The 136,994-nt window shown below is 39.9% G+C and overlaps 1 protein-coding gene and 1 non-coding gene across 6 annotated transcripts; both read left to right on the top strand.

Annotated features, from left to right (window-relative positions):
• The first annotated feature begins 14,405 nt into the window (after positions 1–14,405).
• On the top strand, positions 14,406–93,524 carry RPGR (retinitis pigmentosa GTPase regulator). 5 transcript variants are annotated; one of them, XM_064364419.1, is made up of 18 exons: positions 14,406–14,542; positions 17,919–18,044; positions 19,181–19,273; positions 21,057–21,119; positions 23,149–23,307; positions 24,649–24,798; positions 28,825–28,983; positions 42,048–42,203; positions 46,368–46,492; positions 48,539–48,706; positions 50,199–50,367; positions 56,074–56,165; positions 56,833–56,898; positions 57,932–57,982; positions 60,121–60,244; positions 60,917–61,068; positions 71,476–71,658; positions 92,891–93,524. In XM_064364419.1, exons 1-18 carry the CDS (start codon positions 14,515–14,517, stop codon positions 93,071–93,073), a joined length of 2,247 nt encoding a protein of 748 aa, XP_064220489.1. In that variant the 5' UTR covers positions 14,406–14,514; the 3' UTR covers positions 93,074–93,524. The 5 variants fall into 5 exon arrangements, with proteins under 5 accessions (XP_064220489.1, XP_021528946.2, XP_021528947.2 ...); XM_021673271.2 differs by lacking the exon at positions 57,932–57,982 and adding exons at positions 80,044–80,101; positions 81,687–81,775 and having other exon boundaries at positions 60,121–61,068; XM_021673272.2 differs by lacking the exons at positions 57,932–57,982; positions 60,121–60,244; positions 60,917–61,068 and adding exons at positions 80,044–80,101; positions 81,687–81,775.
• LOC135269989 (small nucleolar RNA SNORA31) lies at positions 37,875–38,005 on the top strand. The gene has a single exon (XR_010338219.1). It is a non-coding gene; the product is annotated as a small nucleolar RNA SNORA31 (small nucleolar RNA).
• Positions 93,525–136,994: the final 43,470 nt, after the last annotated feature.

Genomic DNA, 136,994 nt, shown 5'->3' on the forward strand with positions numbered 1-136,994 from the left:
TTTGAGATTTACCCATGTTGTTGTGTGTATCACTACTATATTCCTTTTTATTGTTGAGTAGTGTTCCATTGTATTGCTATATCACAGTTTATTTATCCATTCCCCCATCAAAGGGCAATTGAGTTGTTTCCTGCTTGGGGAGTTTGTAAATAGAGCTACTACAAACATTTGCATATAGGTTTTTGTGTGAAGATAAGTTTTATTTATCTAGGGTAACTAGGAGTAGAATAGCTGTATATATGGTAGTTATATGTTATATTTAACTTTTGAAGAAACTGTCACATGGTTTTGCAGAGTTAGTATACCATTTTGCAATCTCAACAGTAATGCATGAGAGGTCCATTTGTTCCACAACCTTTCCAGTACTTGGTATTGTAATATTTTTCATTGTCACCCTAACAGTTACGTAGTGCAAATTGTGGTTTTTATTTGCATTTCCCTGAAGGCTAAAGATGTTGCGCATCTTTTCATGTCCTTATTTGCTGTCCATTTATTTTGCCTACCTTTTTTTTTCTTTTAAAGATTAGAGTCTCACTATGTCACTCATACTAGAATGCAATTGAAACCAACTTTGCAAAATTATGACTGGAACAGTGAAAGAGATCTAACTTAACCAAGTTCATTCTTGCTTCTAACCTCCAAGCTGTCTTTGTTCATTCCTGGGCGTAGGCTGAACTAACTTTGGGAGAAACTTAGTTTATAGTTTATTGTTTAAACGAAGTTTGTAACAACCCTTTCCCAAAGCAGACCTTCTTGCCTGGGGACTAGATTGCTTTTGTAGAATTAACATTAGCCACAAGATTAGAAATTATGGTTTAGGGTTGGGCATGGTGGCTCATGCCTGTAATCCCAGCACTTTGGGAGGCCAAAGTGAGCAGTAAGGTCAGGAGTTTGAGACCAGCCTGGCCAACATGGTGAAACCTCATCTCTACTAAAAATACAAAAATTACTCAGGTGTTGTGGCACATACCTGTAATCCTAGCTACTCAGGAGACTGAGGCAGGAGAATCACTTGAACCCAGGAGGTTGCAGTGAGCTGAGATTGCACCACTGCATTTCAGCCTGAGTAACAGAGCAAGACTCCACCTCAAAAAAAAAAAAAAAAAGGAAACGAAAAAAAATTATGGTTTAGGAGTCATGCAGCTGGATATGGATGCCCAATTTCTCTTTTCTTAAGAGTCCTCTATGTCCCAGGTCATATCTAATGTGCTAAATGACCCCAAAATTTTCATGTGCTAATATTCTAATATTCCCAGAATGCTTTATAAGCTGTAAAGCTCTGCTCTATTGTGGGACTGTATTGTTTTGTGGCTTGGACTTATGTGGAAACTGGCAATAAGAAATAAATTAGAATTATTATAGTAAAGGAAATCACCCTTCAGCTGGCTCCTTTTTTTCTCTCCACATGTATATATGTCACCAAAAGGGCTCCAGATTTACAGAGAATCTGAGAATTACTTTCTTTTTTTATTTTTTTTGAGACAGAGTCTCGCTCTGTCACTCAGGCTGGAGTGCAGTGGCACAACTCTGGCTCACTGCAACCTCCACCTCCTGGGTTCAAGTGATCTGAGAGTTACTTTCCAATTAACAAATGGTAATGGTAATGGGAGTTTGTCTAAAAATATTGACTCAGGGGTGTTTTCTTGCTACATCACCACTAGGTATTTGTTTAAACAGATGGGCCCTAGGGGAAATTGTGAAATCAGTGAAGATTATCTCTGACCCCCTCTCCATCCCTTTTCCTGCCATACCCTTTGAATTGAGGCATTTGAAGAAGGTAGACAGGGTCCCTCATAAAGACTAAAATTCTGAACAGAATGTGAAATGACAATCATCAAATTCAAGTATAATCTCTCTTCTCTCTTGTCATATAGACCACATTTCCATTGAAATCTTTCTTCTGTTAATCATTTACCCTGGAAGTTATTGATTTTAAGCAGAATCCAGAATTTTTTGAGTTTAGATATGGACAAGAATCTCAAGTTTCCATACCTGGTTCTTTTTATTTTGTAATCTGATAAGTTTCTGCATAGAAGACAAGATTAGGAAATGTATAACACATTTTATGAGGTAAGAAAGGGGTAAATAAACATGGTTAATGACCCAACCTTGTGTCAGAGGCAGATGAGATGCAAAGGGTGAGGTTCTCTTTCAAGGATGTCCTTTTATCTCTTCAAGTTCCCACCCAGAATCCTAGAGCTATCTCTTCTCCCATAGGCTGATTCCAATTCCTCCCCCTTGGAAGTTCAGAGGTCAAACTGTGCATAAAGTAGATTTGTTAGCAGACCGAAAGCTATCAGGCACTGAGCAAACAGGGAAATCACATAGGTTCAAAGATCACCAGTGTCTCAACAATCATCCCTAATGCTCACTGTGACTACCAGACACTCCCAGGGCCTGAGTGATGGGAACCCCATGAGGTCATTTTCATTGCTTTCTACTGATCAGAGCTTGGTCTAGGAGCACTATCCCAGTAATAATTTTCATGGCAATATTCTCCCCTTGAGCCCAGGAGACATGTCTTGGATGGCTTCAGAAGTCACTGCTTGGTGAATGCCTTCTCTGCCCATTTCTAGTTCTCGATGAAACCTGAAACCATCTTTGTAGTTAGTGCCTTTCTCCAGACCCTACTTGGGAAGTGCTTTTGACCTGCTCTTGATTGCTTTATTGGGCTATATTTGCTAAGCAGGGGCTCTGCCCTCACCTTAAGCTAATGATTAAACATAGCCGCCTTCTCTCAAGGCTGCTTTACTGGTAACAACTCTGTGGCCTGTAAAGATGGGACCTATTTAGGGTCTGGAAAATAGACCATGGGAATCTTGTCTTCAAGATTCAAAACAAGCCCTTTTCATGGGGTTTTGTTGAATGTTTGGAGCCTGGGTCATGGATGCTACATATTCACAGTTATTGATTTATTCCTTCAGAAGCTTTCAATTGGAGTTCACCATTTCTTCCAGGGAACCAAGAAGTTCATGGATTTCCAGGTCACTTTCATTATTATGCAGTGTATTGCCATTAAGAAGTAAGTGAATCACCTGGCAAGTAGTATTAGCAGCTCCTACTCATAGCTTTGTTGTGAGGATGAAATGTAATAATGGATATAGAGTGCTGTAGCACAGTACCCAACTCAGTGTTCAATGAATGTTAGCTTTTGTTAACTACTACCATCAGCAAATGTGGTGCGAGGCCCCATCCCTGGCTTAGTTCTTGGCTTATTCTAATAACTTTCTTAGAAATACAAGTGTTTAGGTGTCTTCTTTCTTTCATCCCCTCCCTGGAGCTGTATTAAAAATGAAATTTAAGAAAAAAATAAATTTAAGTAAAATAATAACAAAGACCAAAAGAACAAAACAAATAAAAAAATCACACTCTTGTCCTCTAAACTAATGGGAAATAAAAAAGAAACAAACAGTGTTTCTCAGTGAAGACCTATGATTTGTTTTCTTCTTCCTTCTTTTCCCTTCTTGCCTAAATGGTGTGAAAACCAGGAACTCTGTTCTCTCTCAGTACTTCAACTGTCTAACATTACAAGTTTCTCATCTTTTATTGTACTTCTGTGACCCTGTTATGCTAGCCAACCTATCCCATTTAAGATGGAAATAATATAAAATAATAATGATTGTTAAGTACTTCAAAAATACAAAAGACTATAAATGCAGAGAGTGATTATTGCCTTCCACTGTAATGAAGATGTATAGTAAAAATTTATCATAAAATCCCTTCACTACCGTGGCCGCTACTCTTTTGCCAGTTAAAATTTACAATTACAGTCTGTTTATTCAAAGAAACAGGGACATGGAAGCAATTCAGTCATTTTCTAAAGTAGGTTCCCCCAATCAGTTGAACACAGAACGACTCTGGAGGCATCAGTGATACATTTTTCAAAATCCATATGAAAATAACGCATTAAGATCACCTTCAGTTTCTAATGACATCACTGAATCCTCACCACCCCCATACTCTTTTTTCTCCAATGCGTATGTTGTTCACATATCCTCTTCTGTATGTATTGGTTAATTTATATCACTACCAGGTATTTTTTCTTATGTGCCATGCATCATGGCAATAGAACACTAGACAGAGAGATTAAATAATCCAGATAATTTGGGGTTAGGAAGGGAGCAAAACAATATGAACAATTTCTCAGATAACATAGAGTGAAAAAACTACATATAAAAAATAAAGTGTGTTTTTCATTTATAGAAAATTCAGAAACTGGCCAGGCGCAGTGGCTTACACCTGTAGTCCTAGCACTTTGGGAGGCCAAGGCAGGCAGATCACTTGAGGTCAGGAGTTCAAAGCCAGCCTGGCCAACATAGTAAAAACTCATCTCTACTAAAAATACAAAAAATTAGCAGGGCATGGTGGCAGGCGCCTGTAATCCCGTACTCAGGAGGCTGAGGCAGGAAAATCACTTGAACCTGGGAGGCAGAGGTTGCAGTGAGCCAAGGTCGTACCACTGCACTTCAGCCTGGGTGAAAGAGTGAGACTCCAGCTCAAAAAAAAGAAAAAAAAGAAAATTCAGAAACTGACAAAACCAATCTATGGTGATAAGAGAATACAAGAGTGGTTAGATTTATGATGTAATGCTCATTAAGAGGACACGAAGGAAGACTTACTTTAAAGAACCATATGATCTGCATATTATACATAATATAACTTCGATTCTTCTTGTTTGTTTCATAATGTTTTACATATGTTATTATTCTACCACATGTTATTATTCTACTACAAAATAAAATACTATGGGGAGAAATAGGCATTTTTGCCTTCTACCTTTTTAAAAAGCATATCCTGGTTTATAATTTCTCTTATTTAAAAAGAAACATGCTTGATCTTGTTTGAAAAAAAAAAAACAAGGAAGAGGGCAAAGTGTGAATGCATTATTTGGTTTAGAAGAAACTATTTGATCAACTTAAAGTGAAAGTTATTTGCTAATATTCTCATTATAATTTCAGGTGGAAAAGCATTTTAAACCTGTCAGATGTAACTGCCATACCTGGAAGTCCACTTATTTCTTTGGATCTGGGGAAGTTTGGGGACCTTAGTAGCATTCTAGAAATAATTAAGATATGTGGAGGGATGCAGAAAATTGGGTTTTCATTGGAGGGTCTGAACATATTCTTGACCTAGGATTCAGGATTATTTTCAACCAAATTCATATAAAAGTGTTTTACAATTTTGAAATTAACACAATTTTCAAGATACTCTGTGCCATCTTCCTCTTTTTCATCCCAACACTGCCCTTTGATTTGACAAAGTGATGTTGGCACCTGACACTATTCCTTGACTTTATTAAGTGAGTATAATTAAAAGTTATTTGCGTTCAATTATTTGCTTATCTGCTTCTTTGATTGTGCTTTCTCTTTTCATCAATACCAATTTTAGTTTCATTTAATCAAACTGGTGACATAATTAGATAGATAAGAAATTTAAAGTAAAACTGATACATCAACCTTGATAAGACCCTAAGGTCTCCTGGAATATCAACTTCCTTTATCACTATTCTCCCTAAGGTTCACCTTGATTTTTATATGCATTTTAACTTTTGTGGGCTGGGATAGAGTGGTTACTGTGGGATCCATTAAAATAAACACAAAATGTTAAATGGTGAGTAAGGTAAAATGCTTTAATATAAAATATTATGGGGGAATTTCATAAATATGTAGAATCTGACATATGTAGAAGTTTCATATTCAATAAGAAATTGTATCAAAATGATCATTTAAAACTACCCATTAGTAGGAGAAGGGAGAGGAGCAAAAAACCCCCCAAAAAACAAAAAAACTATTGGGTACTAGGCTTAGTACCTAGGTGACGAAATAATCTGTACAACAAACCCCCGTGACATGAGTTTACCTATGTAACAAACCTGACGATGTACCTCTGAACCTAAAATAAATGTTAAAAAAAAAAGCTACCACTTAGATAAAGGGAACAATCTTGGACTACATACGCATTTATTAAACTCCTCATGTAAGCATAGTACCTTCCTTACTAGATTTGTGAGAGGTCTAAGATGATACAGCGTTAGACATATAGATGGCCTAGACTTAGATGGAACCTGAATATCTTAGTTTAACTCTCTCCTCCAGAAGACCAGAAAGGTACAGTGATTTCCTCAAGATTAGGTAAAGGAGGGAGAAAGAGAAAGAAAGAAGTGTTAGAGTGATAAACAGAAAACAACTTCTGGACTTCTGATGAAAGTTCTTTCTACTATTGATTGAGAGAAAATAAGTTTTAATTGCCTGGCATCTGAACCCACCCCACGACTAGTTCCCATTGTGTGAGTCATAGTGTAAAGTATTCCTCCCTCTCTACACCTGCTGCTAAGCCAGGTCATGGGCACATGATCCAGTCTGGAATGATCCCCACCTGGGGCTTTGGATATTGAAGGACTGAAGTAAAAGAAGCAGTGAGATGAGATTTACCAACCAATAATGCTGGCAGTGTCCCGTGGCTAGCAAGGTCTTGCCATGGTGTTTAGGTCCTGTAGTGGTTGTGGACTACAGCAAAGTCAGCAGCAACCTCCTAACCCAATTTCCTGCTGCCTCTCCTCCCTAGTTTCTCATCTTTGTTCAAGCATTTCTTTCGAGAGTTTCTGTAAACTCAATGTGTTCTCTAATGGTTTCCTATTGAATCCTTTTTTTTTTTCCACACAGAAAATAACTCTGACTGATAAAGAAACCAGTGTCACAAAATAAGCCATAGGCAACTGACTCTCAGGGAAAATTGAAAATCAGGACTGGTTGAGTGACAGTAAACTGAACCTTAGAAACACAGCTGCAACACAACAGTTGCCTATGGTCACCTGGAATGCCTATCGAGAGTATGATGCAAGAATAGTATAAAGGGCATGAGGAGTTCAATGACAGCTGATGAGGTGACTGCTTCTTATAACAAATAGCTTAATGGCGAAAAAAGTTTTTTGCCTCAGCAGATCTGAGGTGGTCAAAGACAAATTCAGACTTTGGTTTGATCCTGTGTGCTGATGAATTACAATGTCAGTAGTACTCACAGCCCTGACAGGTTTCTTAGGTGCATATCGTGGCATTATCTGGGTTAGACTGAAAGCTGGAAAATTGACATGGAAATATATGAGAGAATTTAGAAGACTCCGTGAATGCTGAACCCTTAATTCTCATTAAATCTCTTTTGCCAGCTTCAGAAATCTCTCTTGCTTTGTCTGATGAAACGTTCTTCTTTTGATTGAAGATGCTTTTTGCTTGAGGGAGTTACTTGCAAGAGAAAGCCAGTTCTCTTCAACCTCCTGTCTTTTCTGTCATTTCTCAAGATTGTCAGATTTCAGCATGGCCCTGGGAGGGCAGCAGCAATAACAAAGTCAAAAGCCAGACAAGGCCAAAGAGCTTCCAGATTTCTAGCTTATACTGGAAAAATTCAGGGAACTGTGTATGGAAATAGAGTGTAAGGTTGAGAAATGTGGTTATAGATTGGTCTGGATCATTGTAGGTTGAACATCTATACTGAATCCAAACGGCGAATATGATAAATGCTTCCAGGGAGCAAACCTTCAAGCAGTGCCTCTCACTGCATTTTACCTGGAGGGAGAGAAGACCTGAGGCATGGATCTAGACCAAATTATGATCATGGGTTAATGGTCTGGCCAGATATTTAGGGGCATGGAAGGAACAAGGTTAGAGACTGGAGGCAGGGAAATTTGGAGAAAAATATGGATGGATTTCTCAGAGATTGAGAATATTTGATGTCCCTTGTGAATACACACCAGAAGACACACAGTGCAGAGGAGTCTCTTATGTGTCTCATCTTTTACTGTTAAAAAATATTACATTGTATTTTAAGGATATAATTATAAATGTTTCCTATATAAAGAGCAACTGAGAAAAACACAACATTGTATTGAGAGACATGCATCTTCAATGAAGTTTACGTATTAACAAACCAAAAGGTTTCTATCAGGAAAGCATTGATTAAGGCCTGCTATTTGGTGGTCCTGTATGTGTGTTTTTGACGGCCCAGTGATTGAACTCACAACTAGATTTGGTGATCTTAATGTTGCTCTCTTGTACAAAGATTTAACGAAATAAAGGGGCTTTCCAAAGATCAGGAAATGTAGGAAGAAAGGAAATGAGGGAGAAAAGATAGAGAACTGGAAATAAAATAAAAACAGATCTCTGTTCTCTTGTCTGCTAGTTTCCTGTTGCAGATTAATAAAGATTTAGGAGGTCATTTGTTAGTGGACACGTATCTTTTTTTTAGAGGAGAGAGAACTACCTTGTTTCTGAGCTGTTTCCTAATATCTAGAAATCTCTAATCATGTGAGTCTTGAAAAAAAGCAGAGGCCCAGTTCCTACCAGGGAGGTCAAAGACAAGCAATATTCCTTCTCCCCACCCCTTGGCAAAGAGGGTGCGGCAGGTGAACTAGCCTCAGCCAATTGAATGCTCCCACCCAGGACTTTGCTCTGGAAACTGTGACTGAAAAATAAAGACACAATATAATTAAACTATAGTGAAAGCGGTAGCTGGATCCAGAAGTGGCGTCCTAGCCAGATTTCTCCTGCTAGGTAACCTTTCTTGATCTCTTTTTCTTTTTTGGGGGGGGCTTCATTTCCCACTGATTCTCTGCACCAGCTGACAGCCTCAAGTACTAGATATCTACGTATGAAAGCTGACTTGAAAGCTCATTTGCAAGGCTGCATCAATGAGCTCTAGTATCTTCTAGCTTCTTCTGGTTGGGTTTGGCCAATAAAATCCCAGCAGAAGAATGGAGGGAAGGAGTAGAGTAGTCAGAGTATTTATTCTCCCCTTTCTTTTTTTTGAGACAGAGTTTTGCTCTTGTTACCCAGGCTGGAGTGCAATGGCGCGATCTCGGCTCACTGCAACGTCCGCCTCCTGGGTTCAGGCAATTCTCCTACCTCAGCCTCCCAAGTAGCTGGGACTACAGGCATGTGCCACCACGCCCAGCTCATTTTTTTGTATTTTTAATAGAGATGGAGTTTCACCATGTTGACCAGGATGGTCTCGATCTCTTGACCTCGTGATCCACCCGCCTCGGCCTCCCAAAGTGCTGGGATTATAGGCGTGAGCCACCGCGCCCGGTCCTATTCTCCCCTTTCTATAAGGACATCTTGGAGTGGCTTGCTCCTTAATAGAAATTCACTGTTTCTCTAAAGGTGTACGGCTCTACACAATTCTCTTTCCTTCCAAGTTCTAATAAACTTTCCATTCCTTTCTCTCTTTGGGCCAAGAAATAGTAACAACTCCAATGCCGTTATCCCTGAATCTTAGCGCTGTGCCTCGTGGTTGCCCCAACCCCCTTCCACCCTTCTAAATTAGTTCCTTTAAAAATAAATCCTTCTCAAATTATCCTAACAAGAGGGTGTCATCTGTTAGTTGGAAACCTGACTGATATGCCTTCAAGGACATTCCTTTTCTGGTTGACTTTGTGCCAAACAAATCCAACAGACTTAGCACTCTAAAAGGGGGTTAAAGATGGAAAAAATGCTCCAACTTGGGATCAAAGGTGAAATTTTTAGTGAATGGCGGTAAATGAGACTGAATGTTTTCAAGGGACTCTGTTAGGAAAAAGTCGCCCACAGAAAGGCACAGATAAAAATGGCTCAAAATACGCTCAGAGAATTTTCAAGCCTGATTCCCAATCACAAAGGGCAGTGACTAACAGCTGATGTAAAAGGGAGCTTCTGTTCACAGATATACAATTGCTGAACAGTTGGGCCATTCATTTTTAAGTGTCTGACAGTCAGTGAGTCCTCCCTTTCTCCCTCCCTCCCAATTCCTATAGTGCTTTGCACAAAGTAAAATGCACATAGGTTCTTCCAGATGTCTCCTCCTCAGTTTTCATTTCTGTCAGAGACACAGCTGCGCTATATTTGCAATAATGCAGCATGAAAAAGCTATTAATCTGGCTCCATCTAGATGCACCACGTCTAACTGCAGGGCTGCCTGCAGCTTAATTATAGGAGTCAGTAGAAAGTAATGAAACTTTAAAAGCAAAGACCATGAAACACAAATAATAGTAATTAAAACTCTGCGAGAAAGTAAGTAATAAGTAAAGAGCTTGCTGAAAACCAGGCACTACAGGTTTTGTACACATCATATCATTTAAACCACACAACAATCCTGCAAATTAGGAGGTATCATCCTGATTTACCAGACGAAGAATCAGAGACGGAGAGTAAGCAGCTTGGCCAGATTACTAAAGTAGGAAGTGATAAAGCCTAAAGTCAAAACCATGCTATCCCAAGCCTGTTTTATAAATTGGGGTGCATGTCCCCTAGGGCAGCGGTCCCCAACCTTTTTGGCACCAGGGACCAGTTTTGTGGAAGACAATTTTTCCATGCAGCAGAGGATGGGGGACATTGGAGGATGGGGATGGTGTCGTGATGAAGCTGTTCCACCTCAGATCATCAAGCATTAGAGTCTCATAAGGAATGGACAACGTAGATCCCTCACTTGTGCAGTTCACTATACCATTTGTGCTCCTATGAGTATCCACCTCCCTGCCTTTCCTGGCTTTCAGAGGCTGCCTGCATTCCTCAGCTCATGGCCCTTACCTTTATCTTCACAGCTGCGCTGTTGTATCTCTCTGACCACTCCGGCATCTTCACATCTTTCTCTGACCAGCGCCAGGAAAGGCTCTTCACTTTTAAGATTTCATAGGATTTAATTGGGCCTACCTGGTTAATCTAGAATAACTTCTCCATCTCAAGGTTCTGAACCTGGCATCTCACAACCGCAAAGTCTGTTTTGCCATGTAAATAGATTCACAGATGCTGGAGATGACAGCATGGGCATCTTTAAGGAGCCATTATTCTGCTACCATACATTACATTAATTAGTACAATGCCTGGATTATAGTATGTGCTTAATATTTTCTAGTTGTTATGGTATTACCAATGTTATTATTCCATCTGATTCAAGTGTATGAGAAGGAAACGCCAAATCTTCTGGTGCCAATACTACCTTACCTTATCCATTATTCCCTCACTCTCCTGGATCTGCATTCTCTCCCTGTCTATTGTTAAGCCCTTCAGCATTCTCAAGTCTCTCCAAGCCTGACAAAGTCCACCATCCGCCTCACCTCTCCAGCCAAATACTGTCTCCCTGCCCCTCTTATTCTGTGTCTACCCTCATCTCTAAAGGTTTTGCCCTCGCATCTATCCCTCAGTTTCTCCTACTCTCTAACCACTCCAGTATCATTTCTTCTATCACTCCATCAAACATCTCTTTTCAACACGGATAATGATGGCTGCATTGCTAAATTCAGTAGGCATTTAGTTTTCACCTTACTGAATTTCTCCACATTCTGTGATCCAATTACACCCTCCTTGTTGAAACGCTGCTCCATAGGCTCTCCCTCTCTGTTCACTATCTCTTTTTCAGCTTCTTTTGCTGGGCCATTAAATTCTGGCATTCTTCACCACCCATCCTGGCCTCTTTTGTCTTCTCATTATGTTACTGGTGGAGGGTGTCCAGGTTCTTGGTGTTTTAAACAAAGAATTGGACAAAACACACAAAGCAAGAAAAGAATGAAGCAACAAAAGCAGAGCTTTATTGAAAATGAAAGCACAGGGTGGGAGCAGGCCTGAGCACAGGGGCTCAGGAGCCCCTTTATAGAATTTTCTGTGGTTTTATTGCCCTCTAGAGGTTTCCTATTGGTTACTTGGTGCCATTCCAAGTAACCATTGGTACATTTCCCATTGGTTACTATGTAAATGAAGTAGTGGCCTGCAATTAGTCCGATTGGTTGCAAAATGCAACCATTCAGAGGCTGAAGTGACAAAGGTTACACCCTATTCAAGCATCTGATTGGTTGTGGAAAGCAACCAATCAGAGGCTGAAGTGAAATCACAAAGTTACACTCCTATGCAAATGTCTGATTGGTTGCAGAAAGCAACCAATCAGAGATACTTTCAACTTTCCATCTGCCATGCAGAAAAAGGGGGTGGGGGTTGCAAAGGGATTAGCCTCTGGTTCTTTTGTTACTTAGGTGTGGAAAGTTGGGGTTTTCCTTTTGATTTAGTTCTAGGAAGTCAGCATGAATTGGCCTTAGGTTCCTGCCTCCAGACCCTATTCTCCTGCCTCAATTCTACAGTCACTTTCTACAGTCACTTTCCAGTGTTGTGAGTATCTCAAGCCCACTTTCACTATATAGACCCAAGCATTCCTCAAATATGTGCCTTCTTCTGGGGCGTCTGGTCACCAATTACCTGCTCAGCTCAGCACCTCCAATTTGATGTCTTCGTGTGCTCGAGGATGAACTCATTATGCTCTCTTTGCCCCATTTGCCTAACTCCAATGTCTCCTGCTCCTTCCTCAGTGTTCTCCATCTCAGTAAATGGTGACCCTCTCCTGCTATTTGCTTATGTTGGAAACCTTGGAGTAGGGCTGCATCAATATCTTTTGGGATGCTTAGCACCAAAATGTGCCTTACTGTATTTTGAAATTTAAAAAAGACTGCATATCGCCGGGCGCGGTGGCTCAACGCCTGTAATCCCAGCACTTTGGGAGGCCGAGGCGGGTGGATCACGAGGTCAAGAGATCGAGACCATCCTGGTCAACATGGTGAAACCCCGTCTCTACTAAAAATACAAAAAAAAAGTTAGCTGGGCATGGTGGCGCGTGCCTGTAATCCCAGCTACTTGGGAGGCTGAGGCAGGAGAATTGCCTGAACCCAGGAGGCGGAGGTTGCGGTGAGCTGAGATCGCGCCGTTGCACTCCAGCCTGGGTAACAAGAGCGAAACTCCGTCTCAAAAAAAAAAAAAAAAAAAAAAAAACCTGCATATCATAAATGAAGTAACTCTTTAAAAATTCTCATTTTCCCATTGTAATAATTATGATGCTCTAAAAATGAATATCAAATCCTTTTCAAAATAATTTAGGGCCCCATCTTTCCTGTTGCTCTAAGAGCTATTTGATAGTCCAGCACTATCTAGAAGTCAATAGTCAGAAACCATTTCCTGTTGATTCTACCACATAAAATATTTTCAAATCTGCCTGCTCCTCTCTGGCACCAATGAACTGTACTCCGAGCCAGCCTGACCACATGTCTGAAGTTCTGCAATCGCCTCTGAACCATTCTCGCTGCTCCAGTTTAGTCTCTACAAAGCATCCAGACAAGGCAGAATGATTTCAGGGGACAGACATAACTGATCCTGTCCTGTTGTGTTACTGCTTAAAACTTCTCAGTGGTTTCACATTGTCTTTAGGAGAAAATCTCAGATCCATAATAGGCTCAAGACCTTGCCACCTTGTCAGGAACCAGCCTCGCCTCTAGGTGTTCCTGGAAAGAGTCAAGCTCTTATGAACCTTTACACACAGTTTACTCTCTGCCCAGAACTCTCTCTCCCCCTCCTGGCTTCTCTTTCTCCAGTTCTTAGATTTAATGTTCTTTCTTCAGATAAACCTTTCTCACCCCCTCACACCAGGTCAATGCTCCTTGTTAAACACTTCCTTAGTAACCTCCACTTTGCTTTGTAAGTAAATTATTCTTTGTGTAACTGATAGCTTAATATCTCCTCTCCATTTTAATGCAAAGTTCCTGAGAAAGAGTTGGTAACACACATGAGTAATTCAGGGATCCCTTAATGCAGCTGTGTCTGATTCTAGAGCCCATGTCCACAACTACCAAATGCACATAAATCTGCTCATCCTGGAAGATGGCTTTTAGCTTCTTTATTTCATGATAGCCAAATGTTGATGCACGGGAAATCTTGAATCATATAACATCACTGAGCAAATTCCAGAACAATGATGTTGTCCTATTGGGAACCCCTTTGTGCGTGTTCTGTGAGTAGTGGACCTTATATATACAGCTCAGCTTTTACTTTCTGTGGACTACAGGCTGGACTAGCTGCACTAGACTCCAGCTCTCTTACTGTATAATCTCCACATCCTTAAACAGGGGTGACATTAATCACCTTGCAGGGTTGTAACAGTACTCATTTATTCAATAAACATGTAATGAGCATTCAGTCTAGCCCAGACCTTGGTTTAGATGCTGGGAATTTGTTTAACAAGAGTGCCTAGCTGCTTTAATGTTCCAGCTGGTCATTATTACAAGTAGTATCATAATTGTGAGTCGATGTTTGTTTACGTCACAGAGTATGAAATTTGTGACGTCTGCCGCTCATGGACAGGGTCCCTTCGGCGCCTGGACCTCCAGCGGCCCAAGCGGCCCAAAGGCGCGGACTCCAGGGCATCACTGAGCAGTGTGGCCGCCTCTCTGCTCCAGGCCGCCAGAGGGCGCGTGGTCTCTACCGCCCAGCCCGGTGTTCCTGAGCCTGCCCCTTACTAGCCGCCCGGCTTCCGTTCCCCTCCCCCGCGGCGCCTGCCCCGACTTGCATTCCAAAGCTCCGCCCCCGTTGCCCCTAGCGGCTGTTTGTTGACTTCCGGGAGCGCGGAAGTCCGGAGTTTCGCCATGAGGAGCGGGGACGCTTCTGCGGCCCGCGTCGGGGCAAAGTGGCAGCCTTAGCCCGGACCAAGCAGTCCTAGACTGCCTGTACTACTTGTGGCATGAGGGAGCCTGAGGAGCTGATGCCCGGTGAGTCGCGCCCGCGCCGGTGGCGGAGGGCCGGGAGGGAGGGTCCGCGGGCAGGCAGGTGGCCAGGCCCCGCCTCTGGACCAGCCCGGTCGGGACAGGCCCGAGGCTGGGTGGCCCGACTGGGGCGGGACCTCTGGTTGCGCTCCCACGAATAACTGAGGTCAGAGGACTGGACGGGATGAACAGGTTGGGGGACAACGGGAAAGGGGGTGCCTGTCTTTCTTCTGCTTTTAAAATAAGCTTTTGATGAGCTTCTTGAAGGCCGGGACACTTTTTACCTCCCTGTAAACTCCCCAAAGTGCGGACTCCAGATGTGTGCACTTTGGAGATCCTGAGCGCCCAGTTATGTATTGGATGCGGTAAAGAGTGATTGATCAGCGTTGTGGGGTAAAAGGGATGCTGGAAATGAATCGGACAAAGAGAGAATAGGGACCCTTTAGCGAGTGTTTCTTAGCCTTTTTTTTTCCCTGAGCTCCATAGTTAGAAATACTTTTGTCATTGTGACCCGATACCGCATACATACTGTGTATTAGGAATAGATGTCTCGTAAAGCAGGCCTTGTTTTAAGCACTTAGATTCCACACACAGCTTTTCGATAATGCATTTCTTTAAAAATGCTGATCGTGAACCTCTGAATTGATTTTTCTTACCCACTAATAGGTCATGACCAACATTTTGTAAAAGCACTGGGTTTGAGCAGAATCATACCTTTACTGAAATATGTATGTTTTCTTCCATGCTCCTAGAAGTTCTCAATTCTGCAGTTCACAATTTAGTGCGACATACAGGAAAGTAAACAAAATGACCATGCAAATTGACAGTAGATGTCACAGGGCCAGAGCAGAGCCACCAGAACTTGACTTGGGGTGAGGGTATCAGGGAAGCAAGGACAAAACAGTTAAAATGTTAAAATAATTCATTCTTGGGAAACCCAGATTCTCTTCTAGATCCTGGTCTCCCAACTCAATTATTAGTTGGAACTGACATGCCTCACAGTGGTTCTCAAAACGTTGTCCACAGTGGCTAGTCTCTTGTATATTAATATTTATTGTTAATACTTACTTATATTTGCTATGTTTTCGTTTCTGGTACGAATTAGTTTATATGTGATCATCCTCCTTGGGATTTTCACAAAAGCTGGATCTGACTTACCATTTGGTGTATGTGTGTGTTTAAATGGTTATTGGGAACTGGTAGGGGTTTTTAGTCTCTCTTCAAAATGATGCTGTACCACAACAGTTTGTGAATACTACTCAGATCAGGTAATGACTTGAGGTAAGACTGTTAAATCTCAACATCCACGGGTACTCCTCTTCAGCTTCCTAGGACCATGGCATTTTGTGATACTGTTTTGTAGGGCAAGATAAACCGTCCTTTCTTATGTAGTGTTTCTGGAAAGAGAAAAAGACATCCCTATAACTAACTGTAGTGCATGAGTAACACGAAAATTAGAAACTTCCTGAGTAGCTGTATTGAGAGGATCTTTTAATTTTATTCTGGATCCCTAAACATTCTGAATTCTCCTCAGAAATCAGGAAAAGCTGAAGTGCTCATTTGTTGACAACTTGGGTAACCTGTCTTTTATATTAACCGTGTTGAAAGGTATATTTGACTACCTACCTACTCACTATTATGATGAATCAGTAAACATAACATTCAACAGTTATGAATATACATGTGTGTAAAGGGGACCTTTTCTGTGTGAAAAGTAGAACACAGAAGGACTACTTTGGGCTAGACAATATGGGGTAACATTGTTACCCCAATTGATTAGAGAGATGGTAATGGTAACAACATTGTTACCCCAAATGGTGAACTCTTTCTGTGTTTCAATACAGAAAAGCAGTGAGTTTTTTTTTTTTTTTGAGACAGAGTCTCACTCTGTCACCCAGGCTGGAGTGCAACAGCGATCTTGGCTCGCTGCAACCTCCGCCTCCCGGGATCATGCGATTCTCCGGCCTCAGCCTCCTGAGTAGCTGGGATTACAGGCGCTCACCACCACGGTTGGCTAATTTTTGTATTTTTAGTAGAGATGGGGTTTCACCATGTTGACCAGGCTGGTCTCAAGCTCCTGACCTCAGATGATCCATCCACCTCATAAAGTATAGCTTTTTATTGCTTTGTGATGACTTCATCTTACATATTATGCTACCTAGCAATCTCTCTAATCAAACTGTTACACAGATGTGCTGCTGTGTTATAAATTCTGCAGATCATAGTTCAGAGAAGCCAGTGATCATTTCCAACTCTTATGGTAGAGGAAGAGTTTGCAGAGGCAGCTATGAGCTTACACTTTGAGGATGCTAGACTCTGGGCTAAGTTCTTTGTACATGTCATCTTATTTAATCCTTACAACAACCTTTGAATACCTAATTGCCTTTAAAGCCTATGTTTTTTTTTTTCTAGTTGCTTTCCCTTAGTTCAAATGAAAGAGATAGTGGTGGAGTAATTTGTTTCTCTCTGTGCTGTCTCTGATTTTATGGGTATTCATTGGGATTACCAATAGAGAAATTAGGAGTTCACCATTTTGGCCAGGTGTCGTGGCTTACGCCTGTAATCCCAGCACTTTGGGAGACTGAGGTAGGTGTATTGCTTGAGCCCAGGAGTTTGAGACCAGCCTGGGCAACATGGTAAAACCCCGTCTGTGCAAAAAATACAAAATTTAGCTGGACGTGGTGGCACATACCTATAAGTCCCAGCTACTCAGGAGGCTAAGGTGGGAGAATTGCTTGGGGCCAGTAGGTGGGGGCTGCAGTTAGCCACTGCGCTTCAACCTGGGTGACAGAGTGAGACCCTGTCTCAACAAAAATAGAAAGAGTTCACCATTTGGGCTAACATTGTTTCCCTTGCATGAGAACACTGGAGGTTCCTTAGAAAAACTGGACCAAAGAAAATCCAAATTGACTGATAGAGACCCTCCCCATGGATATCCTGATGATGCTAATGAGGAAACTCAATACTGTCCTGTTTCTATGTTTGGAGAAAAGCTCTCAGTTTGAGGCCAGACCATGAGGTGTTAACCAGAACAAGAACGGCACAAATTATCCATTTCATTCCAGGGAATAGGCATCTACTTGGTAACAGCAGAACTATTAGTAATAGAAGACTGCCTTCCTGTGATAGTGTATTTCTTTCTTTATGCATGTATATGAGTAATACGTATTCAATTTAGCAGATTTCATAGGTCAAACTAGAATGGAGTCTGAGGAATAAGAAAGACTGAATTAAGGTGGAAGAAGGAAGGCTTAAATATTGCCACAGTTGGGGCAAAGCTGTCATGAAACCAGGGGTTTGTATGGATAAATTGCTGAACAGGTATTTTAATAACAGGCAACATACTAAAAGTTATAAAATAGAGACCATCTTATATTTGCAGATTCGGGTGCTGTGTTTATATTTGGGAAAAGTAAATTTGCTGAAAATATTCCTGGTAAATTCTGGTTTAAAAATGATGTTCCTGTGCATCTTTCATGTGGAGATGAACATAGTGCTGTTGTTACAGGTTAGTATAACTATCCTGAATGATTACAGTAATACTTAGAAAATTCTAAATATTATATTACAGCTGTTCTGCTGTGTTTTAAACTTATTGAAAATGTATCAAGGGTGTTGTTTTTAACTTTGCCAGAGAATTCTTCACAAAATAAGTCATCAAGAGGTATTTTAAATTTTAAGTTTCCTTAGTATATTTAACTATAATTTTCTATATACACACCTTTCTTGGAATTAATCTATTTAAATACAATTTTTTTAAAAAACTGGCCTGTAATCCCAGCACTCTGGGAGGCCGAGGTAGGCGGATCATGCCAAGTCAGGAGTTCGAGACCAGTCTGACCAATATGGTGAAACCTGGTCTCTGCTAAAAAAAAATACAAAAATTATGGCTGCATAGTATTCTGTGGAGTTCGTGTCCTTTGTAGGGACATGGATGAACCTGGAAACCATCATCCTCAGCAAACTGACACAGGAACAGAGAATCAAGCACCGCATGTTCTCACTCATAGGCGAGTGTTGAATAATGAGAACACAGGGACACAGGGAGGGGAGCATCACACACTGAGGTCTGTGGTGGGGGGACTAGGGGAGGGACAGTGGGGGGTAGGGAGTTGGGGAAGGATAACATGGGGAGAAATGCCAGATATAGGTGATGGGGATGAAGGCAGCAAACCACACTGCCATGTGTGTATCTATGCAACAATCCTGCATGTTCTTTACATGTACCCCAGAACCTAAAATGCAATAAAAAATATATATATATACACACACACACAAAAAAAAAAATTAGCTGGATGTGGTGGTGTGTGCCTATAGTCACAGATACTTGGGAGGCTGAGGCAGGAAAATTGCTGGAACCTGGGAGGTGGTGGTTGCAGTGAGCCAAGATCATGCCACTGCACTCCAGTCTGGGCGACAGAGCGAGACTCTCTCAAAAAACAAAACAAAACAAAACAAAGAAACTGTTATTATATAATTTTAGAAACTCTTTTCCACCTAATAGAATCTGGTTATACATAGATGAACAAGGTAACTTGTTTCAACACAGAAAAGCAGTGGCATTTTTAAAGTGCTTTGTGATGACCTCATCTTACATTATGTGAAAAATGCCTCAATTGATTATTTCTTTTTCCCTCCCACCAGGAAATAATAAACTTTACATGTTTGGCAGTAACAACTGGGGTCAGTTAGGATTAGGATCAAAGTCAGCCGTCAGCAAGCCAACATGCGTCAAAGGTTTGGGATCTTTTCATCTTTTCACTTTAAATACTTAACAAACTCTATAAAGTATTTTTATGTTGACTGTGTAGTTCTTTAATGTCGCACATAGTAAAGCCTTTAGTTCTTTATTTTCTGACATTTGCTTGAATATTATTAGCATTTAACTTATCTTTTATATGATATTCGGAACTGCTTTCATATGTTAGGGTCTAAAAATCTGATTGATTTTACCCAGAGCCCACAAAGGAAGTAATAATTTTACAGTATTGCATTTGAACATTCCCCCGGCCCCCCTTTTTTTTTCTTGTTTGTAAAACTACTTAAATATTACTATTATTGTGTGTACAGAGAACAAGCAGCATCATATGTTAGAATTTTGAGATTATCTCATTTAGTAGAGTTGTGGACATTATGTTTCTATTTAGTTGCTGTTTCTATAAAACATACTTATCCTGCTTTATATAGTGACTAGATGAAGTAAACAGAACATTGAGACTAGGGATCGATTAGTACTAGAGTAAAAGAACAACAGGGCAAAATATTTGAAATCAGCAGCGATCCAGAAATTATTAGATATATAATACCCTTACAAGGCTTTCAGAATCTTATATGCAAAACCTCTGTTTGGGTATAACCTGTGAATATCAGCTAAACTTGAAAGGGTGATGGAGATTCCTTGAGATGTAATAAGAGCAGTATTTTTCATCTTCTTGACTAAATTTTGATTTCAGCTGAAAATTTCAGTGTAGCTTATATTGATGCTGTTTTTGGGAATTTTTATGGAACTTTTAAAGTATTCCATGTGTTCAAAAAGTATTTATTGAGCACAGTCTAAACACTTGGGGATATTCACAGAGACCATAACCCTTATTCTCAAGTATCTTATCTAATAGACAAGCTAACAGGATTGTCTAGACTATGAGATTCTTGAGACCAGGGATTCTATCTTAGTCATCTTTTTGCAGCCCCTATGTGAAGCACTTCGGAGATGTTCTTTAAATGTTTTTTGAATATGTAGACGAATGAATGAACAACTTTCATTCATTGGTGTATGCTTGTGAATATTGGTCTTACAGTTTTTCGTTGAATGTGGTATGTGGTAGAAGGTGAGCTTGATAATGGTGATAGCAGGTTAGGTAATGGATCAGATTGGTGAGGAGTCAACATAATGGAATACAGTGGGTCTCAGCACATATTAATTACCTGTAGAGTTTTTTTTTTTTTTTAATTTTTTGATACAGGGTCTCGCTCTGTCACCTAGGCTGAAATGCAGTGGCGTGATCTCTGCTTACTGCAGCCTCGACCTCCTAGGTTCCTCAGCAACCCCTCCCTGAATAGCTGAAACTACAGGCACGCACCACCACTCTCAGGTAATTTTTGTATTTTTTGTAGAGACAGGGTTTCACCATGTTGCCCAGGCTGGTCTAGAACTCCTGAGCTCAAGCACCCATTTCGGACTACCATAGTGCTGGGATTACAGCTGTGAGCCACCACACCCCACCTACATGTGAAGTTTAAAATATGTATATATATAGATGTCAGTCCCTACTTTAGACCCATTGACTCAGATTCTCTAGGGATGGGGCTAAGATATCTGTATTGTATTTAAAGCTCCACTGGTTATGATGACACATAACCGGTTCTGAAAACCTCTGGTTTGCTAGTTAAGAACATTGACTTTGGAATCAGACAAGCCTGCTGTTAAATCTCAGTTCCATCACTTGGTTACCATTTGTCCTGGAATATTGTTCATTTTCATTGCTATAAAATAATTGTCCCATTTTTAAAATTTTTTTAGCTCTAAAACCTGAAAAAGTGAAATTAGCTGCCTGTGGAAGGAACCACACCCTGGTGTCAACAGGTATAGTGCTCAACCTCTATGATTTCCTGCCTGACTTTGAGAACTGAGGTCTCATTCCAGTAATGTGGCTTTGTAAAATTGATAGAGATTGTACTTTGGCAATAGTAAAATTAGAGATTTTTAAAATGTCAGTGGCTAGTACGCATTGGCCTTTGCAAATATACATGTAAATGTCAAGTGGCTGAAGAAAAAACTTCTTTTCTTGGATTGTATCATGGGACAGCGTGACCTAACCTGTGTGTCCACCTTAAGGACTGGTTGTTCCTGTTCTTGCTCTTCTCTCTTCCTTACTAAGGGTGAGTAGAAGGCACCCAAAAGGCTGTTGATGTGAATGAGCACAATTCCCATCAAAATCCATACCAGCTTTTGTGTGTGTATGTGTGTTTGTAGAAATTAACAAAGTGCTTCTAAAATTTATATGGAAAAGCAAATGACATAGAAGAGCCAAAACAATTTTGAAAAATAACAAAATTAGGGGACTGGCATTACCTGATTTCAAGACCCACGGTAAAGCTACTGTAATCAAGACAGTGTGGTATTGGCAAAAAGATAGACAAAGATTAATGGAATACAACAGAGTCTACAAGTAGACCCATATGTATATGCCCACTTGATTTTTGGCAGAGATGCCAAGGAAATTAAATAGAGAAAGGGTAGTATCTTCAGCAAATGCTGTTGGAACAATTAGACCTCCAGGACGTGACCACTGAGCAGTACTTCCTACCTTCTTCCCCCTGCCCCATACCCCTGCCCCCCAGCTTATTCTGTCTTCAGGATGTTCTCACTGCCTCAGCTCCTCTTCACCACTCCATACTTTTTTCTTTCTGAAGTGTCTTTTCTCTTTCTCTTAGCCTTTTCAGATTATTTTTTGAGATCCCATTAAGTGTTACTTCTTCCATGGAACATTTTGTGGCTGTTCAACTTTGTGTTCATTTATTTGTTTGAATTACTTCAGCATCTCACCAACTCTGGTTTGCTCCATATGTATTAAGTTGTGCACTCCAATTTCATGTGATCTTGTAGTATTTTCCATTTGAAAGCTGGTCTTATTTCCCAAATTAGGTTTCCTCTTTTCCTAAAACAATGAAATAAAAAATAATAACTTTAAAATTTTTACTGATTCACGCTGATTTTGCCCCATAGTTTAGCAAGGCTTTAACTTCACGTATATATTTAAGACATAGATAGCTAATTTAATATGTGTGTTAAAAATCTTCATTAATTTACAGCTTACTGGTAATATTTATAATCTAGGCATGATGTACTTTTTATTAGGAGAGTAACTAAGAAACATTTTTACATACTTTAAATGAGCCAAATGCTGTTCTAAGAATTTTATAAATATCAACTAATTCAATCTTCATAACAACTCTATGAAGTAGGTACTATTATTATCACCATTTTATAGATGAGGAAAATGAGGCACACAGAGGTTATGGCTTACCCAAGGTCCCATAGTTTTGGTAAGTGGCAGGCCAGAATTTGCACTCAAGCAGTCTGGCTCTGGAGTCTTGCCTCCTAAACAGAGTGCTATAGTGCCCTCCTATTTAGCTAGGAAGTTAAAATAAACACAACATAGAATTATCATGTTTCTAATTAGATTCTTCTTGGATTTCCCTCATTTTACTTATTTGTACTATTATACCTTAGCTTTACTGGGTACAGAAGTTAAAATTAATGGACACATCTCTTTTAAAATAGTTAGATTTGCATTTTAAACTAGTTTGGAAGTTACTTTCTTTGTTTTTACTCTGAATTAATAAAGTGCTATATTAGCAAGAAATACGTTTCATGCATTCTATTCATTTCCGTTGCTAGTTACATTCTAGATTATTTCTAAAATCTCACAAAAATATGTGGCCTTGCTTGTTTTATTTTGACAATGAAATGAAGTTGTCTACCAAATAATAGGATAATGATAGTTTTCAACTTTCTTCACTGTTAATAGAGGAAATCACTGTTTTACACTGACCTGTCTTGTAAAAAGAGGGACTCTATAGTCTATTAATGTCTTCTTTTTCATGTGCAGAAGGAGGCAATGTATATGCAACTGGGGGAAATGGTGAAGGACAATTGGGACTTGGTGACACTGAAGAAAGAACCACTTTTCATCTAATTAGCTTTTTTACATCCCAGCATAAGATTAAACAGCTCTCTGCTGGATCTAATACTTCAGCTGCCCTAACTGGTGAGACTTACTTCCTTTTCAATCTGGGACACATTCCTTTCCTATAGATCAAGATATGCCAGCTCAGTAAACTGAAGACAGCATTGCTGTTTAGTTTTCTTTCATTGACTATGTCCTTTCAGAAAACATTTAAAATATAACTTTAAATCTTGACATATTGCAATTTTATGCTTATTTTGAGTTAGAATGTACATATACATTTAAAAAGTAATTGGCAATAAGTTCTAAGCTATGCTGTGTCTCTACTCCTTTAGATATTCTTAAATATTATTTTCATTGTGTGCTCTGAAACTTACACTTACAGTTTTAACTGAAGTTGCTGTCAGAAACATCCACAGAAATCTGTTGCAGCATATGTTAAGATTTGGTTTGTAATGGTCATTGTACCTCTCTGCTCTCTCTACCAAAAGCCCATATGAGACATTTCTTTAAAATTTGGAGCCAAGATTAGCTTGATCTCACTGAAGCTGCTGGTTCACTGCTTTGTTTCAATCAGGAGACTGTGTAACATCCAGTGTTACTCTATCAGGAAAGTCAGAGTTGTATCTGAACCTCAGTTCTTTAGATTTTGTCAGCCATTAAGTTAGCAATTTGACATCCTTCTTTCAGTTCTTATTTTCAGTTACTTGTTTTGCATTATTAAACCACTTCAAACATTAAAAAATTAAATTAATTAAAAAATATAAATAAATAAGTCTTGATAATTCCTTTCTAAAATATTTTTCCTAGGTTCGCTTTTTCTGACATCAAAATCCTTATCAGAAATTATATGTTACCTATTTTTGAGATGCTGTTCATGCTATTATATCCTCATTCTCTGAGACTAGATTTTGTGTTTTCAGGTTTAAATTATAAGGAAAAAAATACAGTGAAATACATTTATTTTGTTCTTTTTTAAAACATCATTTCCACAGTGCTTTCAAGAGCAAGATCTTCCAGGCTTTTTTGACCTGCAAATGTCTAATGTGACCTGTGCTGTCTTTCAGTTCAGTTGCAGGTAGACTGCTTAGAAGGAGGAGAACATTTCTGTTTAGAGACATTAGAATGGGAAAGGGTGATTGTAGGAAAGGGCATTCTGTCTTTGCTAACAAGATAAAAATATGTCTGTGACTAAAGTGATTTACAATCAGGCTATTTAGTGTTCTTTATCATTACAGAAGCATTTCACAATACAAATTGAACTGTTAAGTAGCTAGCTGGTATAAATGTCTTAGTAGTACTTTATTATCAAGATACGTAATTTTTATGAATTGAAAAATAAATGGTCTTTTGGAAGTATAATAGCTTGAGAGCCTGCCTATCTTTTAAAACCCTTTCTCCTGCTTGTATTTTTCTTTATAGAGGATGGGAGACTTTTTATGTGGGGTGACAATTCCGAAGGACAAATTGGCTTACCAAATATACCTAATGCCTGTGTCCCTCATCAAGTGACCATTGGGAAACCTATCTCCTGGATCTCTTGTGGATATTACCATTCAGCATTTGTAACAAGTAAGACACATTTTGAATTCATCATGTTAGGTCCCACTTCTCTGTTATTACTAAATTAATAATGAAATGATGTAACATATTCTCTGGTTCTGTAGAAATAATGCCATGGTTGTCCATGTAATGAAATGATTTTGGTCTTTTTTAGGTCACAGTATTTCTCCATTTATATAATTAGAGTTCAAAATTTCAAACTCTCTCTGACATGATCACTTTTTAGGTGAATATAGAGAGCTCAGCATGACATATGGTTTCCTTTGGTGAGACTTTCTCAGCATTCCCAACTTCTCCCTTTCCTGGACCCACTGGCAACCTTTTCTATCTTAGTTAAAATATTTGAAATGTTGGACTCTAGCTGTTATAGTCTGTATCTATACTAGTAATAATAGAGGAAGTATGATTATGGCTTTCTATCTAGTTATGGGATTTTTTAACAGTAAAAACACCTAGAGGAAATAGTTTTATGGGCCCTCTTAGACAAATCTTTAAATATTTATTTTATACATTTACTCTTTATTCCATGTACCACAGATTCAGGGTTAGAAAGTGGTAATTGACCCATTTCAGTGCCCCCCAAAGTTACCAATGAATTGGTAGCAGCATGATGTTTTTATACAGGCATGTGATGGCTAATATTCGCATCATGGAAAATGGGGTATCTGCCCTCAAACATTTATCCTTTGTGTTACAAACAATCCAATGATACTCTTTTAGTTATTTAAAAATGTACAATTAAATTATTTTGACTGTAACCATCCTGCTGTACTAATATTAGGTATTATTCTTTCTAATTTTTGGACCCATTAACCACCTTGTTTGATTTCATTTAACATAATGACCTCCAGTTCCATCCATGTCATTGCAAATGACTGAATCTCATTCTTAATGGCTGAATAGTACTCCATTGTGTGTTAAGTATCACATTTTTTTTTTTTTTGAGACAGAGTCTTGCTCTGTTGTCCAGGCTGGAGTGCAGTGGCATGATCTTGGCTCACCGCAACCTGGACATCCTAGGTTCAGGCGATTCTTCTGCCTCAGCCTCCTGAGCAGCTGGTATTACAGGTGCCCGCCATCTGCCCAGCTGATTTTTTTTTTGTATTTTTAGTAGAGACAGGGTTTCACCAGGTTGGTCAGGTTGGACTTGTACTCCTGACCTCAGGTAATCCACCCACCTTGGCCTTCCAAAGTGCTGGGATTACAGGCGTGAGCTACCGTGTCTGGCCCCACATTTTCTTTATCCATTCATCTTTTGATGAACACTTAGATTGCTTTCAGTTCTTGGCTTTGTGAACAGTGCTGCAACAAACATGGGAGTGCAGATATATCTTTGATATACTGGTTTCCTTTCATTTGGATATATGCCCAACAGTGGGATTGCTGGATCATGTGGTAGCTCTGTTTTTAGTTTTTTGAGGAACCTTCAAACAGAACTGTTTATTTCCTAATAAAAATACAGAACATATTACTAAGATAGTCATGTTTAAGACTTCCTACAGATTTTTAACCTACTAGTATGTTTAAATGCTCACATTCATGTTTTAAATTCGTGTTCTCATTTCAACTTCATATTATAAATTATATAAAATACTCAGTTTTCATATATTATAGGTAAAATCTATGGAGTTTTCAGGTATATCCCTGATTTCTGTGTCTTTTCATCTGATATGTTAATAGTTGGGTCTGAGCATTTCAACCAGTGATTCACTGAATTAGGTGTAGTACAATAGAGGATATAAGCAAATGAGTTGGGGTCACAGTACCTGGGGGCAGGGATTTGTGGAACAATCTTCAGAGACTGGAGAATAGAGACTTGGCAGTGTGCTTAAGATCAGAATCCTAGGGAAGGTAGCTCTCAGACCCAGGTAGATAGTTTGAGGAATCCAGATTTTATAAAAATTAATAGGCCTAAGTGAAATAGATAGAAATACGACTGGATAGGAGTCCGGGGACCAAATATGGAAGGTTTCTTGTAACAATCTGAAGAGTTTATACTGGATACATGTGTGTGTTTTTTTTAATTTGGAAGTGTCATAATTAGAGCCTTGTTTTGGGAAGATATATGTGATATTGTGTGGGTATGTTAGACTAGAGGTAGGAAAGACATTTGGAAAACTTGATCCAGGTGAAAATTCATTTTAAGGCATAAGGGGAATCAGGAATCTATAGACAGAAATGGAGAGAGACTCATTAGGACTTAGTAACCAGTTTCCTATGGGAGGCAACAAGCATGGAAAAATGGGGAAGGGTGCTAACTTATTAGGCACCACTTTTGCGCCAGTGTTTGCCAGATACTTCATAGAAAACCGTGGTCCATAAAACTTCATTTTCTGTGCACATCAATTCAGAAAATCAATATAGTTGTGTTTACAGTATTTGACCATATTTTAAGTGGTACATATCTTGTTTATTGGCTGTCCCATACCTTCCCTAAGTTCTGTGATTTTCTAGGACTCATAATCTTCAATAGCAGGTTATACTTATGGATAAGATTTATTACAGCAAAGGATACAAAGCAAAATAAAAAGTAGGAAAAAGATAAGCATCTGCAATGGAGTGCAGAAAAGTCAAACATGGGCTTTCTAGTACTTTCTTTTAGGAAACCACACAGGGCATGTTTTCTTCTTAGCAGTGAACTACAGGGACATGTGTGGAATGTCTCTGCCTAGGGAAGCCCATTCTGGTGCTTCCAGTGGATTTAGGGGGGCTGGTCATGCAGGCACTTCCTGCTGGCAGCTGTCCACAGCAGCGGAAACGCAGGACCCTCAGTAATGAAGCCAGGTGCACGTCATCAATGTTGATATTTGTGCGAGCAGCCTTAGAAACCTAAGCCTAAGAAACCTTAGCCTAAGAAACCTAATCTGGCATAATTCATTGCTCTGGTGTGGATAACAAAATCATTAATCACTCACATAAAGAACACTCCAGGCCGGGCGCAGTGGCTCATGCCTATAATCCCAGCACTTTGGGAGGCTGAGGCGGGTGGATCATGAGGTCAAGAGATCGAGACCGTCCTGGTCAACATGGTGAAACCCCATCTCTACTAAAAATACAAAAAATTAGCTGGACATGGTGGCGCGTGCCTGTAATCCCAGCTACTCAGGAGGCTGAGGCAGGAGAATTGCCTGAACCCAGGAGGCGGAGATTGCGGTGAGCCAAGATCGCGCCATTGCACTCCAGCCTGGGTAACAAGAGTGAAACTCCATCTCAAAAAAAAAAAGAACACTCCAGGGGCCACCTTCCCAGGGGTTGGGCAAGGATCGATCATAGTTCTCTCAGAGACTTGCAAAGAATAAGCAAGCAGATCTGCTCTGTTGTGCGTTTCCTCATACCAGTGGTGACATGTTCTATGTCATTCTTCATATTGGATCATATGCTTACACAAGGGTTTTAAATTCTACTTTATAGAACTCAGTTAATTGCATAGAAATGAGTAAGAAAGTTCTTGCTTTCAAGAAGTTCACAGTCATAATACAGTGTGATAAATGTAATTAAGCAAATTAAGTGTTATTATGGACAGGGCAGTGATTATGTGTCGGGAATTCCTTGGTAAGAGTCTTTGGAGGAAGTGCCATCTGAATGGTGAAATCTGCTATCTTAAGATTTACTTAACATATTTACTGCACACTTAAGTGAGTTTTCTAAAACCAGTTTCATATAAAGCAATTATTCATTTATTCTACAAATATTAAGTGCTTGTTCTAGACACTGCTAGGTTTTGGGGATAAAATAGTGAACAAGACAAAATTCATGTTTTTATGGGAGCTTTAAGTAAGTAAAAGACACAAGGTATTCACTGTTTTGTGAAAGCACTAAAATGATTTATTAGTAGTGGTAGTCATGAATTTTTCATGAAAATTATTGGGTTAAAATAATCAAGGGGAAAATCTAGCTTTATTTCCTTATCATACAGTAAAAATATCTCAAGAAAAGTCAAATGTATTATCATTGTCAAAACTTTTTATTGAAGGTACGGCCAGCTTTTTGTTCACGTGTATGTCATTATTAATCACTGTACTTTGCCTTCAATAGCAGATGGTGAGCTGTATATATTTGGAGAACCTGAAAATGGAAAGTTAGGTCTTCCCAATGAGCTCCTGAGCAGTCACAGAATACCCCAGCTGGTGCCTGAAATTCCTGAAAAGGTGATCCAAGTAGCATGTGGCGGAGAGCATAGTGTGGTTCTCACAGGTATGTGCAGAGTCCACTGTTCTGTTTCCTGCTCTCTGTGGTAGCTAATGAAATTTTTTTAAGGTTCATTTTTTTATTGTGGTAGGAATACTTACCATGAGAACTACCTTCGTGATAGATTTTTAAGTGTATAATACTAGTATTTTTTATATATAGGTACAACCATTGTACAGCAGATCTCTGAAACTTATCTTGAGTAACTGAAGCTTCATGTCCACTGGACAGCAACTCCTCTTTCCTACCTCCTCTGAGCTCCTGGCAACCACCGTTCTATTCTTAGCCTCTATGAGTTTGACTCTTAGATACCTTGTGTCAGGTGGCCTTGCATCTCTTTCCATTAAGAATCTCACTTTTTGGGCCTGGTACAATGGCTGACGCCTGTAATCCTCATATTTTGGGAGGCCACGGTGGGCAGATCTCTTGAGCCCAGGAGTTCAAGACCAGCCTAAGCAACAGGATGAAACCCCATCTTTACTAAAATTAGCCAAGTGTGGTTTCAGCTATTCAGGAGGCTGAGGTGGGAGGATCACCTGAGCCTGGGGAGGTTGAGGTTGAGGTGAGCAGTGATCGTGCCACTGCACTGAAGCCTGGACAATAGAACCAGACCTTGTCTCCAAAAAAACAACCCAAAAAGATTCTCACCCTTTATTCCTATACTTAATATACATTTCTGGTTTATGGAATAATTTTTTTAAGTAGAAAAAAATGAATCTTGCTGAATTTTTTCTGCTAACATAATATACACTTTCAGGACCTTAACATTTCTTTTTTTTTTTTTTTTGGAGACGGAGTTTTGCTTCTGTCATCCAGGTGAAGTGCAATGCCGGATCTCGGCTCACTGCAACTTCCGTCTCCCAAGTTCAAGTGATTCTCCTGCCTCAGCCTCCTGAGTAGCTGGGATTACATGCATCCACCCCCACTCCCAGCTGATTTTTGTATTTTTAGTAGAGACAGGTTTTGCCATGTTGTCAAGGCTGGTTTCAAACTCCTGACCTCAGGTGATCCACCCGCATTGGCCTCCCAAAGTGCTGGGATTACAGGTGTGAGCCACCACTGCTGGCCTGACCTTAACATTTTTAATGACAGCATATGACATTGTTTTTAGATCATTTTCAAGGACAATTTTTCTCATGTATATGTATTCCATATTTATCTAAAATTGACATTTTTCCTGAAATGCCTTCTTTTGGAGAAGCTTTTTGTTTATGCTGTTTTCTACATGTCATTGATAATTTTCTTTTTGATATTTACAATGTTGTATATTCTGTTATAGTAATTCATTAAAAGGTGGTAAAGTTTTAAATTACAGATAATAAAAGAAAGTTAGGACCTCAATAGTAATGTTACTTTTGGGATCTGAATTTCATATTTGTTTTGACATGTCATTTCTCAGGATTCTAATCACTGTATTGAAATATACTCACTATTTGCTAATATGTTTACTAAATTGATGCTTCCAAATTTTTTCAGTATTAGATGCATTTTAGATGAGTAATGTACATAATACAATTAGTTTATTATTATTATATTTTTTGCACAAAAAGAAATTAACAAGTTGTGAAATCACCACTTAATCTTTAGTAACCCAAAGTTAGAAATGTTGTAGACAAATTTTGAATAATACCCAATTCTAAGATGATATTCCCGATGTTGCCAGGTAAGTGAATAATATTTTATCTTTTTTTTTTTTATTTTCATTTTATTTTATTTATTTATTTATTTATTTATTTATTTTTTTATTGCATTTTAGGTTTTGGGGTACATGTGAAAAACATGCAAGGTTGTTGCATAGGTGCATACGTGGCAGTATGATTTGCTGCCTCCCTCCCCTTCACCTATATCTGGCATTTCTCCCCATGCTATCCCTCCCCAACTCCCTACCCCCCCGCTATCCCCCCTCCCCCCAACAGACCCCCGTGTATAGTGCTCCCCTCCCTGTGTCCATGTGTTCTCCTTGTTCAACACCTGCCTATGAGTGAGAACATGTGGTGTTTGATTTTGTGTTCTTGTGTCAGCTTGCTGAGAATGATGTTTTCCAGGTTCATCCATGTCCCTACGAAGGATGTGAACTCCTCGTTTTTAATGGCTGCATAATATTCCATGGTGTACATGTGCCACATTTTTCCTGTCCAGTCTATCATCGATGGGCATTTGGGCTGGTTCCAGGTCTTTGCTATTATAAACTGTGCTGCAATGAACATTCGTGTGCATGTGTCCTTATAGTAGAACGATTCATAATCCTTTGGATATATGCCCAGTAATGGGATTGCTGGGTCAAATGGGATCTCTATTTCTAGGTCCTTGAGGAATCGCCACACTGTTTTCCACAGTGGTTGAACCAATTTACACTCCCACCAACAGTGTAAAAGTGTTCCTATTTCTCCACATCCTCTCCAGCATCTGTTTTCTCCAGATTTTTTAATGATCGCCATTCTAACTGGTGTGAGATGGTATCTCAATGTAGTCTTGATTTGCATTTCTCTAATGACCAGTGATGATGAGCATTTTTTCATATGTTTGTTGGCCTCATGTATGTCTTCTTTTGTAAAGTATCTGTTCATATCCTTCGCCCATTTTTGAATGGGCTTGTTTGTTTTTTTCTTGTAAATCTTTTTTAGTTCATTGTAGATTCTGGATATCAGCCCTTTGTCAGATGGGTAGGCTGCAAAGATTTTTTCCCATTGTGTTGGTTGCCGATTCACTCTATTGACTGTCTCTTTTGCCGTGCAAAAGCTGTGGAGTTTGATTAGGTCCCATTTGTCTATTTTGGCTTTTGTTGCCAATGCTTTTGGTGTTTTGGTCATAAAGTTCTTGCCTACGCCTATGTCCTGAATGGTTTTGCCTAGGTTTCCTTCTAGTGTTTTTATGGTGTTACATCTTATGTTTACGTCTTTAATCCATCTGGAGTCAATTTTAGTGTAAGGTGTCAGGAAGGGGTCGAGTTTCTGCTTTCTGCATATGGCTAGCCAGTTTTCCCAACACCACTTATTGAACAGGGAATCCTTTCCCCATTGCTTGTTTTTTTCAGGTTTGTCAAAGATCAGGTGGTTGTAGATATGTTGTGTCGCCTCCGACGCCTCTGTTCTGTTCCATTGGTCTATATCTCTGTTTTGGTACCAGTACCATGCTGTTTTGATTACTGTAGCCTTGTAGTAGAGTTTGATGTCCGGTAGTGTGATGCCTCCCGCTTTGTTCTTTTTGCTTAGAATTGACTTGGCTATGCGGGCTCTCTTCTGGTTCCATATGAAGTTTAAGGTGGTTTTTTTCCAGTTCTGTGAGGAAGGTCATTGGTAGCTTGATGGGGATAGCGTTGAATCTGTAAATTACTTTGGGCAGTATGGCCATTTTCACAATATTAATTCTTCCTAACCATGAACATGGAATGTTTCTCCATCTGTTTGTATCCTCTCTTATTTCGTTGAGCAGTGATTTGTAGTTCTCCTTGAAGAGGTCCTTTACGTTCCTTGTTAGTTGTATTCCTAGGTATTTTATTCTCTTTGTAGCAATTGTGAATGGCAGTTCGTTCTTGATTTGGCTCTTTTTAAGTCTGTTATTGGTGTATAGGAATGCTTGTGATTTTTGCACATTGATTTTGTATCCTGAGACTTTGCTGAAGTTGCTTATCAGTTTCAGGAGATTTTGGGCTGAGGTGATAGGGTCTTCTAGATATACAATCATGTCGTCTGCAAATAGAAACAATTTGACTTCCTCCTTTCCTAATTGAATACCCTTTATTTCTTTTTCTTGCCTGATTGCTCTGGCTAGAACTTCCAGTACTATATTGAATAGGAGTGGTGAGAGAGGGCATCCTTGTCTAGTGCCAGATTTCAAAGGGAATGCTTCCAGTTTTTGCCCATTCAGTATGATATTGGCTGTTGGTTTGTCATAAATAGCTTTTATTATTTTGAGATACGTTCCGTCGATACCTAGTTTATTGAGAGTTTTTAGCATAAAGGGCTGTTGAATTTTGTCGAAGGCCTTCTCTGCATCAATTGAGATAATCATGTGGTTTTTGTTTTTGGTTCTGTTTATGTGGTGAATTACATTTATAGACTTGCGTATATTGAACCAGCCTTGCATCCCCGGGATGAATCCTACTTGATCATGGTGGAAAAGCTTTTTGATGTGCTGTTGCAATTGACTTGCCAGTATTTTATTGAACATTTTTGCATCTATGTTCATCATGGATATTGGCCTGTAGTTTTCTTTTCTTGTTGAGTCTCTGCCGGGTTTTGGTATTAGGATGATGTTGGTCTCATAAAATGATTTGGGAAGGATTCCCTCTTTTTGGATTATTTGGAATAGTTTCAGTAGGAATGGTACCAGTTCCTCTTTGTATGTCTGGTAGAATTCGGCTGTGAAACCATCTGGGCCTGGGCTTTTTTTGGGTGGTAGGCTCTTAATTGCTGCCTCGACTTCAGACCTTGTTATTGGTCTGTTCAGGGTTTCGACTTCTTCCTGGTTTAGGCATGGGAGGAGGCTACTGTCCAGGAATTTATCCATTTCTTCCAGATTTTCTAATTTATGTGCATAGAGTTGTTTGTAATAATCTCTGATGATGGTTTGAATTTCTGTGGCATCTGTGGTGATATCCCCTTTATAATTTTTTATTGCATCTATTTGGCTATTCTCTCTTTTCTTTTTTATTAGTCTAGCTAGTGGTCTGTCTATTTTGTTGATCTTTTCAAAAAACCAGCTCCTGGATTTATTAATTTTTTGTAGGGTTTTTCATGTCTCTATCTCCTTCAATTCTGCTTTGATCTTAGTTATTTCTTGTCTTCTGCTAGGTTTTGAGTTTTTTTGATCTTGCTCCTCTAGCTCTTTCAATTTTGATGATAGGGTGTCAATTTTAGTTCTCTCCTTTCTTCTCATGTGGGCACTTATTGCTATATATTTTCCTCTAGAGACTGCTTTAAATGTGTCCCAGATATTCTGGTATCCGTGGTGTCTTCGTTCTCGTTGGTTTCGAAGAACATCTTTATTTCTGCCTTCATTTCAGTGTTTATCCAGTCAACATTCAGGAGAAAGTTGTTCAATTTCCATGAGGCTGTGCGGTTCTGGGTGGGCTTCTGAATTCTGAGTTCTAACTTGATTGCACTGTGGTCTGAGAGACTGTTTGTTATGGTTTCCGTTCTTTTGCATTTGCTGAGGAGTGATTTACTTCCAATTATGTGGTCAATTTTAGAGTAGGTGTGATGTGGTGCTGAGAAAAATGTATATTCTGTGGATTTGGGCTGGAGAGTTCTGTAAATGTCTATTAGGTTTGCTTGTTCCAGGTCTGAGTTCAAGTCCTGGATATCCTTATTAATTTTCTGTCTCGTTGATCTGTCTAATATTGACAATGGTGTGTTGAAGTCTCCCACTATTAATGTGTGGGAGTCTAAGTCTCTTTTCAAGTCTTTAAGAACTTGCCTTATGTATCTGGGTGCTCCTGTATTAGGTGCATATATATTTAGGATTGTTAGCTCTTCTTGTTGCATTGATCCTTTTACCATTATGTAATGTCCTTCTTTGTCTCTTTTGATCTTTGTTGCTTTAAAGTCTATTTTATCAGAGATGAGAATTGCAACTCCTGCTTTTTTTTGCTCTCCATTTGCTTGGTAAATCTTCCTCCATCCCTTTATTTTGAGCCTTTTTGTATCCTTGCATGTGAGGTGGGTTTCCTGGATACAGCACACTGATGGGTTTTGGCTTTTTATCCAATTTGCCAGTCTGTGTCTTTTGATTGGGGCATTTAGTCCCTTTACATTTAGGGTTAATATTGTTATGTGTGAGTTTGATCCTGTCATTTTGATGCTAGCTGGCTGTTTTGCCCATTGGTTGATGCAGATTCTTCATTGTGTTGCTTCTCTTTACCATTTCGTGCGTTTTTGGAGTGGCTGGTGCTGGTTGTTTTTTTCTATGTGTAGTGTCTCCTTCAGGAGCTCTTGTAAAGCTGGTCTGGTGGTGATGAAATCTGTGAGTACTTGCTTGTTCACAAAGGATTTTATTTTTCCTTCACTTATGAAGCTTAGTTTGACTGGATATGAAATTCTGGGTTGAAAGTTCTTTTCTTTAAGGATGTTGAATATCGGCCCCCACTCTCTTCTGGCCTGTAGGGTTTCTGCTGAGATATCTGCTGTGAGTCTGATGGGTTTCCCTTTGTGGGTAACCCGACCTTTCTCTCTGGCTGCCCTTAGTATTTTCTCCTTCATTTCAACCCTGGTGAATCTGATGATTATGTGCCTTGGGGTTGCTCTTCTAGAGGAATATCTTTGTGGTGTTCTCTGTATTTCCTGGACTTGAATATTGGCCTGCCTTGCTAGGTTGGGGAAGTTTTCCTGGATAATATCCTGAAGAGTATTTTCCAGCTTGGATGCATTCTCTTCGTCACATTCAGGTACACCTATCAAACGTAGATTAGGTCTTTTCACGTAGTCCCGTATTTCTTGTTGACTCTGTTCATTCCTTTTTACCTTGTTTTCTCTAATCTTCCCTTCTCGTTTTATTTCATTGAGTTGATCTTCGACTTCTGATATCCTTTCTTCTGCTTAGTCAATTCTGCTGTTGAAACTTGTGCATGCTTCGCGAAGTTCTCGTGTTGTGTTTTTCAGCTCCATCAATTCACTCATATTCCTCTCTAAGTTGTCCATTCTCGTTAGCGTTTCATCAAGTCTTTTTTCAAGGTTCTTAGTTTCTTTGCATTGGGTTAGAACATGTTCTTTTAGCTCACAGAAGTTTCTTATTATCCATTTTCTGAAAGCTGATTCTGTCATTTCATCACACTCATTCTCCGTCCAGTCTTGTTCCCGTGCTGGTGAGGAGTTATGCTGCCTTGTAGGGGGAGAGCTGTTCTGGTTTTGGGTGTTTTCATCCTTTTTGCGCTGGTTTCTTCCCATCTTTGTGGATTTATCCGCCTATTGACTTTGTAGTTGCTGTCTTTCTGATTTTGGTAATTTTAAGTCTGCAGCAGCTGAACTCATAAACCCCCTTTTCTTCTCCCCAGGTGTTCTGGCCCAGGGGGTTAGCGCTTTATGCTTTTCAGCTGTGTTGCTACTGTTTTCCCTGCCCACAAGGTGGCAGTCTAGTCACACTCAGCCTGCAGAGGCTTCGCTGAGCTGTTTTGGGCTCCGCCCAGCTTCCGTGTGAGCTTCCCTGCGAGCTTCCCTGCAGTCCTGTGGGTGTAGTTAGTTCTGCTTCCGCTATGCTGGCCCGCCCCTGTAGTGACGGAGTCTCTGTAGTGGCGGGTTGTCTTGGTTACGGAAAATTGCCCCGGGAACTGCAGGGTGTTTCCCGATGGAGGACGCCCCTCCCCCACAGAGCTGGACCGTCCCGGGTTCAGCCGTGTTTCCAGAGGGGCCCTCTTTGCCCGGTAATCTCTTGGCTTGCCTCCTTACCACAGCTCCCCTTGCTGGCCCAGAGGGGACACAGTCTCTTTCACTTCGCTCAAGGAGCCGCTGCTCCCTGCCCCCGGTGCAGGCCAAGCGGCTGCTCTGGTCCAACCAGCGGAGCTGGGAACCCGTGGAGCTTCTCCGCCTGTGAATCTCCTGGTCTGTGGGCAGTTAAAATCCGCTGCCCTGTGTGCCGCTGCGTCAGCCGAAGCAGCGGCTCTGAGATTCGTGGCGCTCCCTTGCCCGGGGTCTCCTGGCTTGGCTCCCTGCTTCAGCTCCCCTTGCTGGCTCAGAGGGAACTCTGTCTCTCTTGCTCTGCATAAGAAGCCACTGCCCCCCGCCCCAGGGTGTAGGCTGAGCGGCCACGGCACTCAAACCAGCGGTGCTGGCGACCCGTGGGGCTTCTCCTGCTGTGAATCTCCTGGTCTGTGGGCAGTAAAAATCCATCTGGAAATGCGGCGTCCACTCACCCTCTGCGCCTTCTCTCGGAGCTGCAATCCCGACTTCCTCCTAAGCGGCCATCTTGGATCCTCTCCCCCATTTTATCTTTATATATTTTTCTCTGGTGTTACTTTTCCTCAATTTCCTATTCTAGCCCCAGTCCTGCTTAGCTTTAGTTTCTAGAAAGAATCTTTTCTAAGTTAGAAATAATTTTTTTTCAAAACTTCTACTCTAAATTTGGAAATAATTCTGAAGTTTAAGATTTTTTTTGAATTCCTGCTGAAAAAGTGAATTTTTATATAATTTCAAAAATATTCTAAAAATTAAACTTTGAAGTTAATTTTTACATGTCTGAAAATTCATTCTATAGGCAGAAATGCAACGTATTCTTTATGCGTTATATATTTTCTCTAGTTTATACAAAGATTATAGAAAGAATTTAGTAGGTCATTCAATGTTATTTTGAAGGATACAAATGTTGATTATATAATAATGTCTTCATTCATTATAAAATATTTTCATATAAAGTGAGCAACAAGATAATCTATGAAACTTTTAATGAAAGCTTAATTCTTTTTTTTTTTTTTTTTTTTTCTAAGACGGAGTTTTGCTCTTGTTACCCAGGCTGGAGTGCAATGGCGCAATCTTGGCTCACCGCAACCTCCGCCTCCTGGGTTCAGGCAATTCTCCTGCCTCAGCCTCCTGAGTAGCTGGGATTACAGGCACACGCCACCATGCCCAGCTAATTTTTTGTATTTTTAGTAGAGATGGGGTTTCACCATGTTGACCGGGATGGTCTTGATCTCTTGACCTCATGATCCACCCGCCTCGGCCTCCCAAAGTGCTGGATTACAGGCGTGAGCCACTGCCCGGCTGAAAGCTTAATTCTTAATTTTAAATTCTTAATTTAAAATAAACAATGTACTTAAGGATGATACTTTCTTGTGGTTCTAAAGACAGTTAACTTTCTGTGGACTTTGTTCTAACTTTAAATATGATGTTTCCAGAAATTTATTGCTCTCTCCAGATTTTTGCGAGCTTTGAGATCTCATAGACCAGTAAAGTTTTTTAAATTATGAGATGCATCTATTTGACAGACCTGGAACAGTTATTGTTTGCCACTAAGATTTCCATTACAGATGCAAGAATAAAACTATCCTTGCATTTCCTGTCTGATAGTGGCAGCCAACATTGAATGGGGGAATACAGGAGAAAAACTTTGTAATACAGGGAAAAAAACATGAAGAGATAATTTTTACAGTTCACAAATGACTTTGTAAACAGCGAAGAGCTTGTGTTACAACCCAGAGAATAATCTAAAATTTGAGTTTAAAAAGTTAAGAGAACCAATAGATGGTTGCCAGCTTCTGATTTGCATTTGCCTAAATATGGGCATTGAAAAAAAATGACAGTTTGCACTGTCATATCATAAAATAAGGAAAATTTTCAAAATAAAAAGCTCTTAATTGTATAATAAAGGATGCCTCCTTAAATTGTATAAATGTATCTGTATGGAAATTTCACTGCTTTACCTGTTTTTCAAATTTCTCCATGGACCTGTGAGAGCTTTATTATGAGCCAGCCCTGGTGAGGAACCTGGTTCTGGAACACAGTATAGGCAGAATTTTAAAAATATTTAGTCCTAGCTGATGAAGAAATGGACCTGAAGAGTATATTGATCATCAGTATGATTAAATACTAAACTGGATTGCTAAGAGAGTTATGAAATATTTTGTAAGACCTTAAGGAAAGAATAATCACCTGTTCCAATTTATTTCATTAAAGGAAAGGACATGGAATAGATGATTCTATGAAGGACCTCCCCAGCTTTGTTTCTCTATATGTCTATAACCCTTTTTTTAAAAAATTTTACTTTAGGTGCATACTATATCTGGCATTTCTCCCCATGTTATCCCTCCCCACCCCCCACTGTCTCTCCCCTACCCCCCCAACTGCCCCATTGTGTGATGTTCCTCTCCCTGAGTCCACGTGTTCTTGTTGTTCAACACCCACCTATGAGTGAGAACATGCGGTGTTTGGTTTTCTGTTCTTGTGTCAGTTTGCTGAGAATGATGGTTTCTAGATTCATCCAAGTCCCTACAAAGGACACAAACTCATTGTTTTTTATGGCTGCGTACTATTCCATGGTGTATATGTACCACGTTTTCTTTGTCCAGTCTGTCATTGATGGGCATTTGGGTTGGTTCCAGGTCTTTGCTATTGTACACAGGGCTGTAATGAACATATGTGTGCATGTGTCTTTATAGTAGAACGCTTTATAGTTCTTTGGGTATATACCTCTTATCTTAAAATCTATTTGAGGATTGTTCATTAAACTGCTTTAAAAGCAATTTAGTTCATTTCTGATGAATTTATTTAAAATATAATATTTGCACATGACCATGATAGGTTAGAAAATACAACTGGTTGTGGTGATGGGGTGATTATAGTTTCTCCTTGAGATCAGGGAAACCATGGACAACTGTGGAAAAAAGTCTGAGGCTGGAATTTGGGACACTAAGTAAGGCAGAGTGATATTTGTAATTTTGTATGTCATCCACAGCAGTTACCAACAGACAAGAAAGGCCAGTTGTAAAATGGGGTCCACAATGATATCTTGGTACTGAGGCAAATGAGAATTTACCTTTTTTTTTTTTTTTTTTGAGACGGAGTTTCGCTCTTGTTACCCAGGCTGGAGTGCAATGGTGCGATCTCGGCTCACCGCAACCTCCGCCTCCGGGGTTCAGGCAATTCTCCTGCCTCAGCCTCCTGAGTAGCTGGGATTACAGGCACGCGCCACCATGCCCAGCTAATTTTTTGTATTTTTTTTAGTAGAGACGGGGTTTCACCATGTTGACCAGGATGGTCTCGATCTCTTGACCTCGTGATCCACCTGCCTCGGCCTCCCAAAGTGCTGGGATTACAGGCGTGAGCCACCGCACCCGGCTGAGAATTTATCTTAACTTCTCAGATTATGTGTGGATAAACTTAAGTTTTCTACAGTTTAACAAATTATTAGTTCTGAAATCAAGTATATTCTGTGAACTTACAGTAATATTGATCTGAAGCTCACTGATCAAATCTTTTCCTAATGTAATATTATTAACATTAAATTATGTTGTTAGATTTCACAAAGGTGATAGGACCAACAATTCTATGGCTATTAAATATAATGTCCTTAAATAAGAGCATCTTAGATCATTTTTATAAAATAGAAACTGCTGTCATCACTAATATCCAAGCACCTGAATGGGAACCTACCAGGATACTGAACAAAATGTTTGTAACATGATTCAGGCTGCCTAAACGGCCTCATTTCACAGGCTAGTTAAAATCTGACAGCCTAAGAATTGGAGAGTAATTATTGGTCAGCTAGAGATAGATAATTGTTTTAATTTACCCAACATTCTACTGTTAAGCTGAACATTTAGAACTGGAGATAATGCCATGTGATTATTAATTAAACTAAGATGGTTTTTAATATTAAAATAAGGATCATTTTGCCATTGCCTCAGTATGGCTTCATATCCTTGATACAGCATCTTTTCTTTAAGGGGTAATATCTATATGCCTTATTTATGAAGCAGACATTTTTGTTAGAAAAAGATGTAAAACTATATGACAATAGACAGTTATGTTTTCATTTGTAACCTCCATTGTGAGAATAAGATGAGTTGATTAGATATTTTTTAGAAAAGTGTTTTTTACAACAGAACGTCCTATTATGTTTTCAAATCTGCCTGAATGTTTTCTCTTTTAATCCTGTCAGCAACTCTGTTAGATAGGGATTATGACATCAGAGAATGTACATAACTCTCCTGCTTGCCACAGCTGGAAATAATGAAGGTTTGGGTCTGATCTGAATACCAAGCTCTTGCCCTTCCTTCTGCAGTAGAGAAACTCAATGTACTAAACTCAGTGTACTAAGGAGATAGTGACTAATGGAATCAACAATGTGCTTCCTAATGCAGCAGCCAGGAGCATGATACATCTAGAGGACCCTTTCATCAGGGTCATGTATCCTGTTTTTGTACTTTTCCATTTCTAGAAAACATATGGCCTAATATTTACTGAGTTATTGGAAGTCCTTTGGAATCACTTCAAAATATCAATATAAAGAAAAGCTTTTCCCTCTCCTCTTATTATAGTTGCATTTCCTAGTAAAGAAGCTTTACTTGTGAATAAATCTAGCATATGTACCATCTGTTTCAATTCTCAAGACAATTCTCTGAAATTAGGTTTTATGAAATAGATTATTAGACTTCTTTATTTTATTTTTAAGATGAAGTCTTGCTCTCTTGCCCAGGCTGGAGTGCAGTGGCTTGATCTTGGCTCACTGCAACCTCTGTGTCCTGGGTTCAAGTGATTCTCCTACCTCAGCCTCCCTAGCAGCTGGTATCATAGGTATGTGCCACCACGCCCAGCTAATTTTTGTATTTTTAGTGGAGACAGGGTTTCACTATGTTGGCCAGGCTGTTCTCCTGACCTTAGGCTCTTTTCCAACTCCTGACCTTAGGTGATCTAAAACTACTTTTAAAAGGAAGTTTTTCTGTAGAAGACACTATTCACTGTTTTATCTGAGGTAGTGAATTAGCTTAATGACAGTTGATACTTCTTTATTCTTTGAGATTACCCAGGTTGGAGTGCAGTTGTGCGATCTTGGCTCACTGCAACTTTTGCCTCCTGGGTTCAAGCGATTCTTGTGCCTCAGCCTCATGAGTAGCTGGGATTACAGATGCGTGCCACCATGCCCAGCTAATTTTTGTAATTTTAGTAGAGATGGGATTTCACCATGTTGGTGAGGCCGGTCTTGAACTCCTGGCCTCAAGCAGTCCTCCTGCCTTGGCCTCCCAAAGTGCTGGGATTACAGGCATGAGCAACTGCAACTGGCTGACAGTTGGTACTTTCTGAGCTAACGTTGTAATTATGGGGACATTTCATGTAGTTCCCTGACTTATGTGCCTTGTATCATACCTGTTATACCTGTTACTTACTTAACTTTTATGGTTGTATATAAAAGATAAAATCATACCCATGTCATAATTTTTATAATTATGTACCTTTTCATTTTTCTCTTCCTTCTTCATTGAAAGATTTATACTTCAGTATTAAGTATTCTTATATGTGGTTTTTTTTTTTCCAGAGGTACTTAACCTTCACTATAAAAGGTTGAATGTCAAAGTTTTTCCAGATATGATGGTAACAGTATCTGCTTCCATAATCCTTCTCTTATATTTGCCCCTTTCCTTTCAGAGAATGCTGTGTATACCTTTGGGCTGGGACAATTTGGTCAGCTGGGTCTTGGCACTTTTGTTTTTGAAACTTCAGAACCCAAAGTCGTTGAGAATATTGGGGATCAAACAATAAGTTATATTTCTTGTGGAGAAAATCACACCGCTTTATTAACAGGTATGGATTAGAATTTCTGTTATATATTTATAGAACTGGGCATATTTTATTACAAAATAAATTATATCTGAAATGAATGTATCTAACTTAAGTAAAGGAGTTAATGGCTGAGGAAAATGGAAATCCATGTTTAATATTCCAATGTATAAAGTTGTGAGCTCCTTTTTATTATTTTAATTCAATTTAGAATGTAAATGATCCCAAGATTTAGAACCTCACAATAGGCTGATGATGTCAGAAGTAAGACCATAGTATTATTCTTTGGCAGAAAACAGGAAACTTTTTGAAATTGTATCAGTTTGAAGCCTCTTTTTTTTTTTTTTTGGAGACAAAGTCTCACTCTGTCATGGAGGCTGGAGTGCAATGGCACGATCTCGGCTCACTGCAACCTCCTCCTCCCAGGTTCAAGCGATTCTCTTGCCTCAGCCTCCTGAGTAGCTGGGATTACAGGCGCGTACCACCACTCCCAGCTAATTTTTGTATTTTTAGTAGAGATGGGGTTTCAACATCTTGGCCAGGCTGGTCTTGAACTCCTGACCTCGTGATCCACCCACCTCAGCCTCCCAAAGTGCTGGAATTACAGGCGTGAGCCACCGAGCCCGGCCAGTTTGAAGGCTCTTAACTCTGCTCAGGCCAAAAGGAAAAATCCCACAAGCAAAAACTTATTTTAAAACATTCTTCCTGTTCAGTCAGACAGAGCTGTACTCAGGCCAAGTCAATTTTTATGTTTTTGCCACCTGGAGGCGTTTTCAGGAATGACTTCTTTCCTTCTCTTTGCACAATGTTAGAAGGGCACCTCAGAGATCAGTAAGTGGATACCTTTTTCCACTCCGTGGTATCTCCTTCATGCAGGGAAATGTTCCTTTGAGCCCACTTCTCAACCTCAAAACTATGTGCTGCTAATAATGTAGGACTCAGTAAAGATTCTCCCCTAAATGATTCAGTTGCACATACCTAGGTAATTGATATAGTCCACAATTTTAAATGCTTTATAACAAAAGTGTGTATGATTTCACTATTTTTGTCTAAAAATGAAGTGAAGCATTGGAAAGTCAGAAATCATCTAGTATATTTACCTAATCCATCTACCAGTATTTCTATATTTTTTCCTTCTTTCTGAAAAAGCTACTGCTGTGAAAAAGCTACTGCTCATCTAATGGTATCTGGTTAGGGAAATTAGGAATCAGCAAATGCAAGATACAGTGTTCCTTCTTCCCCAGAGAACCTTTCAGAGAGGATGATGAGCCCATATCAAGTATCAATTTTCTTGATAATATATCATGAAATAGCATTATATAAAATGTAAAAAGTATTCATTCATCATCCACTAAGAGTTGTTGATATGTATCTCTTAACTATAGGGTCCTAATCTCACTTTCTCTGTCCTTACTGTCATTTTTCATTAACTCTAAATTCCCACTGATAGTGAATACATACTATTTTTAATCTGTCATCCAATATACAATTTGATTATTTAGTTAAATTTTCATAGTACCTTTACTCCTGGTCAAAAGAGTTATAGCACAAATAATTGAACATTAACTTTGTTTGCCTTTTTGTTCATCAATCATCCCTAGAGGACAAGTGATGTGGATTTTTTTTTTTCCTTCAGGACTAATAAGAATTATTTAGTGGGTTATCTGTAAGATCTTGCCAGTTCCCATTATAGCCAGTGGCTCAAATTTTTAAAAGCTCTCTGAGATTGGAAGTGCAATCAGGCAGCTTGGATTGGGGGTTTCTTTGTTTCTGTATTTTTTGAGACCGAGTCTCACTCTGTCGCCTGGCTGGAGTGCAGTGGCGCAATCTCGGCTCACTGCAACCTCTGTTTCCTGTGTTCAAGCGATTCTTCTGCCTCAGCCTCCCAAGTACGTGGGATTACAGGTGCCCGCCACTACTCCCAGCTAATTTTTTTATTTTTAGTAGAGACAGGATTTCGCCATGTTGGCCAGGCTAGTCTCAAACTCTTGACCCCAAGTGATCTACCTGCCTCGACCTCCCAAAGTGCTGAGATTACAGGCGTGAGCCACTGTGCCTGGCCTGGTGTTTCTTTTTTTTCAGACAAAAGATAATCAAATTAAAAAGGCAAACCTTCAATATTTTGGGTAAAGAAATCAGGTTGAAAAGAAAGAGGAAGAAGGGATAAAGTTGATAAGGAGTATATATAAAGGAAGGATATAAATACTTAATAATAAGAATTATAAGAGTCTATAGCCTGGTCAACATGGTGAAACCCAATCTCTACTAAAAAAAAAATACAAAAATTAGCCGGGGGTGGCAGTGTGTGCCTGTAATCCCAGCTACTTAGGAGGCTGAGACAGGAGAATCACTTGAACCCGGGAGGCGGAGGTTGCAGTGAGCTGTGATAGTGCCATTGCACTCCAGCCTGGGTGACAGAGTGAGACTCTGTCTCAAAAAAAAAAAAAGAGTCTAAAAAGTCAAACACTGAATATCACTTATTTATATATTTACAGGAAATCTACCTATTTTTGTAAATTAATTTTTATACTTGTCACCTTACTGAATTATATTATTATTTCTAATGATTTTTCAGTCAATTCTCTTGGATTTACTTAGTTTGCAGTAACTTTGCCATCTTAAACTGGAAGTCCCTAAAGGTGATCCAGTTGTTTCCCAGCTTAAAACCTTTCATTTTCCTTCTTTTTTTTTTTTTTTTTTTTTTTTTTTTTGAGACGGAGTTTCGCTCTTGTTACCCAGGCTGGAGTGCAATGGCGCGATCTCGGCTCACCGCAACCTCCGCCTCCTGGGTTCAGGCAATTCTCCTGCCTCAGCCTCCCGAGTAGCTGGGATTACAGGCACGCGCCACCATGCCCAGCTAATTTTTTGTATTAGTAGAGACGGGGTTTCACCATGTTGACCAGGATGGTCTCGATCTCTTGACCTCGTGATCCACCTGCCTCGGCCTCCCAAAGTGCTGGGATTACAGGCTTGAGCCACCGCGCCCGGCCTTCATTTTCCTTCTTAATGTCCTTAAGATAAAGTTCAAAAATTCTTCATCTCAACTAATAGGACACAATGTGTAGTCCCTTTTTACTTCTTCAGACTCATCTCCAACCACTCTCCCCTTGATGCTCCAGTGTATTAGTTGTCTTTCAGCTTCTTGCCCAAGGCATGTTTGCTCTATGTACTGCTGACTGCCTAGAAGATTCTTTGCTCCTTTCTTCATGCAGCTAAGCCCTACTAATCCTTTAGGTTTCCCTTTGAAAGCCTTCCCTAATCCCCAGACTAGAGGAAAATTCCCCTCCTCTGTACCATATTAACACCCTTTACTTCTGCTGCCCTGACCCTTACCCCATTTGAGATGGAGGGTATGAAGGAGCGACTTGAAGAAAGGAGTGTGATGGTTCATAATATCTGCTATGGCAGTGAGCAAAAGGACTAACTGACGAGAAGTGACAAGATTACTCATCATCATTGTGGGCCTAGCCTCAGAGGGGACCCAGGTATTGGTATAGAAATTGGTTAGCATGGTTGGCTTATGGCATTTACTTCAAAGGTATTCCACAGCCCAGGAGCCAGATTAGTTAAACTAAGCCAGTAGTAGAGATTTTGTGCACCCCCCACCCCCCAAGTTACATGACAACATTTTGAGACATTTTTTAATTGTCATGACTGCAGAGTGGAGTTGTCCTACTGGCCATTTAGTGGGTATAGGCCAAGGATGCTGCTGAACATACTACAGTGCGCAGGAGAGACCCATACAACCATGAATTATCTGGCCCCAAATGTCAATAGTGCCAAGGCTGAGAAAATCTGATCTATCAGTGACCTCAGGAAAAAGGAAAATAGTCCGTGTTGGGATGTAGGGGTCAGAATACAAACATCTTCTCCCCTTGGAATATATGATGTGTATCTCAAGCTCTCATGCTGTATTGCTGTCACTTCACACACTGCCTTGTGTGACGGGTCATCATCTTCACAAACTACCAAGGTTAATTGATTTATTCTCAGAATATTTATTGCCTGATGTTATGTGCAGGACCACAGAGACCATAGAGAGTGTGGAAAGATCAGTAGATCAGAGTAAATTCAATGTAGAATTTGAAGGGAAAAATTATAATTGCAGTATAAGTTAATATATTTATCTGTTTACAAATAGATCCATACAAGTAAAACTTTTATAATTCTCATTTCTTTGCATTTTAGATATTGGCCTTATGTATACTTTTGGAGATGGTCGCCATGGAAAATTAGGACTCGGACTGGAGAATTTTACCAATCAGTTCATTCCCACTTTGTGCTCTAATTTTTTGAAGTTTATAGTTAAATTGGTAAGGGCATCACATTTCCCTGTTTATATTTTCATATTCCTACATTTGAGTCTTTCAGTATTTCATAGAATATAAATACTTTTATGTTTGTATGAAAGAGTATCATGGATATATCTAATAAATATAATATTAGTTTCCTAAAAGCCACATCTCAGACATTATGCCACTCAGAAAATCTCTCCTAATTTTCCTCCTTTATCATCTTCCTCTTTGCTGAAATCTTGACTCTTCTTCGTTCTCATATATCTGTTGAAAGCTGGGACTGTGCCATGCCTGCAAGCTTTGTATATTGTGTAGCACCCAGCAGAGTACCTTGCTCACAGTGGTCTTTAGTAAATATTTGCTGAATTAAATGTTAGAGACTCTCAAATCCTGCACAACAGAAAGTCTGATAATAGAGTTTTGGCGGGGTGCAGTGCAGTGGCTTACTCTTATAATCCCAGCACTTTGGGAGGCCAAGGCGGGTGGATCACCTGAGATCAGGAATTTAAGACCAGCCTGGCCAATATGGTGAAACCCTGTCTCTACTAAAAATACAAAAATTAGCCGGGTGTGGTGGCACACAACTGTAATCCCAGCTACTTGGGAGGCTGAGGCATGAGAATTGCTTGAACCTGGGAGGTGGAGGTTGCAGTGAGCTGTGGTCGTACCACTGCACTCCACCCTGGGCAACAGAGTGACACTCTGTCTAAAAAAAAAATAAATAAAATAAAGAGTTTTGGAGATGTGGTATTTTGGCTAAATTTTCTTAGGTTAAGGATATATTATTTCAGTGTCACATTACTATCACGTATCATACCTGTATTGTTTCTTAATACTTTTAGACTTTTGAAAATTCTGTTTACTTGATGATAATACTGGAATTTGTCCTCCAAAGACTCAGTGTCTCATAATATGGAACATTTTCATTTATTGATTTGACAATTATTTAATGAAAGCCTACTGTGTATAAGATAGTGTTGCTAAATATAAGAAATACAAAGTACTGGCCGGGCAGGGTGGCTCATGCCTGTAATCCCAGCACTTTGGGAGGCCGAGGTAGGCAGGTCACCTGAGTTCATGAGTTCAAGACCAGGCTGGCTAACATGGCGAAACCCCATCTCTACTAAAAATACAAAAATTAGCTGGGCATTGTGGTGGGTGCTTGTAATCCCAGCTACTCAGGAGGCTGAGGCAGGAGAAATGCTTCAATCCAAGAGGCGGAGGTTGCAGTGAGCTGAGATTGCGCCATTGTACTCCAGCCTGAGTGTTAAGAGTGAAATTCCATCTCAAAAAAAAAGAAAAAGAAATACAAAGTACTGTATACAGTGATGAATGAAATAACCAAGTCCTCATTCATTGAGGACTAATTTATTACAGTCTAATGATAATTTTTAAAAGGATATATAAATATATATATATATTTAAATTCTAAAGTATTATAAAGGAAAAGTAGAACATTATAAAGTATCTAGAACCTGTGTATGGAAAATACTGCACTATGGGGTTTTTTAAAAGCATTTTGTTGCAAATCATTTCTCAAAACTCTTTGAATGCTGATTTCATTTTTCATTGTTCCGTCATCATGCATACTTTATTTTCCCCTAAGAACTTTTAAGCATTAAATTCAGAAAATTTCCATATAAAGGAGGCTTAGAGACATAATTAGCCCCAGAGACTGATTTATACTTTTTTAAAATAAATTCTTCCAGTAATTTTTTCACATTTTTAATGTTCCTCCCAGATTAAAATGTAACATTTTCTAACTGTAAGGAGAAATGTAATTTGCCAATTATTTTTTCTCTATATTATTTTAAATAGAAAGTAAAATGGTGGATTAAACTTGTTCTCATTTTCAATCACAGTGCTTAATGAATATGTATGGTAATTGTGTACATATTGTGTACACATTCTCATTGTGCACACACATAAGTGTAGACAGATTCACCAAGTCATTCCATCAGGGAAGCCTACCACTAAGTAAATGTCTTACAGCTGATAACTGTTAAAAACTCATTTGTGTTTGAAGCCAGTGTTGATTAGTTTTTCTGTGGATTTATGCTGCAGGTTGCTTGTGGTGGATGTCACATGGTAGTTTTTGCTGCTCCTCGACCAGAAGAAATTGAATTCGATGAAGTAAATGATACTTGCTTATCTTTTCTGCCCTTTGGCAGTTTAACCTCAGGAAATGTACTGCAGAGAACTCTGTCAGCACGGATGCGGCGAAGAGAGAGGGTACAATTGTGGCCTATTCTGTATAATAGTATTATCTAACACTGCAAAGAAAACTAAAAGAAAAAGATGTTTTCTTTTTAAATCGAAAGGTCTTCTCAGATAAATTTGCTAAGTAAAATTATTAGAGTTGAGTGCTTATAAACGTTTAGAGTTAATTCAGAAAACTTCAGAAAAGCTTAATGCTTTTAAAGACACAAATTAGAAAATTTAAATTATGAAAATCCTTTGCATATAGACAATGGTGCTATAAAATCATCCTTTTATAGGCCTATTTCTCACCTCACATTGAATGCTGAATTGTTTTTTCAACTGCATGTGGTTTGACTTGTTATATGCTTTTTTTATTATGGTAATAAAACCACAACAAATACACCTACTTAACAGAGTTTTTAAGTGTGCAATACAGTATTGTTAACTATAGGCATAATGTTATGTTGTTCAGAAATCTGTGGAACTTAATTATCTTATATAATTCTACATTCTTTTATCTTATAGTTAAACCTCATGGGCAGTGGAAGATTATACACTATAAACAATGAAATGGAAAAACAAAGGAATAAGGACTTCAGTTAGAGAGAGGAAATATTTTCTCTTAATTAAATTTAGAGATTCTCCTTGTGTTTTAAAATTATTGTTCCAATGACGTATATATATATGTGTGTATTTTTTTTTTTTTTTGAGACAGACTCTGTCGCCCAGGCTGGGGTGTAATGGTATGATCTTGGCTCACTGCAACCTCCGCCTCCAGAGTTCGAGCAATTCTCCTGCCTCAGCCTCCCGAGTAGCTGGGACTATAAGTGCACGCCACCACGCCTGGCTAATTTTTTTGTATTTTTAGTAGAGATGGGGTTTCACTGTGTTGGCCAGGCTGGTCTTGAACTCCCAACCTCATCTGGTCCACCAGCCTCAGCTTCCCAATGTGTTGGGATTACAAGTGTGAGCCACCAAGCCTGGCCCCAATGACACATATGTCTTTTAAAGTAAATGGCAAATAATTTTTGAAGGTGGCATTCCTTTTTTGAAAATTACTGTAAGTTTTAAAACACATTTTTTCAAGTTTCATAGCAGTTTTATTTGTAATAGCCAACATATTTCTTTTGAAGTAAAAAGGTTAAATCTGATGTTTTGTTGTAAAAGAGCAAATATGGAAAAGTTAAGAAATACTCCATTAGTGTTTTGTAGTTGTTGTTTATTTACATTTCCTAAGTAATGTTTTATTTCTTAGGGCGGGTAGAAAAAGTGCACACACATTTTTCCCCTGTCACGTGAAAAAGAAAGGTTCCAGATTGACAATTTAGAGCAACTAAGATACAGAGACAACAGGACAAAATGTTTTTGAACCTTTGGGGATTATTAAGAAGTAAATGTTGTGCAGTGTTAGCATACTTTGAAGTCTTTCTCTTAAATATTTTTAGCAACTTTGAGGAAAGTTTATATCAATATTAAATATATAACATCATTTAATAGTTTGTTTAACCTGCTTATTTTAAAGGAGAGATCTCCAGATTCTATTCCATTGATAAGAACACTACATCGAGTACCAGGAACTCTTGACCTTTCTGCTTCTTTTCCCCCCAATTCACTCTTTCCATGTTGTTCTGAGAATGACCTCCTAGAGAGAATCTTACCTGAAGAGGACCTCATGCAGCCAGAGGAACCAGGTATCTTTTGCTACTCTTTCTGCTCTCAGGATAAATGTGCCTTTTATTCCTGTTGTTTTTATGTTTATCTTAAGATGTTTTCTCCAGTTATTTAAATTGTTCTCTCCCTGGTTAGAGCCTAAATCTTTCATTTGAACTCAAATCCAGAAGTATCCTTACAAATAGAAAGCACCATCAGTGCCCCTAAGAGTGCCATGTAAGCACAGCAGCATATCTTTATAGAGCAGTGGATAACAGTCATAGTACCTTCCTTAACTTGTTCATCTTTAAACCCTGAAACCACTCGATGAACTTGGGAGGGAATTATAGTTCTCATTTTACAGATGAGAAAAGCAAGGCTTGAAGAGATCATGTGACTTGGCCAAGGTCACTCAGCTTATAAATGAAGAGGTCAGAATTTGAATGCAGGTCTTCCGGATCTACTTGAAATTCTATATTTAGGCTGTATAACATAGTGGTTAAGAGCATGGAATATGAAGTGAAACTCATCTGGGGTCAAATGCTAGTTTTGACATTTACTAGCTGTGTGACTGACTTTCGGAAAGTTACTTAACATCTCTAAGCCTCAGTTTCCTTGTCTTTGAAATTGATTTAATAATACTGACTTCAGAGAGTGATTGTGAGGATTCAGTGAGATCAGGCATATAAAATATTTAGCATTGAGCCCAACACCTCTAGAAACACCTCAGTAAAAGTTGTTATGATGAATTTAATATCTTTACCTCACTACCTATTAGATACAGATTTCATGTTTTAAATTGTAATCCCAGATCTTTCACTATTCTGTACCTCTTCTAAATAATTTTCTTTACAGATGTTTGTGTATCTTACTGCAGGACATCTAGAGAGAAAATATTCTTTCTTAATTAAATTTAGGGATTCTCCTGTGTTTTAAAATTATTGTTCCAATGATGTATATTTTTTAAAGTAAATGGCAAATAATTTTTGAAGGAGATATTCCTTTTCTGAAAGTTACTGTAAGTTTCCAAACTCTTTTTTTTTTGAAGGTTCATAGCAGTTTTATTTGTAATAGCCAACATGCTTCTCTATTTGGTAGGGATAGGACAAGAAGCCAGGACCAGGAGATCAGAGAGTAAGCAGTAGATTTGAAATTAAGAAGATAAACCTGGCATCAGGGACTAAGAATGAGGGACTAGGAACAGATAATTTGTGTATCTTTGAGATCAGGAACATAGGCAAAGGGTTGAGGTAATAAAGGATTGGGAACTTAGGTAAGAATGGTGGGCCATGGGAATGGGATATTATATATAACTGGGATCTTGGTAATGAGCTGATTTCTTATACCTGACCCACAACTTTTGTATGTTTTCTTTTGAAATAAGAATCAGTGTTTAATGGTACTCTTCAGACCTGGACATGGAAAAGATAGTAGATTGTGACAAGCAGTTTGTATTGTGTACAAGGGAAAAAAGACATTTATGTTTAGGGAAAATTGTTTCTCAGTCCCAGAGATTTGAATGTGAAAATATGCATAATTTTGTAGCTAGATCAAAAGGAAATGCCATCTCTTGTCTTTTTGTGACTGCTTACACTCTCTTAATGAAATGTATTTTGAGAGTTGTAACTAACACATACTGTGACTTTTTCTAAATCTTTCACAGACATCAGTCTTTATAATGGAGGAAAGTGGATCAGGATACATCCTACTAAGGAGGTGTCATTTAAGCTCAAGGATAAGAAAGGGATGACTACACAAGGAGAATATATGTATTTCAGGCAAAGAAACTAACATAGGCAAAGGTTTGGAGGCAGTTAAGAAGAAAAGACAACCAGTGGGGCTAGAAAGTGAGGAAAAGGATAAGACAAAATAGTATTGGAGAAAGAGACAGTGAAAAATTATTTATGGTTTTACAGGCCATGAGAGACCTACTTGAATGTTTTTCTTAAGCGCAATAGAAAACCATGAAAAGATTTTAAGCAATAGGCTGATGTGTTTCAATCCTATTTCCACTTTAAGATGATTATGATCACTTCTACCTCCATATAGATTTATACAGAGGCCAGACTAGAAATAGGAAGAATACCTGTGAGCCCTTTGCAAGAGATGATAGTGTATGGACCAAGGTGTTTGCAGTGGAAATGGAGAAAAGAGAAGAGGGAACAGTGAAATACATTATAGACATAAAAACCAACCGGACTTGCTAAACTTACTAATGTACTACAAATAGGTGTGAAGTAAAGTGAGGAATCCAAGATGATTCCTAAGCAAGAGGAATGTTGATACGTTTTGAGGAAGAAATTTAAGAACTAAGCCTGAGATATCTGTGAGATATCCAAGCAGAAATACCAAGCCGATTGTTGAAAAACAAGCCTAAAGTTTAGAAGAGAGCCCTGGACTAGAAATATAAATTTGGAAGCCATCAACATAGAGATGGGATTTAAAATTGGCTGGGCATAGTAACTTATGCCTATAATCCCAGCATTTTGAGAGCCTGAGGTAGGAGGATTGCTTGAAGCTGGGAGTTTGAGACCAGCCTGGGCAACACAGCAAGACCCACTCTCTTTTTAAAATAATAATAAAATCCCTGGAAGTTGATGAAATCACCTGTTAGGTAGTAGAGTCAGAAGAGAAGAGGGCCCAGAATGTAGCCCTAAGAACAGCTAACATTTGAGGGGTAGAGAAAGAAGAGCCAGCAAAGAAGCCTTCCTCAGCTTTGTCAGCCAGTAAGGCAGGTGGTGGGAAATTAGGATAGCGTAGTGTCGTGAATGCAAAATACTGCTCAGAGGTCAAGGGAGAGTAATTCAAAGAAGTATCCAATGGATTTGGTATAATGGAGTTTACTGGTGACCTGGACAAGAGCAGTTCTAGGGGAAGATCAGGGAAGAAGCCAGAGTGTTAAGAGTTATGAATAGGGAATGAGGGAGTGAAGAGGAGATAAGATGAACAGATAATTCCTTTGTATATTTGCTGATGAAGTGGAGCAGAGAAATAGACTGGCAGCTAGAGGGGGATGTAGGCTCAGTAGGAAATATTGGTGTACACTTGTATGCTAATGAGCAAGCCTGTAGTCCTGGAGAGATAGATAGCACAGAAGAGAGAAAGTATAACCAAAGTTGCAAAGCTCTTGGAAAACAGGAGGGGCTGACATAGAGAGCGGTCTTTGGTAACAGGAAAAATACATCCTACATTTTAACAGGCAAGTGAGAACTTGGGTACAAACAGAGGGAGTTGTGTATATTTGTTGGTGAGGAGATCAAGTGGATCAGATATGATGACTTCTGTTTTCTCAGTCAAGTCTGAGGCAAGGTCATCAGCTTAAATAATCTGCTATGTTTTTTCCAAACCTATATTCTCTGCCCTCTCCAATCTATCCTGCATAACACTTTCCACATTGATCTTCCTCAGATGCAATTCAGTTTCCATCTGCTCCAGTGTATTCGGTGAATTTCTGATCTTTATGAAAATAAGTATTAATTTTCCCATATAATTCCCAACTGTTTTTCTAGGTTTATCTCTCAATAGACTTTTCCTTACAATCTTTATTTAGATCAGTAGTCTACAGACAATGGTTCATGGGCCAAATCTAGCTGGGCACTTGTTTTTATAAATAAAGTTTTATTGGAACCCAGCCATACCCATTCATTTATGTATTGTCTGTGACTGCTTTCTGCTACAATGTCATAGGTTAGTTAGGACAGAGACCGTATGGCCTGGGAAGCCTAAAATGTTTACCGTATGGCCTTTTAGAGAAAAAGTTTGCTGACCCTTAATGTTGATCAGACTGATCTAGTCAGTCTAACTTAGTGGAAAGAACAAGGGCTGTGGAGTCAGACAGACCTGAGATTGACACTGGACACCAACAGTCACTGAAACTTAATTTCTTCATTTATAAAACGAGGATGTAATACTTAACCTTCCTTGTTGTCATAGGGTCACTGTAACATATATAAAAGCTTATGTTTCTGGCACTTGGTAAGCCTTCAAGACAAGCTTCTTTCCTCTGCTCATTTGCTGAGACTACTGTTCTGCTGCTTTATTAGGAATGGGCTTCATTGTCTTCTCCTTATACCTCCATCTCTGCCTCTTAGAGTTCTAGTCATCCTTCTCTGTACCTCCTTAGTGAAACTTTTCCTGATTCCCAACGTACAGATGTAATTTCTCATTCTCCTATATCATATGTTTTATATTCCCTTATAGACTATAACTTCATTAAGAAATAGCATGTAATCCCAGCACTTTGGGAGGCCGAGGCGGGTGGATCACGAGGTCGAGAGATCGAGACCATCCTGGTCAACATTGTGAAACCCCGTCTCTATTAATACAAAAAAATTAGCTGGGCACGGTGGCGCGTGCCTGTAATCCCAGCTACTCAGGAGGCTGAGGCAGGAGAATTGCCTGAACCCAGGAGGCGGAGGTTGCGGTGAGCCGAGATCGCGCCATTGCACTCCAGCCTGGGTAACAAGAGCGAGACTCCGTCTCAAAAAAAAAAAAAAAAAAAAAAAAAAAGAAATAGCAATTACAATTTTTTAACAACAAACAGTAACAAAATTATAATTGCTAATTCTTAATGAACTTATAGTATATGTATATCAAAACATCTGTTGTATACCTTAAATATAGACAATTAAAAAAAAAAGAATTTGCAATTACTTAGGTTGCTATTCTGCATATTACCACACATGGAATAAATACCAAATGATTATTTGCTCTTTCAGTTCAGTGGATTTAAAGGGGAGGGATCAGTGTGGACTGTCATATTTTAGTGAAGACTTCATTAAGGAGCTACTTCCAAATGTATTGGTGATCACTGAGGGCATAGTGAGAATTGAGAAAAATGCAAAATAGAGCTTATGACATTTAATTATCTACTTTATGATGTAATAACCTTGCAATTTTCTGTGAAAAGTTCTAGGTTATACTAGTTATCTGTTGCTACATTTTAAAAATGACCCAAAGACTTAGCAGATTAAGACAACAAGCATTTATTATTTCACACAGTTTCTGAGAGTCAGGACTTCAACAGCAGCTTAGCTGGGTGGTTCTGACCCAGGTTCTTTCATAGGGTTGCAGTCACACCATCAGATGGAGCTGCAGTTATCGGAAGGCTTGACTGAGGCTGGAAGATACACTTCCAAGCTCATTCATGTGGCCATTGGCAGGAGGCCTCACTTCCTTGAGATGCTTACAACATGGACTCCTACAGAGCAAGTGATTAGAGAGAAAGAGAGAGAGTACACATATGTGTAGCCTAGGTGGGAAGAGAGTGAGAGCGAGTGCAAGTATGCACATGTGTATAACCAAAACAGAAGCTATAATGCTATCACAATTACGTCTGCTTTATTTTACTGGCTGCACATACGGACCAACCTGGTATAATGTGCAAGGAAACTACACAAGAGTATGAACACCAGGAGGATGTAGGTCGTTGGGGCCCTTCTTAGGACTAACTGTTACAGTGCTCGATACCTGGGTAGTTATTTATCCCAAAGGAATAGTGTTTGCCTGTTAATATGAATGAAACAATTTTAATCGAATTGGTGTCAACATTTTTAAACTTTCACAAAGAAATTTTAAAACCTGTATTACTGTGAATGAATTCTTTTTAATTTCCCTGACATGAGGTTAAAGGACTTTTAGTAAAATTATACCTTCACTTTATATTATAGAATAATTTCTGTTTCTGTCTGGTTGTCTTTCACTTTTCTGTTGAAATCTGGATTCCGTTTTTTTCTTTTACCATTCAGATAATTTTCAAGATGAAATGACCAAAGAAGCAGAGATAGATAATTTTTCAACTATAGGAAGCCTTGGAGAAACTACTGATATCTTAAACATGGTAATGATTTCCTGTCTATCTATATAAATGAGTTTGAATTTCAGTTCATCATGTATGTGAATGTGTGTACGCTTCCTATACTCTTATATGCATGAAAGCTACTTTGTTGTTTTTACTTTATTTTGTTATTTTATATTGAGGTATAATTCACATACAATAAAATTTGTTTTCTTTCTTGAGATGGAGTTTTGCTCTTATCTTCCAGGCTGGAGTGCAATGGCATGATCTTGGCTTACCGCAGCCTCTGCCTCCCGGGTTCAAGCAATTCTCCTGCCTTACCTCCCGAGTAGCTAGAATTACAGGCATGTGCCAGCACGCCGGGCTAAATTTTTATTTTTACTAGAGGCAGGGTTTCCCCATGTTGGTCAGGCTGGTCTCGAACTCCCGACCTCAGATGATCCACCCGCCTCAGCCTCCCAAAGTTCTAGGATTATAGGTGTGAGCCACCACACCTGGCCAATAAAATTTGTTTTGATCCTCACATTATTAGTATGGCAATTGGGAGTGGATTCTATTACTGTCTGAACTGTTTTCCCTTCATTATATATATATATATATATATATATATATATATATATACACACACACACACACACACACATAAGGTACAAATATATAGTATATATACTGTATTATTTTTATAATGTATATTTTTTATTTATTTCAGACACACATGATGAGCCAGAATTCCGATGAAAAGTCGTTAAAATTGTCACCAGTTCCAAAACAAAAGGTATAATATGGAGATTTATTTTCATTATTGTTGGTAAGAGCAGTTTAAGTTATTTTTTTTGGATGGTTTTTGGAAAAAAGCACAAGAAATGTAAGCATTTACTTACTTTAGAATTTAAAAGACAGAGGAATACAATGTAGATAACCTCCATTTTGGCTTGTTCTGATGGTATGTATTTTCTGTAAAGAAACAACGAGAAAGCATTTTATTGCTGAAATTTGCTCTTTGGGATCACTAACTTAAGTTATAATAGCCATACTTTTCCTTCTGTCAAGCCGTAGATTATGATTGCACTTCTTATGTATAGGAAGAGACTACCATTTATTGACAGAGTGGCTCTCTGACTTTGGTTGAGTATGACTTTGAATGAATTATTATGCTGACTTTATGGAATGGTTTTAATAACTTTTTTAGCTTTAAAATTTTGTGATTTTAGTAAAAATCTATGATAACTTTTTCCAATATTTGGTTGGGCTTTAATTTATCAGGGAATTGATAGCATAATAATAAGATTAAACATTTGGAAATCAGACTGTTCATGGGTGGGAAAGAGAGACCTTTAATGAATAACAAATAGCAAAAGAAGGGAATAGGCTGTGGTTTTCACACTCCTAGAGAGATTAAGACCTGCCCTGAAATCTTTTGCTTTACCTGGCTTTAAGGACTAGTGGGATAAATGAATGAGGGATTTGAGGATTAGGAAAATAAATTGGAGAAATGTAATTGAGGGAAGAAGACTATAGAAAATATTTAATTTCTGTTTCTAGTGTCTTTGACATGTTTTCAAGTTTAAAACTCTTAAAATTGAAGTCTCTGAAATGCAAGAGAATCATGCTAAATTGTAAAAATTTAGAGCTAGTCCTCATTCGTTCTATCTATAATACTAAAAGGCATGGTGAATAACAGCATTGCTTTGGATATGGGAGAGCTGTTCGAACACAGTTGTAGAAGCTCAATAAATATTGACTGATTTTTGACTGACTATACTTCCAAGCAGACATCTCTCTTGTGCCTTTCATTCCACTTCTCTTAGACTCCAGGCTCTCCCTCTTCTGGGCTGCTTTATTGTGCTAAGGAAAGAAAGGTATGTGCCTTTAGAAATCAGTTCCGGCAACTGGGCCTGGCTCTCTTAGGGCTCTTAAAAGAATCAGGATTTTTTAAGAGCAAGACCTAGAACAACAGAAACGGAAAGCAATTCCTTTTAACCTGATACATATTTTATACTTCCCTTTTTTTTTTTTTTTTTTTTTTTTTTTTTGAGACGGAGTCTTGCACTGTCGCCCTGGCTGGAGTACAATGGTATGATCTCGGCTCACTGCAACCTCTGCCTCCTGTGTTCAAGTGTTCAAGTGTTCAAGTGATTCTCCTGCCTCAGCCTCCGGAGTAGCTGGGATAACAGCTGCCTGCTACCACACCCAGCAAATTTTATTTTAGCAGAGACAGGGTTTCACTATGTTGGCCAGGCTGGTCTCGAACTCCTGACCTCGTGATCCGCCCACCTCGGCCTCCCAAAGTGCTGGGATTACAGGCATGTTTTATACTTTCTATAGTCCTTTTAAGTTTAGGCCCTTCCAGGCCTACTTTAATAAATGAGGAGAGATTTATTATACTGTTTCTATGTATTAGCTTGTTAATTTTTAACCTGTCCTGTTTTAATAATTTCTTTGGCACAATAGAAACCTCTTCCTAGGCCCAACTTATCACAATTTATAAAATTTGAATTAGTGAGGTTTTACTATCCAGAGACCCAAAATCATCAGATAGTTGCATCTATTAGCTTGTTTGTAGAATTTAGATCAACAATTTGGTTTTGCCTTATTTTGTCCAGCAGGAAATAATTTTATATTGTTAATGCATTTTATTCAAATATCAGTGTTTGATTTCATAGTTTTTATACAAATCTTACATTTTGCACTTAATATTCTTTCCTGTTAGTGTTCTTTCATGTATATAAATTATTATAATTAATATAATGGATACAAGGAAGGTAAAACATTTGAAAACTCATATGAAAATTTTGTTTAGAAAAGAAAAATATATTCATTATTATTTAGTTTATAGATAAAAACATTTCATGTGCAGTTTTTTTAGTTTTAGGAGTGGAGTATTCATTTTTTTCAAATTTTACATTTTTTTTTATTTTGTGAATTTTGTGGACTCAGAAGACAAATCAAAATTTGAAAATTAGGCCAGGTGCGCTGGCTCACTCTTGTAATCCTAGCACTTTGGTTGGCCAAGATGGGCAGATCACTTGAAATCAGGAGTTTAAGACCAGCCTGGTCATCATGGTAAAACCTCATCTCTACTCTATGAAAATTAGTTGGGTGTGATGACACGCACCCATAGTCCCAGCTACTCAGGAGGCTGAGGTGAGAGAATTGCTGGAACCTGGGAGGCAGAGGCTGCAGTGAACTGAGATCATGCCACTGTGCTCCCAACTAGGTAACAGAATGAAAGTCTGTTCAAGAAAAAAAAATTGAAAATGATCGGGAAGGTGGGAAAAATATACTAAGCTACACTGTGTACAAGAAAAGTGTACATTTTTTTCTTTGAGTTGGAGTTTTGCTCTTGTTGCCCAGGCTGGAGTGCAGTGACACAATCTCGGCTCACTGCAACCTCTGCCTCCTGGGTTCAAGCAATTCTTCTGCCTCAGCCTCCCAAGTAGTTGGGATTACAGGCATTCGCCACCACACCCGGCTAATTTTTGTATTTTTAGTATAGACAGGTTTTCACCATGTTGGCCAAGATAATCTTGAACTCCCGACATCAGGTGATCGACTTGCTTGGCCTCTTAAAGTGTTGGAATTACAGGCGTGAGCCACTGTGCCAGGCCAATAAGTGTACATTTTTAAATAGCATCTTGTAAAATCAATCTGGAAGTGGGTTTTATGTAAGGATTGATTCAGAATGAGAAAAGAGGCAGAGAATAAATATTGATGGTATTGTGAATAATGGCAAAATTAAGACAGGTAGTAAGAGTTGAAAATTAAACACAGATACGTGTTACTAAATCAAAATTAGATGTATCATAGACTAGTGAGTGGCACAAATGATCCTTAAGGAAAATAAAACTTCAGCAAAATACCTGGTAAAACTTGCTATTTTTATTCTCCTAGTTAAACTTATAAAAATGTAAAATCTTGGCAGTATTTAAGATAGATAAGTTGTCTTTGTCAACTAATAGTAGTATAACATATGATGATTACTTCAAAAAATTTACAGAAACAGCAAACAATTGGGAATCTGACGCAGTGTACGGCTCTTACTGAAAACGATAATAGTGATGAATGTGAAGAGATGTCAGAAATGAAAGAAGGGAAAGCATGTAAACAACATGTGTCACAAGGTATTTTCATGATGCAACCACCTATGATTATAGAAGCATTTTCAGATGAGGAAGCAGGTAACGACTCAGGCCAGGTGGGACCTCAGATTGACACTGATGGAGAGGGTTTGCAAAAAGAGGTATTTAGACATGAAAATAAAAGTGGTGTTGATCAGTTTGATGCTAAGGAAATAGAAAAGGAAACTGATGGAGGACACAGTCAGAAGGATTTAGAAGCAGAAGAAATAGTCTCTGAGAAGGAAACTAAACCGGCAGAAATAGCAGATATGAAGGATTTAAGAAAAAGGGAAAAGAGCACAAAAAATGTCAGTACTTTCTTTGGCAACTTACCAGATAGAGGTATGCATACTGAGAGTGAAGAAAATAAGGATTTCGTTAAGAAAAGGGAAAGTAGCAAGCAAGATGTGATCTGTGACAGTGAAAGAGAATCAGTAGAAAAGCCAGACAGTTACATGGAAGGTGCAAGTGAGAGTCAGCAGGGTATAGCTGATAGATTCCAGCAGCCTGAGGCAGTAGAATTTAGTAGTGGAGAGAAAAATGATGATGAAGTGGAAACTGACCAAAACATATGGTATAGCGGGAAATTGATTGACCAAGGAAACGAAAAAGAGACTAAACCCATAATATCCAAATCCATGGCAAAGTATGATTTTAAGTGTGATCACTTGTCAGAGATCCCAGAGGAGAAGGAAGGAGGAGAGGATTCAAAAGGAAATGGAATAGAGGAGCAAGAGGTAGAAGCAAATGAGGAAAATGTCAAGGTGCGTGGCGGAAGAAAAGAGGAAACAGAGATCCTATCAGATGACCTTACGGACAAAGCAGAGGTGAGTGAAGGCAAGACAAAGTCAGGGGGAGAGGCAGAGGATGGGCCTGAAGGTAGAGGGGATGGAACCTGTGAGGAGGAAAGTTCAGGAACAGAACACTGGCAAGGTGAGGAGAGGGCGGAGAAGGGGGAGAAAGACAAGGGCAGGAGAGAAATAGAGAAGCCAGGAGAGGGAGAGAAGGACCTAGCAGAGAAGGAGGAATGGGAAAAGAGGGATGGGGAGGAGGAGCAGGAGCAAAAGGAAAGGGAGCAAGGCCATCAGGAGGAAAGAAACCAAGAGATGGAAGAGGGAGAAGAGGAGGAGGGAGGGGAGGAGGAGCATGAAGAAGGAGAAGAAGAGGAGGGAGACAGAGAAGAGGAAGAAGAGAAAGAGGAGGAGGAGGCAGAAGGGAAAGAGGAAGGAGAAGAGGAAGAAGTGGAGGGAGAAGGTGAAAAGGAAGAAGGAGAGGAGGAGGAAGGAGAAAGGGGAAAGGAGGAAAGAGGGGGGAAGGAGGAGAAAGGAAAGGAAGAAGGAGACCAAGGAGAGGGGGAAGAGGAGGAAATAGAGGGGGGAAGGGAGGAAAAAGAGGAGGGAGGGAAAGTAGAGGAGGGGGAAGGAGAGGGGGAAGAGGAAGAAGGGGAAGAGGAGGAAGGGGAGGGGGAAGAGGAGGAAGGAGAAGGGGAGGGAGAAGAGGAAGGAGAAGGGGAAGGGGAGGATGAAGGGAAGGAAGGAGAAGGGGAAGGTGAGGAAAAGGAGGAAGGGGAAGGGGAGGATGAAGGGGAGGAAGGAGAAGGGGAAGGTGAGGAGGAAGGGGAGGAAGAAGGGAAAGGGGGGGAGGAAGAAGAAGGGGAAAGTGAGGAGGAAGGGGAGGAAGGAGAAGGGGAGGAGGAAGAGGAGGAAGGAGAAGGGGAAGGTGAGGAGGAAGTGGAGGAAGGAGAAGGGGAAGGTGAGGAGGAAGGGGAGGAAGAGGAAGGGAAAGCAGAGGGGGAAGGGGAGGAAGGAGTAGGGGAAGTAGAGGGGGAGGAGGAGGAAAGAGAAGGAGGGAAAGAAGGAGAAGGGGAAGAGGAGGAGGGGGAAGAAGGAGAGGGGGAGGAAGAAGGAGAGGAGGAGGAAGAAGGGGAGGAAGGAGAGGGGGAAGGAGAGGGAGAAGGAGAGGAAGAGGAAGGAGAAGAGGAAGGGGAAGAAAGGGAAAAGGAGGGGGAACAAGAAAACAGGAGGAACAGAGAAGAGGAGGAGGAAGAGGAAGGGAACTACCAGGAGACAGGTGAAGAAGAGAATGAAAGGCAGGTTGAAGGAGAAGGGTACAAAAAAGTGAGCAAAATAAAAGGATCTGTGAAATATGGCAAACATAAAACATATCAAAAAAAGTCAATCACTAACACACAGGGAAAGGGGAAAGAGCCAAGGTCCAAAATGCCAGTGCAGTCAAAACAACTTTTAGAAAACGGACCACCAGGCTCCAAAAAGTTCTGGAATAATGTATTACCACATTATTTGGAATTGAAATGACAGACCTTAAATTTGACCTGATTATGGCCAGCCAAACAGTTTAAATGCCTTGCATATAACAGGCACTCACTACATGTTACTAAATTGATTTTATGTCATAATTTGATGTGTAGTAAAAAAAGCAACTGATGTGGTTGTGTTAAGGATTCAAAGACAATAGAAGGCACTGGTACATTTTGGCCTCTCAAACTAGTATTTTGGTGTATTCCCCCCTAAATTATAAAACTATAAATAGATAATGTTAAAAGGTCATATCAGAGTATTAACATTATATATTTATTAAAGGAAGCTTTAGGAATAGTAATATACTGTAAGAGTATTTTGTTTGTGTACGCAAATCATTCCATTTTTAAATGGCGCAGATCCTTAAGGGCTATAAAAACTTGTAATTTCTTATAAATATGTTAGCACTTTTTTTTAAGTTTGTGATTACAGTTTACCTACTGGATAGACTAATTTTGTAATAATGGATAGTATTGTAAAACTCAGTTGAGGCACTCATATTTTAAAGAAGTAGTGTTGTCTTTTACCTTTTATGTGTTCTTGTTGCAAAAATATACAAAGTGACAGCTGTGTTCAGAGCTTAGATCCCAATAATGTGATCTCTTTTAGTTACTATCTGGGCAGATGGTAATATATCTAATGGTGATTAATTTAAATGTATAATCTGGAAATATGTCAAACTTGAAGTATTTTTGGTCCAGGCAGAGCTACTCATTGGGCCTCAGTTTCCTCATCTGTAAAATGGATGAGATGATGTGATAACTGCAGTCCCTTATGAGTCTTTAATTGTTTTCATTTTGACAGATTTACTCTATCATTATTGTTATTCGTGTAAGAAACTTTTTAGGGAAGAAAAATTACGCTTTAAAATTAATTTAGTTTTCTATACATTTGTTTTCTTTACTCTTGAAAAGTTATGACAGCTTTAATGTCTCTTGTCTTCTGTAATTTTTAATTTCTAAACTCCTATCATTTCCAAGCTTTAACTGTACTTTATCAGAGCCTTCATTTCTGGTATGTGTTACATGTCCTCAATGTATTCATTGACTGTTCTGTAATTTCAGTTTGTCTGTTGCTTGTCAGAATGTTTCAAGTAAAATAAAAAATTAAATGTATATAGTCAGAAATTCTTTGTGAAAAGATAAACTGTCTAGTATTAGATATTGAATTTTAGAGAGGCTAGATTTCCACTTGAGTAATTTCAATTGTCCCTTAAAATTTTCCATGTACATAATGCAGCTAATTTGTTTGTTGTTTATTTGTGGCTCTTTTTTCTACTGATTTCCTTTCATAATCCCTTTGATATCATGGACATGAGAGACTTCTTATACTTAGTTTTATTAAGAAGGATTTTGATGATAAACTTTCTGTGAATTTTGTGTAGTTGAATTCTTTGCACGTTTGATTCTCTGAGTGAGAAAGAATATAAAGAAAAAGACTAGAATCATATGAAGTGAAGGATTTCCTAGGAGCAATTATTAATTTTACCTTAGCTGCAAGGATCTCTGGCAGCTTCCCCTAACCAAATGTACTGATTTGGCATCGCAGTGCTTTACCAAATTCGACCACCTTCATACGTTCATTAAGGGTTAGTAGAAAAGAATTAATACTATGATAAAAATATATGTGCCAAATATGATTATTTTAAAAGTAGACTTAAAATGATTAAATAAGATGGATGACAGACACAGAGTTCATGAAGAAAGAAACCTCCAGGGAAATGAGAAACTCTTAAACTCAAGTTATTAATGTAATAGCTATGGGTATTCATCTTCTACTGAAGAATTAATCAGTCACTAATACCAAAACAATGTTCTAAAATATGCTTATCTCAGTGTTTCTTCACATTTCCCTGGCCAAAAACTTTGTGTGCTCTTTAGAAGCGGTAGTTTCATGCAAGCATCGTTTTCTAGTGGAGAACACTGGCCTGCCTAGTCACTTTGAGACCAAGGCCCTTCTTCTGGCCTTGTACTTTTGAGCTGTGTGAACTTGGGCTAGTTTCTTAGCTTTGCAGGCCTCAATTTCTTCATCTGGAAAATTATAGAATGAGAACGAATGACCTAAGTGATTCTTTAGGAACAGCAGGTGTTCATTACCAACTAGAGCAGTGCCAGACCCAGATTTTCTGCAATTCCTTTTCCTCAATAAAAAATCTTGAGTCTTGTCACCAAAGTGAGCCCACTTTCAAACTAACTAGCAGTTATACTAAAGTAAGAAGTTATCCTAAACTACTAAGCACACACTAACTTTCTGTGCCCACTGTTGGGCAAACATTTATTTAATCACATGTGGCAGGTCTAGTACCCTCAAAAAGTTTATGGAGAGGAGTGTATTGCTGGTTACAGGTGGGGTGGGGGACAAAAGACCCAGGTCTAGCCAGGCTTTCATCGACAGAAGTGATTTACATGTTTGTAAATTTTATATATTTTAGGAGGGAAAAAAAGCTTTAGAATGAGACCACTTTGTCCCTCATGTATTAACACTTGGTTACGTAGATTAAAATAACTGGTTCCTTCTGTATTGTTCCCATCTGCTGGTTGTTAGGCTTTTATAGTAGTTTGTCACTGATCATTATTGAGGGAAGTGTGAGTAGTGTATGTAGAATCCATTGAATTACATTTCCTAATGAGGACTCTGGCTGAAAAAGACTTTAAGGTAAGCGGCAAAGGAGTACCTACCACAGAAACTGCTGCTGCTGCTGCTGAACAGCAACACTCAAGGTGAGTGCAACTGAGATGTCTTCTGTTATTTCACTATAGAGAAACTTGTTATACACACACATAGCAAAAAGAAACTGTGACCATGGAAGAAGAAAAGGCCAAGCTTTTCTTGTTTCTAGCCTGCAGAACTGAGTAGAAAGAATGCTATTCAGCAAGATTAAGAATAGGGGAGTAGAAGCAGGTTTGGGAGACGGTTTTGTACTGTTGATTTTAGATTGTCTTTGGGAGATGTTCAGGAGGCAGATACATGTATGGATCTGGAGCTCAGGGGAGATTGCTGAGTATTGCCAGCTTATAGATGTAGTTAAAACTAGATTTGACTGAAAGCAAGTGTTCCTAGTGTGAATGGAGGAGAACTGAAGACAGAATTCAGAGAAACATCAGTAGGTAAGGGAGAGATTGAGAAAGTAAAGTCTGAGAAGGAGGTGTGGGAGTACACTCACTAGGAAAGAGAGATACCACCCAAGCCAAAGAAGGGGTTTCAGGGAGAAAGGAATGGTAGTAGCTGCAGAAAGAGCCTCTAGGGGGCAGCCTAGTAGAGGGCCAGGGGCAGAACCCACATTGGCAGGAAAGAATGAGCTGCAGGAAATCTGCTTTGCAGAGGAATAAAATCAGAAGTAAACTGAAAATTAAATATCAGATATAGATATTTTTAAAAATATTTAATTTTGAAGCATATTTCTCAATTTAAGGGAGATATATATTCCAGAGAATTTGGTACTCTGTGGAAAAGATGACAAATTTTTGTTTGTGATTAGTATATACATAAGAATAGGATCCTATTGATGTGAGCTTATGAACCAAAAGAAAAATCTGCAGTGCTTTAAACATCAGTGAGGCAGAGAAAAAAAAAAACATCTGTGAGAACAGCCATTATTATCTTCAAATTATATGGGCAGGTTTGGAAACAAACATGGGCTCCAAAGTCCAGTAGAACTGAGTTAAAATCCCAGCCCTTCACTGATTAGCTGTGTGAATCACAGAAAAGTGGTGGTGGTTATTTGACCTTTCTGAGTCTTATTTCCCTCATTTGATAAAGGAAGGGACTTTTGATAATTAAATTAACACATGAAACATGTGATACACATTCAGCAAACAGTAACCTGTATCACTCTAATTATACTCTGTGATCACACCAAGGTAGGTGCAAAGCTATACTCATGAATCTTCAGGTCACTGACCGATGTGCATGAGTTTAGTCCTGTGAACCTGACTTTTATTTAAATGTAACATAATAGCAAAATATGAATTGGCTTATAGAAATAGATCTGTGGGAATAAAGTAGATTGCAATAATGATAATGCTTAAGTATAAGGTGGAATGAAACTGTTACACACCATACGTTAGTCAGTAAATGCCCCTAAATATTTAAAATGTATTGAAAAGCTGATCACACTCGTGGTTAGCCTAAAATTCAGGTATGTGTTCTGTCACTGAACAACATTTCCCTCTGTGTCCTAACCTTGTTATCAAAATAAATGAAAATAATTAGCACATAAGGTATAGTTACGGATCATGCATTTGTTTATGGACAGCAAGAAAATAAATTTTCTAAGGAAAAAGAGGGAAAATAGTAAAGAATAAATCTGAAAATGAGAATAAAATTACCTACCGGCAAGATATTCTATACTCTGAATACAAACTGGAATGTATTCAGTGGTGAAAATACAGGATCAGAAATGACATAAGGGAGTGGTGCTTAGAAAGAAGGAAGAGTTTAAGAGATTATAAAATAGTATCATTATCGGCCAAGAATTTGGAGATCAATGCTGGCAGTCTATGGGTGCAGTCTGGCCTGCAGACTTATTTTGTTTGGTGCAGTGATTTTTAAAAAAAAATCATATTGGTTGCCAGCATTGAAATGTCAGGAGATTATACATTTATAAAATATTACTAAGCCAGGCATGGTGGCTCACACCTGTAATCCCAGAACTTTGGGAGGCTGAGGCCAGAGGATTGCTTGAGGCCAAGCATTCAAGAACAGCCTGGGCAACATGATAAAAACCTGTCTCTACAAAAAATTAAAAGATTAGTTAGGCATAGTGGCACGTGTCCTGTAGTCAAAGCTACTCAAGAGGCTGAGGTGGGAGAGTCACTTGAGCCCTGAAGGTCAAGGCTGTAGTGAGCTGTGATTGTGCCACTGCACTCCAGCTTGGGTGACAGAGCCAGACCCTGTCTCAAAAAATAATAATAATAACGTTTCTCAGACTTTTGGAAAGCCTGAGTCTGGGAGCATTGTACTGTGGGAACGCTGACCTGAAGCTGAGCTGAGGCTGGGCCCCCTTCTCCACAGTTCCCATGGCTCCTTCTTCCCTCACTGGCCTAGATGCTGGGCTTCTGGCTCACAATAACAAATAAGTGGATGTTTTGAATGAACTATTTTCTAGTGATAAGATCTGGGACATTATGGGAAAATAGTCCAAACTTTCTGTTTTTCAACAGTCCTCAATGCACACTAGGAATTCTATCTTACTTTTTATGGAAGGGCCTTTACAAAATCATTTATACTTATATACAAATATATAGTATTTGTTCATATGTGATTTTTTTCTGTAAATAATCTTTTTAATCTTTACACAAACCCTCTGAGATAGGTATTGCTAATGTTATTTTTCCATTTTACAGGTAGACTATAAAATACATTCACTGGGCGCCATGCTCAGGCCATGTATGATTAGATTAAGGCTTGGAAAGCAGCACCTAGATCTTTGTATTTAATGCCCTTCCCACCCCCTACTGCTGTTTCCATGATTTCCATTGTAGTTAAAACGTGAACTTACATGTTAACATTTCCTGTCCTAAAAAAAAAAAAAAAGCTTGAAATTTTGATTTTTCCAACTGATATAACTTAAAGTTTTATGCTATATTAACCTATTTGGAAAACATTTTCTACCCCATGTCAATTGAGGCATGTCAGAAATTCAGAATTATAGCACAAAATTTTATACTTTATACTTTCGGTTTGTTTTATTACTTTAAAAAAGCTATAATACCCACAGACAAAAGTGCCTATCTCATACATGTGTAGCTCAATGTATTTTTCACAAAGTGAACACACCCATCACAAACTGATCAGCATCCAAATCAAAGAAGAACAGTACCAGCTCCCCCAGAAGCTCCACTTTAACCCCCTTCAGTCATTTCCCACCCCCTGCCCCACCACCCAACCCCCACCCCAGCAATCTGTCCTTCTTAAAGCATGCAATGTAATTGTGTCCTTAAGTAAATGGAAACCTCAGTAGGAACCTTTGCTCTCTTGATCTTTTCCTTAAGAAATATGAAAAGCGTTGCCTTGAGCCAGACCAAAATCTGCACCTGACTGTCCCATGCCTGACCAATGAAACAAAGGGTCCTTTTGTGAGAGGTCCTGCCCATTCACTTCTTTACCGTGATCCTAACAGTAACAGACACATACTGACCATTTCAGACTACCTGTTTACATCTTCTTATATGGTTCTAGTGCCAAAAATGTACTCAGACTTTACCCTTTCTTTTTATAAAATGACAGTATTCTGCCAGTTTCTCCCAAATTGTTTCAATTTAAAGGTAAGTGCTTTCTGTGATTTAAAGTAGTTGTCCACATGTGTATAGAATAATTTTAAATGTGCTTAGTGTGAGTGTTGTGATGTGATTTCTAGTGAAAATTTCATTTTCTAATAGCTTTCTCAAATTTAGAAAATGATATAGTTCCAACAGTTCTTCATTGTTATAGATTTCTTAAAGTTAATGAGTAAAATCGTAGTGTGAGTGTTTTACTTATTTCTAAAATAAGGTAAAACTCCCAAGTGTCTTTTTTTAATAGCATGATATTATCCTGTGGTTACATGAATACCTCTGTTAACAAGCCCAGTTGGAGTTGACCCAGGTGCTAGGTTAGCTAAGCTTTCCAAGTAATTGAGGGTTATGCTGGGAACACAGTTCAGTGATCCCTCTGTGAAAAGAGGGGCATAGTCTGAAACTCTTTGTCTCAGGAGCACTATTCTTTTTAGTTAACCTTTCATTTACATATATTTATGAATACAACTATCAGTCCGTAAGTCTTAAATCTAGTACTCTTTCTTCCCATTCCCTTTTCAAAGTGAAGTTCTTTCTGATAATTTTAGCTACCCAATAATGTATATTTGGCTAGGCACGATATACAATATAAGTCACTCAAAGGGGGAAATCGGGCTGGGCATGGTGGCTCACACCTGTAATTCCAGTACTTTGGGAGTCCGAGGCAGGCGGATCACCTGAAGTCAGGAGTTTGAGACAAGCCTGGCCGAAAGGAGAAACCCCATCTGTACTAAAAGTAACAAAAATTAGCTCGGCTTGGTGGCAGGCATCTGTAATCCCAACTACTTGGGAGGCTGAGGCAGGAGAATCGCTTGAACCCGGAAGGTGGAGGTTGTCGTGAGCCAAGATTGCGCCACTGCACTCCAGCCTAGGTGACAGAGTGACACCTTGTCTCAAAAAAAATTAAGGGGAGGGGGGTAGTGGTGGGAATCATGCAGAAAAAAAGAAAGCTTAATAGTAAATGGTAACTACCTGATGGTTAACCCTACCCAGTGTAATCAATCATCATTTGAAATAGCTGTCTGCTCTGTTACCGTGTTCCCTTCTCCCACATTCTTCTCCTGCACACATTGCCTCATGATCTTGGATTAACCTAAATGTAGTTCTTCCTGAGTAACTTCTGAAACTCTTTTTAAAATCTCAAAGCTTTATTTACTTAGGGCTTCCTGTCCTCAGTGGGAATGCTATTAGGCCACACCTTTGCCATTGGCCTGAGGATGACACTAATATTTATTACTAAGGCATACTGTATAAACATGTCCTCTTCCTAGCCTGGACTCTCGCATTTTGTATTTTTACAGAAGAAAGGTGAGTTAATTTTTAGAGGCATTGTTTTCCAACCACCTACTAAAGATTCCGTTGAATAACAGGCTTTATCCTTAGCCAAACAGCCACTAGAAAGCTGACCACCAAAAGCTAATTACAGCGTTGAAGGGGATATGGCCTGAGCCAAATATTGCCGAGGTGAACTTTGTACAAATGGTATTTGAGGGAGTAAATGGCACTGATTACTGCTTCACATATGTTAGAAGCTATTATAATAAACTTAATTGAAATAAACTATAAATAAAGTTATAACTTTAGTGAAGTGTGTAAATGAAACTTATCGGGTGGGGGAATCTAATGAGAAATCTGATATCTTAATGACAATCAGACTATTTCACCCAAAATAAGAAAGTTAAAAAAAAAAAAAAGGCCGGGTGCAGTGGTTCACGCCTTAATCCCAGCACTTTGGGAGGCTGAGGCGGGCGGATCACAAGGTCAGGAGAACGTCTTGGCCAACATGGTGAAACCTTGTCTCTACTAAAAGTAGCTGGGAATGGTGGTGCATACCTATAGTCCTAGCTACTCTGAAGGCTGAGACAGGAGAATTATTTGAACCCAGGAGGTGCGGAGGCTGCAGTGAGCTGAGATCACGCCACTGCATTCCAGCCGGGGCAACAAGAACGAAAAAGAAATCTCAGTGTAGAATAAAGGCTAAAACTAGTATTTTCTGCTTATACTTAATAAGCATTCCATGATTTACTATCAATCTATCAAATCCATAGACAGGCTTATTTATAATTTGGATTAGCTGGCCAGTAGCCAGATAGACCAAGTTCTGTCTCTGTTTGGTTTTCCTTCTGCTTTTAATAACCATGAGCAAACCATTTACTATGTTCTTTTATCTTTTTTCCTGGAATGTAAATAATTATACTTATCTTCTTCATTACTATCAGTGAATTATACTTCTGAAGTGATTCTAAATCCCTATATTTTGGAAAGTGAACATAATATATAGATATGATTATGTTATAATGCTACGGTAGAAAAAGCTTTTTAAATTTTTTTCAAGGTTAAAAGCACTCTCAGACAATCAAGAAAGCATATTCAACTTTTTTCCATTGTAACCTTGCCATAGGTGCTATTAAGAATTTTGGAATTCTAGTCATTGAAATAGGGTGGCATGCATAAAATCCTTGTTAGTGTAGTGACTTGGTATTCAGCATGGGCTATGCAGTATTTTATTTCTTTGGCTTCAATATTTGAATTAATGTTTCATGTTTTTGTTAGATGACATAAATTACGACAACCGTATCAAATCTCTAGTTTTTTTAAAAAGACGATCTTACTCTTCTTTGATGGTCAATTTTTGTCACAGCATCATGAATTTCCTGAAACTATAGAAGCAAAACTAGAAGATGTGGATAAAGAAATTAATGTTGAAAATCTGGAAGGCCAGAAGAAAACTGTGGGAGATGATGAAAGTGTTTCTGCAGGTGACCACAGTAAAATAGAAGGAGCAGAAAGAGCCAATGATAGCTCAGCTGAAACCATTGAAAAGGTATGATGGAAAAAAAAAAAGGTATGATGATATGTGCTTAAATCCTGAGATCCTGAGAGAAAACATATGGGTTCCCTGGTTTCTGCAGAGGACAAATTCCAGCTGCCTTTGGGATCAGAAATACTTCCATGAATATCTTCATTCATGTGCCGTAGGAGAAAGGCCTTGGCTAATTTGTCAGTCAGGCAAACTTTGGCTCTAGCACACTTTGTTTTTTTTTTTCTTACTGTACTTTAGGTTCTGGGGTACATGTGCAGATCATGCAGGATTGTTGCATAGGTACACACATGGTAAGGTTGTTTGCTGCCTCCATCCCCCCATCACCTACATCTGGCATTTCTCCCCATGTTATCCCTTCCTGACCTCCCCATCCCCCTACTGTCCCTCCCTTGGCCCCCCTCCAACAGACCCCAGTATGTGATGCTCCCCTCCCTGTGTCCATGTGTTCTCATTGTTCAACACCTGCCTATGAGTGAGAATATGCAGTGTTTGGTTTTCTGTTCTTGTGTCAGTTTGCTGAGAATGATGGTTTCCAGATTCATCCATGTCCCTACAATGGACATGAACTCATCGTTTTTTATGGCTGCATAGTATTCCATGGTGTATATGTGCCACATTTTCCTTGTCCAGTCTATCGTCTATGGGCATTTGGGTTAGTTCCAGGTCTTTGCTATTGTAAACAGTGCCACTATGAACATACATGTGCATGTGTCTTTATAATAGAATGATTTATAATCCTTTGGATATATACCCAGTAATGGGATTTCTGGGTCAAATGGAATTTCTATTTCTAGGTCCTTGAGGAAGCGCCACACCGTCTTCCACAATGGTTGAATTAGTTTACACTCCTGCCAACAGAGTAAAAGTCTTCCTATTTCTCCACATCCTCTCCAGCATCTGTTGTCTCCAGATTTTTTAATGATCGCCATTCTAATTGGTGTGAGGTGGTATCTCAATATAGTTTTGATTTGCATTTCTCTAATAATCAGTGATGATGAGCATTTTTTCATATGTTTGTTGGCTTCATATATATCTTCTTTTGAAAGGTGTCTGTTCATATCCTTCTCCCACTTTTGGATGGGTTTGTTTGTTTTTTTCTTGTAAATCTGTTTTAGTTCTTTGTAGATTCTGGATATTAGCCCTTTGTCAGATGGGTAGATTGCAAAAATTTTTTCCCATTCTGTTGTTTATGGGTTCACTCTAATGATTGTTTCTTTTGCCGTACAGAAGCTCTGGAGTTTAATTAGGTCCCATTTGTCTATTTTGGCTTTTGTTGCCAAAGCTTTTGGTATTTTAGTCATGAAGTCCTTGCCTATGCCTATGTCCTGAATGGTTTTGCCTAGGGTTTCTTCTAGGGTTTTTATGGTGTTAGGTCTTATGTTTAAGTCTTTAATCCATCTGGAGTTAATTTTAGTGTAAGGTGTCAGGAAGGGGTCCAGTTTCTGCTTTCTGCACACTGCTAGCCAGTTTTCCCAACACCGTTTATTAAACAGGGAATCTTTCCCTGTTGCTTGTTTTTGTCAGGTTTGTCAAAGATCAGATGGTTGTAGATGTGTGGCATTGCCTCCAAGGCCTCTGTTCTGTTCCATTGATCTATATCTCTGTTTTGATACCAGTACCATGCTGTTTTGATTACTATAGCTTTGTAGTATAGTTTGAAATCAGGTAGCATGATGTCTCCAGCTTTGTTCTTTTTGCTTAGGATTGTCTTGGCTATGTGGGCTCTCTTTTGGTTCCATATGAAGTTTAAGGTGGTTTTTTCCAGTTCTATGAAGAAAGTCATTGGTAGCTTGATGGGGATAGCGTTGAATCTATAAATTACTTTGGGCAGTGCAGCCATTTTCATGATCTTGATTCTTCCTAACCATGAGCATGGAATGTTTCTCTATGTGTTTATGTCCTCTCTTATTTCCTTGAGCAGTGGTTTGTAGTTCTCCTTGAAGAGGTCCTTTACATCCTTTGTTAGTTGTATTCCTAGGTATTTTATTCTCTTTGTAGCAATTGTGAATGGGAGTTCGCTCATGATTTGGCTCTCTGTTAGTCTGTTATTGGTGTATAGAAATACTTGTGATTTCTGCACATTGATTTTGTATCCTGAGACTTTGCTGAAGTTGCTTATCAGTTTAAGGAGATTTTGGGCTGAGATGATAGGGTCTTCTTAATATACAATGATGTTATCTGCAAATAGAGACAATTTGACTTCCTCTTTTCCTAATTGAATACCCTTTATTTTTTTTTCTTGCCTAATTGCTCTGGCTAGAACTTCCAATATACTGTTTTGAATAGGAGTGGTGACAGAGGGCATCCTTGTCTAGTGCTGGATTTCAAAGGGAATGCTTCCAGTTTTTGCCCGTTCAGTATGATATTGGCTGTAGATTTGTCGTAAATAGCTTTTATTATTTTGAGATACGTTCCTTTGATACCTAGTTTATTGAGAGTTTTTAGCATAAAAGGCTGTTGAATTTTGTCGCAGGCCTTCTCTGCATCTATTGAGATAATCATGTGGTTTCTGTTTTTCATTCTGTTTATGTGGTGGATTACGTTTATAGACTTGCGTATGTGGAACCAGCCTTGCATCCCTGGAATGAAGCCTACTTGATCGTGATGGATAAGCTTTTTGATGTGCTGTTGCTATCTGTTTGCCAGTATTTTGTTGAAGATTTTTGCATCTATGTTCATCATGGATATTGGCCTGAAGTTTTCTTTTTTTATTGAGTCTCTGCTGGGTTTTGGTATCAGGATGATGTTGGTCTCATAAAATGATTTGGGAAGGATTCCCTCTTTTTGGATTATTTGGAATAGTTTCAGAAGGAATGGTACCAGCTCTTCTTTGTACATCTAGTAGAATTCAGCTGTGAACCTGCCTGGACCTGGCCTTTTTTTGTTGGTAGGCTATTAATTGCTACCTCAAATTCAGCCCTTGTTATTGGTCTGTTAAAGGTTTCAACTTCTGCCTGGTTTAGCATTGGGAGGGTGCAAGTGTCCAGGAATTTATCAATTTCTTCCAGGTTTACTGGTTTATGTGCATAGAGTTGTTTGTAATAATCTCTGATTGTAATTTGTATTTCTGTGGTATCAGTGTTGATATCCCCTTTATTGTTTTTTATTGCATCTATTTGATTCTTCTCCCTTTTCTTTTTTATTAATCTGGCTAGCGGTCTATTTTGTCGATCTTTTCAAAAAACCAGCTCCTGGATTTACTGATTTCTTGAAGGGTTTTTTGTGTCTCGGTCTCCTTCAGTTCTGCTCTGCTCTTAGTTGTTTCTTGTCTTCTGCTAGCTTTTGAGTTTTTTTGATCTTGCTCCTCTAGCTCTTTCAATTTTGACGATAGGGTATCGATTTTAGATCTTTCCTTGCTTCTCTGGTGGGCATTTATTGTTGTGGTCCGTGAGATCGGCACGTCTGCCGGGGGTCTCTTGACCACCAAGAGGGTCTCAATACCTGGAAGAGAGAGTGCGCGGAAGAAAAGAATGACAGATCAGTATGGGGTCTGGAGGACTGACGAGGATTGCCCAAGTCAGCCATTTATTTTGTGCACAGGGTCTCATTATATACCCTTTAGCCTGCAGTGGCTGACATCAGGTTACTTAGTGAGGTTACTACAACAAAGGAGAAGAGAAAGTTATAACATTGCAAGCCTGGGGTTCAAGTTAAAACTAGTAAAAGGAGAAGCATACAATCAACTGTCATAAAGATTGATCAAGAAGTCATAAAACAAACAGGTGACCTTTTCTACTTATCTGATATTCGAAAACACAGAAACAAGATCACATTTACAACGGTCAAACCAAGGTATAAATCTTAAAGGTAACAATTTCAAATGTCATATGAATAGTCACAAGCTTCAGTGAGTACCTGGTAACAGAGTCATAAAAACTAGCCCAGAACATAAACTTCAAGAAATACAACACGCAGTGAAACCACACAGCCTTCACCCAGCCAAACTGTTAGATCAGTGAACCAGAAATAAACTTCTGCAAAATCAAACTTCTTGCACTTCCTTCTTTCCCTTACCTCGACTGCGTCCAGGAGGGGAGAAATGTGTCTGGGCTCAAACTCCATTATGGCGGAGACACTTAGGGGTCTCTACGCTGGAGCGATCCCCACAATTTATTGCTATAAATTTCCCTCTAGACACTGCTTTAAATGTGTCCCAGAGATTCTGGTACCTTGTGTCTAAGTTCTCATTGGTTTCGAAGAACACCTTTATTTCTGCCTTCATTTCATTGTTTATCTAGTTGACATTCAGGAGCCAGTTGCTCAGTTTCCATGAAGTTGTGCGGTTCTGAGTTAGTTTCTTAATTCTGAGTTCTAATTTGATTGCACTGTGATCTGAGAGACTGTTATGATTTTTGTTCTTCTGCATTTGCTGAGGAGTGATTTACTTCCAATTATATGGTCAATTTTAGAGTAGGTGCCATGCGGTGCTGAGAAGAATGTATATTCTGTGGATTTGGGGTAGAGATTTCTGTAGATGTCTATTAGGTCTGCTTGGTCCAGATCTGAGTTCAGATCTGGATATCCTTGTTAATTTTCTGTCTCGTTGATCTGTCTAATATTGACAGTAGAGTGTTAAAGTCTCCCACTATTATTGTGAGGGAGTTGAAGTCTCTTTGTAGGTTGTTAAGAACTTGCTTTTTGTACCTGGGTGCTCTTGTATTGGGTGAGTATATATTTAGGATCGTTTGTTCTTCTTGTTGCATTGATCCTTTTACCATTTTGTAACGGCCTTCTTTGTCTCTTTTGATCCTTGTTGGTTTAAAGTCCATTTTATCAGAGAGTAGGATTGAAACTCCTGCTTTTTTTTGCTCTCCATTTGCTTGATAAATCTTCCTCCATCCTTTTATTTTTAGCCTATGTGTGTCCTTGCACATGAGATGGGTTTCTTAAATACAGCACACTGATGGGTTTTGACTTTTTATCCAGTTTGCCAGTCTGTGTCTTTTGATTGGGGCATTTAGTCCATTTACATTTAAGGTTAATATTGTTGTGTGTGAATTTGATCCTGCCATTTTGATGCTAGCTGGATATTTTGCCCATTAGTTAACACATTTTCTTCATTGTTTCGATGGTCTTTACCATCTGGTACATTTTTGGAGTGGCTGGTACTGGTTGTTCCTTTCCTTGTTTAGTGCTTCTTTCAGGAGCTCTTGTAAGGCAGGCCTGGTGGTGACAAAATCTCTTAGCAATTGCTTGTCCATAAAGGATTTTCTTTCTCCTTTGCTTATGAAGCTCAGTTTGGTTGGATATGAAATTCTAGGTTGAAAGTTCTTTTCTTTAAGGATGTTAAATATTGGCCCCTACTCTCTTCCAGCTTGTAGGGTTTCTGCCGAGAGATCCGCTGTGAGTGTGATGGGCTTCCCTTTGTGGGTAAGCCAGCCTTTCTCTCTTGCTGCCCTTAGCATTTTTTCCTTCATTTCAACCCTGGTGAATCTGATGATTATGTACCTTGGGGTTGCTCTTCTTGAGGAATATCTTTGTGGTGTTCTCTGTATTTCCTGGACTTGAATGTTGGCCTGCCTTGCTAGGTTGGGGAAGTTCTCCTGGATAATATCCTAAAGAGTGTTTTCCAGCTTGGATTCATTCTCTCTGTCACATTTAGGTACACCTATCAAATGTAGATTTGATCTTTTCACATAATCCCATATTTCTTGGAGGCTTTGTTCATTTCTTTTCATTCTTTTTTCTCTATTCTTGCCTTCTCATTTTATTTCATTGAATTGACCTTCAGTCTCTGATATCCTTTCTTCTGCTTGGTCAATTCAACATTGAAACTTGTGTATGCTTCGCAAAGTTCTCGTGCTGTGTTTTTCAGCTCCGTCAAGTCGTTTATATTCTTGTCTAAGCTGTTTATTCTAGTTAGCATTTCATCTAACCTTTTTTCTGGGTTCTTAGTTTCTTTGCATTGGGTTACCACATGTTCTTTTGCTCTGAGAAGTTTGTTACCCATCTTCTGAAGCCTGTTTCTGTCAATTCATGACTCATTCTCCATCCATCTTTGATCCCTAGCTGGTGAGTTGTGATCCCTTGGAGGAGGAGAGGCATTCTGGTTTTTGGTGTTTTCATTCTTTTTGTGCTGGTTTCTTCCTATCTTAGTGGTTTTATCTACCTGTGGTCTTTGTAATTGGTGACTTTCGGATGGGGTCTCTGAGTGGACATCCTTTTTTATTGATGTTGAAGCTATTTCTTTCTGCTTCTTAGTTTTCCTTCTAACAGTCAGGCCCCTCTGCTGCAGGACTGCTGGAGGTCCACTCCAGACCCCTCTCGCCTGGGGATCACCGGCGGGGGCTGCAGAACAGCAAGGGTTGCCACCGGTTTCTTCCTCTGCTATCCTCATCCCAGAAGGGTACCCACCAGATGTCGGCCCGAGCTCTCCTTTATGGGATGTCTCTTTGGGTATATGGGGAATTGCTTGAGGAGACAGTCTGTCCCTTATAGGAGCTCAAGTGCTGTGTTGGGAGCTCTGCTGTTCCATGCAGAGCTGCTGGGCAGGTACCTTTAAGTCTGCTGCAGCTGAACTCATAACTGCCTCTTTTCCCAGGTGCTCTGTCCTAGGAAGGTTGGCTTTATTTATAAAAGTTCCTGTTGTGCTTCTGCCTTTTTTCATAGATGCCCTGCCCCACACAGCGTAGTCTAGTCACAGTCTGCCAGCAGAGGTGTTGCTGAGCTGCCACAGGCTCTGCCCAGCTGCTGTGTGATCTGCCTCGGTAGTGGGGGACACCCTTCTCCCCACTGAGCTGGACGGTCCTGGGTCTAGCTGCGCTTGTTGTGAAACTCTCAATCCAGAGCGTTTCAGATTGCTTGTTTTGTGGGGGTGGTACCCACCAAGCCAGATCGCCTGGTTCCCCATCTCAGCCCCCTCCCTTTCAGTTGAATGTGTGGCTCTGTCTTCTAGGCATTTCAGGCGCCAGTCGAAACGGCTGCCCAGACTTGTATGAGTTTCTGTACACTGACCCAGCAGTGGCTGAAACAGCCGCACTGAAAACTCATGGCGCTTTTCAGCCCAGGAATCTCCTGGTATGTGGGCAGTGAAAACTTGTTTGGAAATGTGGTGAGCACTCACCCTCTGCACTGTTCTAGCTGGGAACTGCACTCTGGAGCTGTTCCTATTTGGCCATCTTGGATCAATCTCTAGCACACTTTCTAGAATGCTGCTTGGTAGCATTCTGCTTCCCACATGAGAGGAAGTAGAGTGGTATGGGCCAGGATAGTACACTGTTGGGAAATTAACCAAGAAGTTCAGCACCTGGTCCTTGAAATGCTGAAAGTGCAAAGTTAGGAGCCCTGGCACTGGTGGCAGAAATGGGGTGTGTATGTGTATGCACACTTGCTTATATTTACATGTGTGAATGAATGAAAGCTGGTCACAGCAGTATTTGAAGTTGTGATCAGTTCTTGAAACATGCAGTCTAGACAAAAGTATATAGAGAGGGAATAGGAGAAGATATCACTAAGGAAGCAAAAATCACCCTGAAAGTGGAGCTAGAGATGCCCAAAGCATAATCTCTTCCATTGGCAGTTTTGACTGAGAGTGACCTTGCTAGGAGATAGTTGGTAGGTTTGAAATCATTCATTTGCTAACACTACTCTGGATTAACTTCTGAAGTATGGAATTCTGCAACCCAAACTGCATGACATTGTACTGATTCATTTTTGTTTTCAATTTTTGAACCTCTTATGCGGAACACTGAGTTAGTCATACCTTCTAGTTGATGAAACACTCTCATTGGTCTGTGCAAGGCTCTTCTCATGTAAATGTATTTCCTATTAGCTCCATTCCCCTTCCCCTTTTTCCCTAACATAGACAACCAGTGAAACATACTTGTCATTTTATTTGAATGTGTACTTGTGAAACATGTTTTGTGTACATACATTTTTAATTTACAAATTGATATTTTGCTAAAGGTCGTTCTATTCCTTGGTTCCTTCTTTTTCCGACTCCTTTCTCTTACTAGGAAAAAACATATTCTAGCAGTTATTATTTTCTTTCAGAAGGAGAAAATGGTTCTGTTTATAGGGAACATTGATGAGTTCAGGTCAGGGTGGTCTTTAAGATTCTTTAACATAGAAATCATTCAATACTAATTTGACATTGTAAAATGTTGAGACAAGTCATATGCCAATTAGTGTTCATGAATCTTCTTTGAGGAGAATTCTTGAATCATACAGTTTTTTTAATGACACAGTTTTAAGCTAGGAGGACATTTGCAATCAGTCAGCATCTAAGGCTCCTCATTTTACAGGAGCTCAGCAAAGTGAAATAATTGTCACATGTTTATGTCATTAGCTAGAGGAAGAGACTGGAACCTGCTTAAATATTCAGACTAAGTTTTCTAGACCAGCACAAAACTATTTGTTGTTATATTGCTTTGTTATTGTTTATAGAAAGAAAAAGCCAACCTAAAGGAACGAGCCATTTTTGAATACAATGAAAACCCAAAAGGTATGAGCACGTTTGATAACATATATACATACATGCACACATATATATGCATATATATGCCATAATTGGGTAATTATAAGCTTACATATCTTTTAATAGTTTTTACTGTCACATGATCCTCATAAAAAGCTATGAAATATGTGATACAGGCTTACCTGTTCTTATATATAACCACCACAGCTTCTTCACATACAAATATTTGCATTATTCATTGCTGCTTACGTGTTAAGGATTTTTTTTTTTTTGAGACAGAGTTTCACTCTTGTTGCCCAGGCTGGAGTGCAATGGGACAATCTCGGCTCATCGTAACCTCTGCCTCCCAGGTTCAAGTGATTCTTCTGCCTCAGCCTCCTGAGTAGCTGGGATTACAGGCTTCTGCCACTATGCCTGGCTAATTTTTGTATTTTTAGTAGAGATGGGCTTTCGCCATGTTGGCCAAGCTGGTCTTAAATGCCTGACCTCAAGTGGTCTGCCCACCTTGGTCTCCCAAAATGCTGGGATTACAGGTGTGAGCCACCGCACCTGGCTGGTGTTAAGGAATTTAAGTAGCCTTTTTACTACCTTTTTTCTCTCTATTTGATCAGTATTATTAAATCAAGCTTTTGCCCCAGATTCCAATTTATATTTCTAGTGAGCACTGCCAGACTCCATTGCCTAACCAAGTTGGGACAACTGGGCTGGCCTAAAGCCACAGTGGTCACCCAATTATTCCCTCCCAGGGGCCCAGACCTGAGTCTCTGATCTTACTATAGACACTGAAGGGAAGTTCTTTCCTAAGCCTACCTATTAGTGTCAGAAAACAGGTGCTGTGGAATAGGGAAGACTGTGCTTACTCTTGAAATCTACATAATCTAGACCCAAATCATCTGTTTCTGCAGTATGACTCCCACATTGTTTCCACACCATCACACTGCAGTATGCATTTTACTGTGTTCTCATAAAAAATAACTATCTGTAATACTGGATATTGGATCTAAACATAAGCTGAGGAAGGAATACTTTCCTTCATCCTGTTCCTTTTAACTTCTGCCACAAGAGTAGTACGTTTTAGAATGTTTTAGGCAAGTGTTAAAAAAATATGTTACCTCTAAGTATTCTTAACATATAGCCTAAAGTGCTACAAATAAATTAATATAAGCTTTAAGTAGTTGATTATATAAAATTAAAACAATGAATATGCCTTACAAGTATACTTTAAAGATAATTATTCAGATACAGAACATGTGGATTAATTTGAAACACCAAAAAATAGAATATCTGTTTGAGTACAAAGAATGTAGTCATAACTACATTAATTTTTAAAGTAATTTGTATTTTACAGAAGTCTTCTCTAACATTTGCTATTACCTTTGTAGCAATATTTGGATACTGGTCATCTAAACATTGACAATTTTGGTGAGGTAATTCTGGGCTTTTCACTTTAACTCAACTTTTCAGGAAATATGCAGGGTAGATATTGTCCACTACTCCAGTGGTGAGCCCTTTTAGTATTATCCCACAACTCGGGGTTCATAGAGTTTCACTGAAAGCATCAGGTCTTTTCTTTTTCATATTAAAGTAGTATTTCTGAATGATCCAATTGTAGGAAACATGCCTGATCATGCCAAAAGCAGTTCATTAGAAATCCTAGAAAATAAAGAATCAACACCAAGCAAAGACATGAAAAAAACGAAGGTAAGTGAAATGAATTATCCTTTTTAATGCTAAGACCAAAGTATTGAATTGTTCCTTTTACTTTTTTTTTTTTTTTTTTTTTGAGATGGAGTTTCGCTCTTGTTACCCAAGCTGGAGTTCAATGGCGCGATCTCGGCTCACTGCAACTTCCGCCTCCTGGGTTCAGGCAATTCTCCTGCCTCAGCCTCCTGAGTAGCTGGGATTACAGGCACGCGCCACCATGCCCAGCTAATTTTTTGTATTAGTAGAGATGGGGTTTCACCATGTTGACCAGGATAGTCTCGATCTCTTGACCTCGTGATCCACCCGCCTCGGCCTCCCAAAGTGCTGGGATTACAGGCTTGAGCCACTGTGCCCAGCTCCTTTTACTTTTCATATGGTGATTCACACAATTTAACTCTCTTAATATGAGTTCTTATGGCCCGAAAACCTGAAGAATTTCAGGTGATGTTGCATTTTTTTTTTTTTTTTTTTGAGACGGAGTTTCGCTCTTGTTACCCAGGATGGAGTGCAATGGCGTGATCTCGGCTCACCGCAACCTCCACCTCATGGGTTCAAGCAATTCTTCTGCCCTAGCCTGCCGAGTAGCTGGGACTACAGGCATGCGCTACCATGCCCAGCTAATTTTTGTATTTTTAGTAGAGACGGGGTTTCACCATGTTGACCAGGATGGTCTCGATCTCTTGACCTCGTGATCCATGATCCACCCGCCTTGGCCTCCCAAAGTGCTGGGATTATAGGCGTGAGCCACCGCGCCCGGCCGAGCCCAGGATTTTTTAATATACTACCTTTCCTTTGGTTAGCATTTGAATGATGATCTTTTTTTCATCCTTTAACTTATGCTTTAGATGTGTCTCTTATAAATGGCCTATACAGCTGGATTTTATCTTTGAAATTTTTAACATGCATACCTAAAATCTAAAGCTCATCAGTGTTCCTATATTTTTCCCAAATAATGCCAGGATCTTAGAAGAATTTTCTTGCCTATCACCCCTTCTTTCTTATTTTAAAAGTTATAGTACCCAGTGTTTAAAATTTTTTAACATCACAAATCATATGTTATTTATATGTTTTATACCACTTTTTTACTCAGATGTCTCTTCTGGAATTCTTACTCTTTCTGAAGAAATCTTTTGGAAGTTCCTATCACAGATGTCTGTTGACAGTTAAAACTTTTAGTTTCTGTTCACTTGAAAAGATCTTTATTTTACCATAGTTCTTAAATGATAATATGGCTGGTTGACAGCTATTTTCTCTTAGTATCTGCTCCCATTATTGCTGTCTATAATTTTGCTTTAGTATAATTGCTGATAACTTGGTATATAACCTGCCATTTCTCTATGGCTGCTTTTTAGATTGTCTTTGATGTGTTTCAGTTTACTATGAGATGCTTAAGTATGGATTTTTTTTTTTTTTGAGACGGAGTTTCACTTTTGTTGCCCAGGCTGGAGTACAGTGGTGTGATCTTGGCTCACTGCAGCCTCCACCTCCTGGGTTCAAGCAATTCTCCTGCCTCAGCCTCCCAAGTAGCTGGGATTACAGGCATGTGCCACCACACCTGACTAATTTTGTATTTTTAGAAGAGACAGAGTTTCACCATGTTGGTCAGGCTGGTTTCAAACACCTGAACTCAGGTGATCCACCCCATTGGGCTTCCCAAAGTACTGGGATTACAGGCCTGAGCCACTGTGCCCAGCAGGTATGGAGTTTTAAATTTTAACTTACTTGGAATTTATTATGACTCTTGAATCTGAGAATTTATGTCATTCATCATATTTTTTAAAATTCTCTTTTATTATATATTTGAATATTTTCTCTCTCTCCTTTCAAATTCTGATATAAAACTTTTTATTTTATGGTACATATCTTTTATTGTCACTTTCATGTTTTCCATATCTTTTATTGTCACTTTCATGTTTTCCATGTCTAAGTGATATTCTGGGTAATTTCAGGGCTTTCATTAATTTCATAGTTTCTCTTCAGCTGAGACTACTTGGCTATATAACCCACCTATTGAGTTTTAATTTCAGTGATCACATCTTTCACATTTTAAGTGAAGTTGTATTTTTGTTCTTTTTCAAATCAATCTGGTCTTTTAAATCAGTGTGTTGTTTTATGCTTACGTTTTTTTATTCTAGTACTTTAAGCATGCTTAGTGTAAGGTCTGTTTTCGCCGAAGACGAAACGGAGAAACTGAGGCCAGCACGAAAATAATCCAATGCAAGGGAATTTATTCAGGCTCCCGGACGAGGTTCTGCGGTCCGGACAGGAAGGGCCGGAGAAGTCGCCCGGATTCCTATCAGGCACAGGGTTTTATAGGGAGTGGAGGTATCCGATTGGCTGTGGCCAAGGTGGATGGGACAGAATGGAGGGGAGTGGGACCCGGATGGAAGGGAGTGGGGCCTGGATGGTATCAGGTAAGTCCTGATGGGGCTTTTTTCCCCGGGCTCCCGGTGGGGGGAGGAGGCGTGTCTGAGCTCCCGGCAAGGGAAGGAGGCGTGTCCGAGCTCCCAGCGAGGGGAGGAGGCGTGTCCGAACTCTCCACGATGCAGCCAACCTTACATTCCGACCTTTTGATGATAGATAGAGGGCGCCGCTCTTTCTGACTGCTTCCTGCTGAATAGGGGCGAAGTAAGGGGGACAGGTCAGTCGGCTGGCACCTCGACTGAAGAGTCGGACACGTCCAACTTCTCACATACGAGCTGGTAGCGCTGTATTGGGTTCTAGTGGTGGGGCCTTGTTTCCAGGATTCCTGCAAGTAGAATTGCCAGGCATAGTAGGGGCTGGCTTTAAGGGGAGATATTAGAAGAAATGTTATGAGGAGAATTTGAAGGATCAGGAGTTGATGGGCAGGGGCAGCGGGTGAGGCGAAGGCGAGTGGGGCCCAGGATTTGGATTTCCACTGGTCATTCTGCGGTGCTGGTTTAAGGTGGGACACATGATACCATGGGGTGTGACCCAGGAGCTTGGCAGCCGTGGGGGTGGTCAGGATAACGATGTGGGGTCCTGACCACCTGGGCTGCAGAGATCCTGTCTGGAGCTCCCGGAGGAGAACACTGTCACCTGGCTGAAGGGGTGCTGCCAGGTGCATGTCTCCAGGCCCTGGAACAACGGGGAGAGCACGATCTGCATGCTCCCTGAGTAAGTGGCGGAGGAGAGACAGATAGGGAGGGTAGGTGGCTAGGGGAGGTGGTTGTACCAGGAAATTATGAGAGACCAGGAAGGGTTGGCCATACAGCAACTCAAAGGGACTAAGGCCCGTTGGTTCCCGTGGGGTGGCTTGGATCCGGGCTAGAGCAAGAGGTAGGAGAGTAGGCCAAGAAAGTTTTACCTCAATGGTCAGTTTGGCCAAATGGTCTTTGAGAATGCCGTGGGCCCGTTCGACCTTACCCGATGACTGAGGGTGGTAGGGGATGTGTAGTTTCCAGGAGATGTTGAGAGACTTGACGACCAGCTGGACTACCTGGGCTATGAATGCTGGACCGTTGTCTGACTGGATGGTGGCAGGTAGGCCAAAGCGGGGGATGATCTCTTGAATAAGAATGGACGCTACCGTATCTGCTGTTTCACGAGAGGTAGGGAAGGCTTCAATCCAACTGAAAAGGTATCTACAAAGGTTAGGAGGTAGCGAAGTTTTTTGTGAGTGGGCATATGGGTGAAATCAATTTGCCAATCCTGAGCCGGCAGATTGCCACGCATTTGGTGGGTGGGAAACTGCAGTCTCAAGCTTCCCTGAGATGAGACCTTAGAGCAAGTAACGCATGTTTTGTGTACCTGCTCAATTGTCTGTTGCAAACCTGGTGAATAAAAGAGGGGTTGCACAAAGCGGTGTAACGCTTTGGGCCCTATATGTAAGGATTGGTGGATTTCGGCAATAATTTTAGGAGCCTGTTCTTGTGGAAGGGCAATCTTATTATTTAGGAAGATCCAGCCCTGGTCAGACTTGGTTCCACCCCTTAACATAAGGTCCTGTCTTTCCGATGGCGAGTACACCGGCAACGTGGCTGTGGTAAGGAACAGGACTGGAGCAGGAGCTGGCCTGGTACTGGTTAGAGCCTTCGCTACTGCATCTGCCCTTGCATTGCCCCGAGAAATGGGATCCTGCTGGGTCCGGTGCCCCCGACAGTGGATGACAGCAACCTCTTTGGGGAGTAACAGAGCCTGCAAGAGGTTTGAGATATGGGTGGCATTGACTATGGGGGTCCCCTTTATGGTAAGGAATCCTCGCTCTTTCCAAAGGGCAGAGTGACAATGAGTAATAAGGAAAGCATACTTGGAGTCTGTATAGATATTTGCCCGTTTCCCTTTTGCCAGTGTGAGAGCTCGGGTTAAGGCAATGAGCTCTGCCTTTTGGGATGTTGTCCCATCAGGGAGTTGGCGTGCCTCGAGGGTGGCTGAATCTGTAACTACAGCATAGGCTGCTTTTCACCGTCCCTCGGCCGTTATTACTGAACTCCCATCTACATACAAGATAAAGTCGGGCCTGGGGAGTGGAAGGCTAGATAGACCCTCTCGTGGTTTAGCAAATGCCTCTATTAGTTCAGGACAGGAATGAATTGGGGAAGGGGAGTGGGATGGAAGGGGAAGTAAAGTAGCAGGGTTGAGTGGAGAAGAAGGATGAAGACTAACTGAAGGATTTTTCAATGAAAAGTAAATGAAACTCTTGTAACCGGGAAGGTCCTAGGTGTGCGAGAGACTTACGGGAGAGAAGGTCAGTGAGCTGATGGGGAGAAAATACCGAGATGGGCTGGCCTAAAGTAAGTTTTAGGGATTCCTTAGTGAGTTCTGTTGCTGCTCCCAAAGCCCGCAGGCAAGGCTGCCACCCCCTGACTGTGGGGTCAAGTTGCTTTGATAAATAGGCTACTGGACGATATACAGGGCCTAGGGGCTGGGTTAAGACTCCAACTGTGATTCCCTGTCTTTCATCAGTGAACAAATGGAAGGGGTGGTTCAGATCGGGTAATTGGAGTGGAGGTGACGTGGACAAGGCAGTTTGTAGGGTTTAAAAAGCCTGTTTTACTACCCCAGGGTGGGAGAGGGGTCCTGTGGGTGTGTCTTTAGCCGCTACATACAGAGGTTTAGCCAGGGAGGCAAAATTAGGTATCCAATGGCGGAAAAATCCTACAAACCCTAAAAAGGAGAGAATTTGGTCTACTGTCTCTGGAGGCTGTAGTGAAAGGAGTGCCTTTTTCCTGTCTGTCGTTAGGCTCTTGGTTGTAGGGGTGAGGCGTATGCCTAAGTAAACTATTGAGGTGGCTGACAACTGCGCCTTGGAAGGGGATACTCGGTATCCTTTAGATCCCAGAAAGTTAAGAAGAGTGGCTGTATGCTGTTGAGACAGGGAGAGGGAAGGACTACAGAGTAAAAGGTCGTCCACATATTGTAGGAGGAAACTGGGTTGGAGAGGGCAGGAGCTGAGATCAGTTGCTAAGGCCTGCCCAAAAATATGGGGACTGTCTCTGAATCCTTGGGGCAAAACTGTCCAGGTAAGCTGTTGTGACAGATTAGTGTCTGGATCAGTCCAGGTGAAAGCAAAGAGAAAATACGACTCAGGGTGTAGAGGGATGGTAAAGAAGGCATCCTTGAGGTCCAGAACTGTGAAGTGGGAGGTATTGGAGGGAATGTTAGATAACAAAATATATGGGTTGGGGACTACTGGGTGCAGGGGTACTACTGCCTCGTTGATAAGGCGTAGGTCCTGAACTAAGCGATAGTTGCCGGACGGCTTTTGGACTGGTAATATAGGAGTGTTACAAGGGGAACTGGTAGGAATAAGGAGTCGCTGGGCTAGGAGTCGAGCGATGATAGGCTTCAGGCCCTGACGGTGGGTCTTTGAAATAGGAAACTGAGGACGTGAGGGAAAACGAGTAGCATTTTTGAGAAGTATTTTAACTGGTGTGTGATGTCTTGCCACTACAGGCTTGGAAGTATCCCATACCAAGGGATTGACTACATCCAGAGGGATAGGGAGTTGGGTCGTAGGGTGTAGCCTCCATTAGAAGAGACAGTAGGAGGTGTGTATGTGAGGGGTTTGACTTCGTGTATGTGAGATTAGTGAGTTGGAGGGTGGCCCCTACAATCTGGAGAATATCTCGTCCTAGCAAGGGAACTGGGCATGAGGGTATGATTAAAAAGGAGTGAGAGAAGGGGTGTCCCTCGAGGAGACAGGTTAGGGGAGGGGTTTGGTTGGGATAGGAAAGCCTTCCATCAACTCCCATGACCGAGACCTGGGAAGGTATGCTAGGACCTGAGTAGGAAGGTAATACAGAGTAGGTAGCCCCCGTGTCCACTAAGAAGGAAATGGACTTACCCGCTACCTGCAGCGTTACCCTGGGCTCGGCAAGGGTGATGGGGGTCCTTGAGTCCGGGCTGCATCTGTCATCCAGAAGGCCAAGAAATTTAGGTGAAGGGACTGCCTCCTGCAGACCGGCTGCTCCCCACATAGAGGTGCAGGGAGTGGGACTTTGGTCCGGGACGGGCAATCAACCTTCCAGTGTCCAGTTCGTTTGCAATCTGGGCAAGGTCCAGGGGGTGGTCGAGGACAGGGGCACTCCCAGGCCCAGTGTCCTTCTCGACCACATCTATAACAGGACCCGGGTGGGACCCTTAAAACATTTTGGAAGGGTTTCGATGGACCTCCCTCACCAGATGTTCGGTGGGCTGCCGGCCTCAGGGCTGCTACAAGAGCTCGGGTTTGGAGGTCAACCTTTCGCCTTAAGTGGGCCTGTCGGGTGGCCTCAGCTTTATCCTCTCGGCCATTAAAAACTTTAAATGCCATGTTTACCAGGTCTCGCATGGGAGTCTGGGGGCCCTCCTCAGCTTTTTTAAGTTTCCTCCTTATATCAGCTGCTGACTGGGAGATAAAGTGGGTGGCTAGGACCGTAGCTCCTACTGAGGAGGCCGGATCCAGCCGTGTATGGAGGATCATAGCGTTAGTTAAGCGGTCAAGGAAGATGGCTGGGTTTTCATCAGGTCCCTGAGTTATTTCCCTTAACTTATCATAGTTGACTACCTTTTGGGCTGCATTTTGCATGCCCGCCAGGAGGCACCGTAGCATCTGGTCTCGGCGGCGGTGGCCATCTCGACCGTCCTGATAGTCCCAATTAGGGTCGGCCTCTGGAACCGCTGCCGCACCTACTGGCATCTGGTTATCAGTAAGATGTTCCTGATTAGCGTGTTCCCGGGCTGCTGTAAAAATCCGGTCACGCTCGTCTGGGGTGAGGGTGGAGGATAGGATGACAAACGTGTCATGCCAGGTTAAATCATATGCCTGAGTAAGGTAACGGAATTCCTTGGTGTAAGCAGCAGGGTTGGTGGAAAAGGAACCTAGGCGTTTCTCAATGGCCGATAGGTCAGAGAGGGAGAAGGGAACATGCACTCGGACAATGCCCTCTGCTCCGGCCACCTCACGGAGGGGGCAAAGGAGGGAGGCCTTGTCGTTGGGAGCACCGCGTGAGCGGGTGTGAGCACTAACAGGTGAGGCCAGGTTGTAATTAGGAGGTGGAGGAGCTGAAGGGGTTTGAGGTTTATCATAAGGTGGAGGATCATTGGGTCAGGCCAGTGGAAAGGAGAGCTCCTCAGGCGCATTAGGGTCAGAAAAAGAAGAGGAAGGTGGAGGGGCTAAGGGCAGAGAGGAGGTTTCTTTGGCTAGAAGTACCTTGGTGGTGGTGCAAGAGGAACAGAGGGTGGGTTGGGAACGAAGATACCAGAAAGCCTGCATGTTTATAATAATCATAATTAGGCAAAAACCAAGAAAAGACATGGCCAGGGCTATGTGCCACATGGCTACAATAAACACAGTACTACGTGCAAGACTGACAAACAAAGGGTGGGTGCCCCCCAGATGGGAGGCCAGGCTGATGCTTTCCTGGTCATGTCCCTGTGGAACCGCGGGTTGAGGCCCACACAAGCCCCGCAGCTGTTACGCTGTGGGACTACACATAAACTCACTCACTCACTTGCATTGGAATTAGGCAGAAAGAGAGGAGGATAGGATTAAAAGTGTAAAGCAGCCACCATCTTAAGGACGAGGCACAGGATAGGACTAAAAGTGTAAGGCGGCCACCATCTTAAGGGCGAGGCACAGGATAGGATTAAAAGTGTAAAGCGGCCACCATCTTAAGGGTGAGGCACAGGATAGGATTAAAAGTGTAAAGCAGCTACCGTCTTAAGGGCGTGGCACAGGATAGGATTAAAAGTGTAAAGTGGCCACCATCTTAAGGGCGTGGCACAGGATAGGATTAAAAGTGTAAAGCGGCCACCATCTTAAGGGCGTAGTACAGCCACAATTTTGAAAGGGAGAAAGAGAGAAAGCTAAGAGAGAGACAGAAAAAGAAAAAAGCCGAAAATACAGTTTTTTTAAGAAAACGGGAGCCTTTTATGCCAAATGGGCTAATTTACAACAACAAATTTGGTATGAGCCGGGGGTTTGGCTCTGCCATGAGGCAGGGCTGCTTAAACAGGGCTTCTGAGTACCCACACCTCGGTTGCTGGTGAGGGTTCAGGAAAGTGGGGACGTCTCCCTCAAATTCCTGACCCTAAATATACCCCTCACAGGGAGAGAACAAGAGTGTAGGGACGTCTCCTCTTACACTCAGGTCCTAAACTGGAGTCACAGACTCGTGGGGAAGGAAGCAGGAGTCCTCACGGACTCGCGGCGGGAGGCCTCCTGGGGTCACGGACCCGTGGGGAAGGAAGGGAGGGAAGCCGGAGCCACAGACTCACGGCGGGAGGCCTGCCGGGGTCACGGACCCATGGGGAGGGAAGCTGGGGGTCACGGACCCCGCAGCGGTGGGAATCCCTGACGCTGCGCAGCGGTTTCCTGACAGGGACTCCCTGAAAGCAGCAGGTGAGGTAGTGGGTAACAGAAGTCTTACCTTGTGGTGAAACAAACGGCAGCTTCCCGGTCCGGCTCTGCGCGGAGGAGTCAGTTTCCCCGGGGAGGGGTCTTACAACTCCCTCCTGGCTGGCTCACCATCTGTAAGGTCTGTTTTCGCCAAAGACGAAACGGAGAAACTGAGGCCAGCACGAAAATAATCCAATGCAAGGGAATTTATTCAGGCTCCTGGACGAGGTTCTGCGGTCCGGAGAGGAAGGGCCGGAGAAGTCGCCCGGACTCCTCTCAGGCACGGGGTTTTATAGGGAGTGGAGGCATCCGATTGGCTGTGGCCAAGGTGGGTGGGACAGAATGGAGCGGAGTGGGACCCGGATGGAAGGGAGTGGGGCCTGGATGGTATCAGGTAAGTCCTGATGGGGCTTTTTTCCCCGGGCTCCCGGTGGGGGGAGGAGGCGTGTCTGAGCTCCCGGCAAGGGAAGGAGGCGTGTCCGAGCTCCCGGCGAGGGGAGGAGGCGTGTCCGAACTCTCCACGACGCAGCCAACCTTACACTTAGTTTATATTCTGTATTTAGTAATTCCAGTGTCATTCTTAGGAGTCTAAATATGTGTGTTGCTTTGGCTGACTAATGGTGATTTGTTTCCATTTGTGTTTTGAAATTTGTATTGTGAGTTCTTGTTTCAGTGGGACTTTTTTGTGGAAATCCTTGAAGGCCTGAGTTAGAGTAAGTCCATTTATAGAGAGTTTTCATTAGCTTCTATTAGCTCTGGAGTGACTGAAGGACCACTGTAATTTCCTTTCTCAGTTAAGGGTTGACCACAATGTTTGCAGATAGACTTATATTAAGGGCATAGCACTTAGAAAGTCCTCACATTATGTAGGGGTCTCAGTTCCAGTTCCCCTCATTTTGTAAGATCAAATTGTTTCAAACTTAGAAGTCTAAGTTATGAGTCAGCAGATACTATTTAGTTCTTAATCACCTCTGAGACTTTCTGCTCCTTCTTTCTTGTTTGGTCTACAAGGATATTTCCCTTAATTTTTTGGGAGGTTACCTGTACATTATAAAATTCTATTTTTTATACTTCATCAACATTTCTTGGTATTTTATAGTGGCAGACCTTTTCAAGTTGTATATTTCTTCGCCATAGCAGGGAAAGAAGTTCTTCCATTTCAGTCCATAGATCCTTTTTCTAGACTCTTACTTTTTGGGTTACCACTTTTTACCCTAGTTTCTCCATTCTTTAAAGCTAGAGGCAAGCTATTATTATTAGCACCATTTGTATTTCTGGAAGAGCCAAGTTTTCACCTGGTTTTTGTTTCCTGTTTTTTTGTTTTGGCATCTTGTCAAAACCATTATTTGTGTTATCACTCTTCAAGAGTCCTATTTTCTTTCTGGCTACATTCTCAAAGGGCCTAAATCAAATGAAACGTTTGTCATCTTACTTGATCTCTTCTGCATGTGGCCCTGTTGGCCACTCCCTTCTTGATGTATTTTTCTCTCTTGACTTCTGAACTGCCTAGTTTTCCCAATTTTGCACCTACAAACCTTGGTCCTTGGTGCTAGCTCCTCTTCTGCTTGTCTCTTACTCTGCTCTTTTTGTCTCTTTTCTTACATTCTCTTTTCTACCTGCCTGGAATCCCTGGGTTATTAGGGCTACTTTCATCTCTCACCTATTATCTATATTCTATGTATCTGTAGCCCTAGCCTCCCTTGAGCAGAAGCTCCATATATTTGACTGCCTACTCAGACCCACACACAGGGCTCACACAGCCATCATTTGGTTGGTAGCACTAACTTTTTTCTAGAAGTTCTCGTCTACAGGAATGGGGAGGTACATCGTCCTCCTTCAGAATATTATAATACAAATTCACTGTAGCTACCATACACTGAGAATGACAGACATGTCCTGAAAATGACCCCTCCTGGATACATTTAAAAATTACAATAGGTAATATTCTAGTTTTTATGTATTTTCCTCTTACAACTTAACAAAGTAAAACATTAAATTTGTTCTTTGAAGAAAAAGATAATATTATCACCAAGGTGTTGATGGTGTTGAATGTTCGATCCTGAAAGGTCTTGTTTTAGGGTGGAATCCTGACTGCATTTTGGTGAAAGGAAAAATACTAACAGATGCTAAGAATATACCGTAGTACATGTGGTGCCCCATAAGAGATGATGAAATCATGTTCATGGTTGTTGAAAATGATATGCCCTAAATACTGTTAAGTGAATATTTCATTTACAGAAATGAATATTTTGTGTATGGCTTTTTCCTAGCTTTTTCTATTCAAAAGGGTGCCCTCGAACAGTAAGCCGCTCCCAGAGATAAAACCCATAGAAGATCAAATCATTTTAAAAAGCGATAATAAAGATGCTGACCAGAACCGCGTGAGTGAGAATCATCAGAATATTCCACCAGCAAACACAGAGAGAAGATCAAAATCCTGTACAGTACTATAAAAATACATTTATGTTTTCACATCATCAAGCATACTGTCATTTATACTTGAAAAACATTATAACTTATGAAGGAAAGTTTCTGATAGTAGTCTTTTAAAGATATAAGTTAATATGTTTTATTTGATCTCAATCAGTGTGACCAGTTTTGATATTTATTTATGCTAATATTTTTGACATGTCATTTCAAAATATGCGTATCTCAAATTCTCCTTCAAGTGTTGTGGCCTTAACTGTTCAGTGTTGCAATAAAAAGTATATTTTTATATGTGGAAAATAGAAATAAGATATTTCTTGGTTTTTACTAAACAATTTTACTTCTTTATAATTTTATAAGGCAATATTTGCAATCTCATGACACTGTAACAGTTTTCAATGTATTTGCAATTTTCACAAAGCCGAGGTAAAATTGTTTATAATGAACATATTTTAATAAACTGTATCTGGTCAGTTCCACTGGTAAAATTAATGAGTATTAATAAAATTTGGAGGTTCTTGGCATTATCAGTTCACAAAATGGGGGCAAAAAGTATAATTTTAAAATATAGAAGTATGCAAAATGCATTTACCCCTGAGTAAAAAAAAATTCAGTGCAACTGTGTTAATGGTACTTCTGTGGAAAACTGAGTACAGAAGTGTCTTTGCTTCCCACTCCTTTTGTTAGAGAAGTGACTTGTCATGAAAACATTGCAGATTATGTGGTATCATCTGGAGTGTTTGACCATGCCACAGATCACCATCATAGGAGAGATGAACATAGCTAGGCTTGCTCATTTCGACTGTCTGTGGCACTGACAGTAGTAACCACATTTGGTTCAGTCACACAGTGCTCTGCTACAAAGAACAGGAAGGATAAAGCTGCTAAGTCTTGTATCAGTCCATTTTTATGTTGCTATAAGGAAATACCTGAGGCTGAGTAATTTATAAAGAAAAGAGCTTTAACTGACTCATGGTTCTGTAGGCTGTACAGGAAGCTTAGTGGCATCTGCTCAGCTTCTGGTGAGGCTTCAGTTAGCTTTTACTCATGGAAGAAAGCAAAGCAGGAGCAGGCACATCACATGGCAGGTGAAAGAGGAAGCAAGAGAGAGAGAGGGTGGAGGTGCCACGTTCTTTTAACCAGCCAGATGTCACATGAACTCTAAGTGAGAACTCACTTATTATGGGGGAGGAAAGCACCAAGACATTCCTGAGGGATCTGCTCCCATGACCTAAATACCTCCTACCAGGCCCCACCTCCAACATTGGGGATTACATTTCAAGGTGACATTTAGAGGAAATGAACATCCAAACCATATCAGGTCTACTCTGATAGAAACATTGTTTGTCTATGCTATCAGGTACTACTTACTCAGTAGAGCCGACTGTCTTCATTTTCCCCATTCTAGCTTGTAAATAAAACATTTTATTCTTCATTCACAGTGACCATTGCCTCATTTAAACAAAAGAAACTTCATCTTTGCATTTCATGCACAGAGGTTGTAAGGAAGTTAGTTCAGAATAGATGTGATTTTGAAATCTTAATAGTCTTCTGTGTAAATGTTACATTTAGTAGAATTTTTATTTTATTAAAGGTAAATATAATAAAAAGTGGCTATTGCAATGATGGTACAATATTGCAAAAATACTAAAATATAAACTATAGGAGTTAAGTGGAAGTAAAGCTCGTAGGTGGTAATAAGATACGCCAATTGTGGTAGGTAGAAATCTAAGATGACCCCCAAGGTTCTCACCTGCTCTGAATAATCCCTTCCTCATGAGTGTGGGTTGGACCAGTGAATATGATGGCATGTCATGTCCTTGCTTAGGTTATATTATATGGAAAAGATAAAAGATTCTGCAAATGTAATTAAAATTTCTTGTCAGTTGACTTGAAATTAAGCAAAAAAGAGATAATCCTAAGTAGCCATGACCTAATCAGAGAGCCATTTCTAAGAGGCTTTGAAGGTCTGACATGGTAAGAAGCCAGAGAGCTTCAAAACAGCAGAGATGCTCTCCTGTTGGGCTTGAAGAAGCCAGGTGTCATAATTGGAACACAGCCCTGGCTGGCACCTTGGTTACAGCCTTCCAAGACCCTGAGCAGAGGACCCCGTGGAGCAGTACTCAGACCACAGACCCATAAAAACTGTGAGATAATAAATACACGTAGTATTAGTCCACTACATTTGTGGTAACTTGTTATGCAGCAGTAAAAACTAGTAGTACTTGTACTATGGGAAAGAAGCTGTCTGTATGGTGGATTCCCTCATCAAAGCCAGCAAGCAAGAGTCAAGAGAGTCTGCTAATAAGACAGAGGTCATAATTTTAGGTTACATGATCATGAAAGTAACATCCATCTTTGTCAAATTCTGCTGGCTAGAAGCAAGTCACAAGTCACATCCACACTCAAAGTGAAGTGAAGGGATAGCACAAGGGCATGAATACCAGAAGGCAAGGATCATGAAGACCACCTTAGCACCTCCCCACTGTACTGGTCATTCAGCTGGTCATTCAAAAGGAGAAAAGGGCAGCTTAGAGACCAAGGAAATCAAATAGCTTTTAGGCAAATAGCTTATTTCCAAAGAAAGGATTAAGTCAAAACACTTGGAGGAGGCACATGAGACAAACCTGACCAAGCAGATGAAGTATCCCTGCTTTGTTAGAGGTCTCAAAACAATTTATACTTTGTGGAAAATCATCAACACCAAGAGACAATTTTAATAATAAGGGTAAATACTTTTCTAAAAACCACTGTAAAAACATACCAGCCATCTGCCCTTGGGCTTTGAATACTTGTATTATATTTCTTTTCTAAACTGAGTTCCCTGTCTGGCATTTACATTGAATACTTACCAAGTACCTCCTATATGCCAGATATTATGCCAGAAACGAAGAAAACAGAAAGTTACAGTTACATGTAAGTGAAATTAAGAAAATGGGATGTGACTCTGATTATCAGTAGGAGATATAGCAATTTGAAAACCTATTTTCTAAGTGAATGGAAAGGAGATTAACGGACACTAAAAAAACAACAAAAAAAACTATATCTGAGAACTTTAAAAACACAGAATAGAATTGAATATAATTGTCAATTTATATTAGTTTCAAAAAAATAGAGCTGCATTTATTTTATCAGTAAATGCAGCTTAACTTATTTATCTATCTCTCTATTTGTTTAAGACGGGGTCACAAATAAACTCTGTCACCCAGGCTGGAGTGCAGTGGCACGATCTCGGCTCACTGCAACCTCTATCTCCCAGGCTCAAGTGATCCTCCCACCTCAGCATCCGAAGTAGCTGGGATTACAGGCACACACTACCATGAGCAACTAATTTTTGTATTTTTTTGGTAGAGATGGTGTTCGCCATGTTACCCAGACTAGTCTTGAACTCCTGGGCTCAAGCAGTCTGCCCGCCTGGACCTCCCAAAGTGCTGGGATTACAGGTGTGAGCCACCACACCTGGCTGCCCTTACTGATAACTTTATAGCTTTACAAAAAATTAAATGATTTCTTCTAATCCTGAAACTACTCACAATTGTTATCTTTTCTATTAATTCCTTTCTTCTCTCTATAATGATATTACTTTAGACTTTCTTGTTGACCTCAATGGGACCTGAAAAATAGAATCCATTGACTTGGGTATTAGGGAGTCATTGACATTGCTCAGATATATTATGGATCAAATGTTAGATATTAATTTTTTAAATATCAACAATGATAAGATTTTTAGGTCTTATAAAAGAGCATGCAAATCCATGTCAAAACATTTAAGATAAAATTAAGAAAATGTAATTTTGAAAGGTGCTTATATATATACTAGTTTCCCAGGGCTGCCTTAACAAAGTACTACAAACTGGGTGGCTTAAAACAGCAGATCTGTGTTGCCTCACAGTTCTGGAGGCCAGAAGTCTGAAGTCACGGCGTTGGCAGAGATGCTCCCTCTGAAGGCACAACGGAAGGGTCTGTTCCAAATCTCTCTCCTAACTTCTGGTAGTCTCAGGCATTCCATGCTTGCAGATGTATCACTGGAGTCTTTTGTCTTCATACCATCTTCCTTCTGTGTGTATTTGTGTCCACATTTCCCCTTTTTATAAGGATACCAGTCGTAATGGATTAGAACCCACCCTAATTATTCCTTTTAACTTGATTATCTCTCTAAAGACCCTGTTTCCAAATAAGATTACATTCTGAGTCACTGGGAGTTAGGACTTCAACATATCTTTTTTGAGGGGACAAAATTCAACCCATATCAGTGCTTCAGTTTGACAGTTACACATCATACCAGGAAAACCCTTCAGTTGTTTATAGTGTCGAGTCTCTTAAATCTCAGATTTTAAGCAGGAAATGAGAGTTAAAGAATTGACTAGAAAAGTGATCATTCTACTAAGGTAATTGAAGTTTCCTGTTGCATACAGATGCATACTAAGCCTTCTTTGGAGTGTGGGGAGTCAGGATAATGAGGTAGTTAGCAACTGTATTAAACAGTGAAGTAAGATGTTTCTGTTGGAAGAAGCTACAGTAAAGTTCAGAGACAGCAGAAAGACCTGATAAGCAGTCCCTCTAACAATTGTGATAGAGGACTACTTTGGCATAGTGTTACTGTACAATACTAATCACCGAAAACATCAGGAAATGTTATCCTAACCCTAAAAATATTCACTAAAACGACAACATGAAAGCTTATCTGGCCACGGCAAGCTGCATTCCCAAATAGTTCCACTTCTATTTTTATCTGGTATGTATATTACGTATATTATAACAGATGAGATGTCTTAAGTAGCAGGGGGCTAGAGAACTGTATCTAACTTTAAGGAATGTGTAAATGACAATAAGATACTTTTTATTTTTACTTAAAAAAGATCTTATTGGCCAGGCGCAGTGACTCATACCTGTAATCCCAGCACTTTGGGAGGCTGAGGCAGGTGGATCACCTGAGGTCAGGAGTTCAAAACCAGCCTGACCAACATGGAGAAACCCGTCTCTATTAAAAAATGCGTAATTAGCCAGGCGTAGTGGCACATACCTGTAATACCACCTACTTGGGAGGCTGAGGCAGGACAATTGCTTGAACCCAGGAGGTGGAGGTTCTGGTGAGCCAAGATCGTGTCATTGCATTCCAGCCTGGGCAACAAGAGTGAAATTGTCTTAAAAAAAAAGAAAAGGAAAAGAAAAAAAAGAAAGATCTTATCTGGTTCAGTGGTAAACGTCTTTTCCAAGGTGAACAACTTCTTAATATTCTAGAAAATCTTTTGAGGTTTAGAAGGAATCTGTCCAAGTAATTTGTTCAGAACTTGTCAAAATAGTAGAACACTACTTTTAAAGTTTTTACAGAATTTTCCCTGTGGACACAAAGGTTACTACAACAGAAAAGTTTTCTATTGTAATGTTTTTAGCCTATAATTACTTAAAAATCATTAAAATTCTGTGCATATGAACTTTGACTTTATAGGTAACATATTTTCCAACTTGCAATCAGATTTATATTGACTCCTTAATTACAGTTATTTAATTTACTGCATATATAGCAATTAAGAATTAGAAAAGTAATATAAAAGCTTAATCCAATTGGAGAAAACTTTAAGCAAAAGATGGATGTATAAGTTGATGTCCTCAGTAATTACTAGATAATATAAGACTTTAGAAATTAAAGCTAGAAAATTTACTCTAAATATGAAACTTGTTTATTTAAAATTAATCTGTTGTGGTTTTAAAAAACTTTTTATTATGGAATATTTCAAATATACAAAAAAGTATAATAAATACCCATGAAACCATCACATAGATCTTCCACTTATACTTTGCCATGTTTGCTTTGTATTTTAGCTAGACATCCTGACGTTCCAACGCTAAATAGATCAGGATGCATTTCAACAAATGACATTTTGTGCATTTTCCTGTGTAGCCACAATGCTCGTATCTTGCCTAACAAATTTAGCAATAATTTTCTAATGTCAACTGCTATCCAATCTGATATTCACATCTTCCTTGCTCTTCTCAAAATGTCTTTTACAAGCTGGTTCATTTAAACGAAATCAATCCAGGTCCATGCACTGCATTGGTTTGTTAGTCTTTTAAGTCTCTTTCAATCTAGAAGAGTTCTCTCCCCGTACATTTTTTTTCATGTCATTGTATAAATGGGGGCAGTTGTCTTGTAAAATGTAATCATGCATTTAAGAGCAAGTCTCTAGATTTCTAGTAATTCCCAGTAAATGGTTCAGATCATCTTACCACTGGGAACAGATAGAAGTTGGACGAAAGTGTATATATTAAAACAAATTTGAAAGTATCAGAATGCTATCAGAACAGTAAAGAATTATGAAGTCCAGCTCACCTGAGGTCAGGAGTTTGAGGCCAGCCTGGCCGACATGGTAAAACCCTGTCCCTACTAAAAATACAAAAAAAAATTAGCCAGGCGTGGTGGTGTGTACCTGTAATCCCAGCTAATCAGGAGGCTGAGTCAGGAGAATCACTTGAACCCAACCCGGGAGGTGAAGGTTACAGTGAGCCAAGATTGAGCCACTGCACTCCAGCCTGGGTAACAGACTGAGACTCCATCTTAAAATAAAAAAAAAAAATGTCAAAATTTGGGAGAGGAATGGAGCCAAAATGCGCCTGGCACATGGGGCTGCTTTTCACCAAGAGGTACTGGTTGTTTCTAAAATTTAATATTTTCAAGGAATTAATACAAAAGAGTGAGGATTTTAGTAGAAAAATGGAAGTTGTGAAAAAATAACCAATTTTAAATTCTAGAACTAAATACAAGCAGTAAAATTAGGACATAAATGTGTGGAATTACTGATACACTGATGGAAAGAAAGTAAACTGAAATAGTCCAGAAGAAAATATGATGTGAGAGAAAAAGCAACATACAAAAGATAGTTGTTTAGACATTTGTAGTAGTATGACAAGGTCAAATATATGTGAAATTAGAATCCCAAAAAGAGAAGAGAGAATGGAACAAAAGCAATAGTTGAAGAAAAATTTCTGAGAACTTTTCACAGCCCAAAGACTCAAGAGTCACTAAAAACCCCAAGCAAGAAAAATATAAAGCAACACCAATTCAATTCATAATAAAATTACTTAACACCTGTACTGGAGTGTGACTCCATTGTTGATGTTCATTGACAACTTTTAAGCCTACCCCTTCCTGTTTCCCTCTGCCCTACATCTGGGCAAGCTGATAAGAAACCCCAGGTGCTCCCTCCTTTGGTAGTAGCTGGAAGTTCAAAACATTCAAGCCTCAGCCTGCATGTGGGAACCTTTATCCCAGCCCCACCCCTCAACTACCATAAAAATCCCAAGCTAGTCTTCTTTCTCTATTTTCTCAGGCCATTTTTCGACCAGTTTAAGATGCCTGCATGCCTGCTTTCCCCAGTAAGACTCATTATGCATGTAATAAACATTTTCATACCTTCTGGATGTGTAGGACATCATCATAAGTAAGTCTTGTGTTGGGGAGAAGATCCATGTCAACTCTGTAAGGTGACCACAGCACCACCAAACATAAAAATACTGAAAGCTATCAGGAAGAATGGCATATTGAAAGGAACACTATGAAGACATAACTGACTTCTCAGCAGAAACTGTGAAAGCCAAAAGGTAATGTAATTATTTTTTAATGTAATGAAAGAATGAAAGAAAACAGGCCAGGTGCGGGGGCTCATGCCTGTAATCCTAACACTTTGGGAGGCCGAAGCAGGAGGATTCCTTGAGCCCAGGAGTTTTTTTTTTTTTTTTGAGACAGTTTTTGCCATGTTACCCAGGCTGGAGTGCAATGGCGCAATCTCGGCTCACCGCAACCTCCGCCTCCCGCGTTCAAGCAATTCTCCTGCCTCAGCCTCCTGAGTAGCTGGGATTACAGGCACGCGCCACCATGCCCAGCTAATTTTTTGTATTTTTAGTAGAGACGGGGTTTCACCATGTTGACCAGGATGGTTTCGATCTCTTGACCTCGTGATCCACCTGCCTCGGCCTCCCAAAGTGCTGGGATTATAGGCGTGAGCCACCGCTCCCGGCCGAGCCCAGGAGTTTGAGACTAGCCTGGGTAACATGGCAAAAACCCATCTCTACAAAAAAAATACAAGAACTAGCCAGGTGTGGTGCTGTGCTTTTGTCGTCCTTGTTACTTCGGAGGCTGAGGTGAGAGGATTGCTTGGGCCCGGGAGGTCAAGGCCGCAGTGAGCCAAGATCATTCCACTGCACTCCAGCCTGACCAAGAGAGTAAGACCCTATCTTAAAAAAAAATAAAAATAAAAAGCCTGCCAAGTTATAATTCCAGATCCAGAGAAAATTTATTTCAGAAATGTAGATAGAGACATTTTAGAACAAAAGGTGATATTTCAAAGGGATACCTGCACCCCCATGTTTATTGCAGCACTATTTACAATAGCAAAGATATGAAATCAACATAAATGTTTATTAACAGATAGATAGAATGCGGTGTACATATACACAAAGTAATATTATTGATCCACCAAAAAGGATAAGATCCTGTTATCTGCAGCAACATGGATAGAACTGGAGGTCATTATGTTAAGTGAAATAAGCTAGACACAGAAAGACAAATTTCACATATTCTCACTCCTATGTGGGGGCTAAAAATGTTGATTTCATAGAGATAGAAAGTAAAAAGAGGCTGGGACAGGTGCATGGAAAGAGAATGAAGAGAGGTTGGTTAATGGGTACAAACGTGTAAGATGTACAAACATGTAGATAAAAGGAACAAGTTCTAATGTTCAATTGTAGAATAGGGTGACTATATAATTAACAGTAATGTATTGGATATTTCAGTATAGTTAGAAGAGAGGACTTGAAATGTTTCCAATACATAGAAATGATAAATACTTAAGGTGATAGATGCCCTAAATCTGACTTGATCATTGCACATTCTTAGCATGTAATAAAATACCACATGTATCTCATAAATATGTACAAATATGTATCAGTAAAACATTTCAAGACAAAAGGTGATATTTGACACTTGCAGTCTCACACTAAAGTAATATTAGATGTTTCAGTTCCTTTAAGGCAGTATTCCTCAACCAGGGAGATTTTCCCTCTCCTCACCCCAGTGGACATTTGACAATATCTGGGGACATATTTGGTTGTCACAACTTCGGGTGGGGAGGTGGGGAGGTGAATGCTACTGGCATGTAGTGAGTAGAGGACAGCAACACTGTAGCCTACAATGCACAGGATAACCCTGAAAACAAAATAACTTTCCGTTCCAAAGTGTTAATAATACCGAATTTAAAATCCCCTGCCCTCAGGAAAGGAAAACTTAGGTTCACACGAAAACTTGTATTCAAATGTTTTGCAGAAGCTCTATTCATGATCTCCAACACCTGCAAACAACAGAAATATCCTTCAATACTAATTGGAAAAGCAAACTGTATTAGGTCTATAATGAAATGCTACTCAGCCTTACAAAGAAATAAATTGTTGATATCTGCAGCAACTTGAATAAATCTCAAAAGCATTATGCAAAGAAGCCAGTCTCAACAGTTTGCCCACTGTATGATTTAATTTCTGTGACAGTCTCAAAAGCACAAAACTGTTAATGATGGATAACAGATCAGTGGTTTCTGGAGTTTAAAGGTGTGACTTCAAATGGGTATTATGAGGTAGTGTTTTGAAATGATGGAATGGTTTGTTTCTTAACATTTGTGATACAGCATGCAACTGTGTGTAAAATTTATAAAACTGCAGAACTGTTTACACAAAAAGATCAATATTATTACAGGTTAATTTTTTTAAGTAATCAAAATATACTTTAAAACAACCCAATACAGGAAAATAAATTATATGGACCCAAAACAATGAAGTCTGACTATCTGGCTTCATCTAAAGATACAATTTGGGTTATCTTAGAGTAGTGGTTCCTAGCCAAGGGTATATGTAAAACACAAGGAAGTTTTTCAAATATAACTGCCTCTGTCTTATCTAGTTCTGATTCACTAGGTCAAGGCTAGTCTTTTGGGGTATATGTCTTTTAATATAGCTTCCTACATAATTCTGATATAACACTAAGAATTGAGAATAACTCATCTGAACTTACAAATTACTATACACTTTCAGAATGTTATTTCTCACAAATAAGCATCTAGTAATAATTAGCAGAAATTTCTAGATTATATTCTCTGGAAGTCACTGGTTGTATTAGTGTGGGAGTTTAACTGCTATAACAAAGACACTCCAAATATGAGTTGTTAAACATGATAAATGTTTATTATGTTTATTTCTTGTTCACATCATAGTACATTAAGGGTGAGTAGATGGCTTTGCTCCACAGTCATTCAGGGACCTTAGCATCTATCATGTGATGGTTTTAGCATTTTCTTTGGGCCTTGGCATTTTCCAGGCCTGAAAGTGGCATGTATCACTCTGCCTGCATTCCATTGTGTTTAATGACATGTGCCCAACTTACTACAAGGGAAATTGGAAAATGTAGGCTGATTGTGATCCCAGAAAAACAAGGAAACTACCACAATGGAATATATCTACTCTATGTGCCAGTGAAGAGCAAATCCATGTGCTTTCACAATTAACTGAGTGAAGGAATATGGAATATTTATTTTAATACTTTTTAGAATTTAAAACTCATTTTTAGAAGACAATTCAAACAGCATAAAGCAGTCAAGTTTTCTCTAAAGCATAAATGTGTTTTGATTTTCCTTTAATTCAGTCTTGAGGAATCTCTCTGGGGAGTGACTATAAATTCTAGCCCTGCCCTGACAGAACTCCAGGGGAGGCGATCATGGAAGCTTACAATCTGCTTTTCATGGAAAACTTTTTTTTTTTTTTTAACATGGGAGAGCATTTTACTGGGTTTGAAAATCTGGTTCCATCCAGCCCAGAGGATTTAGAGACCAGGCTTTTCCAGGAAAAAGCCGAGAGACTACATGTGGTCACAGTGTTCCCAGACCAGTCGTGTGTGGAGCCGGAGACGTGCTGATCTAGGATGACAAGATGTCAGGGAGATAGGTACAGAGATGGTGGGACTGATCAGAAAGCAGGTGTATGTGTGCTGGGGGGTGGGGTGCAGGCCTAGATAGAGTCACATTGGCCTCAGGTGTCCCCAAGTCAGATGGGTGTGAAGGGAAGGGGAGCCATCACTTGAGCCCAGGTGACAAAGTCGCAGGGCTGGCTGGGGAGTCGATGTACATTTCTGGAGCAGTCAGACACACATTCACCAAGATGGTGGTAGTGAAACTGGTCACGGGGGCTTGAGGGGACCTGGTGTATGTAGGAGGGGGTCTGCTGAGCCCAATGCCACCGTCATTGTTCCGAGGTTGAGAAGAAGGGACCCCCTCCCCAACACGGTCACAGGGAGAGGGAGTGAGAGAATCCTTGGGTCAGAAGACATGGGGAGAGGTTCTATGTGGTCAAGTGACCTCAGGTGTCCCCAGCCAAGATGTGCATGTGTACACGGATCGTCTGCTGTACTGGGATGACAAGTTCCCAGGCTGGAGGAGGGGGGCACTGAACAGTCTCTGAGATGACGAGAGTGGAAGCATCAGGTCAGAAGGGACTTATCTGTGTTTTAGGGGCAACCTGGATGTGGTTACGGTATCGTGGAGTTGGGGGACTCCCCCCGGGAGGATCACGGTGATGGAGGCAGGTCATAAGCTGGGGGCCTCACCTGGGTCGGGAACTGGGCTCCCGGGAGCTCGCCGGCCCCACGCCCCCCCAGGTCATCATGACCTTGCCCCGCGAGCCCATAGAGGGGTTGGGGGAGCGCGGAAGCTGGGGCGGGGCCTCGGGACACTTCTTTATCCTGGCAGACAGTTTAATTACTAAGTGTCCGGCCCATGACCAGGTGTCCCTCTCACAGGGAAGTTGTTTATAGTCGCAGAGGCCCTTGTGGCCCTTGTCTGATCTGTGTCCAGTCTATTCCTGCCAAGAGACCCACTCTCTAGGAAAACGCTGACCAGGAAAGAAGTTAGGTTCAGGCGTGTGGGTGGGGTGAGACACAGAGAGGCAGCTCCACAGAGCACATGATATACAGGAGGAGGGTCTTCTTTATAGATGCCTCTCAGAGCCAGCAGGAAGAAAGGAACCGTCTGGGCCATCCACGCTTAACCAGCAGGTGGGGAGCAAGAAAGAGAGTGAGGAACCCGTGGGCCTAGGCCTTTATCAGGGTCCAGGCATTCCCAGGCCACTTTCCCATGGGGCATTCTCATTGGTGGGTCAAAAGCCAGCAGGCAGGAGTTCCATGGAGGCACGCTGTGACTGAGAGGGGGTCACTGTGGCAGATCCGTGTGGTCCATGCAGCGTGTGGGGGGTCAGTGGGGACAGTCAAGTAGGTTGTATCTAGCTGTCCCGTAGGGAGGTGGTCACCAGCAGGTGAGTGTATAAGGTAGATATCTGGATCAACCACATTGAGGAACAGGGAGGAGGTGGAGACCTGGAAACTGTGTCAAGGGTGACTAAGCCCTGCTTCTGGTGTGAGAAGTCCAATATATTCAAAATGATGCTGAGACAACATAATACTACACAAATTCACTACATGTGTAGTCCTAAGAATACTTGAAAATATGTAAAAGAACTTAACTGAGTCCAAAATTCCCTTTTGCTAATATAAGTACACTCTAGCTTCATATGATGACACAACTTGGCAAGACTCTTTGACCCTGTCCCTTCTCATCCCCAGTAAGTTTCCTGCATTTGACCTCTAATAACCCAGGATTTGGTCTTCCTGTGTATTCAAAGACTGGTGCCATAGCTATAAATCTCTTTTAAAAATCTTTCGGGCTTTAGAAGCCTCCCACCCCATTCATGCTTCTGATCACAAGGACCTGCTAACATTACCCAGATTGTTTCTCTTGTACCTGAGTGAATGATTTTGTTCTCCATGTTTGTTCATCAGCTCTTCCTCTTCTCCAGAGTATTCAGTGAAGATCCAAACAAATGTGTTTCCTCTCGACCTCCCGCACTGATAGTAGTGTGAACTCAAAAAAAATCCACCCAGTGCACATTCATTATCACAGTATGTACAAATATTATCCCTAACCATAACATGTGTACTCTAAGTCTTATCACATACAGTAAATTGGATGTGGGCAGTAGGATGGGTATCACAGAGCTACTCCAGGAAAATGGCACACACATGGAATACCCTTTATCTCATTCTTTACGCTTTACTTTAGTGCTACAAAAATGATTCTTTTACTTTTAAGGTAGTGGCGGCAGCAACATTTGTAGTGGGTTTGTGTGGGAAGGGGTGGGAAGAGGAGGAAACAGAATAATGGAAATTGTCTACGATTTACTAAGGCATGAATTTATCACCATTTTCTTAGATAGACCTAAACATCAAATAAATGGAATAATCAACGCATTCAGTCTGTTTCCGAAGGCTGTAACAGATTATGTTTGAATTTATTTGAAGGCAACTTTGGTTTCCAAGAGTAGATGACTTGCAGGGGATTTTATGCCTCCTTTCTGAGAACCTGAATAGAGCATCATAATTGGGTGATATTTTGGTCATTTTTGACAATCATTAGTAAAGGGATTACTCTGGCCACAAATATATCCAAGTCAGTGATTTCAGGAGTCAAAAGAGAAAATACTCCGAAAGACTACACCCCAGTCTTCAGCATGGGGTCAGTGTCAGAACTATAAGATTCTGCCTTCTCAGTGACAGGATTTCATATTTATAAAACTGGCAAAGTCTACTTTCATTAAGGATTGAAATATAAGCCACAGGGATCAGACAGTGTGTGGGTGAAGCAACGCAGGAAGGAGTAAGAAGGTACGTGTGTAAACTGATAAAATTGTCAACTAGACAGTGGGTATATAATATGTTACTTAATCTCTAAAATTCCTCCATGATGTAAATTTTACATTCTTGAGACCTAGCAGAGCACTTTCCTCATGGTTGGTATCCAATACCAAGGGAAAGAATCATAAAAGAGAAATTCGAGGGGTTGAAAGAAATTAGACATTAAACCATAGGACATATTAAAAAGAGACCTTGAAGGGATTGAAATGGCCAAGGCTGAAAGAAATGGGAACCTAAACAACACAGAGAAACATGGACCTCCCTCTGAACTATTTGGCTTTGAGGACAGCTGAAAAAGCTGAAGAAGCTTGGTTTCCTAAAGCAGCTACAGTACACTTTACTTAAAGCAACAGCCTGCCATGACCAAGTATCTGAAAATAATATGAATTATGTTATCAATAATAATCCCAGAGTAAAAATATGACTTTCCAAGAACAACTGCAGGAAACGTTATTCTTGTATTTGTGTTAGGCTCAATGGAGTTGGCAAATAGTTTTTATATTTCTTTTTCTTTTTTTGAGACAGAGTTTCATTCTTGTAGCCCAGGGTAGAGTGCAATGGCACGATTTCAACTCATTGCAACCTCCACCTCCCAGGTTCAAGTGATTCTCCTGCCTCAGCCTCCAGAGTAGCTAGGATTACAGGTGCCCATCACCATACCCAGCTAATTTTTTGCATTTTTAGTAGAGATGGGGGTTTCACCATGTTGGCCAAGCTGGTCTCGAACTCCTGACCTCAGGTGATCCACCAGCCTTGGCGTCCCAAACTGCTGGGATTACAGGCATGAGTCACTGCACAAGGCTCGTGTTTCAACAATTAGTTGTTAACCACAAAAGACTTTTCAGAAAGAAAGCAGAAACATAATAACATTTGAAAATAATTATTTTCTCTGCCTTTTATGAATAGTCTCTGTTTCAGAGAGCAACAGTGTGTCATTGATTAAGTAATTTACCCTTTACAGCTGCCAAAAAAATAGGGCTCAAATAAATTGACCAAACTGACATTTCAAACAGCTTTATTAAATTTTTCATTACAAGGATGCACTCTCTCACCACTCCTATTCAACATAGTATTGGAAGTTCTGGCCAGGGCAACCAGGCAAGGGAAATAAATAAAGGGCATTCAAATAGGAAGACAGGAGGTCAAATTGTCTCTGTTTGCAGACAACATGATTCTATATTTAGAAAATCCCATCGTCTCAGCCCAAAAACTCCTTAAGCTGATAAGCAACTCCAGCAAAATCTCAGGATACAAAATCAGTGTGCAAGTATCACAAGCATTCCTATACACCAACAATAGGCAAGCAGAGAGCCAAATCATGAATGAATTTCTATTTGCAATTGCTGCATAGAGAATAAAATACCTAGGAATACACCTCACAAGGGATGTGAAGGACCTCTTCAAGGAGAACTACAAACCATCCCTCAAGGAAATAAGAAGGGACACAAACAAATGGGAAAACTTTCCATCCTCATGGATAGGAAGAATCAATATTGTGAAAATGGCCATACTGCCCAAAGTAATTTACAGATTCAATGGTATTCCCATCAAACTATCATTTACATTCTTCACGGAATTAGAAAAAAAACTATTTTAAATTTTATATGGAACCAAAAAAGAGCCCATGTAGCCAAGACAATCCTAAGTAAAAAGAAGAAAACTGGAGACACCACACTATCTGACTTCAAATTATACTACAAGGCTGGATTATCCAAAACCCCATGGTACATGGTACTGGTACCAAAACAGACATATAGGCCAATGGAACAGAACAGAGACCTCAGAAATAACACCACACATCTACAACCATCTGCTCTTCGACAAACCTAACAAAAAGAAGCAATAGGGAAAGGATTCCCGATTTAATAAATGGTGTTGGGAAAACTGGCTAGCCATATGCATGAAGCCGATACTGGACCCCTTTCTTATGCCCTTTACAAAAATTGACTCAAGATGGATTAAAGACTTAAATGTAAAACCCCAAACCATAAAATCCCTAGAAGAAAACCTAGGCAATACCATTCAGGACAGAGGCGTGGGCAAAGACTTCATGATGAAAACACCAGCAGCAACTGCAACAAAAGCTCAAATTGACAAATGGGATCTAATTAAGCTAAAGAGCTTCTGCACAGCAAAAGAAAGTAACATCAGAGTGAACAGGCAACCTACAGAATGGAAGAAAATTTTTGCAATCTACCCATTTGACAAAGGTCTAACATCCAGAATCTACAAGGAACTTAAACAAATTTACAAGAAAAAAACAACCCCATCAAACAGCGGGCAAAGGATATGAACAGACATGTCTCAAAAGAAGACATTTATGCAGCCAACAAACATATGAAAAAAATGTTCAACATCACTGATCATTAGAGAAATGCAAATCAAAACCACAATGAGATACCATCTCATGCCAGTCAGAATGGCTATTATTAAAGTCAAGAAACAATAGATGCTGGTGAAGCTGTGGAGAAATAGGAACGTTTTTACACTGTTGGTGGGAATGTAAATTAGCTTAACCATTGTGGAAGACAGAGTGGTGATTCCTCAAGGATCTAGAACCAGAAATACCAGCAATCCCATTACTGAATATCTACCCAAAGGAATATGAATCATTCTACTATAAAGACACATGTACATGTATGTTTATCGCAGCACTATTTACAAGAGCAAAGACATGGAATTGACTCAAACGCCCATCAATGATAGACTGGATAAAGAAAATGTGGTACATATACACCACGGAATGCTATTCAGCCATCAAAAGGAATGAAATCCTGTCCTTCGCGGGGACATGGATAAAGCTGGAAGCCATCATCCTCAGCAAACTGACACAAGAACAGAAAACCAAACACCACATGTTCTCACTCATAAGTGGGAGTTGAACATGAGAACACATGGACACAGGGAGGGGAACAACACACACTGGGGCCTTTCAGGGTATGGCAGAGGGAGAGCATTAGGACAAATACCTAATGCATGTGGGGCTTAAAACCTAGATAATGGGTTGATAGATGCAGCAAACCACCATGGTACATGTATGCCTATGTAACATGCCTGCATTTTCTGCACATGTATCCCAGAACTTAAAGTAAAATAAAAAAATTTAAAAAAATTAATTTCAGTTATTGTGCTTTTTAACTCTAGAATTTTCATTTGGTCCTTTTTTATTTCACTATTGAGATTCTCTATTTATTAACTGACTATTAACATATTTCCTTTTATCAAACAGTTTTCTTTAATTTCTTTGACAAATTTATAAAACCTGCTTTGAAGACAGTCTCTGCTAAATCCAACATGTGAGTTCACTCAGAGTCAGTTTCTATTGACAGCTTTTCCCTTTGAGTTTAGGTTACATTTTCCAGTTTCGTTATATGTCTAACAATTTTTAGTTGAGAATTGAACACTTCAGGCTACCTCAGCACACTGCCTATAGGGTAACCCTGCTCTGCAAGGCACAGTATTAAAAAAAGAAAAAAAAGAGAAAATTGAACACTTCAGATAATATTTTATAGAACATGTAATAATTATCAATTGTTTTATTTTTCTGAAGCCTTTTTGTTTGTTTATTTTGCTTGTTTGGTGTTTAATCTCTTTTCTGAACTTAAACTGTAGAATCTGCCTTCACTCACCTCACTCCTAGTATGCAGCCACTGATGTCTCTGCTCCAATTTTTAATTCTTACTTTAACATTTCAGCCCAACTTTCTAAAGATTGCCCCTATCTCTGAATAGCTTAGTGATTGCCAATTAATTTGGCTGAGGTTGTGTTGAAACGGTTTGAGCGTATAAGGCTTTTACCCTCTGCTGACTGAACTGTGTGTGGTTAAAAAATATATTCAAAGTTGAAGCCAGTTTTCATGTTTTCCTTGGCTTTCATTTTTCCCCAGGATCTTTTGGGTCTCTCCCATGTGTTTAGCTTGGCCATCCACCAGGGAAGTATGGAGAGCTTATCTCAGCACTTCTATGGTTCTCTGACTTCCAGACTCTCCCCATTAAATATCTGGCTGTAATCATCATTCACCTCAAACCAGGACCTCAGCCTTGGGAACAAGCAAAGCTGGGATTTTTTCCATCTATTACAAACCAAGTCCACCACTTATATCTAGAAAATCTGTAGGTTTTCACCTTCCTCTTTATCCTTTACAGGTGTTACTCTTAATATATCTCCTGTACATCTAACTCCATATTGGCATCTGCTTTCCAGAGGACTTAAACTGGCATGACACAGTTGGTGGCATAGTTAAATGGGCCATCAACTCTGCAGTTGTCACTGATAGGATGTCTAAACTAGAATGGATGACCCACATCATCATTTATAAAACTAGGATTGTGCTGGAGCCAACAGGTAGTGTCTGTCCAGGCCTATTGGCTGAAATCAAAGACGCTTCTTAATGCTTTAAGGAACCCCAGGGTGAAGTTCCTCTTGTAGAAAGGAACGAGGCAATCATATGGGGGTGAATTCAATGGCCACCTGAATTTGGGCAATTGTCACCAACCTGAGGTGAGAAAGCTAGATTTGGAACTGAAGGAGGATCCACAGGGGATACCATCCTGGCAAAGAAAAATGTTTCTAAAAACCTTTCAGGACTTCCTGATTGTATTAAGAATTGTATTCAGCAAGCTGTAACAGAGACTTGAATACAGTGGCTAAAAACACAATAGGTTATTCTCTTGCATAAACAAGCTCACAGGTATACACACTACAATTGGTATGACAACTTCACAAAGTCTTCAGGAATCTACGACCATCCCAGCTTTTTGACCAGCCACTCTTATCATGTAACTTCTATCCTTTAGGTCATCCCACATCCCAAAGTGGATGCTGGAGCTCCAGCCATTATATCTGTATTCCATCTAGGAAAGAGAAAGAAAGAAAAGCAAAAAGCCTTCCACTGACTTAGCTCCTTTAAACAGCCTTCCCAAAGGTTGCACACACCACCTCCACTAAATCCCATTGGCCAGAACTTGATCACATTTCTACAACAAGGGAAGCCAGAAAATGTAGTCCTTTATCCTGACGAGCAATGTGCCTAGCTAAAAATCAGGATTCTCTTATTAAACCGAATCACTTGCCACACATCCTTCAGTTAAAAAAAAAAAAAAACTACATTGATCTGGTTTAAGTTGAACAGTATGGTCAGACTGGGGGAGAGAGAGAGAGAGGAATGTGGGTAACTTTTTTCCATATGGGCCCCCTGGAACAGGAGGGCTGATGGCATGGAATCAACCATGACCTTTGGGTGCTATAGAAGAGCCCCACTCACTACCATAGAGAACCTGAAAAGAACGCAGATATGTCTCAATGAATGGAACTCAATGATTTTTTAAAGAGACGGTCTTCCTTTGTTGCCCAGGCTAGAGGGCAAAAAAGCAGTCATAGATCACCGCAGCCTCGAAATCCTACACTCAAGCAATCCTCCTGCCCGAGCTGCCCGAGTAGCTGGGACTATAGGAATGTGCCACTACGCTCAGCTTGCTCAGCTAATTTTTTAAAAATATAGAGTCAAGGGTCTTGCATGTTGCCCAGGCTGATCTTGAACTCCTAGCCTCAAGCGATCCTCCTGCCTCTGCCTCCCAAAGTTCTGGGATTACAGGTGTGAGCCACTACACCTAGCCATCTCTATGATTTTTTTTACATGTCATTGAATACCTTTTCTCTTTTTGACAAGAGAAATTGGAAAAGCCCAGCCATACCTGTTAACGAAATACAATCAACCAAATTGGCTGTGAACATCTACTAATACAAACTCTGATTTGATAATGGCCTCTCACACACACACATACACACACACACACACACAAATACATACAGATATTCTAGTGAAAATTATCTTCAGATCTAGAATTGAGTCTGTTAAATCACAATTGTACTTGCTTGAATACCCTGGCTTTATTTACCAAAGAGGAAGCCTTAACTGAAGACACAGAAAAGGTTTTAGAAGAGTTTATTTTTTTAAGTAGATGGTCTCTGCTTTCTCTCTAATTATTCACAGAATGTGAATATATCATTGTTCTAGGTCAGAAGTCCCATGGCAATGACCCACGTAAATATAAATGCATATAAGGTTGGTGCAAAGGTAATTGCGACTTTGCAACTAATTTTAATGGCAAAACCATGATAACTTTTGTACCAACTTAATATATGTGATAACAATTCATGTTACTGAGCTATAGATTATATCAAACACCTTTGTGAAAGGGAAGCATTCTGCAAGAGAGACTACACACGTGGTTTTCCCCATTCTGGACAACAGCATCTTGCCTACAACTCTCAGGCAGGGGTCCCCATTTCAAGTAGCTATCTGCCATAACACATGGAGGAAACATTTCACCTGGAACTTCATGAAGACAACCTGGAAGTTTACTGAGCATCATAAGTGTGTATCTTATATAGTCGAAGCATGGTTATATACAATAGCTATAATATTAACATTTAATAAGCACATGTGCACCAAACACAGTTTCAAGGGCTTTATTTTTATTAGCTATTTTAATCTTCACAGCAACCCTATGAGAAAAGTTTTATTATCCCCATTTTATAGGTTTAGAAATCAGTCACAGAGAAAAAAACGTAAGTGTGTAAGATCAAACAGCTTGTAAATGGATTTTTGACTTTACAAAATCTGTCCTCTTAATTACTATACATTAAATTGTGTGCAGCACTAACTATAATTAGTTGATTTTCTACATTCATTTTTTAATTTTTTTCCCTATGAATTGATGAATATCCTTAGCCAAATGTGGCTGAGAAAATTGTCTTCATTTTGATTTTTTCTTAATTTACTTTGCTGTGTTATTCAAGTTCTGGGTGTCACACTGCCATCTTTTTTGGAGTCTGTGTTACGTTAGGCTACATGCAGTGGCTTTGTAGGTCAACTTAGCTGACTTGAAACGATGTTTCCCAGAATTTCCTTCCCTGTGTGGTTCTCTTTTGTGGTTAGCCACGTGCGAATTTAGAAGTAAAGGTAAAGTAGTAGCCGTTGTTCTCTGCAGCTCAGTGTAATGTGCCAGGCCATGCTGCAGGCTGGACATATTGCTGCGGATATGCTGGCTCGCTTTGTTGATATGGGACGGCAGCTGGGCCCACAGATTCTTTAGCTCCTTCCTGACCTCCTTCAGCTTCTTTAAGTTCTGAACCAGATGCATATGCAGCTCCGTGACAAAAGATGTCAACTTCTGCAGGTCATGCACGTCACTGGACCTGGAGACGGTCAGTAATGGACGGTTTCCAGTTTGTCCTTGTGGGCTCCAGTTTGTCTGTGCTTTCTCCCCCTTTATAGCCAGCTTTTCTTTCTGACTTCTGGCCCTGCTACCTACAGTGACTTCATGCTCATCATTGTATGCAGAAACCACAAGTCTTTTTATGGCTGTGATTTTATTTATTAGTTAGTAATGTATTTATTTTCACGTTTTATTTTAGGTTCAAGGGGTGCATTACAGGTTTTTTACATGGGTAAATTGTATGCTGGGGGTTTGGCGTACAGGTAATTTTGTCACCCAGGGAGTCGGAATAGTACCTGATCAGTAGTTTTTCAACCCTCAGTCTCCTCCCACTCTCCACCCTCAAGGAGGTCCCAGTATCTATTGCTCCCTTCTCTGTGTACTCAATGGACAACAGCTTTCTATATGGTTCCTCACCAGCTTCCACAACTCCATAAGATGTAATCCTTATCATAAATTCAAAATTACGTATCACTTGCAGTATCTCTGCTTTCCTAATTGAACTTGACTGGACAAACCAATTCATAATACGATAACAAATAAACATTGAAACAAGTGGCTTAATAATTGAAACAAGTGGCTTAAACAAAGATTTATTTTGAGCTCAGGATATAAGTTCAATGTGGGCCAACCAGGTGAGCATTGGAGGTAGCTTTGTTCCACATAGCGACACAGCCTGATAGAGACGCTGGTATCTTTTTTTTTTTTTTTTTGAGACAGAGTCTTGCTTTGTCTCCCAGGTGACACTGCAACCTCTGATTCCTAGGTTCAAGCGATTCTCCTGCCTCAGCCTCCTGAGTAGCTGGGATTATAGGTGTGCTCCACCGTACCTGGCTAATTTTTTGTATTTTCATTAGAGACAGGGTTTTGCCATATTGGCCAGGCTGGTCTTGAACTCCTGACCTCAAGTCATCCACCCGCCTCGGCCTCCCAAAGTGCTGGGATTACAGGCGTGAGCCACCGTGCCGACACCGATATCTTAACTTCATGATTGCTGAGGCAGGGAAAGAGAAGAACTAGGAGACTCTTAAGTGCTTTGACTCGAAAGTGACAAATTTTACTTCTTCAAGCCCTTTGGCCACATGATCACATTTATTTGTAAAGAGGGCTTGGAACTGTGGAGAAACACATGGATATTCAATGTGCACTAAATGTCTCTGCCACAGTCCACACTTCGGTTCACCAAATAGCCCTTTGCTTCCATTCACCCTGTAGTCGATGCTATTGGTGCCCCTTTGATCATTAGGCAGGTGCACACATCTCCCAGCTGCTGTTAGTGTTGGCCAGTGGCTCACAGCTGCTTCCTCTTCTGGAAAGTTGCCTTTAGCAAAGGGAAACCTCTTCCTGATCTAAAACATTCCCATGCAGAGAATACCCTCCACCATTCCCCAAGGGAGGCCACCCAAAGTCCCATGTAATCTATTAAACTAGCTCATAATTCTGCATCTCTGGGCAATGCATGATAGTCTTCGCCTCTGGACCAGTCCTGGTTCCTCTTGGTACAAAAGCCTAATGAAAACAACAAATAGTCTGGCCTCCCCTTCCAACACACACCGAACATATAATGGTGGAAATGAACAGTCTCAGCTGGAAAGGGAAAGAAGGAGACACACAGAAGTTACTAGATGTAGCAGTTCCGAAACCCTGCTCTGTGTATGAGTGGAGGCACCTATCCTGAGAATGAAGAACGTGCTGAATCAGGCCCTGATTTTCTCTCTGGAGGAAACGCTTTTGTTCGTTGTTCTTGGTGGTCCCTGGCCTGCCCTCTAGCGGCTCTCCTTTTTCTATTCCGCTTCCTGCCATAGCTAAAGTAGTTATTGAAGAACATATATGCCCTCCTTGAGTCTATCTAGCATTCTCTGCTGCCCTTAGAAGATTGGGGACCCAAATATGGTTTGTTTCATTTTTTAAAAAATATTTAATTGATTAAATAAAGGTTGTATATACGCAAGGTCCTTGGATGGTTTTAAGGCCTGAATAGTTTTGGCTTATTTTATTTAATTTGTTATTGCCCAGACTTGTAGCTTCTCTAGTAGTACGACATTCTTTTTTTTTAATGTTTTATTTTTTGAGACAAGGTCTCACTTTCTCACCCAGACTGGAGTGCAGTGGTTCGATCTTGGCTTGCTGCAATCTCCAACTCCCAGGCTCAACCGATTCTTCTGCTTCAGCCTCCCGAGTAGCTGGGATTGCAGGCGTGCGCCACTACTGCCTGGCTCAGTTTGTATTTTTAGTAATGACAGAGTTTCTCCAGGTTAGCCAGGCTCATCTTGAACTCGTGACCTCAAATTGTTCACACTCCTTGGCCTTCCAAAGTGCTGGGATTATAGCCATGAGCCACTGCGCCCAGCCACAAGACTCTTAAAAACTTATTAGACTTATCAATGGGTAAACTGATTAATAAAATATGGTACATCTATGTAATGAAATATTATTTATCCATAAAAAGGAATGAAGCAGGGACACATGCTACAACATAGATGACACTCAAAAACATTATGCTAAATGATTATGTTAAATGACAGAAGACAAACACAAAACACCATGTATTATATGATACCATTTATATGAATTATCCCAAATAGGCAAATCCATAGAGACAGAAAGCAGACTAGTTTCCAGGGATTAGCAGGAGTGGGGAATGAGAAGTGAGTGCTAATTAGGTATGATGTATCTTTTGGGGGTGATGAAAATGTTCTGGAATTCCTGATATTGGTTGTACAACTTTGTGATTGTACTAAAACCACTAAATTTGACACTTTAAAAATAAACTTAATAAAGCCTTATTAGACCTCTTAAAATATGATTGTAGTCAATGCCATGTAACAGCCACACCCATATTTCTTTCGAGGACATAATTAACAGATCTGGCACATTTTTTGCTGTTTTGTAAATCCCACATCTTTCTCTCCCTATTGATTTAATAATGAAGGAATCTAGAAGAGGCAGACAAGTCCATCATCTTAATTACATTTTTCTTTCCTGAGTAATTTTATACAAGTGAGAGATTTTATTGAGAGCTACACCCTTAATCTGACCTTTACCTTACAGCACTTTTGACAAAATGGTTTAATTGAAGTATAATTGAAATAGAATAAACTGCATATATTTAAAGTGTACAGTTTGATAAATTTTAACAAACGATTATCACACTCAATATAATGAACATATCCGTCACTCCCTTTGTAACTTTTCTTTCCACCCCCTCCATCCCCTCCCCCAGGCTATCACTAATGTTTTCTCACTATACATTAGTTTAACTTGTCCAGAATGTATAGAATTGGAATCATGTACAGTATGTACCCTTTGTTCTGGCTTCATTCATTCAGCATAACTCTGATTGGAATAGCTGGCTCATATGACAAGTGTATGGTTAACTTTTAAAGAAACTGCCTAAGTATTTTCCAAGTCGTTGTACCTTTTGATATTCCTGAAGCAGGGAACGAGAATTTTAGTTTCTCTATATTTTCCCCAACACCTGGTGTATATAACCAGTCTTTTAAATTTCAGCCATTCTCATAGGTATGTAGTAATATCACATTATGGTTTTAATTTGAATTTCCCTAATGATGTTGAGCATCTTTTTTATGCTTATTCGTCATCCATATATCTACTTTTATGAAGTGTCTATTCCAAATTTTGGGGGCTTATTTATTTTCTTATGATTGGTTTTGAAGTTCTTCATATATGCTGGACATGGAATTTACAAATATTTTGCCTCCACCTGTGGCTTGTCTTTTAGTTCTGTTAACATCATCATTTGAGGAGCATACCTTTTTCATTTTGATGAAGTTCATTTCACATTATTTTCCTCTTTTATAGATTGTGCTTTTGGTGTCATATCTAAGAAATCTTTGCCTAGTCCAAGATTACAAAGATCTTCTTGTATGGTTTCTTCTAGACATGGATCAAAGTGCTCTTTTTATTGGCATATCGATGTTTGATTGTTACAGTATCATTTGTTGAAAATATTATCTTTTTTCCATTATATTGCCTTGGCACCTTTGTCAGAAATTAATTGACCTTATAGCATGGGTCTATTTCTGGACTTTCTTCTGTTTCATTGATCTGTTTGTCTACCTTTATGCCAACACCACATTATCTTCATTAGTGTAGCTTTTAATAAATTTTGAAGTCAGGGAGTGCTATTTCTCCAATTTTATTTTTCTTTTTCAAAGTGGTTTTTGCTGCTCTAGCTCTTTGCATTTCAATATTCGTTTTAGAATTTGTCTGCTAATTCCCATGACAAAAGCCTACTGAGATTTTTATTTGGACTGAGTTGAACGTAAAGTTCAGTTCAGGGAGACTTGACATCTTAAAAATATTGAGTCTTCTGATCCATGAAATTTAATTTCTCTCATTATTTTAATGTTTTTAGTATACAGATCTTGCACAGCTTTTGCCAGATTTATCCACAAATCTCTCATATTTTAATGCTATTGCAAATTTCATTATTTAAAAAATTTCAATTCTGATTGCTTGTATAGTAAATAGTATATAGAACTTATTAGTTCTAAAAACTTTTTTTTGGTGAATTCTACTGGATTTGAATTTTATTTAATAGATAGGATCTCACCATGTTGCCCAGGCTGGTCTCGAACTCCTGGCCTCAAGTGATCCTCCTTCCTTGGCCTCCAAAAGTGCTGGGATTACAGGCATGAGCCATTGCACCAGCCTGGATTTTCTATATAGACAATCATGCCATCTTTGAATAGGCAGTTTTATTTTTTTCTTCCTAATCTGAATACATTTTATTTTTTCTTCTTGCCTGATTTCACTGACCAGAACTTCCAGTAAAATATTGAATAGAAGTGGCAAGAGCAGACATCCTTAGGAAAAAAGTATTCTATCTTCACCATTAAGTATGATATTAACTGCAGTTCTTTTGAAATGTTCTTTAATGGTTTGGGGAAGTCTCTGCCAGTCTTAGTTTGTAGAAAACTTTTATCAGGAATAGATGTTGAATTTTTGTCAAATGTTTTTTCTGCATCTATCAAGATGATCATACTGTTTTTCTTTTTCGATCTGTTAGTGTGATAAATTACTTTCATTAAAATTTGAATGTTAAAACTACTTTGTATTCCTAGAATAAACTCTACTTGGTTGTGATACATTATACTTTTTATGTTATGTGTTGCTTGATTTAATTTACTAGAATTTAAAGAATTTTTACATCTGTGTTCAAGGGGGAAATTAGCCTGTAGTTTTCTTTTTTTGTAGTCTTTGTCTGGTTTTGCTATCAGAGTAATTCTGGCCTCAGAGACTACATAGGAACATATTCCCTCCTCTTCAATTTTCTCTAAGATTTTATGAGAATTGGTATGATTTCTTCCTTAAATGTTAGGAACATGAATAGACTTCACTAGTGAATTCACTAGAGAAGTCAAGTGGACCTGGGGTTTTCTTTGTGGAAAGGCTTTTAATTATATATGTTGACTCTTAAATGCTTAAGCCTAGGAATAATATATCACGCTTTTCACAGCCAGAACCAGCCATATGGTTCTATCTAATTGCAAGAGGGCCAGAAAATGTAGAGAAGCACATAGATATTTGGTGGTCACTAAATGTCTCTGCCATATGGTGTTTCTGAAAATGTATAGAAAATTATGTCTACATGAGTAATTCCTCAAAAATTAAAGTTTTAAGATGTAGCAACTGTATTACTAGGCTAGTTTATCTCCTTGTAACATTCTACAAAAATCCCATTGCTTTTATTGTACAACTCTGGAAATAAAATCTCATTCTCTGTGCTGTGGCTCTGTTCTCTGTTCTATAGAAACTCAGTTTTCTCTTCCTATGGCTTCTGCTCCACATTTGTGAAGGAGAGGATTTTATCCAAGTTAGGCTTTGGCAGGAAAAAAATAATTTCTAGATTGGATCCAAGGTGAAAATGGTTCCTCAGTGTTATGGAAACCCAAATACCATGATTCTTACTGTCTTACACTATAAATATTCCAGTGTCTGCACAGCTTCTCTTGGCTACAGAATCATTTAAATATTTCATGTCTGCCAATATTTGAACTACAACCCCCCAAAGTTTCGATTTTATTAATATTTTCATATTATTAACACTAGGTAATTAGGCATGTCAGATAAGTTTGTTCATAAATTAAGAACTTATTAGAAGTTATATTATTCAGGGCACACACCAAGATGCTGTGACAGAGATCCACTGTAGATTGGCTGATTCAGGGTACATGTTTCTTTCTCAGATCACAATCCAGAAATGTGCAGTCCAGACTAGTAAAGCCACTCTGCAATCCTCAATATGCTTCCATTTCATGGTTCAAGATGGCTGCCCAGTTTTCATCTCCCAGCCAAGATTAAAGGGAGAGGCTCAGGATAGCATGTGAACCTTCCACTGTCAAGGAACAACTTGGAAGTAGTATACATTATTTCCACTTACATTCAGTGACCAGAACTTAGTATTATGACTACATCAAATTGCAAGGGAGGGTGGAATATCCTGAGCTGGGAATTCATGTGCCTAGCTAAAGCTTAGGAGTTGTATTACTAAAGAAAGAGAGACTGGATATTGGTGAAACGTGAGAAGAATTTCAGGAGTACACAATGTTGACAGGAAGGCAGAAGAAAAGGTTTGGAAGCAAGCAAAAGAGGAGCAGCTTTGAGTGGGCAGGGGTGGAGCACTGGGACATAGGCATTATAGGAACAGTCAGGGTGTTGCTATTGGAATTTTAAAAAGTACAACCATTTTGTCACTTATTCTGTCTTTTCTTCTAATTCAAGATCCAGATGGCCAGGAAAAGCTGCCTGCCTTACACTATATCGGGGAAATAAAGAAGAATCAGGTGGATGCTACTTCCTGAAACTTTTGAGCTTTCATAGTTGGACGGGGAGACATCTGGATTTCCCATTCCACCAGACTTTTCACAATAGGGAAAGGTAGCTCCTCAGAAAGGAATTGCGGTACCATTTGGTCTTGGCTATCACAAAACACAAACAGACCACATCAACCACTTAAAATATTTGCCAGAATATTGATTCCATTATTTAATTCATTTGGCCATTCCAAAAACAAGGAAGACTGTGGCTATTATAAAAATGAAGTCACCATCATACCTCATAGTGCCAGGCCTTAGGTTTTACTGATGTTTTCTTTGTAATATTTCTTGTACCTGTACCTTCTTTCCCATTCTTTGTATGTTTTTCAAGCCTTATCATCTGTTGCCTGAACTATTCCTCCTTGACTGGGATGCTTGGGGTTCAAGTAAGGGAAAAGCCTAACCCAACTGATTCAAATAGTAATGACATTTTTTACCACCTATATGAAAGAGTCCAGAACCCCAAGTAGGCTCCAGGCACCATGGATACAGGCTCTGGTTCTATTTCTCTTGTTGTTCTCTTCATTTTCCTCATCTCCCTGTGTTGACTCCAGTCTCAGTCTGCTTGTGAAATGGCTGTTGCATTCTAGGCATGCATTCATGCATAATATCAGTGGAAAAAGAGGGACTTTCTCTTGTCTGTATGATTATTTTCAAAGTATAGTGGATGCTAAAATGTGCCACCTATATTCCTCTTTAGGATTGAAGGACTTATTCTTTCAGCTACTGGAGGTGTTTTTAGCAGAGAGCCTGCAGCTGTGAGTCCTTTTTGGAAATGCCCTTTGCTGAAGATAATTGCCTGCTGAAATTCACTTTCCCTTCCTGGGAGCAGCCAATATCCAATAACTGTCACCAGTACATAAAGGTCCAGCCTCCTCACCCCAGCTCAGAATGACTCTGCAGCATCATCTTTAGAGTTGTTTGTTGGGCTGGCTGAGGCCTTCACTGAAGCTACATCACAGCTGAAATTCTCTCTCACCCACTTCTGCTATCTTCTCTTTTCTCCCACAGGCAGCAATCTCAAATGCATTCCTTCATGAAATTCCCTCATGCTTATTGCCTTCTCAGAGTCTGTCTGTTTTTCAGAGAACCCGATATGCAACAAGAAGTGGAAAAAACCTTTCACAGATCTCCCCTTACATCTCAGTGTGCCACATGCACACTCCTAATTTGATTCTTGGTAGGGAGAACAGGACTGTCATGATGACTTACACCAAGTACAATTTTCCCCCTAAAGCTGGGAATGGGATCAAGCTCCCCTGATTCTTGTAGAGCAAGGAGAGGAACTGATCAAACTGGGGCTCTGCTCACAGTGAAAAAGCAGGCAATGGATGTTGCGTTGACAACCAACATTGTCTGAGGCATCAGCTTCCTGCTTCAAGATATTCCTTCTTCTTGCTCATTGCAACCACTGCAGTGGTCATCTTTCCCCAGAGACTGTTTTATATGTATCACTTTTGCCAGGCTGAAGTGCAGTGATGCAATTTTGGCTCACTGCAACCTCCTCCTCCGGAGTTCAAGCAATTCTCCTGCCTCAGCCTTCCAAGTAGCTGGGACTACAAGCGCTTGCCACCACAACCAGCTAATTTTTGTGTTTTCAGTAGAGATGGGGTTTCACCATGTTAGCCAGAATGGTCTCGATCTCTTAACCTCATGATCCGCTCACCTCAGCCTCCCAAAGTTCTAGGATTACAGGCATGAGCCACCATGTCTGGCCTATTCAAATCACTTTTATGTTTTAAAAAGATCTCCGTTGATAACCACGATCATATTATACATAATTTCAATCTTTTTTCTTTTATTTTCTTTTTGATCCAACCCACACAGAGAAACAACACAGGCTCATCAGTCACAAGGGCTTGTTGCTTATTATTTCGATATGGAATGGATCCTAGAAAAGCAGAAAAGGAGAAGGGCATCCCAGGTAGGACAGTGCAAATTGGGCCTTCCAGAAGTATGTGTTTTTGACAACCCAGGAAGCCATATTACATTCTCCTGGAGAATCACTCACCTACAGGTTCTATGCTTCTGAATCAAGTAGATTTTAGCCTGATCATCAAAGATCCAGTTAACTTTGCTCCAATTTTTCTTTCCAGCTGCCTCTCACACTATACCCCTACATGACCATTCTGCTCTTTCTTACATTGCTCTCTCTGCTTTCATTCTTAAAACTCTGGTGAAGCCTCACCACCTCCATACTAGCTTTTCTGAGCCCTGCAGCCCACTTTAACTTCTCATTGACCATACCACCCATAGTGTCAGCCAACAGATGTTTGGCATTCACAACGTCCTTCAAAACCACTAAGACGTCATATGTAGATATTACTTCGTGTATTCTTGGCCTTTTCTCTAATCACACTTCAGTACAGTCAAGTGATTCCTGGATGTGACCACACTAAAATTGCCACAAAGACACAGAGGCTCAATCATTTTAAGAACGTTGAACAAACAGAAAACTACTCAGTCACTTCTCACACACACACAAAAATAAACGGACATGTCTTACTCCGTTAGGACTGCTATAACAAAATACCATAAACTGGATACTTTATAAACAACAGAAATTTATTTTTCACAGTTCCGGAGGCAAGGAAATCTAGGATCAAGGCACCAGCAGATTCTGTGTCAGGTGAGGACCCACTTCCTGGTTCATAGATGGCAACTTCTCGCTATATTCTCAGATGGTGAAAGAAGCAAGGGTTCTCTTTCAGGGTCTCTTTTATAAGGTCACTAATTTCATTCATGAGGGCTCTACTCTCATGATCTAAATTACCTACAAAAGCCTTCATCCCTTAATACCATCACCTTAAGAGTTAGGGTTTCAACATATGAATTTGGGGAAACACAAACATTCAGATCACAGCAACAGAAAATGTTGAATTCTTAAATGCCAGTGGTCTCTGGTAAATTCTTGAAGCATTCTACGTACCAGAAACTGGAGTGAAGAAACCCTGTGATAACTCTTGGTATTCCCTAAGTGACTTTGCACATGGTCAACACATGTTTGATGAGTTAATGTGAATCATCATTCACAATTCTTTGAGTATCAATTTTTTTAGTGAGAAATGTCATATCAAATAAGCATTAAGAGGTTACACAGTTAGATGCATTGAAGTGTTAATTCAAGCTTTTGTATGGGAAAATTTTAAAAACTTGTCCCAACAATAGGAATTTATTAATTTACTTAAAAAAGTATTTTTGAGTACTCATTATGTGCTCTTTGCAACAGTGCTATAAAAACAGTGATGAGCAAATCAGACACTGTTCGTGTGTCAAAGAGATTATAGTCTATCTGGGAATACAGATAGTATTCAAATAATTTACATAAATAGACAAATGCTATGATAGTTCCAAACAAGTTGTACAAATAGATACATGCTATAAAGCAAATGTTTCAGTTATCTATTGCTGCCTCATAATGAATCATCTCAAAATTTATTGGCTCAAAACAACAACTATTATTTCTTATTATATCTCACAGGTCAAAGGGTTAACTTGGCTAGGGTCTTTCATGCAGCTGCAATGACTGGGGTTGAAGTAACCTTGAAGGCTTCCTCACTGTCATGTCAGCAGTTGATGCTAGCTGTTGACTGCGATCTCAATTACCCCTCCACGTAGCTTCTTCCCAGTGTGGTTGCTGGCTTCCAATAGTCAGCATATTAAAAAAAAAACAAAAAACAGACCAGGCCAAAGCTGCATTACCTTTTATGACCTAGCTTTAGAAGTCACGCAGTGTCATTTCTGACATAGTCACATAGCCACCTTAACTTAAGAGGAAGGAATATGGAGTTTCTTCCACAGGAGGAGTGTCAATGTCACACTGTAAGAAGAGCATAATTGATGGAAGGTATTGTTACAGCCATCTTGGAAAATACTCAGCACATAAGACAAGTAGACAAACTTATCTACTAGGGAGTCAGGGAGAACTTCCCTAAAGAATAGTCACTTAAGATAAGATCTGAAAAGATAAGATAAGGTAAGATAAGATAAGATCTGAAAACCTAGAATAAGGAGTAGAAAATGCCAGCAGATGGAATATTATGTGTAAAAACCCTGAGGCAGAAAGGAACTGAACACAGACTGAAAGAAGTGTGGCCACAGTATAGAGTCAGGGGAAGCGTGGAGGACAGAGTTAAAGATGAATAGGTAGACAGGGTCCAGATCAAACAGAGCCTTATTGGCTATCATCAGAATCTTATTCTTCAGTCTGTAGTACCCATAATTCATCAAAGAGTTTTAAGCTGGTGAGTGTCAGTTTGTCCTTACTACAGCAAGTAGAGAATAAACTGAGGTTGCAGGAGGGACAGGAGTGGATGCAAGGGACTACTTACAAGGCTGTTGTTGGGAGCCCAGTTGACAAGCAATGCGATCTATCAGTGGCTAAGTGGGTAGGCAATAAAGATGGAGAGACATGGCTGGATTCAAGCACCATAAACAGGAAAATCGACAGCACTTAGGGATGGGTTGGGTGGGGTGGGTCATGGTGGAAGAAAAGTGTCAGGGATGAACAGTGGTGCCAACTATAGAGACACAAGACAATTAGGCTGCAGAGTAGAGGTCCTGAATTTATTCAGTATATATGGATTTGGAGATGCATTTGAACAATCAAAAGAAGATACATAGAGTTAAGAACACAGACAAGAACCTAACAATACAGATTTATGGGATCTCAGTGTTTAGCTGACAATTAAAGCTATAAGTATGGATAAGATCATCTTGGGAGAGAGTATAGAGATTGTCATGAAATCCGACATTCAATGGTTGCCCAGAAACAGATGGATGGACTGAGAAGCACCCACAAATGTTGGAGGCAGGATAATATTATGTCCTGGAAGCTAAAGGTTGTTAGTGCTACTAAAAGTGATAAGTGGTTATTAGTGTTGAATGCTTCTGAGAGGTGTGCAAAGATGAGGACTAAAATATTTCTGTAGGTGCCAATAACATGCAGGTCACGACAGCAAGAGTATTTCAGAGGAGTCATGTGGGCAGACATCAGATTGGAGTAGGATATTGGAGGTAGAAGGTTTAGGCAACATTTTTAAAAGGAAGAAAGTTGTAGGAAACTATATAATATGACCATGATGCAATGGCATCCATTTGAGAATAAGATATGCCAAACACTGGATTTTATATACCAGATCATATACTCAAGGGACACATCACTGCATGTTCTCCTTTTGAGAGAAGGGAACATGAGGCAAATGGGGAAAGTGCTTATAACTTATGCGTTCCAGATGACCACAGATTGAACCCACTCCAACAGAGAGAGAAAAGAACCAGAGCAGGAAAGCAGGAAAAGGTTCAAACAGCTGCATGAAAAACATTACTGTAGAACCCCAATGCTGATAACTCAGAATCTGCATTTGGCGTGGACATGTTCAACTCTTGTGGGTCTTTGTGCAAGTCTTGTAACATTTCCATGTGTTGACTTTTCTTTGGCTATTTACCATGGTCAGAGAAAGGCTGATCCTTGGAAAGCACTTGTAACAAAAAGTCCAACAGAATTTGACTAAATGAAGCATTTGATTAGTTATCACTAACAGAATGATGCAACCCAGGAAGGACTATTAACTCATTGTTTCTAAACTTTGCTTTTTTTTTTTTGTACTTGGCTCCATCCCTAAGAGCTCTTGCCAAACAGCAGGGTTTCTGCATGTGCTTTGGCCTCCCTGAGGACCTCACAATGAGCCAGAAACTCTCAGCATCCAGGAGAGGTCTTTAGGAAAAGAAGATGAAAGGGCATGGGCACAACCACAGGGAGAGGCAGCTTATAGTGAGCATGCACATAGAGACAGTGGGGAGGACAGAGGACAGAGTCCAACAGGGGATGTACGTTAGCTGTTCTTGCGGCTGGAAACCCTTCTCTAGCCTCCAGGACAAATTTTCCAGTCTGTCTTGGCAGTGATGCTGACCTTTGGGCTGCTTACAAGAGAGTAAATGAAAGCTTTCCCTCTCCTCCAACACATCCTTCTTTGACTTGAAACATGTGACAAGGCTGTTACCTCCAGCAGATGCTTGCTGGATGAATCAGCATTCTAAAAGACCGAGGCCCCAGGATGTGCCAAAGCATCAACAGAATCAGTAAGAATTAAGAAGCAAGTAGGGAGAGACAGTTCGATGAATGCAGCCTTCTGCAAGTGGGGAGTTGCATCATCTTCGAAGTGGGCAGCCCAAAAATCTTATTGGGGATAAAGACTAAAAGGTGCAGAACCACCTCTGCAGGACTCTGAGCAGACTCAACTGGGCCTAGAAATGGTTCTTGTTTGGAGGAATCAATATCATAAGAGTTGGATGGAAGTATTATCTCTGAGGATAGTCTCTATATATTAAAAAGTCCCAGTTCATACCAGTTATTTTCCTTTTCAAACGCACAGCCTCGGGGATACAAATTGATTGTTTCCTCATTACCGCATGAAAGCATTCCTGCCTCTGAAGTGTCTTGGCCTCCTTTTTCTCTGTTGCTGTGTTAGGCAGGGAGGGTAGTGTCACAAACTCCATTACAACCCACGGTGAGGGCTTTAAGGTTTTGGAAATCAATCCTCATAGGAAAAAGATTGAGCCTCAAAAATGTAACTGATGTGTTCTCATTTCGTTCCATTTTTCAGTCTGCTTCTAGTCCTGGGTCATGTTTCCTTGTGTATATTCCCTCAGGTTTTATCTGGCAAAAAATAAAAGCCTTTCCCCCTTGGGATTCGGATGTCCCCTATCAAGATCCAGAAGCTGATGTTTGCTATGGCTTCCTTCACTGCCCTATGTTCTAGCTGTATATCTTCTTCTTCCTTTCTTCCTTTTTCACCAATGTCCCCAAGAAGCTTATCCACTGCAGTGACTTCAGCTTTTACCTCCATGCAACCATTTCACATTTATGCTTTCTCACCTTTCTTACTGAATTCCAATTATCTTACCTCTAGATATCTTTACATTGTTTTTTCACTTGCATTATAATCCTAACATGTTTAAACTCAGTTCTCTCCACACTGGCTCCTCACCTGTATCCAATCTAAGACCAATCAAAGAAGCAGAATCAGCAGGGGATATGAATTGCATACAGCCAATGTGGATTTGTTACAGGAATTGCCTTTATGCAATCGTGAGAACTGGATAAACAGTCTCTGTATGGTTATTGTCTCTGAGTCTGATGATGGAGCTTTAAGTCCATGGGGCAGGCAGTAGTGAAAGACAGAGGTAAATTGAGGAGATAAAGAACAGGTTGGAACCAACAAGCACAAGCTAGAACCCCATGAGGAAGAACTGGAATACACGTTAGTTCTTATTGCCTCTGACCTTGGTGATAGGGTATCTAGCAGAAGTGGGACTTTTTGTCATAGAGTTAAATACACATACCTGGCCTAAGAGTCAAGAAACCAAAAGGCAATCAGGGGAAAAGTAGAGCATTTGCAGGTCCAGCTGTTATCTCAGACCAATGAAGCGAGTTAGCAGATTGACAACAACATGTGTGAGCTGAAATAATGGCCACTGTTTCTCTTCCAGCCTTCAAATCTCCCAAGAATCTCCTATGTGGCCAACCCTACCTGGAAACAAACAGGAGAGTGAATTCTGGGAAATGTAGCTCAGCCTAGGCAAGTTGATAACATTACAAAGCCATTAAGATCCACCCCTAGACAACTTGGCATCCATACGTATCTCCTTCATCTCTCAATAAAGATAATACCAAAGGCATACTTCTGCCTAATATGATACAACTGTCTCTCATACGACTGAAAACAAAATGCTAACCCTTTCCCCAAGTTCTTTTTTTTTGTCCTTGAGTGATATTTATTATTTTCCAAGCTGCTTCACATATATCCTTTTATATATTGTAACTTAAGTACTGAGATATAAACTATTATTAAGACAACTTGTGTTAAATGATAAGGCATGAAAGGGAAGAAAACAAAAATATCTGGTTAATATATAAAAACATATTTATATTACAATAAAGAGGCAATAAACTCTTAGAGTCCTTGTTTCTGTAATGGTCACACGGTCATAGCTAATATCAATCACTGCCTTTTCTCCATATTCTATCTATTGCTATTTTTTTGTCCTCAGCAAACACCTCAGCTGGTCATAGTTCTTTGCTTGGTGGAGTGACACAAAACTTCATTCTTGAAAGCTATGGGGTATTAGCAGTACTGCCTGAATTGAATTGTTATAGTTTTTTGTTGACTTTAATCTAGGACATAGAGGTATTAAGAGGCACTCTTGAAGATTTCTTGCATTCTATTTATGCTCGTTACTCCCATTGTGTTGCTACTAGCCACACAGTTTTTCCCTGATAGAATTGAAGACCCTATCCAGATAATAACCTCATTTTCTGCCTGTTTATTCAATGACATAAGGTATCCAGAGTGGCCAGACAGCAGTCTCAACTGCTATTTCAGTGGAATTAATGTTGGGTCCCCTTTGAAAAGTATTCGTTTCTTGGAACTATGACCTCTAGACTAGCAGATCTTACGATATAGGGATGGGAAGCAACATTATGCTAATGGATCAGTAGAGGTAATAGTGAGTGCTGCTACTCCTATATTCACCCCCGGCTTTTTGGATCTATGAATAGTGACTATGACAGAAACAGCACCATATAGTGGACTCTGACTCAAAGCATTCTGGAAGACATTGCCCAGCCCTGCAAGGTGTTTTCAAAAGGCCATAACAGTATTTTCAAAGGGCTTCTCTGTTTCTATCAAGCCAGCTTCTTCAGGATGATAGAGCACATGGCACGACCAGTAAAGTCCATGAACATGGGCCCATTGCCATGTTTCATTTGCTGTGATGTGAGTTCCTTGTTTGGAAGCAGTGCTCTGTCTAGTATCATGGTAGTAGATAAGGTAAGTCCATGGATGGTAGTTTTGGCAGAAGCTTTGTGGAGAGAGAAGGCAAATCCATATCCAGTATAAGTATCCATTCAAGTACCCAGGTAGACTACTCAAAATCCTGTCCATTGTTCGCCCACTCTGAGGATGAATTTCCCCTCATCCCTATCCTTCAAGGTTATTATAGAGCAGAGCTGTAGATGCTACCACTATATACTTTCATGTAGTGTCTTCATGTCATGCAGCATCACCTGTAAGCCAAACCTGAGGTTTTTCTTCCTCAGTCAATTTGTCATAGGGAACTCCCCACCAGACCATTGGTATGGGTTGGAAAAGTGAAAGTATATAGCAGAAGTAGGGGCCATGAGCATTTGGGCTCCTTCCTCATGCAACTTACTTGTCCCTTCAAGGTCTGATCAAGCCTGATCACATATATACTTCTTCCATTTGATGATAGAGTGCTGCTATGCACACCCAACTTTGTGGCTTGTCCAGTTGAACAATCTCAAGCTCATAATGGGCAGTTCAGGTTCCATGGTAAGTTGGTGGCTCATGGTTAAGTATTCCAGTCTCTACAAAGGCTCAGTAGCAAGGCAAAAGTGGTTTCTGAAAAAGAGAGCAGTTATCTGCAGAGTATGGCAGGGGTTAGCTCCAAAATTCTAAGGCTTCAGTTTTGTGCCACTTATAGGAGATTGCCAAATACTGCAAAATGAATCCTTATCTGTCACTGACATTTTAAGCTCCAGTGAAGCTCCTGGGTCATATGTCCCAAGTAGAAGAGCAGTTTGCACAGCAGCCTAGACAAAAGCCTTCTCTTATTCTGGGCTCCAGTCAAAACTAGTGTTTCTTAGATCACATTCGTACATACAACGGCCAACCAAAGGGGAAAATAATAGACTTTCTCTCAATCAGCTTCTGTCTTAAAATTCCCTAAGCAAGCGTCTTATTAGCCTGCTTAGGACCTGTGCCAACCCCTCTAATTATAATGCCTTGGGAGTAAAGTTCTACTACTGACCCAGCCTCATTCATGCAACCACACATAGTACTAGAGTTTGAGGTATCTGTGGTTATTAGGCCCCCTCCAAAACCATATTAGTTCCCCAAATGATGTCCTCAGAAAACAAATCAATGTCTACCCTAGAAGGGTTAAGCTCTTTATGGCCTTCACTCTCTTCATTCATGAAGATAGCATATCTTCCCATTTAATTAAGTCTTTTCTCTATGGTTCTTAGTTATACTTTTTAGAACATGTGTGTATGTACACGTGGTATATCATATATTTGTTTTACAGCTTAAACCTTTATTATCTAGTTATTTGGGGTACATATGAAAGCTATCGATCTTCATACATTTTCTATTTATATACTTTACTGAACTCTCTGTGGCAGGCAGAATTCTGAGATGGCCCCTATGACCATTACTTCCTGATGCTACTCTCATGATTATGTTAGGTTGTATTGCAAGAGAAAATTTCCGGATGTAATTAAGTTTACTAGTCTTGACCCTAAGGTAGAGAAATTTCTGGGAGGGCCTAACTTAGTCACATGAGTCCCTCTAAAGTGAAGTCCTCTCTAGCTGGTGGTAGAAGAAAAAGTCAGAGGGAGATTCAAAGTGTGAGAGAGATTTGATGCAAGGGGGGTTCTCTGTTGCTAACATGGAAGGACCTGCAGGGCAAAGGGACCTGGGAGTGATATCTATTTGCTGATAGTAGTCCCTGACCAGTATTCATTAAGAAAACAGAACTTCATTCCTACAACTGCCAAGACCTGGCAGGCTAGAATTTGCGCTGTATTTGATGTTTGCTATATGCATTATGTGAAAGACTAAATCCACTATAACTGTTCTACTCACAGTTGGTCCCAGAGGCTTCACATTCCTCCAGTGTCTTTGCTTTTGTCTCCCTGCTTGGCTTTGGGATTCCTTAATACTCCTCCTCAGGGAGAATCTGCATCTTGCTGCTCTTTCAGCTGGAATTCACTGTCATTATGCTGGAGCCCTGTTGGTGTGGTGGTAGGGTGTGGGAATGAAAAGTGTTCTAAATATTATGATAAAATCTCAGCCTTTTAGTGAGCCTGTGTCCTGGGGCTATGACCTTCACAGATATTTCTTGGTTTTTTACAACTTCCCTTCTTACCTGAGTCAGGAAGGCTAAGAAGGCTGAAGTACGGGAAATGCCCTTCTCCCAGGTGGGATAAGCCTCTGATAAAGCAATTCTCCTTGTAGAATAGTCCTTTTTTTATGGCGAAGTCTCTGGGACTATTTCAAATGATTAGATTAATCTTCCCCTCCTGCTGCCAGAACAGGAAAGGGCTTTCTTGGACCTTCATCATGAAAACATGGCAGGGTTCTTGGAGGTGAAGCCCACAACAGTGTGGGGGTCCCAGCTATGACTTCTGCTCCCATGGGTCTTTCAATGTCATATTAGTTGACACTCAGCCTCCAGCAAATTTTCGAAACTGCCATTATGTTTATGGTTCCAGCATGTCTTCTGCTCCAGGTAAACAGAGCTTGACTGTGACTCTCTGGACTTCCTTGTCTTTCTAGATGATGACGGGTGGCAATTTGCCCTGAAAACTCAGTTCTCTGTTGGGTCAGAGAAAAGACATTGATTTTCAGTGTGTCCAGATTTTTCTTGTTGTAAGGGCAGGAATGATGGCTTCCAAACACATTCAGGTGAAACAGAAAGTCGTTAATTTTATTTTTTATTTCTGCATTCTTATATTTCTCAATTCTCTTTATGACCTTCTATTCCTACTTTAAAAAAGAATTTTTCATGAATCTTTTCTTGAAAGCACAAAATAGATATTCTCTAAAATTGCTTTTCATTTTTGTAGTTTATTTTCATAATAGAGATCTGTTTTACTTTGAACCTTTAGCAAAAATATTCTCTTTTTCTAATGCTGTGGAATTTTTTTCAACCCCAAGAGCTCGTGTTGTTTCATTCTGAATATTTACCCTAGAAACAAAAATCTCTTTAAGCCAAAGGATTGTAAACAGACACTATTCTTAGACTGTCTTTATCTTCTTTGATCTTGACCTTGAGCATTCTCACTTTAACCCCCTCAGAGCTAGATTTTTTATTTTTTAAGTTCCGGGATACATGTGTAGAACATGCAGGTTTGTTACATAGGTATACATGTGCCATGGTAGTTTGCTGCACCTATGGCACATGTATACCTATGTAACAAACCTAGGCTTTGTTTTTTTTTTTGAGACAAGGTTTCACCATGTTGGTCAGGCTGGTCTTGAACTCCCAACCTCAGGTGATCCGCCCGCCTTGGCCTCTAAAGTGCTTGGATTACAGGCGTGAGCCACCACGCCCGGCCCAAACCTAGGTTTTAAGCCCTGCATGCACTAGGTATTTGTCCTAATGCTCTCCCTACCCTAGCCCTCCACCCAACAACAGACCCCATGTGTGATGTTCCCCTCCCTGTGTCCATGTGTTCTCAGAGCTAGATTTTTAATAGATATGCATGAGCACAATCATCAGCCCAATGCACCCTACTCATCTGGCGTTCATTTCACATGATTCCAAAAGACTCAGGTCAAATCGTCTTGCCCTTTTAGGCCTGAGTTTTTGAAAAGTCTGATACATTCTTTAGTGTGTATAGATGTATTATGTGAAAGACTAAATCCACGATAACTGTGCTACTCACAATGTGGTCCCTGGACTGGTGCTGCTCTCTGAAATGTTTTGTACTGGTCTACAATGAGATAACTACAGGAATGGAGAGTGTGACCTTAGAAAGTGTGATAACAATTTGATAAAATAATTTTATATCTGCTGGGCATGATGGCTCATGCCTGTAATCCCAGCACTTTGGGAGGCCGAGGCAGGTGGATCACCTGAGGCCAGGAGTTCGAGACCAGCCTGGCCAACATGGTAAAGCCCTGTCTCTATCAAAAATACAAAAATCGCTGGATGTGGTGATGTACACTTGTAATCCCAGCTTCTCAGGAGGCTGAGGCAGGAGAATCACTTGAAACCAGGAGGTGGAGGTTGCAGTGAGCCAAGATCATGCCATTACACTCCAGCTTGGGTGACAGAGTGAGACTCCATCTCAAAAAAAAAAAAAAAGAGAAATAATAATAATTTTACATCTGTGGAATCTAATAATGGAACCTTGAGCTTTTGCTTTGTAGCTTTGTATGTCTTTGACTTGTGTTCTCTTTTATTTTTCTAGTGAGTCATCTTTACTGATTTTACCAAAGCATGGATCAATGATGGATTGACCTTTTTTTTTCTTTAAAAAAATAGTCCTTTACCACAGGTAATTTGAGAAGCACTGCCTTAGAATGAAGCACTTCTAAATATCTCCTTGACTTTTACTCTACTGGCAACCCATTTCCCAAGGTACAGTGAACCACCACATTTCCACTTAAACTTCCATTTCTTTAGTGTGAAAGGATGCAGAAAGAAAAGAACTGGTTTTATTAGGGAAGCAGAAGTAGAGTAGGAGAGCCAGACTAATGCCATTTTAAGTTAACCTCCATCTTGAGACTAACAAGGCACATTTCTTGCCAGTCATGACCCGTGGTCATAAGACGTTTACATTTAAGGAAACAGCTTAGTGACATCTGCAAGGACACACTCTTACAACAACAGAGTGTCCATATGTCCCAAAATCCGTAACAATGTATGCTTCCAACTTCATTATAGTTATGCTTTGATGTACTTATGCCAATTGTGATGTATTTATTTATTTATGCTTTGATGTATTTATAGTTATGCTTTGATGTATTTATGCCAATTATGATGTATTTATGATGCATTTATCCTTGGCGTCCTAAGTGTCAAGGACAGCTTTATTTAAATCAGCAAAATAATAAATTTGTCATACTTTCAGTCCACCACATGTAGACATAACTTAGCTTTTACATAGATAAGACCCCTAAATAAGAAAAACTTAAAACAAAGATGAGGCATTCCTCTTCTTGATTTCTGAGGACACACTAATATGTAACTGAGTAGCTTTTAATAAACTGTCTCTTCTCACTGTACTTTGAGACTTGCCTTTAACTCTTTCCTGCTCAAGATTCAAGAACCCATTCTTGGGGATCTCTTTTCTGGCAACAGCTTGAGAGGGCTGGGAGAATGAGGCGGCATGGGAAAATGGGAGGGGCATAAGGAGGCTTTGATTCTTTTTCAGAAAATTCCTCTCTTGCAGTACATAGATGGCTGCCAGGGTCTCTTTCAATGCCATCTCTGAGTCGACAAGCTCAAGGAAAAAATTGTGTGTGGTGGGGCGACTCCTTAGAATCCTTTTCCTTCCTTCCTTCTCTCCTTGGGGCTCATTCTGCTCTGACTCAGGGGACAAGACTGTTTTGTTGACTACAGCACTGCACAGAGTGGAAAGATACCTCTCTCCTCCTGCCAGAATTTGATGTCTGTGTTCTCTTCTTCTCACCTCTGGTACTTTGCCCAATACTTAGGAATGCTTCAGATGACAAGACAGACACTGTCTGCATGCACCTGAGGTGCCTTGGAATCTTAGCTTATAGGCAAATAGACTGCACTGTCATAGGTTGTACTGTGAAGCCACTATGGCAACCCCTACTCTGTATCTGTGTGATTGTTTTTTAAAAAGAAAACATTTTCAATAATGTATTTAATTTAAATAACAAATATCATCACGTGCTTACACATTTAAACAGTACAAAGGATAGTAGAGTAATAAGTATCTCTCCTACTCTGACTTCCCCATACCCTGATATAGTATCATGCCTTCCCCATATCACAAATGTTAGCAAGATATATGTATTATTTTGCTTGTGATTTTATTAAACAAAATATCTGAGAGTACCTTTCCTATCGATTCATATGCATCTTGTTCATTCTTTTTAATGGCCACATAGAATTCTGTCACATAGGTATGCATAGTTCATAAAATGATTCCCCATTAACGGATATTTATATTTACAAAAATGTCACCAACCTTTTGTTACTATGAGCAATGCCGAATAAACACCTTATATGCACTTCTTTGCACAGATGAGCCTGATGGAGTGGGGAGACTATTTGGCTTTCTAAGGATTCTTAGATTCTTCATGTGTGATTGGTTTTTGAGATCTAACATAAGACATCATATTTATCCTTGCTGTCTTTTAATGTTTCAAGTCAATACAGCATGCCTGCCTGGAGAGATGTTTGGAACCTGTTTCTTGCCATCCTATCTTCATGTCTATGCCAAAAAATCTTTTTCTAGTTCATAAATAGTAATATCAAGCGGGATAAGAATGGTGTCATAGCTCTGTGGCACTCCCTTAGTGACTACTCTTTGTTTTCATCAACTCATTAACCCATAAGTTATTTGACAGATTATGAATCTATTTAACTGTCTGAGTGTCTTCCAAGATATTGTGGGATAAATTGACAACCCCTTCCTCCAGCTTCCCTCTACCCTCATCTCTTCTACTAGAGAGAAATCTGGAATGAAAATAACAAGAAAAAGAAAAGTCCCATTGGAATTTTCTCTATAGTGTAGTAAAGAGAGCAAGAGACTGACTTTTTTTCTTACTCCAGACTCTTATTTTAGTTTTTCTTGTTCATATTAGTTCTTCCCAGGGTTCATATCGAATACTTCAAGCTTGTCAAGGAAAAATAATGGTTTCCCAATATTACAACTAATTGTGTGCCCTGTTACTCTAACCTATGTGATTTACATACCTTGTACATTTTGAAAACAATGGCATTCCTTTTAGTATTCCCACTAGGTAATAATACCACCTTGTTCTCTCCTCTTTATCTTTGTTAGGTAAAAATGAAAGAGTTATTTCGATTTATTAATACAGGAGGCAACTGAGCTTGGATCTATCCTTCAAGATATCCTTGCACAATGAAAACAACAAATGTTAATTTGCTCTATAAACGTTATATTGAGATGTTTCTTCATGTCTTTTATTTTTGTTTATTTTTATTTTTAATGGACACATTGTAAATGTACATATTTATGAAACCCCATTGCTACAAAAAAAAAAATTAGCTGGCCATGGTGGCACATGCTTGTAGTCCTAGCTACTCAGGAATCTGAGGCAGGAGAATCACTTGAACACAGATGTCCAAGGCTGCAATGAAAACAAATTCAAATTCAGAGTAAGACCCTATAAAATCAAAAAGAAAAAAAAGGCAGTTTTTTATTCTTTCTTTGAGAAGGAGTCTAGCTCTGTTACCCAGGCTGGAGTGCAGTGGCACCATCTTGGCTCACTGCAACCTCCGCCTTCCAGGTTCAAGCGATTCTCCTGCCTCAGCCTCCTGAGTAGCTGGGACTACAGGTGTGCACCACCACTCG

The sequence above is a fragment of the Aotus nancymaae genome, unplaced genomic scaffold, assembly GCF_030222135.1.
Source record: "Aotus nancymaae isolate 86718 unplaced genomic scaffold, 86718_ANA_hifiasm-v0.15.2.pri h1tg000058l, whole genome shotgun sequence".
In the NCBI taxonomy this organism is placed as follows: Eukaryota; Metazoa; Chordata; class Mammalia; order Primates; family Aotidae; genus Aotus; species Aotus nancymaae.

Excerpts from the sequence above, each read along its gene's own strand:
- RPGR (XM_012448114.2), top strand. The coding sequence starts at position 14,515 with ATGAGGGAGCCTGAGGAGCTGATGCCCG. Across the intron at positions 19,274-21,056 it reads CAAGCCAACATGCGTCAAAG|CTCTAAAACCTGAAAAAGTG; the intron begins GTTTGGGATCTT and ends AAATTTTTTTAG. Across the intron at positions 56,166-56,832 it reads CTACTGATATCTTAAACATG|ACACACATGATGAGCCAGAA; the intron begins GTAATGATTTCC and ends TATTTATTTCAG.